Source organism: Vipera berus (genome assembly GCF_964194415.1).
Source record: "Vipera berus genome assembly, chromosome: 3".
NCBI classification, from domain to species: Eukaryota; Metazoa; Chordata; class Lepidosauria; order Squamata; family Viperidae; genus Vipera; species Vipera berus.
In genome coordinates, this window is record NC_138204.1 from 108,076,329 (window position 1) to 108,202,657 (window position 126,329).

At 41.1% G+C, this 126,329-nt stretch overlaps 1 protein-coding gene across 1 annotated transcript; it reads left to right on the forward strand.

Moving 5' to 3' along the window:
• The first annotated feature begins 2,432 nt into the window (after window positions 1–2,432).
• Window positions 2,433–115,699, forward strand: NMNAT2 (nicotinamide nucleotide adenylyltransferase 2). The gene is made up of 11 exons (XM_081323238.1): window positions 2,433–2,579; window positions 81,530–81,618; window positions 82,631–82,698; window positions 87,026–87,104; window positions 94,870–94,996; window positions 97,664–97,744; window positions 98,655–98,699; window positions 100,463–100,539; window positions 104,837–104,938; window positions 111,080–111,147; window positions 115,312–115,699. Exons 1-11 carry the CDS (start codon window positions 2,495–2,497, stop codon window positions 115,412–115,414), a joined length of 924 nt encoding a protein of 307 aa, XP_081179364.1. The 5' UTR covers window positions 2,433–2,494; the 3' UTR covers window positions 115,415–115,699.
• The last annotated feature ends 10,630 nt before the right edge of the window (window positions 115,700–126,329 follow it).

Here is a 126,329-nt window from a genome sequence, read left to right on the forward strand (position 1 = left end):
TAGCCCTGCCTTTCTCATGATGTGCTCTGCATATAAGTTAAATAGGCAGGGCGACAGTATACAGCCTTGCCGGACTCCTTTCCCAATTTTGAACCAATCAGTGGTTCCGTGTCCAGTTCTCACTGTTGCTTCTTGACCCGCATATAGGTTTCTCAAGAGACAAATAAGATGGTCTGGTACTCCCATCTCTTTAAGAACTTGCCACAGTTTGTTATGATCCACACAATCAAAGGCTTTAGCATAGTCAATGAAGCAGAAGTAGATGTTTTTCTGGAACTCCCTAGCTTTCTCCATGATCCAGCGTACGTTGGCAATTTGATCTCTAGTTCCTCTGCCTCTTCGAAATCCTGCCTGTACTTCTGGTAGTTCTCGATCCACATACTGCTGAAGTCTAGCTTGTAGGATTTTAAGCATGACTTTACTAGCATGAGAAATGAGTGCAATGGTGCGATAGTTTGAACATTCTTTGGCACTGCCTTTCTTTGGAATTGGAATGTAAACTGATCTTTTCCAATCCTGTGGCCACTGTTGAGTTTTCCAAATTTGCTGGCAAATTGAGTGTAGCACTTTTACTGCACTATCTTTTAAGATTTTGAATAGCTCAGCTGGCATACTGTCACCTCCACTAGCTTTGTTGTTGCTCAGCTTTTCTAAGGCCTACTTCACTTCACATTCTAGAATGTCTGGCTCGAGGTCAGTGACCAACTCATTGTGATTATTTGGGACATTAAGCTCATTCTTGTATAGTTCTTCTGTGTAATTTTGCCACCTCTTCTTAATCTCTTCTGCCTCTGTTAGGTCCCTGCCATTTTGGTCCTTTATCATGCCCATTTTTGCATTAAACGTTCCCTTCATCTCTCCAATTTTCTTGAAAAGATCTCTGGTCCTCCCTATTCTATTGTTTTCTTCTATTTCTTTGCACTGTTCATTTAAGAAGGCATTCTTATCTCTTCTAGCTATTCTCTGGAATTCTGCATTCAATTGGGCATATCTATGTTTTTCTCCCTTGCCTTTTGCTTCCCTCCTTTCCTCAGCTATTTGCAAAGCTTCCTCAGAAAGCCATTTTGCTTTCTTGCATTTCTTTTTCTTTGGGATGGTTTTGGTTGCTACCTCTTGTACAATGTCGCGAACCTCTGTCCATAGTTCTTCAGGCACTCTGTCTATCAGATCTAATTCCTTAAATCTATTTGTCACCTCTACTGTATATTCAACAGGGATATGATTTAATTCATACCTGACTGGCCTAGTGCTTTTCCCTACTTTCTTCAGTTTAAGCTTAAACTTTGCAAGGAGAAGCTCATGGTCTGAGCCACAGTCAGCTCCTGGTCTTGTTTTTACTGACTGTATAGAGATTCTCCATCTTTGGCTGCAGAGCATATAGTCAATCTGATTTCTGTGTTGACCATCTGGTGATGTCCATGTGTAGAGCCGTCTCTTGGGTTGTTGGAAAAGAGTGTTTGCTATGACCATCGTATTCTCTTGACAAAATTCTATCAGCCTGTGCCCTGCTTCATTTTGTACTCCAAGGCCAAACTTGCCTGTTATTCCAGTTATATGATTGCAGTAGTCAAGCTGAATTCATCAGATCAGCAGATAAGTACAATGAGAAACGGTATTGATGGTGGTATTTCAATGTATTTGATATAGTTTAACAGCAGAATCATATTTAGATCTCTTCCCTTGGTGGGGTTTGTTTTTCTTTGTCATCTGGCCTTGCTTGTGTGTGATGTCTCAGACCTCTATTTGCTCTTTTAAGATGAGATGCTGCAAGGTATAAAATGGAGTAATGTGACTGGGATTTGGTTCATCCTCACTGGAGTTGTACTTATGGATACTGTATGTAATACCATCATGAATGAAACAGGATTTAAGCTGTCCTTCCTTCCTTCCTTCCTTCCTTCCTTCCTTCCTTCCTTCCTTCCTTCCTTCCTTCCTTCCTTCCTTCCTTCCTTCCTTCCGTGTGGCACTACATGGATTTGACAGGAAAGTTGCAGGATTGAGGTTCTAAGACTGTAAATAAACATTAGCAATGGCTCCCCCCACCTTTCATTATACTTCCGTTCAACTAAGAGGATAAAAATGGGAAATATAATCTGCTTTAGTGAGTGTGAAGACACCACCAGCATGTATTGTAAGTCATTATTGTGTATTATCTCCACCAGAATATAGGAGCTAAGTACATATTCATCTTCTTTCCTGGCAAAACAAATAAAGTACCACTGATGATCCCAATATCTGGGGGGGGGGGCAAATTCTACCATCCGCTTTAGCTCTGCCTGAAGAGCTGAGGTGCCCCGGAGGTGCCCCAGAGTTAAGTAAACTCCGGCTGGCGCTGAAGGCGTTAAAATTGAGCGCGCGGGGGGGGGGGGAATGACGCTGCTTGCGTCTGGGAGCTCTACGCCTCCCCTGCCTCTGCAGACACACACAAAAAAAGGAGAGGAGAGGCCGCGCGAGCGGAATTCCGAGGGAAGCGCCAAACCAAGCAGACGCCACCATGACCGAAACCACCAAAACCCACGTTATCTTGCTGGCCTGCGGCAGCTTCAACCCCATCACCAAAGGCCACATTCAGATGTTTGGTGAGTTCCCCGCCCTGTGCTCAGCCCGTTCGACTGGTCTCGCCCGGTGTTTTCTTGACAAGTGCGCTTGAATGGGGTGGCTCGGGGACCCTGTGTGGGGGTGGGGCGCGCCTCGGGACGCTTCCTCGGGGGGGGGGGGTGTCCTGAACAGCAGCGAAGCTGCAAAGACTACGTGGAGCGAGGACAGAGAAGGTCCGAGAGGTGTTGCGCGGCGTTTTGCTGTTGCTTTCCCCGCGGGGAGGGGAGGGGCGGCGGCTCGTATCGATCTAAATAATAGGGGGGGGGCTGTTTGGAGAACACTTAGGAGCGGCGTCAGAGGAGGGGGGGAGGAAGAGACCGGAGGGTCTTTAGTCCCACCCGAGCACTTCCCTAGGATGGGCGCAAGGCAGGGGAGGAGCTGGGGGGGGGCTCTCCAGAAGGGTTCAAGGCGGGTGGGGTAGGATTGGATGAGGGACGGGGGATGGCAGATGGCTCTACGCAGAAAAACCGAGGAGTAGCTTGTCTAGTAGCCAAGGGAAAGGTGGGTGGTTGTCAGAGAAGGGGGAGGCCTTTATGGGGTGGTTTTTCAAGAAGTCCTTCTCCTTGGGAAAATGTCAGCCTTGCTACCTGGGCACCTGCTTCTGACGCAGAAATGGACAGTGGAGGGGAAGGAGGCTTCAACACCCCCCTCCCCACCAATATGGCATGGGGGGGGTAAAGCCCCCATTTACTGTGCATTTCACCAAGAAGCTCTGGTTTGCCCCTCTGGGTGGACTTTGCCAGGAGTTTTTAATCCAACACTGCACTCTGTAAAGCCTGGCTGTAGGATCCTTAGATTTGAAAAGCAGGATTTATTGCACTTCTGGTTTCCTTTCGTTAAGATATTTGTGCTGTGCCTCTACAATGTGTCTGTTATGCATGAAATGGCTGTAAACACAATTGTGTACTTCATCATAGGAAGTAATTTTATTGTACTAGCTATGGGAGGGAGCATTTTGGAGCTCTGAGATATGAAGGAAAGAGATGAGGAAATATTTTCTTGTACCGATAGTACATCTGAAGATTAGATATACTTTTAGGATACAATCTGAGAAGAAAATTTTAGTGTATTGTTTGTATCTTATCTTGTCTAATTTGGATGGAGTAGCAGCTGTTGCCAAATATAACCATCATTAAAATTGCATTTTGGAATACATACTTGGATTTTGTGTATAAACAATAGTCTCAGTCCCATAAGTTTATTGGCCATACATGCTAATGTATATGCAATTTGAGAGGTCCTTGATGCTCTCTGAGCTTGCTTGTTTTCTTGCAGACATTTCATTACCCAAACTAGGTAACATTATCAGTGCTAGCATTGACAATATTATCTAGTTTGGTTAGTGAAAATTTTTCAAGAAAACAAGCAAGCCCAGAGAGCACTAAGGACCCCTCATGTCAGCTCTGAGCTACAAATATTCTCCTGTATTAGTATATGCAATTTGAGAAGAAAGAATGGAAAAGTATTGGTTCAAGGCATTAATTTTCTTCACTCGGTTTCCCCCTCATTATATATATTTGCATGTGTGGTGGCAAGTGGAGCTAATCCATGCTAATGAAATGGAGTACAAAACCCATGTGATTTGTGACCATCATTCAAGGTCTGTTCTGTATAAAATAATGGATTATAATGGCTGTTAATATGCTTTGGCAGAATAGTTAAGATTGTTTGCTGTCCACAGCTCCCAGTGCTGAAATGGCTTCACTGGAAGAATAGTAAATCGTAGTCCTCACCTATCAGTATTAGGGAGTTTAGAGATGGATGTTTTGATGAGCTAGCCATAGGTATAATGATTTAAAATAAATATTCAGGTGCACTTAGTTCATAAGATAATTATATATTATACATCACTGAAATGTGGTGTCTCCTCTCAATAACATTTGCAAAGACAATTTAGTAAAGGAATTGTGCTGTTATAACCCAGCACATGGTGTTTAACACTCAGGAAAACTATTCATATCTCCCCTCCCCCATTTTCACTTTAGAGGTAAATGTTATTTTTAGAAAACAGCATTTTAGACTCTAATTTAAGTGGAACATTTAATAGAGCCAGAAGACATTGTCAACCAAATCATAGGTAAAAATACTTTTAAAGTAATGCATATACTGTGTAAGTTAAAAACTAAATTTGTATTAACCTTATAAGATTTTTCTACTTCATTGTGTATGAGGGATGCTCTTTTGTAATAAGTTTTGTAATGTATTTTCAACTTCAGGAGCAGATATAGGAACATTTTTATTTCATACACCAATATATGCTAATTGTGCTCTGCAATTAAAATAGATCTGCATGAGTCTAGTAATATATGTGTTGATTGGACAATAGAGCATAGTCAAAACTAAAAACTCATTCTCTTTCCCCTTTATTCTGCCAGGAGCCTGCTGAGCTTGTAGATACTTTTATTTCCATTTTTTCTCATTTAATGCAACCTCTCATAAAGGATTTCACATCTGCATGCTCTCTCTCTCTTTAAAGTGCATGTGGTATTATTGTGATGTCAATATTTGTGTACAAGAAAAGAAAGGAAGCCAATATTCTTTCTGAATAATCCTTTGATTTTCCACCTGTCAGCTAAGTGGGGGAAAAGTCTGGTCCATATTTACTGCACAATTGTTTCTATGGAGTCCTGAGCCCCAAATATTTGTAAATTCTTGCCTACTCATTTGCCAATATAACCTGCTATCCACAATTCAGCTTTGTCTTACTGGAATGAGCAATTAGTTGGTCATGGCAGAGAATGGTTGTCATATAATTCAATAATCGCTAGAATTGTCCTTGAGGACCAGATAATAATGGAAATGGAGAACCACCAGAACAAAGTGGCTAAGTAAATAGGCATCTATTATATCAATCAAATTTTAATATTATTACCCTTCAAAATCATCCCTGGTAAAATCTAGCCTGCCTTCCTTCCTTCCTTCCTTCCTTCCTTCCTTCCTTCCTTCCTCCCTCCCTCCCTCCCTCCCTCCCTCCCTCCCTCCCTCCCTCTCTCTTTCTTTCTCTTGCAATTTGAATCAAATGTATTTCTTCCTTGTGCTTAATTTTATTCTTTTCTAGACTGTGACACTTCCCTCTGTCCCTTAAACTCCTTGACTATTACCATTTCTTATCATTCCTTCAAACTTTGGAATGCCTATTTATCTATTAGATTTGAGATTCACAGTTAGGTGCATGTAAAAAGCATCATTTTTCAACAGGCAGTAAAATAAAATCTCACATGTTTAAAGGTGTAACTGAAGGTGGCTCCAGCATTGAATGTTGTCTTTTTAATTCCACATAATTTGATTGGTGACATTATTATTTTGTTCAAAGTAATTAGCATCCTTTCTGATACCAGTCATCATATACATCTTTTTTTAAAAAAAAAACTTTTATTGGTTTTTCAGTTAAAATCTACATATTTAGAAACCATCATGATGACTGGGTAATCAGAGATTCAGTAACAGAGATTTCAGTACATAATTCAGGTTACATTATCAAAACATTTATTTATTTATTTATTTAATAATATTTATATACCGCCCTTCTCCCGAAGGACTCAGGGCGGTGAACAGGGCAAGAATAAAAAATACAAAGTTACAAAAGTTAAAAAAGAATTAAATATATGCCCACTAAAAACAGTAAATACAAATATTAAAACAACAATAAAAAACCCCACCAACCCCCCATCAGGCCAGGCCGGCTTGTTCGAATAAGAATGTCTTTAGATCGCGACGAAAGGAGCGAAGATTGGGCGCCATCCGGAGCTCAACCGGTAACTGATTCCATAGCTCTGGGGCGCCCACAGAGAAGGATCTCCCCCTGGGGGCCACCAATCGACATTCTCTGATCGATGGCACCCTGAGGAGGCCCTCTCTGTGGGAACGTACAGGGCGAAGGGAAGTTGATGCCGGCAGCAGGTGTTCCCTAAGGTACATCCTTCTCAATTTCCCTTAACATTTCATACAACCAGTTTAAACTAATAAATTTCTAGAAATAGCATGGTCAGTTGAAAAATTTGTCAATTCAATTCAATTTCAATGAAATATATCTATGTCCTGTTATTAAAGTTTACCTAATTTTAGTTTTAATTATATTATTCAAATTTAGCCTTTAACATCCCAAATAATATTCACAACCCAAATTTCCCTTATTTCATTACAGCAAAAATTATAGCATCTAACATGTACACAGTGGCTGAATACCTATGTTCTACCTAATAAACATTGTCTGTTTCACATCCTAATACATCACACATTACTGACAGGACCACAGCCTATGTTTATCAATCTACAACTATTTATACACAACCAGATTCTGTTTTAAATTTTAGCTAATTCTTAATTCTTAATTAGAATAATCAAATGTCTTTTAACATCAAACGTGGAATCTATAAACCAAATTTCCATTATGTCAGTGCACAAATTATAATGTCTAAAATAAGCCTAAGAGATACATAAACATATTCTAGTTCTATCTCCTAAACATTTTCTGTTTAGTGATCCTGATAGATAGATCACTGACAACTATAAAGATAACCTTTAATGGTTCTCTAAGAACTCACTTTTTAAATCTAACTCTGGCTTTCTTTTTTTGCCAATCAGGTTTCCTGACCAAGGCCTTTGAATTGCCAGATAGGTCTCCCTTCGCTCCAATACATGTTATTTGAATCGAAGGAGGCCATCTAGCCATCAGTGATCTACAAAAACCAAACCATTTGTAATCATTATGTTGTTGCCCTGTTAGTTCTAGTCTGTATTTGCTCTAAAAACTTTATCTTCAGTTCGGTCTGGATTCCTCTTCCGTCTGGGTTCATCTGCTTTAAGTAAAGAGTCTTATCCAATTTTGTAATTAATGCTTGGCTATCCAGGCTTTCAGGAAACTGTCTTTGTTGATCTTCCACGTCCTCTATGTTGACATCACTATCTTGTACATAGTATACTTCTAAAGTTATAGGCTCTTTTGAAGGAGTCAAAAGTTGAGTATTAAGTTTTCCCATAGTTTATTGTTGGTCCTTAATGTTATTTGCCATAGTGATAGTTCCTTGTACTTTTAGAGTTGTCAGTTCTTTGGATAGTTTTATATTCCTCTGTCTCAATAGTAATATCTTCCAATTTTGTTATATTCTGAAGTATAAATTCTTTAGTTGCAGTCTGGGTTTCAATTTGTGACTTAAGGTTGGCATTTAAATTATTAAATCTGGAGATAGAAATCTCAGTGACTCAGTAGATTGTTTCAAGTATGAGGTTATAGTCAAGCGAGGTTTGTGGCTGATCCTTCTCCATTTTGTAATAATTATAAATAGTCCTTGGTGGAGGCTATTTTTCAAACAAAAATCAGTAAGAGTCCACCTCCACAAGTCTAAGCCAAATTCATCTCCACCTGTTTCAGGTTTTTATTTTAATGCCAAGGTCAGTCCAAAATGTAAGCAAGCTTGTTTGCCAATAGTATTCACTAGATATCCCCAGAGTACTTCAAATCCTTTTCAGAAGGTATCTTTTTATTTATTTATTTATTTGTCCCCCTTTTTAGACTAATAGGTAGAATAGTCCATTTCTGTAAATATAGGAACTTTGGGCCAAAAGTAGAAAGGCAGTAAGTCCAATAAATCAGTATAATTTAGTAGAAGACTTTTTCTTTTCTCTCCCAATGTAGACAAAGGCTGCTTTTAAGGAGGGTGGGGAAAAAATCCCTCTCTTCTCACAGGGGGAAGCAAATTCGAGAAGCTTTTGGCAGGGAAAGTAGACAATTAGGAAAACAAGAAGGCAATTCTCACCCAGTTTTCAAGTGCTTTCAAGTGCTTTGTTGAGCTTTTGGCTTCAGCAGGAAACAGCTAAATGATGGGCCATGGAAGTGTCCGATCCTTTCTTCTTCGGTTTGGAGAGTAGCTCCAAGCTCCAAGCCACCCTTCTACTGCCAACTGGAGAGAACTCTCCCCCACTCATCACCCCTCCAGGGTGACTTTCAACCCCTGTACAGGGGCCCCTCGATGAAGAAATACAGGCGACATGAGGAGCAATTCCCTCGTGCGTCTGGCTGCACCGAAAATCCGGAACCGGAAGCCATCATATACATCTTAAGATAGAAATTAATTATATTGGAGTGGACGTGTATTTCATTGTAAAATTTAGATTTTTTAGCTACCCAAACAGGCTGTTCCTATGAAACTTTCTCCCTTCCTTGTCTTTTTTGTTTCCATATCATCAACATTTGGATAGTATGTTGCCTAGACATATACATATGTGTATATCTGCAAATGTTCCTCTGTTCAGAACAACAGTTCTATACTTTATAAATATAAACTGAAGCATAATAGTGATGGGATATGCTCTGTGATGGATAATAATTCTGATTTATTATATTATATGGAATTCAACTAAATAAATCTTGCCCAACGCAAGGAACAAAAGCAGTATACAAATGTTAGATGTTGTTGCTATTGTTGCTACTACTATGTTTAGAATTATGGTAATATTAGATACGGCCATATTTTTAAAAAGTGTGAAAGTAATGTCCAAGAGATTGGTGCATAATGAAATATAGCTGTCAGCAATGAGTATGAGAGGAGAGCCAATTTGATCTAGTAGTGAAGACACTAGCCTAGAAACCAGGAAGCTAAGAGTTTTGGTTCTGCCTTAGGCATCAAAGCTACATGGATGACTTTGGGCCACTCACTGTCTCTCAGCCCATGACATCAGGCTTCAGTAACAAGCCAGTGAGTCAATTTTTGTCACAACCTCTGAAAAATAAGTAGACCCTGTACCTGGGAGAAGATGCTAGGAAAAAGAAAAAAGGAAAAGAAGAGATAAAATCATAGAAATGTAGATTTAGGAATGACCAGTGTCTGCTTAGTGAGGAGTACAAATTGAAGTATTTCTGACTGATGATGAAGATGTTTGCAATGTTCCTTGTTTTATGATCTTAAAAGATAGGGAATTTATTTTTAAGAAAAAATGGAAGTGGAACACTTGGTTTTAAAAGGTTTTCTGTGAGGACATATCGATGAGACTTTTTTCATTAATATCACATGGCACATTTTATGAATTGAAGTAACTATTAGAAGGATAAGAGAAGAAGCAATAACCTGCTTGAGATCTGTGAAAGTGTAATGGTACTGTTGCAGAAACAGTTTTCTTTTACTCAGAAGCTATTCTGAAATAAAATTGCTAGGTCTCACCATTCAATATACCAGGATTTCATTTTTCCTTTTCTCTCACTTGTTTTTTTTTGGTTAGGGTAAAAAAAATGGAGAAATGAGAACTGGTAGTATATATCACTCCCTTTATTGTGCAATCTTAAGACTTTGAGCAGCAGGACATTTGTTTTTGTTGCAGCATAGCTATCCCTTTGGGTTATGTTGTTTTAATAATTTTCAGTATATCACTTCATTGCTTCATTCTGCACTTTTGCACAATTGTATCCAAGAGAGGTGCCACTTTTGCTTTCTGTAATAACACTATAAAATAAGGGTGCCTATGAAAGCATTATCTGTGATCCTATAAATATTTTTGTAGTATTTATTTATGTTCCATATATTATGACAAATAATTGCAGTAAAAGGCAAGTATACAGTACTCTATTTTTCCTTTTTAGCAAGAGAATATCATTTGAAGTATGAAGCTTGAGACAGTTCATGGATATAAAAGTCTGATGTATAATATTAATTAAGTTGAGCAGAATATAAATTTAATAAATTACTATTAGTAGTAGCAGTATATGGAAGCTATAACAATAGTATTGACAATAGTATTGGCATATACATTTCTAAATCTGCCTGTAATTATTGTGACTGCTGTCTGAATTAACATTTACAACTGACATTGGTACTATTCATTCTGTACTTTTATTCCATCAATTATAATGATTTCTGTGGTTGAAGAAAAATGTCTTAAGTTGTTGCATTATGTACTAGAACATGATGCATGAAACATTTTCTTTGGAACAGTTTTACCCAGAGGCAAGAATAGCCCTTTTTCTTTTAAAGGCTAGTCAAGATCTAGTTATTTTGGAAGGCTAGAATGTGTGGTCCTGAATGAGATGCAGTACCATGAATGTTTATTTATTTATTTATTTATTTATTTGATTTATATACCGCCCTTCTCCTGAAGGACTCAGGGTGGTGTACAGGGCAATAAAAATAAGAATAAAGGTTACAAGATTTAAAGTTGAATGATTCTGCCCAATGTTGTAGGTTAGTTAAAATAATGTTAAATGTTGTATGTTAGGGTGAGTTAATTATAGTAGGATACATACATTTTGTTACTTTATACTGTTTTATTTGTAATTATGTGTATTTATTGAGTTGTAAGCTATTAGATTTGATTAAGGCTATATAAAAGTCTAATAAATAATGGGAAGATTATATATAATGAATTAGGTAATTAATCTCTGTACCCTACTCTTACAGTCTTATAGCCTACTCTATATTCTTATAGGCTATAGTATAGTACTGATCAGAGGGAACAAAGTCTCTAATAAAGGTCTGATCCAATGCAATGATTTCAGAGGCAAGGATCCCATATACAGAATCTGGGATCTTTTGTTGAAAAGTTTATACACAAAATATGACTTTGAGGCCTTTGCCAAAAGTAGTCCTGAGTCACAATTTCATTGAAAAAAGAGCTTTTGCTTGAAATGTGATATGATTCTAGACTGGTGCGGCTCATTTACATCTGTAAATCCTTGCTAGATATTGAAGTCATTAAGTAATGAGCAAGCAAATGTAGAATAGTTGAAATATGGAATTATTCCAATTATAATCCTAGTATGATGCAGTTTTTCCTTTGATAAGCATGCATACGTGAACTAGTTGAATTGGACTTGTTATTCTGAAATGCCAATTAAATTATTTTGCTATACTTCCCCCCCCCCTAATCCACACAGATAGAAATTTGTGGAGACTTCCTTTCTCTGCCTGCATTTAAAAATTCTAGTTAATTCCAAATGAAGAACAGCTTTTCTCAGAATTGAACTCCAATTATGTCCCAAGAGATAATAAGATAGTAATGTTAATGAATATTCCTAGAATTCTTTTTCCTGACAATCTTTTATGTTTATAGGCACAAAATTGTGTCTGTATTATTTTTTGAGGGGCAGGGAAGACTGCACGAATGGATACACCAGAAATGCATTTACACAACTTAAAATGATTTGAAAGCTATTTATTACTTATAAAAGCATGATCAAAAGCAATCAGGGGAAAGAACTGTCTGACCAACACATGGCAAGAATATACAGAAGAGCTGTATGGCAGTAACAAAGAGATTCAGCCCCACCCCACCCCACCGCAGGATGAAAGTGTGTGGGCAATGAGTCAACTGCCAAACAAGATCCCAGGTGTTGCTACTCCTACAGAATTGCTGAGGCCTATATACCCACAATCACCACAGCCTTGTGCCAGAAAATCTGGGAAATGAATAATGGCCACAGGATCAGAAACAATCAGTATTCATTGTCAAAAAAGGATAACTCCAAGGATTGCTCCAGTTATCACACAATTGGCCTCATCTCTCACTCTAGCAAAATTCCACTTAAGATCATACAACAACTTCTGGTGCTGACCATAGAAAGACCAGATGTTCAAACTGGCTTCAGAGGGATTATGGCAGTTGTGACCATATTGCAAATCTACGCTGGATCATGGAAAAATCTCAAAAACATCAAAAGAATATCTACCCCTGCTTTATTGACTACAAGAAAGCCTGAATTGTGCTGATCATGATCAGCTGATCAGTTGTGGAGAGACTTAGAAGACCTAGAGTTATTAGTACATCTGGTCAAGTTGCTGTAGTCGCCATATGGAGACACTGACTGGTTTGAGATAGAGAAGGAAATGTGACTGAATTTGTGCAAGAATTCATTTTCGTAGGATGCAGATTGATCAAAGCAGTGAATAAGGTCCAGAAATAAAGTGTTAAATTGCCGTGGGTTGCACAGCAATAATAAACATGAACCAAGTATGGAAAAGCAAAGATGTCAGCCTGGCAACTAAATGCAGATTAGTCTGCATTATTGTGTTTCCCATAGTTACCTATAGTCCAGCTACCTTGGACCATGAAAAAAAATTAGACAAGAGGAAAATCAACTTGTTCAAGCTGTGGTGCTGGAGTAGGTTCCTTGGAAAACAAAGGAGACAAACAAGCGAGTACTGGAGTGTATAAAATCAGATGTATCATTGGAAGGCAAAATCACAAAATTCTACCTTACTTTTTTGGCCAAGTAATGTGCTCAAACTCACTGGAAAAGGCAGTTATGCTTGGAATGGTCAGCAGTAAAAGGAAATCAGGAGGCCAAAAGCCACAGTGGTTAGACACCATCAAAGCTGATACCAGTCAGAGCATAAAAGAACTGAAAGTATCCATTAAAAAATGGAAAATGTAGGGAGACTCAGTCCATAGAATCACTGTGAATTGGACATGATTGAACAGATAGCATCATCATCATAATATATTATACGTATATCTAATACAATCTTACAAATCTTTAACAAATATGTGTGCCTTATGTAAAGAGATATAAGATAGATAGGTATAGATATAATTAACATTATTATGTTAGTGTTGCCAATATAATCAACAGTGCTTTATTAATAATATATTAGATACTCTGCTTCTGTCATGTTACATGTGTTCAGTGTGGGAGTTTCCATATAATGAAAGAGATAATTATATTTACCATTCTTAAGCAACCTACAAATTGCATAAATTACTTAATAATAATAATAATAAAGTTGGAAGAGACCTTGAAGGTCATCTAGCCAACCCCCTACTCAGGCAGGAAACCCTATACCATTTCGGACAAATGGCTGTCGAGTCTTTTCTTAAAAACTTCCAGTGTTGGAGCATTCACGCTTCTGGAGGCAGGTTGTTCCACTGGTTAATTGTTCTAACTGTCAGGTAGTTTCTCCTTAGTTCTAGGTTGCTTCTCTCCTTGATTAGTTTCCATCCATTGCTTCTTGTCCTGCCCTCAGGTGCTTTGGAAAATAGCTTGATTCCCTCTTCTTTGTGGCAGCCCCTGAGATATTAGAACACTGCTATCATGTCACCCCTCATCCTTCTCTTTATTAGACTAGACATACCCAATTCCAGCAACCGTTCCCTATATGTTTTAGCCTCCAGTCCCCCAATCATCTTTGTTGCTCTTCTCTGTACTCTTTCTAGAGTCTCAACATCTTTTTTACATCGTGGTGACCAAAACTGGGTGCAATATTCCAAGTATGGCCTTACCAAGGCATTGTAAAGTAGTATTAATACTTCACGTGATCTTGATTCTATCCCTCTATTAATGCAGCCTAGCACTGTTTTTTGGCAGCTGCAGCACACTGCTGGCTCATATTTAAGTGATTGTTCACTAGGATTCCGAGATCCCTCTCACAGTTACTACTATTGAGCAAGGTACCCCCTATACCACGGGTCGGCAACCCACGGCTCCGGAGCCGCATGCAGCTCTTTGAGCCGTCTCCTGCGGCTCCCAGCCGCCCAGTGCGCGCACACCTCTTCGAACGGGCAGTGGTGCGCGCGCACCTCTCCAAATGGAGAGTGGCACCGCCCGTTTGGAGAGGTGCGCGCGCACCTCTCCGAATGGGCGGAGGTGCGCACGCACCTACCCAAACCTTTGGAGAGGTGCGTGCGTAACTCCGCGCGAACGGGCAGCGGCGCCGCTCTTTGAGAAAGCTGCCGCGGCATGTTTGCAGGCTGCCAAAAGTGGCAGCTTCGCAGACGGGCCGCGGCAGCTTTCCCAACAAGCGGCGCCGCTGCCCATTCCGAGAGGTGCGCGCGCACCTCTCCGAATGACCGTAGGTGCGCACGCACCTACCCAAACCTTTGGAGAGGTGCGCGCGTACCTCCGCGCGAACGGGCAGTGGCGCCGCTCTCTGGGAAAGCTGCCGCGGCATGTTTACAGGCTGCCGAAGGCGGTAGCTCTGCAAACGGGCCGTCGCCGTCGCACAACCGGGAACCGGTTCCATCACATAAAAAAATGGCAACCGCGCACGTCCGCCCATGCGCAAGAAAAAAGCGTTTTGCGCATGCGCAAAATGTTTTTTGCGCATGCGCGTGCATGGACGCACGCACGCGGCTCCCACTTTTTTTTATGTGTGATGGAACCGGTTCCCAGTGGCTCTTTTCCTTTTTCAGGTTGCCGACCCCTGCCCTATACTATACCCATACATTTGGTTTTTCCTGCCTAAATGTAGAACCTTACTTTTTTCATCATTGAATTTCATTTTGTTAGATAGTGCCCAGTGTTCAAGTCGGTCCAGATCCTCCTGTATCTTAAGCCTATCTTCCTGAGTGTTGGCTATTCCTGCCAGCTTGGTGTCATCTGCAAATCTGATGAGTTCCCCATCTATCCCCTCGTCCAAATCGTTGATGAAGTTGTTGAAGAGCACTGGGCCCAGAACAGAGCCCTGGGGCACCCCACTACACACTTCCCTCCATGTAGATCCAATTCCATTGAGGACCACATGCTGAGTACGGCCAGTCAGCCAGCTACGAATCCATCTGGTGGTGATGCTGTCTAACCCACATTTTTCTATCTTACCAAGTAGTAGGTTGTGATCTACTTTATCAAATGCCTTAATGAAGTCCAAGTAAATTATATCCACAGCATTCCTCTGATCCACTAATTTTGTCACCTGGTCAAAGAATGCAATAAGATTTGTCTGGCATGATCTGTTTTTGACTTCCTGGTATATTTTCAAACTTTAGGACAACTAGTGAATAAATGTTCACTTTCCAATTTGCAATATTTACTAAGTTTTAAAAAGTTATTTTTACTAGTCTTCCCATTTCCATGTACCAGTGTGACAGTCCAAACATATGTCTACTCAGCAGTAACACTCATTAAGTTAAGTTCCTCAAGTAATTGTGCATAGGATTAAAATCCTGGTAATCTTTAATCTAAAGTAAAAGAAACAGCTTCTTGCTTGGTTTTACTATTAGTCACAAGCCGCAAATTTTTTCTTAGGTCTGACTACTTACAGTACAACCACATGATAGGATTATTTTGCAAATTGCTAGCATTGAGAAGACCATTAAATTCCATAGTAATTCACATTAGAAGTTTTTCAGTCAGAAGCATAGTCCAAAAAGAAAAAATAATCTCTAATTTCTGCAAGTGAACTGCATTAAGCAGATTAATGAGTAAGTGTTAATTTGTTCTTTCCTTTTGCTTTCCTGCTTGAATTAAATAAATGGAAGAAAACATGTGAATGCCACCAGCAGAACTGCCAGTGGAAGCTTAAAAATAGCACAAATAATTATTATGTTTTTCCCCATCAGTGTTTTTCTGAATTAAAACTGAAGTAGCATTGAGAATTGTACCTTGCAAATACTATAGCGTAAATTCTGATTGCATGATTCAATTAACTACTATAAACTAGATGGATGGCAATATAAATATACAGTAGGTTTTGTTCTTTTTACGATATATCTAAAAATAATACTGTACCAGGTATTGTTTACCACCTGTAAGGAGATTAGACATTGCAAGAGCTATTTATGCCTCTTTAAAACATTACATGTGGTTAAATATTTATTTAGCAAAGGTTTTTGTTATTCTGTGACATTCTGCATGTGAAAAACTAGTGTGTTTTTTTAGTGAGCTTGGCTGAATCTCTTCTAGTATTTATTTGTTTTGAGGAGTGTCTCTGTGTGTGTGCATGTGTGGAGGAAATTCCACTAGTGGGAGCCTTTATATGTGGTAACCCATTTCACACATCTGTAAACTTTGGTGAAACTATCAAGGAAAAGATACGGTGTGTGATTCTTCTGGTTGTGTGCATTGGCATTTACTTTGGAGGTTTGGCAGTATGAGCAACTAGGCTGTGTACACTGTGCCCCTCTTCACAATAATGTAATAAAACTTTTTTTTAATCCTGCTGATGAAGGTACAATGAAGGTACAAGAATACAATGGTACAATGTCCTTTTCAGTGCAGAATTATTCTTTAATTGATAATTATGTTGCATTCTAAGGAGACAAAAGTGCTCCTGAATAAAAACTTTCCACCTGACAATAAAGATTTCTCTAAGAGATTCTCTTCAGAACATCATTTCTTCTTATGGGAGGCATTCTGTTTTGAACATCAAGTTTCCGTATTTTATTGGTTTGTAATTTTTAATGATAAGGGACGCGGTGGCTCAGTGGGTTAGGACGCTGAGCTTGTCGATCAGAAGGTCAGCAGTTTGGCGGGTTGAATCCCAAGTGCCGCATAGCAGAGTGAGCGCCTGTTACTCGTCCCAGCTTCTGCCCACCTAGCAGTTCGAAAGCACATAAAAATGCAAGTAGAAAAATAGGGACCACTACGGTGGGAAGGTAACAGCGTTCCGTGCACCTCTGGCGTCTAGTCATGCCGGCCACATGACCACGGAGACGTCCTCGGACAAGCGCTGGCTCTTCGGCTTTGAAACGGAGATGAGCACCGGCCCCTACAGTCAGAAACGACTAGCACGCATGTGCGGGGGAACCTTTACCTTTATCTAATTTTTAATGGAGCATTATTTTCTATTATTCCTGTTAATGACTGTGGAGCATCTTTTACATCTTTTTGCCTTAAATATGACTTTATCAGCTTGGGTGGGATTTCTTTTTTACTTTATTGGTTGTTGATGAAAGGAGCAGGAGGAATAGATTCCTTGAAAATGCTTGGCCTTGTTGAGGATTCCATTTTGTTACTCGATTACTGTAGTAAAAATAATAATATAATAAAGAAATAAAGGGTTCAGGGATCTGACATCAAAGATGGAACATTTACATATCCCCACAGATATGATGATCTTCCATTATTTTGTAGTGCTTCATGCATTTTATCATGACTCCCTTGATGTAAATCCATTTTCTTCAGTTTTCAACTCATTTTATTCAGATGAACATTAAACTGAAAAAAACCAACCCTGAGATATCATTCCTGGGGTCCTTGAAGGAAGGATGAGATACAAATATACAAAGTGCTTTGCACATAATTAGAAAAGAAAAAGAAAAAAGAAAAGAAAAATTGTTTAAGGCATAAAAATAAATATCATCTGTAGGAATACCTTAAAAAGAAACAGTTGCTAATATTTTAAGTCACAGAGCTTGACTAAAATGAGAACTAGAATCTCTTTGGTGACAAACATCACCAAATAACTCCACTGTATTTCAGTCACACAGATGTCTTTTTATGTTAAACAGCCTGGATGCCCAAAGAGTGTGAAAATGAATAGTATGGCTGTGAGGTTTTTGCATGTGTCTATTTCTGCATACATTTATTCTGAAGGAAAATAAAACACAATTTCAAAAATGAAAACCATCTGGATTTGCATGAATGCTATTCTGGGTAATTATTTTGCCATTTATGTGTGAGAAGAAGTCTTCTCATACTAGCAATAAGATTCTTTTCCAACTGGGAGCAAAAATAAAATTCTTCTCCACTATAAAACAATCTTGGACTTTGCCAAGTCCCCTTTTTAATTGTCACTTAGTTGCCAATGGTAAAAATGAAACAAAGGTGGTTGTTGATTTAGGTAAAATCCCACTGGTGTGTTAAAAGTGCAGCAAGCTGTAACTTTAATCAGATGAAATCAATCTATACTTATCCAATCTGCTGTAATATAAGAAGCCTAAGCAATTTCTGACCATTTGAAGAAATACTTCTCCCTTTTTTCATCCCTATAGATGCCTTCATATTTGTTCAGACACAAACTCTTCATATGTTCAAAGCCATTCTTATTCTTTTACTTCTCTAAATATATATTTTATTTCTGCTAAATATATATGTTCCAGCTTTAAGTCCCTCTATCGTTATCTCCCATCTAAAAAGAAAACCACCCTCCTTGTAAATGTTCTGCTCTTCTGTGGTGGCCTCTCTTTTCTTCTACTCATTCCTTATCTCTCTCTCTCTTTCTCTCCAGTAATTTTATTAAAATTACAATTATGAAGATAAAAATTTAGACAAACGAGAGAAAAATAGAAGATGTAGAAAAGAAAAATATTAGGAAAATAAAAGGAAAAATAACTTTATAGTAAAGGAAAAGAAATCTATATATTTTTTCTCTATTCATCATAAATGTAAATTTTTTTAGCAAAGTCCTTAAATAGGTAAAGGTATAGTTTTCCCCTGTCCAGTCATGCCCAATTCTATAGGGCGATGTTCATTTTTGTTTCTTAGTTGAGGGAGCCAGAGTTGTCCGAAGACATTTCCATGATCATGTGGCCAGCATGACTATACACTGAGGTGCACAGAACACTATTTACCTTCCCACCAAAGTTGTACCTATTAATCTACTTACATTTGCATGCTTTTGAACTGCTAGGTGGGCAGGAGCTGGGGCAAGGACAGGAGCTCACCCATTGCATGGTGCTCAGGTCTTAAACCCAGGCTGTCAGCTTTCCAGCTAACAAGCTCAGCCCAGTGTCTTTAACCACTGAGTCTTTACACTCCCCACAAGTCCTTAAATAGAAGTCCTTAAATTTGTACTTAAAACAAAATCAGTGCTGTAAAACATGTCAATCCAAAGGTTCCTAATAGCTACAAATCAGTTAACAAGTAATTTCCAAAAGTGAATAGAAAAGGAATAATGTGAATTCAGTGTCCTTAAAGGCGCTGATCATGGTTTGAGCAAGATGGCCATTCTTGTCTCTCCCACAGCTTTAAATCTGCTGGAGCAACTGTCTGGAGGAGCAACTGTCAGGAGAATTTGTAGGCAATCTCAAGTCCCCTCCTTGCCCAGAAAGGAATTATGAAGAGCTGGTTTATTCACCGGCTCTTCATTCCACTGCAATCATAGGCTCTGCTTTTAGTGGAGACACCTTCACCATTTCTTCCTTGGAAGTCTTTCTTCTCCTCCCTTCTTTCAAATATGGCATTTATTGCAGTTCTTTAACGCTATCTTGTTCTCAGATAATTTCAACTATCCAAAGCTATATCTCTTACCACTTGTATTGCTATTCTACTTATTTGCAAGACTTGAACGATCTCTTCTCTCAACCTCTTGGGTAAAAACTTGCTGACCACCTGGCCTCCATTTCAGCATCTCTCTAGTCATCTTGTTTTTAATCGCAAGGCTCTGCCTCCCATCTTTCCTTTTTTTCCTACATTCATTCATTCCACACAACTCTTATTTTATATTCCATTCTTCACTCTTCCACCATTTTATTATAATTAAGGGTGCACTGTCTATGCAACTTATTATCTGTGCTGGCATCCTGGGTGTCAGTTAATGAGATAGCAAGTTGGATGCCTACCACAATGCAACATAATGTAATTCAGATGCAACTTTTGCAAGAAAAGAGTCCTTTTTAACCTATATTCTTTCACAATTTACATTATTACAATTGCCTATAAAGATGGCAATTGTAACATAGTAACAGGTTTGGCACAGGTTGAAACCAGGAATCCAATAAACAAGCAACAAATCTGAAAGAAATGGCAACAGACAAGGTAAGGTGGAATTCAGACTTAAAGCATGGCACAGCAGGCTAAGCACAACCGAGTGAGGTTTGAAATGCTGTTCCCTGTATTTTCTGCCAAGGAGTAAGACCAGTATATAAAATAAACCAAACTGACCCTTCATCCAATATACAGCTATGACAGTTTACTCCTCAGCATTGGCTTTTCTGCAAACTTGCTTCTTGAGAAGTCTCTGCAATCTACAGAATTCTATTCTCATTCTTACATCTAACACATGCCTCTGCTTAGGACTGGGTGGCTGGACCTCCTAAGCTGAGGGGCTGTCACTGGGTACAAGCAAGCCATCCTAGGGTCTTGCTGGAATGGTCTCAACCAGATGGAGTCTGCCATAATTGGAAATATCAACACCAAGGTCCTTGTACCTCGGTGAACCTCTTCCTGCCCATCCTTCTCATCAGACAACACGTCTAACAGAGCCGAGTCTCAAATGCCTCCTCCGAAACCATAGATGCAGCCCTTTCAGTTGTAACCCCCACATTGTATTTTGTAATATGGAAATAAAAGTATTAAACATCTAGAAAGATTTTAACCAAAAGTCTATTTTTGTGATACAGGTGGATGTCAGGACAAAAAGCCAGTCAAATCAATCTGTGGTTAGCTGATACTATGTTTTACTCAGAATGTATTGACCAGTTGTCTGTCTGTCTGTCTGTCTTTTGGTCAGTCGGTCTCTTTCTTTCATGGAAGTTCTTTCCCATCAGAGAATAATATAAGAGTTGTAGGGGCATTTGACCTATTTTTCCCCTCTTTCTGTTCATATTCCAAAATTCACCTTTTGCACAGCAGTATTTAATATTCCCTTAACTAAATAAATAATAAATCCACCAGCCATGTTAATCTAGTTTCTGCCTTGAATTCATACAAAATTCATGCAGAGCTGATGCTTTCACTGATGAGAATTTCTTCTTCAGTCCACTTCTCAGTAAATCACTAGAGAACTATGCATGCCCTATTACTTTGACTTTCAAGATTATCTAAAAAGCTCTGCTTTACACGGGTGTCCCATAGGCTGTAAGTCACATGCTGTCACTGTTTCATTCCACGTTTCTGTCTAATGTATATTATAGACACAGCCATATGCTTTTTTAAAAAGCTGTCATATAGCCAGATTTCTGGTAGGGAAAAAAATAATAGAATTAGTGGAGAGAAAGTAGATTTCTGTGACCAGTACTCTTCATTTGGGATTTGGAAACTATTGTCAAGGGACCAATCCTTTATATGTACTAGGCTATGGATGAAGATGATTAACATTCTGAAAAAAAATCACCACTGGAGTAATTTCTTAAGGAAAAGCCTGATTTTCATTGTGAAAAAAAGATTTTATTTTGGTAGCTTTCCTTTTTCTTTCTGGTTTGCAATAAGTGGCACTGAGTTGCAAACCAAATGAAATACAATTGAAGTGGTATTCACCCACATGCCAGTTCTGATCACCCCTTTATTATGTCAATTCAAAGCCACTGGTGAATGGCATTTTCCTGATCTGGGAATTGCTATGTGTTATATGTGGTTGCTGGTTTCTTTCAACACTCTGTCAGTCAGCAGAGAAATTGTGCACACCTTAGGTACAGTCTGACTTCAAGATTCTGTCTGTCTTTTCAAGGCTAGTTTGTCCTTGATATAGACTGAGACAGGAAAGATGCAGACCCTGTCATGATTTAGACCAAACCAGATCTTATAGAGTAGAATTACTGAAACTGGCTGATGTATCCATCTTCAAGGACAGGGAAGTAGTTGAATGCAAGCCCAGTTCACTATCCCTCATTTATGGTCTATACCCGTGGTGGCATCTCTGTGGGCACACGCATCATTGCCACAGAGGGAGGCAGGGCCAGGCTGTTCCCCTCCGCCTCTCCATGTGCGCCTGCGCTCTCGCTCGCTCTCTGCACTGGGAGTCGGAGAAGCTGCAAGAGCTGCGCGGATCCAAGCTGGATGGTGGAGGCAGCTGCCAGCAGGAGTCTAGGTAAGCCTCCAGAGGGATTTCATGCCCCCTCCCCATGGCTCATCTGGGTGGCAGAAACATTTTCCAAGCCTCTGGAGCTTGTATCCATGGCCACGGGGTGATTTTGCAGCAGGCCAACAGCCTGATCTGGGCTCCAGAGGCCTGGAAAAGGCCTCTGCCATGCAAATCTATGGCTAAAGAGTGATTTTGCCCCCCCCAAGGCCGAGCCAGATGGCAGCGGCATTTTCCAAGCCTCTGGAGCCTAGATCAGGCCGCTGGCATGCCAGAAAATCACCCCGTGGTCATGGAGGTGAGCTCCAGAGGCTTGGAAAATGCTTCTGTCACCTAGATCAGCCACGCCCCCCCCAAAATCGCTCTGCAGCCCTAGATCCACATGACAGAGGCCTTTTCCAGGCCTCTGGAGCCTGGTTTGGGCCATTGGCACACCACAAATTTGTCCCATGGCCATGGATGTGAGCTCCAGAGGCTTGGAAAATGTGGCGGTGGGGACTTCCGGATGGCTAGGCATCGCCGGAGGCAGCCATTCTTAGGCTGTCAGCCTCACGGCTCCGTAGAGCCGCCGAAAACAGTGCCGATCAGCTGTTTCGGCAGCTCGGAAGCCCCCTCCTCAGGAGAAGAGGAGGGGGCGAGCGCCCAGGTAGGGGTAGAGCTCTCCGGGGCCGCCAGAACTTAAAGTTTTGGCGGCTGAAGGATTGAGCCCCCCCGAAGCCTGGGCATGCTCCAGACTGCGAGGCGCTTCTGCTCCGGGCTTTTTGGAGCAGAACAGGGTGTCCGCAACCATCCCTGCTAGCAAGAAAGAACTTTGAAGAACGAGTACGCAGGCAGAGCGATACAGGAGATTTAGGTGAAAATGGTCTTTTGATCTTTAACTCAATGGACTTTGCTGAGCTTGAAAGTGGAAGTGCGTAGCAAACAATAGTGGGTGAAAATGGCGGCTATATCTTCTAAAGTTCCTGCTCTGGTGCAGCAGTCTTTGTTGCAAGCCTTATTGCCCCCTGCACCCGTATTTGCATCAGCCCTTACAGTTAAAGATTTGCAGAATGTGATGCAAGAGATTATGGAAAAGCAATTGCAACAATTTGCTAAGATAATGGATAAAAAGCTGGAGGAGAAGTTAACATAAAAACTAGCTGAGGTTATGGATGAAAAGATTACAGAGAAACTAACAGAAACAAGAGCAGACATTTTATCTGCATTTCAAGGCATGGCTATATGTATTGAGCATTTGAATGAAAGAGTGGAAGATCTCAGTCAAAATGATACTAGACTGGAAGTAAAAATGACAGAAACTGAAAATGTGGTAGAGAAAATTGATTGTAATTTGACCTCGGTACAGTATTATCAAATGGAGTTTGCTGTAAGGATTAGAGGCTTAAAAGAAAATCCTAAAGAAAATTTGAATAAAATAGTTTCTGAGGCTCTGGAATGGGTGCTGGGGCGACCAGCAGATGAAATAGTGGAAGATATAGATAAAATTTTCTGTGTTAATTCGTGGATTGCAAGACAAAGGAAATTACCCAGAGATGTGGTGGTTTATTTTACAAAGAGAGTGATTAGAAATGAAGTTATTCAAGCCTCCTATAACATTGAATTTGTAATTGCTGAGCAAGAAGTCTTGATTTTAAAAGAGATCCCTCCAAGAATTTTAAGAAAAAGGAAGGAATTTGCTTTTTTGACACAAGAATTGAGACGACGTGATATCAAGTTTAGATGGGAGATACCAGTGGGTATGGTGGTGACCTATGAAGGTATGAGTCTTACTACGGTGATTCAGGCACGTGATTTTTACAGTAATGTTTTAAAAGCAGCCCCCATACCACTTTTGGAATCTACAAAGAAGAAAGGTGAGAGAGAGTCTCAACGACACAGAGAGAATCTACAAGGTGCTGAAGGAACAATGCACACAGATGAGAAAGTTACAGGAGTGGATCAAATTTCAGTGTCACTGGAGGAGGCCAGAAATTGGAAGAGGCGTGCTGCTTCTAGACGAACGAGACAAGCCTGAAGATTTAGTTGCAGAACTGAAGGAGATAATAATGCAGTAAGGATTATAAAGGGTGGTTTTAGAAGAGTAAACGGGAATTGAAATTGTTAAAAGGGTTAAATATTTGGGGATATATTTTTCACCTTCAAATGTAGAGTTATATAAAATAATTATGTTTTGTAATATTTTATGTTTTAATTTTAAGATAATTACGAAAACTTAATTGGGAAGAATTGTAGTAGTGCTTACTGAAATTTTGAAGGTTATGATTTGCTATTTGGTTGGTATGTATATCTATTGTGTGATAAGAAGGTACATAATGTGTTTAAGGTATATACTTTGTGACATGCTCTGTTGCAAGTTTGGGAAAAACTAGATGAAAGCTAACTTGTAAGCTATTTTTATGGGCAATAATGAAACACGTAATAGAAAATATAAAAATGATGTGATTATATATAAAAAATTTTAAGTTTGGAAAGTAATGTAAGGTACTTGAAGCTGTATAATATATTAAGAGAAGGAAAGATTTCATAAACTTGGTTTTAGTATGGAAATTTAAAGCCCAGCTGGAAAGAAGAATAGAAAATTGGTTTTTTTTTAATGATTGATGTAAATTTGTTTTGTCTGTAATTGTTTTTATTGGGTATTTTTATTGACACTATTGTGGATATCAAGTGGATGTTGAATTTAACTATGGCAGTAAGACTTTTAGTAAAAAGGAAGAACTACTGATTATAGAAGAATGGACTGTAAAGTTTTCAATTTCGAGGATAAGACTTTAGTGTACCTGAAAGACTATTTGCAACAGAGAGATACTACGGAGTAAATATGGGACTAAAAAGTATTATACAGCATTTGAATAATTATTGATGTGATATTTATACTGTTTGAAGTTAATTTATATGAGTTAAAGTGCGATAGTTTTAATAGTTTATGATTGTTTGCATAAGGTAGATTATGATTGTATTCTTATACCCTGTACGTAGCTCTGGGAAGTCGGGGAGGGGGGAGGGGGAAGGGAGGGAGGGGCTGGGGAGGGTTGGGGAGTGGGAAGGGGGTGGGAGGGGAGGGGGTTGGGAGGGGTTTTGTTTTGTTTTGTTAAAGATAAAATGTATTGTAAAACTTTTCAATAAAAAAAGAAAATGTGGCGGTGGCAGCAGGGCGATCTCTGCGTGGGGGGAATGGTGGTGGTGGCAGGATGATCTGTGCAGTGGGGAAACAGCAGCAGTAGCATGGTGATCCATGCAGGGAGGAAACGGCAGCGATGGCAGGGAAATCTGTGCGGGGGAAAAATGGCGGTGGTGGCAGGGTGATCCGTGTGGGGGAATGGTAATGGCAGGGTGATCTATATGGGGGTGGGGAAGCGGCAACAGGGCGATTCGTGCCCAGAACCCCTGGACGGCCACCAGGTGGCAGTGAGGAGACAGCCTGACTTGCCCTCGTTGCTGCTGGCTATCCGGGCTCTGCGGTCCAGCACACCCTCCCCCCATAGCTCATAAGGCCAGGGTCACGGCTGGTGCGCAGATGTGGCCAAAGCTGTTTGGCCCTCCAGCTGCCTCCTCCCAGCCATGCGATGGACCCGGCAGCGCCTCCTGCCACTTTAAGGGGAGCGGCCGTGAGGGAGGTGCCCGCTGCAGGACTCCAGGCAAACAAAGGGCAGCCCACTGTTGAGAGACCAGAGCCTCGCCTGCCTGCCCACTCTTCCTCCCAACCGGGCGTTCCTCGGCACTTCCCCCATGGACATCAGGAATGGCCACCCCACCTACCACTCATTCCGGGGCAGCTGCCACCATCCCGTGCTCTCCAGCCCATTGTCAGCCAGCTGGGCACACAGAGCTCAGGCCTCAGGCAAATGGAGGTCAAAGGGGAGTGGGAGCCATGACTGCCCACCTGCGTTCTTCTGCCACAGATGCCGTGGCTCCGCTTGCCTGGCAGGGCAGGGGCACACTCATGCACGGGGATGCATGTGGGGCTGCTGCCTCACTTTCTGTGCTGTGCCGGGCTGGGCTTGACTGGGTGCGGAGCCTCCTTACCGCTTCTTCCCCTATGGACACTGGGAGTGCCCACACCACCTACCACTCATCCCAGGGCACCTGCCCCCATCTCGCACTCTCCAGCCTGTCGCTGGTCAGTCGGGCACACCGGGCTCAGGCCTCGGGCAGATGGAGGCTGGAGGGGAGTGAGAGCCATGAGTGCCTGGCTACTCTGCCTGAGGGCATGTGTGGGGAGACGTGCTGCCTGGATCGGTAAGCTGTGGTCTGCCTGCAGAAGGAGCAGAAGGATGGAGAAGGCAGGCTGGCCGGAGACAGGTGCATGGATGCCCACAGGGGGAATCTGACCAGCCCCAGCCTGAAGGGGGGGAGGCCGAGGGAGCCTGAAGGGAGGCACGAGGAGCCCCGATCCCAGCACAGCCCCTCCCCACTCACCTTTTCTCCCTTTCGGAAGAACTGCAGGGCTCAGGAGCCTCCCCTCTTGCCCCCACCCGCTGAGCAAGACGCTCTCCTGCTCACTGCTCCACCCACCAGAGCAACATCGAGCTAGCCACGCCTACCTTGGCCATGCCCACCCAGTCTGCCATGCCCACCGTAGCCACACCCACCCAGCAGGCCATGTCCACCCAGCAGGCCACGCCCTCCCAGCACCTGGTGATACGTAAGTGGGGTTTGGGTTGCAGTTTGGGCACTCGGTCTCTAAAAGGTTTGCCACCACTGCTTTATACACTGCCAAGTGGAGAAGGAGGACTGCTACCTTTAAGGCAAAGTTATCTATTTTAAAGTGAGTAACAGTAATTATACTTGGCAGTTAAGCTAAACGTCAACTTAACTAAGACAGCAGGTCTGCTTTCCTCTTCTTTACCTTGTTGAGGCCCTGGAGCGAAGCTGGTGTCAAAACAGAATTGGAAGATTGAGGGGAATGACAAATATGAAAGAGATTCAGAAAACAAAGTGAGATAAAAATGATGATAGAGAAGTGCAACCATGGCAGCTGGCAGTGACCAGAATGGGGTAGGCATGCCTACATATCTCACAAGCTCTCTGGACTCTCCCAAGACTTCTGAACATACCTACCATTGGTTACCATTTCCCTAAATGCTATTGGAATAAGGGAAAGGTACTATTTTTACATCTATCTATGCAACCAATTACAATAAAGGTGGAGGGTAAAATAAGACAGGGCCATAGAACCAAGGGTAAAACTGGTGCTGTAAACATAATGAAGTATATAAGGAGACAGAGTTAGAATGAAACATTCCTTCTTTCATTTGTGGAAAGCTTTGCAGAAAACTAAAGATTTCTCTCTTGCATGAAGTTTTGTTGCAAAACCTTGCTAACAGAAAATAATTCAAATGCAGCAAAGCAGGAAAAAAATGGGGAAAAAAGCTAAATTCTCTGTCTTAAAAAAATTCTTCTTTCACCCAAGCTTTCATAATGTATTGCAAAAATTTTAAAAATAGGAGAAACATAGAAATAATCTGACATAGGTTATAGAAGTATAATATGGATAGAAAAATGGGGTGGGACACAAGGTATCATATTTTTAAGCCCATTCACTCTCAGCAAGCTCATGATGAACTTAAGTCTTCATAGAAGTCATTACATTCATAGTATAAACCTGATTTCCAAAAAGTAGTTTAACTCTGCTTTAAAACTTTATTTGACCATGATGGTCATCTTTGAATAGCAATAGCACTTACATTTATATAACGCTTCACAATGCTTTACAGCCCTCTCTAAACGGTTTACAGAGCCAACATATTGCCCCCAACAGAGAAGTTGTATTGGTAAAAAGTTTTCATATGTAGGAATAACATCATATATACAGGAGATACCAAAGGATTTTGACAATTTATAATAAATAGCCTTTAAAAATGGCATAGAGATACCATTTGCTGTCAGTAACTCACATCTTATGCTTGCAAGAATTTTAGTAGCCAATCATAAGGAGACCTTGCTGTGCACTTGGCTTAAGTGGTGAACTCATGTAATAAACAATATCAAAGTTACTACTGTTTTCAAAGCTGTTGTGTCAAATTATACCATGTATCAGCAGTCCCACCATTAAGAAGAAAAAAGAAATTCACATTCATGTTTAAATACATGCTGAGACAATCTGTTCCCTAAACCTGCATATTAACCTCTGATTAATTTCATATGACAGAAAGTACTATAGATAGAAAGAGAAAAACACAGGAAAAAAGATATAAGAAGAGTAATGGATAGCCTCTTTATTCTGGGTCTGAATCCACTCACAGCTTGCTTAAATCCCATCCATTAATGACATATCTCTTTCCCAGTATTTCATGAAAGATAGATGAAATCCATCAAAAGAATTCTGAGGCAAAATTCTTCCTTAATGAACATTTATTCGAGAAACAAATTATCAGCACTACATAGTTGAACCCAAAAACTAAATTCCCTTTCCCCCGGATACAAAGTAACAAAGTACAATTCCCACCCCCAATAAACTGTCATAAAGTACATTCCCCAATTAGCATCAAAGGCGGGCTTTCTCCTCAGCTCCTCAGCCCACCAAAATGTTATCAGCTTGTCCTTGGGTTCCCACAGCAGCATTACTATTATGGCTAGCTGAGGTTACATCCCAACCCCCCAACCCCACTGCACCTGAATTCTAAAAGCAAGAAAAACATGTTAAAGGAGAAGAGAAAATGGCTGCATTTTCATCAGTTATCAGAGCAGGAACATCTAATGTTAGCAGCGTTGACATCCGGTCTCCCTTACAAAAAGGACAAATCCTGCAATTCAAACAAAATCAGGTTAGGGGTTGCCCCTTGGTTTATTAGTGTGTTTCTCATAGAATTTACTAATGAGCCTGTCAACTTTTACATCATTAGATTTTACCCATGTGGCTTCAGACAATGAATATTGTTTCCACTGCACTAAGTACTGTAACTTTCCCTTTAAAAGTCTTGAATCAAGAATATGCTTCACTTCATAATGAGTCTGTCTGGCTACTATGAGAGGCCCAGGTGCTTTCTTAGCGGGAGGTCATAAGGTAGAACCCCAAAAAGGTTTCAGTAGGCTACAATGGAACACAGGGTGGACTTTCCCTAGCTTTAATTCTATCATGACCGGGTTAATGATTCTCACTATGAGGAAGGGACCCAGGTACTTCGGTCTTAACTTCTTACTAGGCAACTTAAGTCGTAAATATTTTGTGGATAAATAAACTTTTTCCCCAACTTGGAATGATCTTTGGGGAGCCCTCTTTTATCTGTTTGCTTTTTATACACCTCCAAAGACTTTTTCAGAGCGATTTTCATGTTTCTCCATACCTCCTCCCACGCCCTCACCCACTGGTCAAGCATTTGGGAAGTTGAAGGTCCCTGAGAATATTCAGGTATTGGGCTGAATTCTTTTCCAGTGGCAAATTTAAAAGGCATAAAACCAGTGCTGCTGTGAACAGAGTTATTGTAACCCACCTCTGCGAAAGGGAGGAGGTCAGTCCGTTTGCTGATACTCCACATAGTATCTGAGGTACTGCTCTACCATTCAGCTCGCTGATTCAGCTGCCCCATTCATAGATGGGTGAAAAGCCGATGACAGTCCTTGTGATCAGCCAATTAACTTGAAAAAAACCCTCCAGAACTTGGCTGTAAACTGCACCCCCTGGTCTGAGATTATCCGCTTTGGCGTGCTGTGCAGTCTGTAAATGTGCTTAAGAAACATCTTGGTTAGTGTCTGGGCTGACAGGAGTCCTTTGCAGGCGATGAAATGAGCCTGCTTCGAAAAAAGATCCATCACAGTCCAAATCTCCGTATTTCCCCTACTTTCAGGTAATTCCACTATGAAATCCATAGCAATTTCTTCCCATGGCTGGGAAGGGTCCGCCACCAGTTGTAATAGTCCAGAGGTTTTTCCCAGAATTCTTCATGGTGGCACATAAAACACAGCTCTTGATGTAGTTCTCTACGTCCCGTTTCAAACCTAGCCACCAAAATTATTGATGAACCAGTTGCAGTGTTTTCAAATAGCCAAAGTGCCCAACTTGTTTCACATCGTGACTGTGCTCGACAGTGTTGAAGCAGAGGGTTTCAGGCAAATACAACTTCCCACCTTTGTAATCCAATCTGTCCCTGCACCTCAAGGAGGTTTGATTGTCTTTGGATCATCGTGTCAAACGCTGTTAACATCGAATGTTATTGCTTGACATGAGATGAAGAAGTAGCTATTTCATATGTTAAACTTGTGTATTGCTTTAAAACTTGTGTATTGTTTTAGTTTAAAATTGGGGGGAGGGAAGTGTAGGAATGCACTTTCAAGGCCATTTGTCTCTCTAAAGAAGATAAGATTTTGGCGGTTCTTCTAACGGAAGGGAAACTGATTCTTTAAATTAATTGGAGAATATGATTAATGACAAAATTAGAAAGGTGGAGAATTGTGTTTTAATATATTGTGCAAGGGGCGGAGATTTCAGATTCCAGCTTCCTTCGAGCAAGCATTTGCCAGTGTATTGTATTTTTCCCCAGTGTATACTTCAGGGTGAAGTTAAATCGGTTAAAGTATTGCGCCTGCCGTACTTGTTTCGGGGACAGCTTGTGGGGAGTTTTCAGTACCTCTAGGTTTTTGTGATCAGTCCATACCTCGAAAGGCACCTTGCTCCCTTCTAGATAGTGTCACCAGTTTAATAGAGCCCAACGAATTGCAAAGACCCTCCTTCTCCCACACTGCCCACCTTCTCTCGCAATCGGTGAACTTTTTTGAGGTGTAGGCACAGGGCTGTAGGACTCCATCATGGTTCTTTTGCAATAGTACAGCTCCAACGGCCACGTCACTGGCATCGGCTTGAATCACTAAGGGTTTCCCCGGACAAGGATGCTTTAGGACTGTTTCAACCATAAATAGTCTTTTCAAATTCTCAAAAGCAGTTTGCGTTGTGATTCCGTGCCAGCCTGTGATCCCGGCAGCTGAATCTGGGGGAATCTGAGGAGGAGGAGGAGGGGCCTGGGGAGCCATTGGAGTCAGAGGAAGGCTCTGATGAGCTCCAAGACTTACATTCCAGTGAGGAGCCTGGCCCTTCCACTCGTGCTCGGGATGAGACACAGCTGTGTGGGGAGGCTGGGTCGGACTTGGAGGATGCACAGCTGGAGGACATGAGAGATGCCTGCAAACAAATACAGGCCAGAGGGAGGCAATGGGGCGACTCCATGGGAGGGTGAGAAGGCATTGAGAAGCCATGCCTTGAGGATTGAATTACAAAAAGAGAATGTGTGGGCGGTGCTGATTGCTGAAGACAACCGTTGCAAAGTACTTCATGGGATCATGTTCTGTTGGTATTGCCAGTGAATAATTCTCTGTTTTGCATTGTGTTTCACGTGGACAATTTTGTCCGTTTGGATTGTGTTTTGTTACCTTTGTTTGTGGACCATTTGGCAGGTTTGTTACCAATATTAAAAGCGGTTTTGTTTTCTTCTGAGTCTCCAGCCTACTTGTCAAAAGGGGGTTGTTGTCTTCTGAGTCTCCAGCCTACTTGTCAAAAGGGTTGTGTCCTTGTGCATTTAACAAGGACGTACATAGGCTGGGACAGAACAGTTTGACAGTTCATAGTCCATGTTAGTGGCTGGCCCAGTCATGGCTTTTCCCCCTCTTTGCCTGTTTTCAATAAGTCGGTGAGGAATAAAGCAATTTCGGCAAAGGAGGGGATGAACTGTCAGTAAAGGTTGGCAAATCCCAGAAAGGTCTGAAGCTGTTTGCAAGTCTTTGGGGGTTGCCATTCGATTATGGCTTTCACTTTAGCAGGGTCCATTTCAATTTCCTCACTGTAAATTCTGTAGCCAAGATAATCTAGTCGGGTCTGATGGAACTCACACTTTGATAGTTTAACATACAGTTTGGCATTCAACAATTTCTTTAACACTTCTCGCACTAGTTTTACATGGTCAGCCATATTCGTGCTGTACACCAAAACCCCTTTGTATAAATGATCATGTAGTACCTGGTTAATCAGCTGCATGAAGACAGCTGGAGCCCCCTGTAGTCCAAACAGCATGACTTTAAATTGATAGCTCCCGATGGGACAGTTAAAAGTAGTTTTCCATTCATCTCCTTCTCTTATTCTTACTCGGTAATATGCCTCTCTCAGGTCCCCTTTGCCAGGTGGGTTAGTAGGTCCTTCAGGAGGGAGAAGGGTATTTGTTTTCTACGTTCACAGCATTTAACCCTTTATAGTCTACGTAGAGATGAAGTGACCCATCTTTTTTTTCTTTAAATAACACCGAAGCTCCACCTGAGATTTGGCCCATTCAATAAATCCTCTTGCTAGGTTCTTGTTCACATACTGCTGCAGTTCATCCATTTCGGGGGGGGCATGGTGTACATCCTTGGCCATGGGAATTTAGCTCCCGGTAACAGTTCAATCATTGCGACAATGGGGAGGCAGGATGTTGGATTCTTTCTCACTAAACACCTCCTCTAGATCCCGTTATTCGCTAGGGATGAGTGGCTCACCTAGTTGAGACAGGGTGGCTATCTTTGCTAACTCGGTAGATGGCCTAAACTCTCCAGTAATGGCCGAATTAAGGGGGGGCTTGGTCCCTATAGGTAATCTCACAGTTGTCATCCCCTTTTCCCACCAAATAAATGGTTTCCATTTGTCCAACCAGGCTAGCCCTAGAATCATAACCTCAGTCATCTTTGGAGCCACCATGAAGCGAATGAACTCCCAGTGTTCACCTATTTCTAAGTGTACTGGCTCTGTCAATTGTTTGACTAAAGTTCCTCCCATTAAAGAGCCACCGGCTTGCTCAAATCTCATGGGTTTGGAGAGCAACCTTGCTTGTATACCCAGTTTAAGGGCAAGTGGCAAGCTAATAACACACCGGGAGCACTCCGAATCCACTAGCACTTTCAAATCTATTCATGTACCCATCTTGGGGACTATGAGTTTAGCTGTGAGAGAAAAAGGTAGAATGGGTCATTCTCCCCCTCATCATTGCTGTCATAGGAGGGCAGAGCAGTGGCAGGTCCAGCTTGGGCCTCGGTGCTCTCCTGCATGGGCAACGTGACTTGGGCAACGGGTTCTTGCATGATCCAATTTTTCTTCTCTTTTGCCAGCTGCTGGGCTGGTTTCTTCCTCACTGGTGGTACTAATCTGCTCTGCTGTTGGGGGTATGGGACCAGGCAGCTCGCTGCTCGGTGTCCTTGTTTCCCACATCTGAAGCATTTGATTGGTGGACCGGCAGGTGGTCTGAGGGGCTCCACTGGCACAATAGCTGGAGGCTTACAGGTGGGTGGTCATCGGTTCTGTTCTGGATTCTCCCCAACTTCCTGAGGTGGTGGCTTCCTATAACGAACCAGCTCGACATCCAATCTTATTGCTGCCTGGTACCATTCCTGCAATAGGTTAGGGACAGCTCGATAGACACAGGCCTGGGAAAGGTGATCATCTAGCCCCTCCTTGAAGTGGTGCACTTGGGGCTGTTCAGGCCACCTTTCTATTCGACCTGCTACCTTACGAAATTCTAAAGCAGGTCTGCCATCTTGTTTTATCATATGAATTTGTTTCTCCACTTTGCGACCACCACATTGACCATAGCAGCTGGATTCAGGTAGAAATTGGCATTACGATTCATATGGGAATGCACTTGATTGAGGAAGAAGATCAGCTTCTCCGGGTCACTGTCAAACGTCGCTCTAAGGAGTGGCGCCATCATGGGTTGCTGCCTCCCAATGTGGCTGCACTCCCAATGGTAGCTGACCTCCTTGCTGTGGCTGTTGCAACCCCAGTGGCTGCTGATCTCCCAATGGTGGCTGTGGCATCTCCAGTTGCAGCAGCCCCCCCCCCCAGCAGTTGCTGCACATTCAGGGACTGTTGCCACCCCCACTGCTGCTGCACTCCCAACGGTTGCTGACCTCCTGGCGGTGGTGGCTGCAGCATCCCCAGTTGCTGCAGGGCCCCCAGTGGTTGCTGCAGATTCAGAGGCTGCTGCCAGCCCCATTGTTGCTGCGCTCCCACCTGTAGCTGGCCTCCCGTCAGTGGCTGTGGCATCTCCAGTTGATGCAGACATCCCAGCAGTTGTTGCACATTCAGGATTGATACCAGCCCCACTGCTGTAGCGCTCCCACCTGTGGCTGACCTCCCAGCAGTGATGGCTGTGGCATCCCTAGTTGTTGCAGGGGCCCCAACGGCTGCGGCACTCTCACCTGTTGCTGCCCGGCCAACAGATCGTGCAGCTGTTGCATTATATCATGTTGAATGCTCACATCTGAGTCTTCCCCCTGCATAGGTTTCAGGCTTGGGTGGTGCCGATATTGAAGCTGTGGGCTGTGCGACCAATGGTAGTGATGGTCAGGGCTTTCACAGTACCTGTGGCGATCTGGGCTTCTAGAGGAGCGATGATGTCTCAGGCTGCCGTGTTCAGAGTGGTGGCCAGGACTGTCCCTCCTTGCAGGGCTGGAGGTTAATGTTGGTGGCTTCAAAGACAGGGAAGCCACTTGTGCTCCATAGGCAGGACTGGGGCTTCTTTTAGGCATGGATTGGCATCTGCTGTGCCAATCATTGTGATCACTTGCATGGGAAGAGTGAGAGGGTTGCTCCCCACTCTTCATCTCTAGCCCCTCGAATCTCTCCACCAACTTCTCCACTGATTGGCTATGGGCTGCAGACAGGTACTTCCACTCTCCGGAGTCCTCAGTAGTTGTCAATTTCCTAATTCTCAAGCAGCCTGGGGAATGCGATTCTCGAGAGGTTCCCTCTTGCAAAACAACTTTGGTCGCTTTCAACGAACTTGCTTTTGACAGGATTGTCTCGAGGGGCTTAGAGTCTCCACTGGGCAGGGTCCACTCTGATGACCTGATCAGCTCCTGCATTTTGGGTCTCACCCCATGCTGTAAGGCCTAAGAAGATTCCTTTTCCACCAGTGTGCTGGCTTGCACTCTCTCCGCTTTGGTGACAGCCATGGCCGGGATGCTGGTTCCAGGCACTTCTTCCTTCTCCATGTTGAGATCTTCCCCAAGTCTTTGTCAGCCTATCCCTTGACTTAGGGAGGGTGACTGGAGCTCAGGACCCCAAGTTGGTTAAGGTAGAAAATGATAGTTTTGGGGTTAATGTCATGGTTACGATAGATGAAACCCATCAAAAGAACTTCGAGGCAAAATTCTTCTTTAAAGAACATTTATTCGAGAAACAAATTATCGGCACTACATAGTTGAACCCGAAAACTAAATTCCCTTTCCCCCAGATACAAAGTAACAAAGTACAATTCCCACCCCCAATAAACTGTCATAAAGCACATTCCCCAATTAGCATCAAGCGCGGGCTTTCTCCTCAGCTTCTCAGCCTGCCAAAATGTTATCAGCTTGTTCTTGGGTTCCCATAGCAGCATTATTATTATGGCTAGCTGAGGTTACATCCCAACCCCCCAACCCCACTGCACCTGAATTCTAAAAGCAAGAAAAACATGTTAAAGGAGAAGAGAAAATGGCTGCATTTTCATCAGTTGTCAGAGCAGGAACATCCAATGTTAGCAGCATTGACACCTCAGCTGATATAAAAAGCCTGCTCCTGGCTTAAAAGAAGAAAAGTGACACTTTGGCTGGATTTTTGCAGCATGCTAAAAAAAGATCTGGTGGTTTGCTAGTTTATGGCTCGGAGTACTGTGCTACTAGTGGCAGTTAAGTTAATTCAGTTAATTATAGTTTGGTTAACAACAGTTTGACGTCTTGTATTAATATATCTTCCAAATGGAAGATTGAAATCCTGCTCATTGGTCTTGTGGAGAAAAGTAATTATGTAGGATAAAGGTTTCCTCTGTCCAGTAATGTCCAACTCTACGGGGCAGTGTTCATCTCTGTTTCTTAGCTGAGGGAGCCAGCCTTGTCCAAAGACATTTTCCATGGTCATGTGGCCAACGCCACATGGTGGTGAGACATATGGAATGCTGTTACCTTCCCACCAAAGTGGTACCTATTTATCTAGTCACATTTCCATTCTTTTGAACCGCTAGGTTGGCAGGAGCCGGGGCAAATAACATGAGCTCACCCCATCACACAGTTCTCGGGTCTCGAACCTGGACTGTCAGCTTTCCAACTGACAAACTCAGGATCTTTAACTGCGAGCCATTGCTCCCCCTTATATAGAATAATCAGGTATAATTTAAGGATATAGTCATGGTCTCTTGTAAATTAGGAATGGAGATCTCTTTCTTACACAACACCTTAAAGAGAGATCAAGAGAAAGCCACCTATTGCCCTATTTTCTTTGTTGTACCCTCTTGTTGGTACACAGGTTTCTTTTAACCCAGTTAGTTTCTTGTGTGGGTTGGACTGGAAGAACAATGTATTAAAATAATAGAAAGTTTCAAAGTGCATTAAGTTGGAAGAGGTGGTACCCTTCTCCATATACTTTTGGATATATAAGAATTAGACTATTAGCATTTTATCTGTGACAACTCTGAGCTTATATTACACTGCATATCAACTTAATCTTCATTAAAGAATCCTTTGGGATCAGAAATTAAAGCCTGTGAAGAATTTTTCTTTCCTAAGACTACCAGTTTCTCCTTTTGTGATCATTGCTGCAGAACTATTGCTTTCTTGGCTATGTATTTTTTAAATTAGATACATTATAACCTAGTGGTCTTGTTACTTTGCCCAAATGAAAGAAACATCTGAAAGCTGAAGAATGTGTTGGAAAATGACCATGGTTTAAACATTAGGCTGAATTCATACTATTTATTTATCAAATTTGTATACCACCCATCCCATTGCCTAAGTGACTCTGGCCAGTTTGCAAGTAAGAAACAGGGAAATCCTTGCAAATATCTGTACAAAAATAAAGAAAAAAAACATGGAGAGAGTACCCTCAAGCCACCAGTCATCCCCAGGGTGGTGTTCCCCTCTTGGATCCTCATGCTTGTTGACAAAGCCAAGTCTCAATGTTTTCCAGGAAAGCCAGCAGACTGGGGCCAACCCAACCTCAGGGGGCAAAACATTCAATAAGACAGGCAGAAGAAGCACTGTATTCTTATAGATCTATTCCTCCTGGGAAATTTGTAATAGCACAATGGATATCATTTTTGCCTTGTAAATACAAAAATATTCTGCCAAGCAACTTTTTAAGTACCTTTTTTATTTCCTTGAATTTCTTACTTTAAAAAAAAATAAAGTAATCATCCAGTGGTGCATTTTCTGTTTTCCACCAACCTTAGGTAAAAGGCTTGGTGAAATTGTGATAATTCCCTTGTTTGCCAATATGATGTATTAAGAGTTATGAGAACAGTGATTTTAATGTTTAGTATTACCATTAGGCAAAATCAAATAAAGGGGTGAATTCTAAGCTATCTTAAAATATTTGGCTGATGTTCAAGTGATAGACGTCATGGTGCCTTCATATTAGCCAGCAAAGAAGGAAGAGTTCAAACTCAAAAGTGCTTTTCCAAAAGGCAACTGGTTTTTCTTAGGTTTTTTTTCCTTGAAAATGTTTCACTTCTCATCCAAGAAGTTCTTTCAATTCTTCAGAAGAGTTCAAATAAATATATAACTGCCAAAATGTGAGATATTCCTCACAGTAGAACTATGGAAATCAAGGCTGAGGTAGCTGAATTGGGAATACTGTTTTCTGTAAGACTTTTTTGTCAGGTTATGATCTAATAAAATGCTGTGTTTTGCTGCAACCAGCAAGGGTTTTGATAACTAGAATATATCTAGCAATACTTTATCCTATGAAATTTGTTTTAATCTTATGTTTCCCCAACGATCTCCAGGATATTTCCTGAAATTGCTGATCAAGCTATTGTTTTCTCTCTCTATTCGAGGTCAATAACCCCTCTATAGAACAAATGTGGAAAATTTGAAGTCTGCTGATCCTATGTAATCCATGACTCTCACTTTGCAAGCCCCAGAATACATTCAGGTTATGTTGCTACAAATCAGTGTCAAAATTGACCATTTTGAGCAGCTTTTTTTCTACTAGAAGCAAAATGAACAGGTATCTATTTGCCTATTAAAAACACCCAAACCACAGCCACAAACACAACAAGGTCTGCCCACTCCAAATACATCATGATGTAACTAGCCATAATTGTAGTTCTCCAAGGCTGAACAAATGTGAGGGGAAATGCATCCCCTGACCACAAAATGTTATCCATATTTCCTGTGGAACAAAGTTTTCTGAAGTTCATTTTTAAAAAAACTATCACTTTAAGAAAGGCCATAAAGTAGTTTCAGTGTGCATGCTGGACACATATTGATATAACTAAAGAGAGCAGAAACAATACTGTACACCTCTGTTCTTTGACCTTGACAGAAACCTACTGGAGTTTGAATAATCCTTAATTTGGGCATTTTAGTAGATGAGAAGGAAAAAATCTAACTGATTGTTCCTGAACCTTAAAGCCAATCTGTGATAAGGGTGGGTGAATTTGCTGGGCAACATGTACAGTGTAACATTTATTTCTTCAGAGCTCTAAAATGTTAAGAACAATCATGAAGTGCTTTTGTTTGACATGAGTGGAAGTGCAGCCATTTTGTTCTATTGTGCTGGGAATATAAGCTTTTGTTTGTCTAGGAAGCTACACAAATAAATTCACCACATCAATATCTGTGCCAAAGCTTATGACAGGCCAATATTATATATGGAATGATGTGAGGAAAAATAAACCATTGGCGCAGTTAATTTGGACATGAAAATTATTAGCTGTCATGATTTGCAGGACATCTTCATTGAATCAAAGCCTTCTGTAGCAAGATGCATTAGATTAGACAATTGAGACTAGATTTTTGGTGCTACATATAAGACTTGGAATTGTGGCATGAAAATGAAAAATAGTTTTGGGAGCATACTTATTTATTTGTTAAATATATATCTGGCCTTTCCTTCAGGAATTCAAGGTAGTTTTCATAGGAGATCATTCTTCACTTTGTCCTCAGAACAACCTTGTGAGAGAATTTAAGCTGAGATATAGCAACTGAATACCAGTGTCTGGTTTATACCATTTCACCACTTTTGACTTATTTATAACAATAATAAAGGTGAGATTAAAAAAAATCTAGATAAATAAAATAAATTTGAAGCAAAGGCTTACAAAGTTCATCTATAAGAGAAAATGCTGTAGTTAAAAATATACCTCAAAAATTCTAGTGCTTTCCCTTACATTAAAGATGAGCAATCTGTAACCTTCAGGGGTCTAGGACAACTTGCCGTGGCCAACTCGCCATGGCCTTTTCGCCATGGTCATTTTGCCATGGCAACATTATTGACAAAATTGAGAAAATTGGAAATAACATCCAAAAACAGTGGTGGATAACATTAATCAAGTTGCATTAACCTGCATGGAATTGTCCATGCCGAGTTGTCCCACTGCAAGGTGTCCACAGTGAGATAGCTGTGGCAAGATGGCCACAATTGGCCATCAAATCTTGCAGATGGTAAGCAACTCTCAGCAGCCCATTTATGGCCTCCAGAGAAGTCACCACAGAATAGCCAGTTTCCTTTGGAGCTGGATTTATTTATTTATTAGATTTATATCCTGCTGTTCATTTGGGAGCTCACAATATTATACATAGTGTTTCTTCCTACTTTCCTCAAAACAACTTTGTGCCTAATGAATAACGTGTACAAATCTTCATAAAACTGACCAGGTTAGATCGATTACACCCAGATAGAACATCAAATGACCAAGAACCACCAACACCATCACCACGAACCTTTTCACCGGGCCAAACCATCTGGGCCAGGAGTTACACCGGCAACCAAAAATGGATACAAGGGGTCATAATAAAACAAACAGGACCCATCTCATACCTAATTCATTCAGACACACAAGGACAACTGCGGCGACATGTCGATCAGCTACGGAACCGCAAACCACAAAACACACCCCCAACAACCCAACAACCCTTTATACCCCCCTTCATACCTGACGACCCGCCCCCAACTTCCGACGAGGCTAGACCACAACTACCGCAGGAGGAAGGGGAGCCTGAAAATGAGATACCCCCTCGTCGATCCAGCCGAACGAAGAAAGCACCTGCCTACCTAGAGGACTATGAATGGGGAGGCAGCAACAAACAAACACACGGGGGTGGAAACAATCCGGGGGAAGGGTAAGGGGTGTATTATATGTAAATAGTTCCATTTAATGTATTAACTCTAATTCTCTAAAACTATAACGTGAGGTAAAGTATTTGACAGCCGAACACGCGGGAGTTTTGACAGCTGTCAAAACTCCCGACTATACGCAGGCGCACCGGTTGACAGCTCTCAGCTGTCAAAGCAACACAAGCCGCCCAGCCACGAGGAACCGAGCTGTCAGACGTTTCGCGAAGCTGATTGGAGCGGAAAGCAAAGCGGGAAAAGACCGGCCGCTGATTGGTCCAGACGACCGGTTACAGACTATAAAAAGCCAAATGTCTCTGTTATCTGTTTCTCTGTTCTAATAAATCTGTTGAAGTTACCAGCTGTCTTGAGTGGTCTGTCCAGCCACTTCACTGGCGACGAGGATGGGATCCGCTTCCCAGAGCTGAAGTCACGGCCAGGAAGAGAGTTCCAGGCCGGCGGAGCTAGTCACTGGAAGTTTTAACTTCCATCGCGAAGCGGACCACCGGACCCAGACAGCATGGCCAATTTCGGACAAGTGAGGGAATTCGACACCCGCCACCCGGAGCGATGGGAGTCGCATCTGGGGCAGGTCGAGGGATTCCTCCTCGTCAGCAAAATTACGGACGACAGAGCCAAAGCCGCAGCACTCCTCTACATCAGCGGTCCACCCGTCTACGATGCCGCTGTAGGGCTCTTCAGCCCCGTGCCGATCACCGAGGTTCCATACACCGAGCTCATCGACCGGCTCAACAAACACTACATGCCGGCCCGCTCGGAACTGTACTGGCGGGTACAGTTCGCCCAGCGAAGACAGCGGCCGGATGAAGCTGCGAACGACTTCATCGCAGGAGTCCGGCACGCCGCGCAGAGCTGCAACTTTCCTGACCTAGAAGATCGGATCCGGGACCAAGTGGTCATCGGGTTGAGGGACGAACGCCTCAAGAAAAAAATCACGTCTAAACCTGATATGACTCTCGCCGAGGTCTCCCGGGAGATCTTGGCATATGAAGACAACCACAGGAAGACCCTCGCCCGAACTACGGCGGAACCTCAAGGAAGCGTCCATCAGGACGAAGCGTCCTTCAGTGACGAAGAATCCATAGACCTGACAGACACCGACACAATACAACGCCGGATGGAGAGAAGGCAAAATAGACGAAGTGACAACAACGACCGTCCTAAACCTAGAAACATCATCCCAGCTCAAAGAGAACAATGCAACAACTGTGCCAGCTGCGGGGGCAACCATGCCCGGGCCAACTGCCGGTTCCGGAGCGCAAAATGCCACAATTGTGGTAAGACTGGCCACATTAAACCCGTCTGCCGAAGCCGTTCCCGCGACAACCTGCACGAAGTGGAGGCTAACCCCCCAGGTACGGTCACCCTCCGAGCCAGTAAGGAAAAGTCCCCAGAAGGGTTAGTGGAGGCGGTAGACAGGGTGCACTACTTAAGCCCTAAGGTAAAAATTAAAACAAAGCTTCAGGGAGTCTACTGTGACATGGAGGTAGACTCAGGTTCAGCAGTAACCCTAATTTCGTTAAAAACGTACAGGGAAATCTGCCGGCGCAGTAAAAAAGCAATACTGTTAGAACCCCCACAGGTTCAGTTAGCGGACTACCAGAAGACGCCAATACAGCTCAAGGGGAAAGCCAAGGTTTGGGTGGAGTATAAAACATTCAAGGGGCCCCTAGAGGTAATAGTCACCCAAGGGGATCGCACTAATCTAATAGGGTTAAATTGGTTTAGCCCCTTAGGCATTGCCATTACTGGCATCAACACAGTGCAAACTTCAAACCTCGAGGCCGTCTGCAGAAAATATGCAGACGTCTTCGATGGCTCATTGGGCAAATATACAGGTCCTCCTATCGCCCTTAACTTAAACCCCGCCATACAACCTGTCAAAATTAGGGCCAGGAGGGTTCCCTTCGCCCTCAAACAAAAAATTGAGGACGAACTGGAACGCCTTGTCAAGCTGGGAGTTTTAGAACCTACTGACGGGGGCAGCTGGGAAACCCCCATCGTAACCCCTGTAAAACCTAATGGGCAAATTAGATTGTGCGCTGATTATAAAGCGACCCTAAACTTAGCGCTCAACGCTCACTCTTACCCCATTCCAGCGGTGAGAGACGTCCTCGCCTCCATCCGCTCCGGCGCCATTTTTGCAAAATTAGACCTCACGCAGGCGTACTTGCAATTGCCTGTGACCGATGACACCGCGGTCGCCCAGACAATTGTCACACACCGCGGAGCATTTAAAGTGACAAGACTGCAATTCGGCATTTCGGCAGCCCCGGGCATATTTCAAAGCATCATGGAAAAAACCTTAAAGGGAATCCCAGGGGTCTCCCCTTACTTTGACGATGTACTCATCGCCGGAGAAACAGAAGTCATTCTAGCTGACAGATTGTCAGCTGTGCTAGAGCGGTTCAGAACTGCCGGGTTTAAACTAAAGAGAGAAAAGTGTTCCATAGGAGTTCCCTCTACGGAATTCCTCGGGTACAAAATTGACGCCCAGGGCATCCATCCTACCAACGACAAACTTAAAGCTATTCAAGCAGCCCCCAGCCCCAAGAACAAACAAGAACTTCAGGCGTTTTTGGGGCTATTAAATTTCTATCACGCCTTCCTTCCCCACAAGGCTACAATCGCAGAACCCCTACATAGATTATTAGATAAGGGCAACCCTTGGACCTGGACAAGAGCACATGAAAATAGTTTCCAGTCACTTAAGAATATCATTTGTAAAAGCTCCACTGTCACCTTATTTAAGGAGGACGCCCCTGTCTGCATCGCTTGCGATGCGTCTCCGTACGGAATAGGAGCCGTCTTGAGCCACCTAGACCAGGACGGCACTCAAAGACCTATCGCATTTTATTCCCGGACCCTGACTAAAACGGAAAGAAATTACGCTCAAATTGATAGGGAGGCACTGGCCATCGTCGCCGGGGTAAAAAAATTTCATGACTACCTGTATGGTAGACCTTTCACTATCTTCACAGACCACAAGCCCCTATTAGGCATATTTACCTGGGACAAAACAACCCCTCAAATATTATCCCCTAGAATCCTGCGCTGGTCCACCTTTTTATCAGCATACTCCTACAAATTAGTATACAAGCCAGGCAGGGAACTAGGACATGCAGACTGTTTAAGCAGGCTTCCTATACAATACCAGGACCCAGACCCAGCCCCCGCTGGCAACATACTTGCTATCGCTGAATTACCAGAATGCCCCCTCACAGCAAAAAACATTGCTGACAACTCCGCTAAGGATAAAATTCTTAGCAGGGTCCTGCGATGGGTCACAACAGGATGGCCACATAAGTGCCCAGAGGAAATGTTCCGGCCCTTTTTTACCAAACAATTAGAACTAACATCACACTTAGGCTGCCTATTATGGGGAAACAAGGTGGTGATACCACACAAAAACATACAACAAACATTAAAAACCCTTCACGAAGGACACCCGGGAATGGTAAAAATGAAGCTACTTGCTAGAAGCTATGTGTGGTGGCCAGGGATCGATAAGGACATAGAAGAACACGTAGGGGGATGCTACACTTGCCAATTAACCAGAAGCGACCCGCCCCACGCCCCAGTCCACAAATGGGAAACTACAAAAAACCCATGGTCCCGCATCCATCTAGATTTCGCTGGACCAATACGAGGGCAGAATTTCTTAATAATTGTTGATAGTTATTCTAAATGGCTCGAGGTGATACCCCTTAATACAATTACAACGAACTCCACTATACAAGCACTTAGAAAAGTTTTCGCAACACATGGCCTTCCTGACGTCATAGTTTCTGATAATGGCCCACAATTCACTTCTCGTGAATTTCAGATGTTCGCTTCGAGGAACTGTATTAGACTGGTGACGTCAGCGCCCTTCCACCCATCGACTAATGGCATGGCAGAAATAATGGTAAGGTCCACCAAAGAGGCACTTAAAAAATTTATAAAAGGAAACTGGCACTGGCGACTCAGCCAATTCCTCCTGGCCCAACACACCACACCTGGCACCACCACAGGGAAAACACCAGCAGAGCTACGATGGGGCAGGAGGCTAATAACTAGGTTAGATCGATTACACCCAGATAGAACATCAAATGACCAAGAACCACCAACACCATCACCACGAACCTTTTCACCGGGCCAAACCATCTGGGCCAGGAGTTACACCGGCAACCAAAAATGGATACAAGGGGTCATAATAAAACAAACAGGACCCATCTCATACCTAATTCATTCAGACACACAAGGACAACTGCGGCGACACGTCGATCAGCTACGGAACCGCAAACCACAAAACACACCCCCACCAACCCACCAACCCTTTATACCCCCCTTCATACCTGACGACCCGCCCCCAACTTCCGACGAGGCTAGACCACAACTACCGCAGGAGGAAGGGGAGCCTGAAAATGAGATACCCCCTCGTCGATCCAGCCGAACGAAGAAAGCACCTGCCTACCTAGAGGACTATGAATGGGGAGGCAGCAACAAACAAACACACGGGGGTGGAAACAATCCGGGGGAAGGGTAAGGGGTGTATTATATGTAAATAGTTCCATTTAATGTATTAACTCTAATTCTCTAAAACTATAACGTGAGGTAAAGTATTTGACAGCCGAACACGCGGGAGTTTTGACAGCTGTCAAAACTCCCGACTATACGCAGGCGCACCGGTTGACAGCTCTCAGCTGTCAAAGCAACACAAACCGCCCAGCCACGAGGAACCGAGCTGTCAGACGTTTCGCGAAGCTGATTGGAGCGGAAAGCAAAGCGGGAAAAGACCGGCCGCTGATTGGTCCTGACGACCGGTTACAGACTATAAAAAGCCGAATGTCTCTGTTATCTGTTGCTCTGTTCTAATAAATCTGTTGAAGTTACCAGCTGTCTTGAGTGGTCTGTCCAGCCACTTCACTTTTCGCCATGGTCATTTTGCCATGGCAACATTATTGACAAAATTGAGAAAATTGGAAATAACATCCAAAAACAGTGGTGGATAACATTAATCAAGTTGCATTAACCTGCATGGAATTGTCCATGCCGAGTTGTCCCACTGCAAGGTGTCCACAGTGAGATAGCTGTGGCAAGATGGCCACAATTGGCCATCAAATCTTGCAGATGGTAAGCAACTCTCAGCAGCCCATTTATGGCCTCCAGAGAAGTCACCACAGAATAGCCAGTTTCCTTTGGAGCTGGATTTATTTATTTATTAGATTTATATCCTGCTGTTCATTTGGGAGCTCACAATATTATACATAGTGTTTCTTCCTACTTTCCTCAAAACAACTTTGTGCCTAATGAATAACGTGTACAAATCTTCATAAAACTGACCCTCCCTCAAACTGTTTTCCCCCTGCTTGAGTTGGATAACAGGTAAAGTTATTAATTTTGTTCCTGATAGATGATTATTCAAACCAAAAAAAATCAAATTGATAATATTGTCTCCGATGACATAATAATTTCTCCCGTCACACTCCCAGTAGCCTCTAGAAAGGATACAGAAAAAAGGTGTCTATCCCTACCTTAATGCTTTTATTTCTATGTAAAATTATGATTATTGTGTAGGAATATTCTGTTATTTTGCCTGCAGTGAAAGTGAAATAAAGTAATACATGATGTATTAAAAAACTAGCCCCAAGAAATATAATATTTGGCAAAGCTCTATGCAAATGGAGATTTGGCTTGATCTCCGCTAAATTCTATGAGGCAATGTAAGTGGGAGAGGTTGCACTCATGAATAAAGAGAACATCTGGTTTTTGCAATACCCATAGTTGGCACTCATCAAAGTTGTTGTTGTCATTGTCATTATCATTATCATTTTCAATATTCCATTTTTCTTATTGGAGTGCAAGGTGGCTTACAAAATATTCATTCCTCCAAAGTTATTCTCCCAACAATCCTATGGAGTAGATTGAGGTATCCAAGACTCAAACTGAACTGGGCTTGGGGGAGAGATTTCCATGGGCAGAGGGAGGTTTGAAGGTAGGACCAGGTCATATCATTAGAGAAGGGGGACCAGAAATGTAATGCAAATTCCTAGTTCTAGGCTAGTTTTTGCCCAGAAACATAGTAGTTGATAGTCATGGCTTCAGGCTGCTGGTAGTAAGCATCAACCTCCTTCCAAAAACTCTTTCAATCATATGGTGGTTGATAGACATTCTTGGCATGTATTACAAAACACGGCTGAGCAATGGCAAGGATCAGCAATTGAGACACCAAAGTGAAGAATGGGATAGCAGTGATCCTATGTGACATATTGATATAAATAGTTGCACTTTTCCATTAGTGCCCAGATTGAATGCCGGCCTGGTCTGATGGGTTTGGGGTATTTTAATATTAATTTTATTATTTTTAATTGGGCTACAATGTTTATTTTTTTTAAACTTTTGTACATTGTATTTTTATTGTATTTATTGCCCTGTACACCGCCCTGAGTCCTTCGGGAGAAGGGCGGTATAGAAATTAAATTATTATTATTATTATTATTATTATTATTATTATTATTATTATTATTATTATTATTATTATTATTATTATTATTATTATTATTATTATTATATGAGACTGGGCTATAGGGACAAATTGGTGCATCCATTGATGTGTTATTCACTCTGCTGCTCAGTAGTGTTTCCTGCTGAGTTCACAGATATCCTTGCAAGTCTGATGGTGGAACCCCTTCTACTGATATGCTTTAGACTTCATCTATTCTTGGGGATGGGAACCAGGGGGAAGGACTCCATGTCATGGAAATATGCACTCAGGATTTCATAGCCTCCTAGGCAACCATGAGCTTGTTACATGTTACCTTGGTTACAATTCATGTTGGTATTCACTTGTAAGATCTTGATCTTATCTCCGAATAGATAGAGTACCTTGTGGGGATAACAGTGCCATCTTGCATGCCCTTCCTACCTCTTTTGGGTGGGTATCAAGGCCATGAGTTGCTGGACTTGAATACCTCTTTGAGACGAGGCAAAAGGTTGCTGATATTGAAAAAATGACTGTTGAGCCCACTTTTGAAAAGGCCAGCTCTCAAACTGATGGTATAGAGACCGAGTGCCCAAACTGCAACCCAAAACCCGCTTATGTATTGTCAGGTGCTGGGTGGGTGTGGCCCATTGGGTGGACTGCAGGCAGTCCTTGACATACAATCATAGTTGGGATAGGATTTCCAATCATAACTCCTTACTGTTGAAAGCCAAGGCACCATTGTGACTGGACCCAATTTTACATTTTTTTATGGTGGAGGTGAAGTGAATCCACTGTGATTGAAGTGAATTCTTATGACAGTAAAAGGACCTAAATATTTAGGACTTAGTTTTTTACAAGATATATTTGTCCCCGAAATACTTGAACCTTAAAATACCTTGTACGGTTGGCTCTGGAGCGGCAGCAGCAGGCAAGTAGGCTCCCTGCTTTTAACTAAGATTAATTCAACCTATTTTATCTACTATCTGATTTTAAGGCTACTGTTCTATCTTATCCTAGCCTTCTAATCATCTAATTTTTAAACCTTCTATATTTTTGAAATTTTATGCAGTGTGGCCCAGCCATACTTCAGTTACAGTTTAGCTACAGTTTAACCGTATTTGTAACTACCCGAGCTGGGCCTCAGCTATGGGGATGCCTTGCTGCTGCTTTTTTTGCTGTTGTTGTTGTTGCTGTTACATAGGTTTTACTGCGTTAGCCAGGAAGCCTAGTACTGTTTAGCTTTGACGTGACCTTTTTATCTTATTTATTTATTTATTTACTTTATTCCTCCTATTTTTCTACTATTTTTATCTTTTTCCTTTTATTATTTTATCATTTCTATTTACTCCCTGCCCATTAAGGCTCAATGGGGTGAACTGGAGAACTACATTACTTGTATTGAAACTAAATTCCCAGTGCTGTTCACCTTTATAGGGGGTGATTTTAATGCCCGTTTGGGAGTCCAAGTTCCTCCATCGATTGAGGCACTTTACTCCCAAGAAATCTTCCAGGCGATAGGTCACCAGATTTCAGCTAGGCACTCTAAGGATGAACTAACAAACTTTGCTGGTATTCAGTTAGCCCTTTTAGCATCCCAACACAATAAGATAATCCTTAATGGGAGTACCTCAGGCGACCTAGCCGGTGAGTTTACTTTTAGTTCCTCATGTGGGAGTAGTGTTATTGATTTTGTGCTGGTTTCCCACTTTCTATGTGGACTGCCTTATGGAGAGCGACCATTATCCCCTGGTTACAATCATTGGGCTTTCCTCAAATATTCATCTGTCTAAAGGCCCCCAGATATTGGATCCTTATGTGGCCTCGTATACAAGGAGGATCAAATGGTCTCCTAATACTGAAAGAAAGTTCCACTCCTTTTTATCCTGTCCGGAGTGTCTCAGCCTATACAATCAGGCCCTAACAAGTAGCGGCTCAGAGATAATTTTGACCTTTGAATCACTAATTAATAGTGTCCAAAGGGAGCTAGGAGTTGACTGTAGGCCAAGTGGCCCATATCATTTAAGAAGTAATCCCTGCTTTGATGAAGAATGTCTGATGCTTAGGAACCAGATTAACTGGGTTTACTTGCTCTATCGTAATCGAGGGGATAAACGCCCACCAGAGGACTACTATCGCCTGAAGCGGGAGTATAAAGAACTAATTGTTAAGAAAAAGAGGGCTAAACAGAGAGAGAAGTGGGATCTACTTCTCTTCTCCATCCAGCAGAAGAACACCCGATTATTTTGGCAAATTGTTGCCAGCTCTTTGCCTGGCCACCAAGAACTCCCTCTCTGCTGTATCTCCAACAGAGATTGGGAAAATCATTTCTTGTCAGGCTTCAACACTTCCGACTTAGCTTGGACCACAACTGCCCCCTGCAATTCCTAACTGGCAACCTGTGACTCACGCTGAGATTACTGAGTTTATCTCTGAACTCAAGTCAGGCAAAGCCCCTGGCCCTGATGCCATACCCCCTGATTTGTTAAAATCTAATCCAAAGTGGTGGATTCCTCTCTTAGCAACACTTTTCACCCATATTAATACTTCCGGCAGGATTCCTACCTCCTGGAGCCTAGCAATTATTGTCCCAGTTTTTAAACGAGGAAATAGGAACAACCCGGCCGATTATCGCCCTATAAGCCTGCTTTCCATCATTGGAAAACTGTATGCTAAATACCTCCAACGTAGACTCCTCACCTGGGTCAAGGAGTCCAACATTATTGGTGCAGAACAGATCGGGATTAAAGCGGGCTGTGCCACATTGGACCACTGCTTTGTCCTAGCGCACCTGGTTGACATATACACTATCACACCAGGTGGCAAACCTTTTACTGCTTTCATTGATCTAAAGGCAGCGTTTGACTCAGTCCCTAGGGAACTGCTGTGGTCAACATTGCACAAAAGTTCCATTGATAGACGTCTCTTGTTTCTAATTAGATCTTTGTATAATCAGACCTCCAGCCAGGTCAGGTGCGGCTTGCAGGGAGAACTCTCAAATCCTATCCCGATTAAGAGCAGAGTAAGGCAGGGTTGTGTCCTAGCTCCTCTTTTGTTCAATTTATTCTTATCTGATTTGGCCTCTTACATTGAACTATTGAGTCCCATGCCCCAAAGCTGTCAATTACGAAGATTCCGCTTCTCCTATATGTTGATGATGCGGTCCTTCTATCACTATCAAGACTAGGACTGAAAAGATTACTTTCTGCATTTGGGTCCTACTGTGCCGAGAACCACTTGTCCATTAATTACGACAAATCTAAAGTATTGGTGTTCTCTAGAGCCCGGAAGTTATACAACTGGGCTATTAATGGTAATGCTGTTAGGCAGGTCTTCCACTTCAAGTATTTAGGTATTCAATTTCAGAAGACCGGCGCTTGGACCAGACATTGAACCCAGGTGCTGAATTTGGCTTCCTGTAGCCATCAGCAGATTGTAAGATTTTTCTTTACCCAAGGAGGCCAGTTCATCCCTTCTGCTCTGCGTATATATAAAGCCAAAACCTTGGCCCAAACTCTTTACGGAATTCCCATATGGATACGGGGCTTCAAGGATTGTATTGAAAGAACCCAGGCTGTTTTTCTTAGGAAACTTCTGAGTCTCCCTCCCTGTGTTGGCTTTGCTCCGATGTACCTGGAACTGGGCATTCGATCAGTCGAATGCATGGCGTGGATCAACACCTTTAAATGGTGGTTTCAGGTGCTCTTCTCAGCAGTCCCTGGTAGCTACCTCTCCCTGGTGTTTGCTGACCCTCATACTTCTCATTGGGAGAGGGAGCTGATGAAGAAACTCTACTTGTTAGGTTTTTTGGGTGATACCTTGGGAGATTATGACCTTAAGGATGCCCAATCTAGGGTAGTCCAACGGCTTGTAGACATAGATTTGCAATATTTAAGAGCCAGAGCTAACAAAACCTGCTCCCCTCTGATCTTCAGCCAATCTAATAATTATGGACTGAGGATGGCTTCTCTCTAGCCCATTTCAATGTCTTGCCCTCAGCACTACTCGATGGGTGATTTAAGAGGCTCCTGATTAGCGAGCGATTATGCCCCTGTGATAGGGCTGAGGTTGAAACTGTGGAACATGTCTTTTTATACTGCCCTATGTATAACGCAGGCAGAACTAAATTACTGTACTGTCTCTCCTTAAAATAGACCCTTCTGGTCCAAATGCTAGTAATTTGGTCTTATATTGTTTAGGGGATGGCTCCTCATATATTACTTCTCAGGTCTCTAAAAAAATTTTAAGAGCTGTAACTATTAGAGGAGAATGTTGTAATTCCCTTCAGCCAAGGCTTCTGGTGTCCAATTGTCTATGATTTTACTTTTTCCATGTTTTTCTTTTGTTGTATTTGTACTTTGGTCTGTGACCACAAACAAATAAATTGAACTGGGTGGGCGTGGCCCATTGGGTGGGCATGGCTGCGGTGGTAACGGCAGACTGGGTGGGACTAAAAAGTTCAATCAATCAATTCCAACTTTGCGAGATCTTCTTTTTCCCCGCGAAAAGTTGAAATTGATTGATTGATTGATTGATTGAACCTTTTTTTTTTTGCACAGGGCAGCAGAGGCCTAAAGCGAAAAGGTTTTATAAAACCCAGCTGAAGGCCTAGGATTGGGGCGATGGTGCGTGTGCCCACAGAGAGGGCTTTGCGTGCCACCTGTGGTACGCGTGCCATAGGTTCGCCACCATGGGTATAAAGCAACTACTACATTGGTGTCCATACCATGTCTCAGAAGCTCTTCTGTATTGGTCTCCCTCCTGGTCTTCTGTAAGGCAATTTGGAGCAGGCATTTGGAATTTGACTAGTGAGGAAGTCTTCACTGGGCAGCCATAATTAGTTTTGCTGTACATTTTGAGAAACTATTTATTTATTTATAAAATTTATTGGCCGTTGATCTTACCATACAGTAACTCTGGGCAGCTTATAGTTGCATCTAAGGTAAAAAAAAAACCTTTAAAACCAAAGACACATGGGGAGGGTGGGGGCAGAGTGCAGGGGAGGTGGGATCTGTTATTAATCAACCATCACCATTGCACTCTTTCCCCACTGGGACCCAAAGCTGACTGGCAGAGCCAGGTTTTTAGGCCCTTACAAAAAGATAGGAGGGTTGGGGCCAACTTCACAAGATGTTCCAGAGGGCAGGGGCAGTAGCAGAGAAGGCCCTCATCCTGGACCCTGCCACCCAGAATAATCGGGCTGATGGGACCCGCAGCATGCCTCTTCTGCTGGCACGAGTGATAGGGGCAAATCCCAGTGGGGTGACAAGGTCCCTCAAATAACCTGGATTTATGTATGTTTTATATATCGCCAGGGGTCAAATCAGTTGGGTTGCACTTTTAAAACAAAATTTTATGAAAACCATTCACTTTATATTTTAGGACAGATGCACTGATGTGACATTAATTGGCATCTGAAAAAGTCACAGAAGAGGCCAGTTTTCTTAGGAATAAAGAGGCCTTTATTCTTAAGAACAAAGATCTAAAAGGTTTCTTTTTTTTTACTGAGATGGTATGGTTGGATTCACTAATAAAATGACAGCTCAGCAGGAGCAAAACTGACCTTTTGCCCTTACAGTTAAAATGATTTTTAGTCTCTAAAACAAAGAACTCACTACGAAGTAAGAAAGAAGACAATTAACTCTGTTATGCCTGTCAAGGTCTTAACTTTCTAACAGGGTGTACAAATCACTGACCCACCGACAGACTTTTCCAAACAAAGCGTTTATTCATGGAACTTGGGGAAGGGAGTGTTCAGATGTTGTTTATATGTTGCTGCTACACTGCCAGAGGCATGTGGAGTGCCATGGATCATCTGCAAGTACCTACTAAGAATGAAAACAAAAGTCTGCTGAATTGGGAGGCTTCATGGTTTATTTTCAAAGTTAGCTTTGTATTGTAACAGTGTGTGTGTGTGTGTGTGTGTGTGTGTATCAGCAGCAACTTTATCATTTCACAAGTCTGGCAGCAATAAATAATTGGTTTAAAAAGCTCTTTCAGGTTAGAGATCAGAAAGTGCACATTAATAATAAAATATGAGAATAGGTTCAGATAGAAAACTTGTAGTAGCAGTAGGATTTTTTCTAGCAGTGAGATATGAAAGCAGGCCTGTCACCAGAGCCCCAGGAACAGAATATAAAATATTACATGAGCTTAAGGTTGGCCTGAAGCCATCATTTTTGAAATGTAGCAGGGACATGATCCTCTTTAAACTCAGCAATAGCTTGGCCAGTTTATAAATTCAGATGAATCACATAATACAAACATCCTGAAGTGACCACTTTAGAATTCTGTGGATGAAGAATTGCATGTTTAATACAATGCCACCATGGGAAATGTTTCTATTCCCTCTCCCACTTCCTTAAAATTTCCCTGTCTTAAAACTTTTTCATATCAGGAAGAAGATAGGATTTTTAACCTGTGAACATTTCCTAACCACTACAGGAGAATAGAATAGAATAGAATAGAATAGAATAGAATAGAATAGAATAGAATAGAATAGAATAGAATAGAATAGAATAGAATACAATGCAATACAATACAATACAATACAATACAATACAATACAATACAATACAATACAATACAATACAATACAATACTATTTGACAAATGGAAACCGTCTTCTCCACAGGAACATTTTTTTTATCCCATTTATATCCCGCCCTTCTCCGAAGACTCAGGGCAGCTTACAATCTAAAGCACAAATCAATGTGCTTAGCAATAGCCTTTATTCTATGTATATGCCTGCTTATTAGGGCTTCCCCCCCAAGTGGCATTATTACAAAGTCAGCTTATTGCCACCAACAATCTGGGTCCTCATTTTACCTACCTCAGAAGGATGGAAGGCTGAGTCAACCTTGAGTATGTGAATGGCTCATGCCCATACTATGTCTAATGTTTGCAGGGGAGGAGGGTGAAGAAAATAGCAAGGAAAAGGAAAAGGACTGAAGGAAATATCTACATCAGAAAAGGTGCTTTTCACACACACACACACACACACACACACAAAGACACACACACACACACACACACACACACAGAGAGAGAGAGAGAGAGAGAGAGAGAGAGAGAGAGAGAGAGAGAGAGAGAGAGAGAGAGAGAATCCACTTCCACTTTTAAGTACATAATTGCCTAAGCTTGTCTCTAAAATGCTAGTGTTCTAAATCCATGCGAAAATATGCTCCCCTATCATCAGTCTAGAAGATTGAAAAACCCTAGGAATTCTTCACTGCACTAACCCCATAAGGTTCCAGAAAAATTCAAGGAGCATCACCTAGCAATAGCACTTAGCAATAGCACTTAGACTTATGTACTGCTTCACAGTGCTTTACAGCCCTCTCTAAGCAGTTTACAGAGTCAGCATATTGCCCCCAACAATCTGGGCCCTCAGTTTACCAACCTCAGAAGGATGGAAGGATGAGTCAACCTATCACCTATAAAGCCCTGAACAGCACAGGGCCAAATAATCTGTGGGACCACCAATTATCTTTATTCGGTCTCTGGAATCTTGTCATAAGCATGCTTTAGATGTCGCCTGATAGGGCCCAGGAGGCATGCTTTCACTGTCATGGAGACTGCCTTGTGAATTGACATTCCCCTGAGCTTCAGATGGCCTCAATTTTTCTGCCCTTCTGTAAGACCCTTTTAACCTGCGTTGGACCAGAATGTGGAATGAGCCCATCTAGAATGAAACATCTTGAATAAGATATGTATTATTGGCCTTTCTGTCAGTTTGTTACTCTATTACTCTTTTCTATTTTGTACGTTTATTGAATTTATTTTTGTAGATACATACTATACAAATTGTAAATTGCCCAGATTGGAGCAGATATATGTTGCAAATTGGAGCAGATATATGTCAAACGAATGAAATAAATGAAATAAAAGCATCTCTCCAATGGAACATAGTATTGGAGTATGTATTCCAATTTAACTATTGGAATACGGTGCGGAGTAAGTGTGAGTTAGATAAACACAACAGCTTTTGCAATATAGAACTTTGTACTTTTTTCCAATATCCAAACAAGTTGTACATAGCCTCCCCCACCCCTTCAGCTAATGCTCCAATCTGCAATTTTAGATTCTTGATAGAATCTTAATATCAGTAGAACATCTTTTGCTCATATCCATCTCTACTGCAGTCATCTCCTATTCGCTAGCTTGCCATGGTGACTGCCATTACATCCCAGGCTTAATAGGATAATAAATGTCTGTTGCAGTATATTAGAGAGGTTGAGAGGAAAGAATAGGGTTGTCCAGTTCCACCCAACATAGATAAATTCTAACTTTTTGTTTTTTATTTTTATTTCTTTCTTTTTTTTTTTTATTGAAAAGTTTTAAAATACAATTTTCCCTTGAAAAACCCCCCTTCCCCCTCCCTCCTCCCCCCCTACCTCCCCTCCTCCCCCCTCCCTCCTCCCCCCCCTACCTCCCCCCCTCCCCCCCCCTACTTCCCAGAGCTGAATACAAGGTATATATATATAAAAAAAAGCAAACCTAAGCAGCCATATACTAACAACTATAAATTCTAAAATCCATCACTCTCTAGCTTATATAGGATAAAACAAACCTTAACAATATTAAATATATATATATAAAAAAAACTAGAATAAGAAAAGGACACTCTCTAGCTTATATAGAATGGAACAAACCTTAATAGTATTAAACATATATTAAAAACAAAAAAAGGGAAAAAGAAAAAAAAAACCCTTCTCAACCCTATACTTATCCTAAATAAACTCCATCCATTTTATCCATTCCATGATATAACATTCTTACAAATAATTTTCCAAATTAACCAAGGATCCCAAATCAAAAAACTTTAAAGTCAACTCTTCTGTAATCGACCGTTCCTCTTCCGGTACCACATCTATAATTATTCCAAACACAACATAAAAGAGAAAAAAAAAAATTGCAAACAAAACTTGAACTTTAATCCAAAAAAGCTCACCCTTTCCACAAAACCACCAAATATAGAAATATATTGCGTCTACACCCAAATCTTTTCCCCCCTCCCCTACTTGACTACTTGACTATATCGTAAAAGTTCCAAAGACTTCTGCGATTCCTGCTACTTTCTCTTCTTAGATCGTTTTGCAGCAGCACGCGTCACCCTCTGTTTTATAGATTCATCCAACGAGGTTGTATCTTGATCTCCTCCAACACCGTTGTCTTCTATCTGACCATCTTCGGCCTCTTGATGCACTCCTTCTCCAGATCCCTTTCCAGCTTCCAAAAGTGTTAATGGCGTTGCATTTAAAACATTATTGTAGAAATCACGCGCTTGCATCACAGTAACCAAACGGTACTTTTTACCTTCGTGCGTCACCATCAACCCCACTGGGATCTCCCATCTGAACCTTATATCTCGTTGCTTGAGCTCTTGCACAAGAAATGTAAAATCCTTCCTTCTCCTTAGAATCTTTGGAGGAATTTCTTTTAAGACCAAAACTTCTTGATTAGCAATCATAACTTTAGTATCATAAGCAGCTTGTATAACTTCATCTCTAGTTTCCCTTTTTGCAAAATATACCACCACATCTCTAGGCAACTTCCTCTGTCTGGCAATCCATGAATTCACACGAAACACTTTGTCCATGCCTCCTTTTATTTCAGATGCTGGCTGTTTCAACACTATTTCAAAAGCCTCAGAAACCAGCTGCTTTAGATCTTCCTTAGTATTCTCCTTTAAGCCTCTAATTCTAATGGCAAACTGCATCTGGAAATATTCAGCAAGACACAGTTCCTTTTCCATTTTATTTTCATTCTCCAATACTTTTGCTTCTAATATAGCATTCTTTTGAGTCAAGTCTTCTAGCTTTTCCTCCAATTCTTCCACACACCGAGCCACTTTACACACTGAAGTCAAGATGTCTACCCTCATCGCTTTGAGCTTCTGTTCCATCCTCTCCTCCATTCTCTCCTCCAATTTCTCCAATTTCTCCTCCATCTGTGCAAATCTAATATTAATTGATTCCAAAATTACCTGGGTATGTTTTTCAAGAGCATCTTGTAAGTCCTTTGATGTCAATACATCAGGAGGATGCAGCGCCTGCAATAATGATTGTTGCACGGGAGAAGTTCCAGCACTCCGAAGAGTTTTAGGGGGTGGTTTAGCCGCCATCTTTTACCAAATATGACGCACTTTCACTTCAGATTTGTAATCCAAAAAAGTCCATCAAGCTGGAGAGTAAAACATAGTAATCCTCTTTACCATTTCCTCTTGTATCGCTCTGCCTGCTCCTTTAAATCATAGTCATTCCTTCAGGCAGGGGTGGTCGCAGACGGCTGGCTCTGCTCCAAGAATCAGGAGCAGAGGCGACGGCCAGCTGGGAGCAGCCCAGGCTACGGGGGAGTTCAATCCTTCAGCCGCCCAAGCCATAAGCTCAGGCGGCCCTGGAGAACTCTACCCCTACCTGGGAGCTCGCCCCCTCCTCTTCTCCCGAGGAGGGGGCTTCGGATTCGCCCGAACAGCTGATCGGCGCTGTTTCGGGCGAAAAAAACAACAGCTGAGCCGCGGGCAGCCCGGGAAGGCTCCCTCCGTCGCCGCGGAGCCACCGGAAGTCCCCCTAACTTTTTGTTTTTGAAGACTAAAAGCACAAATTACATAAGTAGCAGCTTGGCAGATACACCATGCAATGTTTCATTTAAATTTTGTCCACCATACACTAGGAGACAAATAAGTGATTTTTCCTCTAAAAAGAAAATTAGAATGAAGACTTATGTGCACAAGATAACCAGAATTCATATGGAAATACATACTGATATCAAGCAATCCGGTAGCTTGGTGTGTCTCAAAGTTCTTGGGCTTGCATTTTCTTCCAGGCTCACTTGATTTTCCCAGCAAAGATCTTAAATTTCTAGAGGGGTTGGCAGACATGTGAACGGCAATCAGCAGAAGAGAGATTTCTGTTCATGCTCCAAACAGTAAATCAATGAGAGAATAAGGGGTGGGAGGTGGGGACTAGAGAGATAGATTATATAGGATCTAATATAATTTTGTATTTATATAAACAAATCTGAGATTGAGGAGCAAGAAAGGCGCATTATTAGAGTGTCATGATTCCAGAGGTGATCTGTTGCCTTTGTTCTGACAGTGTGAATTAATTCCTGTGGCAACTGCAGTCCTATTCACAGATACTAGTTTTTGTGTTAAGTGTCCATCTGAAACAAGCATCAGGCTCCCTCGTATATAAAATGGCATTTTTAATGGCACCGTTAGCAATGCTCTTATTTTTCATCATCAGTCTCCACAGAAGTGGTGAAATTAGTTTGACTTGAAGTGACCTATAGCACAGCAGATGGTGGCTCCTGCCTGGAAGAGTCATACTTCAAAAATAAATCTTCTTTTCTTCTCTGCTGTATCATAAGATGGAAGCTGTTCATCTCTCAGTTAAATACTGCTTTCCAAATTCTTTGCTTTTTCCCAAGACCACTAAGCATGACAAAAAGTCTCTCTTTCCTTTTTTTTTTTTTATTGAAAAAGTTTTAAAATACAATTTTCCTTTAACAAACCCACCTTCCCCCTCCCTACTCCCCCCCCTACCTCCCCCCAACCTCCCCTCCCTCCATCCCCCCCTCCCCCCCCCCGACTTCCCAGAGCTAAATACAAGGTATATATCTATAAAAAGGCAATCATAAGCATCCATATACTACCCACTATAAAATCTAAAATCCATTACTCTCTAGCTTATATAGGATAAGACACACCTTAACAATATTGACTATATATAAAAAACTAAAATAAAAAAGGAAAAAAAAAAAAACCGAAAGAAGACTTATTCGAATGCTACATAAAACTTCTTAACCCTATACTTGTTCTGGATAAACTCAATCCATTTTCTCCATTCCATAATATAGCGTTCTTGCGAATGATCTTTCAAATAGGCCGAAATCTTCGCCATCTCTGCCAGGTCGGAAACCTTTAAAGTCCACTCTTCTATGGTCGGCAATTCCTCTTTCTTCCAATATTGGCCTATCAAAAGTCTTGCTGCCGTAATTAAGTTCAACATCAACTTAGTGTCCACAACTGTAGCGTCTGCAATTATTCCCAACAAAAAAAGCTGCAGACAAAACTTTATCCTCTGTTTAAAAATCTTCTGCATATTCCACCAGACTTTTATCCAAAAAGCCTTAACCTTCTTACATTTATTTATTTATTTATTTATTTAATTGTATTTATATACCGCCCTATTCCCTGAGGACTCAGGGCGGTTTACAGGGAATTAAAAATCCAAAATACAAAAATTAAGAACCAAATTAAAAAAGAAATTAAATTAACCCTGTAGTCAGTTAAAAAAGAACCCCAAATTAAAAATTCCTCCTCAGTCTGGGCCCGAGAGCTCGAAGAGCCAGGTCTTCAGGCCCCGGCGGAATGATCGGAGGTTGGGGGCAGTCCTCAGCTCCACCGGCAGCTGGTTCCAGAGGGCAGGCGCTCCCACAGAGAAGGCCCTATCCCTGGGTGTCACCCGCCGGCAATCTCTCACCGGCGGAACCCTGAGCAGACCCTCCCTGTGGGAGCGCACTGGGCGAAGGGCGTTTGATGCCGGCAGCAGGTGTTCCCTCAAATAACCCGGACCCAGGCCATGTAGGGCTTTATAGGTGATAACCAGCACCTTGAATTTCACCCGGAGGGCAACCGGAAGCCAATGCAGCTCGCGGAGTAGAGGTGTTACATGGGAGTATCGGGAAACCCCCATTACAACTCGCGCGGCCGCATTCTGCACCAGTTGAAGCCTCCGACAAAATCACCCCCAAATATTTAACCCTCTTAACAATCTCAAATCCAGTTAATCCTTCTAAGAGAGCCTTCTGTGAAACTGTCATATTTTTAGCCAAAATTTTAGTTTTCTGTGTATTTACCTTAAATCCAGAAACCTTCCCATATTGTGTTATTATCTCCATCAGGTCCACAACAGAGTGCTCTGGCTGGGTCACTGTAACAACCAGATCATCTGCAAATGCTCTCAATCTATAATCCTGATCCCCAACTTGTATCCCCTTAATTTTCCCCGAACTCCGAATCTTAACCAATAATATCTCTAATGTTAACACAAATAACAAGGGCGATAACGGACACCCCTGCCTTGTGCCCTTCTCAATGTTACATGCTGCTGTCAGGCTATTGTTAACTATGATTCGGGCAGTTTGTTTTTGATATAATGCCCTAATCGGCTGTAAGAAATTTTCCCCAAAGTCCATTTTATCTAAAACTTTCAACAAAAATTGCCAATTCAATTGATCAAAGGCCTTTTCAGCATCTAAAAAAATTAGCGCTGCAGAGATCTGGTTGTGCCTTTCCAAAAACTCTAAAACATCAACTATATGTCTCACATTATTTTTCATTTGCCTACCACTAATAAACCCCGTTTGATCCCCATGAATCACCTGTTGCAGAACCCTCATCAGTCTATTAGCCAAAACCTTAGCAAATATCTTATAATCTGTGTTCAAAAGCGATATCGGTCTGTAATTTTTAACTTGAGTAGCATCCTGGTCTTCCTTCGGAATCAAAGAAATAAAAGCTGTTCTCCAAGACGGTGGCACCTTTCCCTCCCTCTGAATTGTCTGAAACAGTTCCTTTAACGGCTTTATCATCTCAAATTGCAATTTTTTATAATAGGCTGCAGTCAAGCCATCCGTACCTGGCGCTTTATCCAACTTCAATTCCTTAATTGCTGTAAGAATTTCTTCTTCTGTAATCAGTTGATTAATCCCCTCTTTTTGTACTTGCGTAAGAACTGGGATGCTAGCATTCTCCAAATATATATCAATATCTTTTACATTAATTTCCTCTTTAGTATATAATTTCGAATAAAAATCCACAAAAGCATCCTTAATAAGATTCTGTTGAAACACAACCCTTCCTTTATACTCAATCTTATCTATATTAGAGGCCCTTTGTTTTTTCCTCAGTCTATAAGCTAACCATCTGCCTGGCTTATTAGCGTTGCAAAAAGTATTATGCTTAGCAAACCGCAGATTGGTTGCCACTTGATCTGCCATTAATTTATCAAATTGTCCTCTTAGCAGTCTAATAGCCTCCTTAACCTTCACATCCTCTGGATTCAGAATCAAAGCCTTTTCTTTTTCCTTTATTTCATTCTCCAGTTCTTTCCTTCTAGTTTCCATTGCACGTCTATGTCTATTATTCATATATATCAACACCCCTCTCATATATGCCTTACTAGCATCCCAAACCATATCCATAGAGGTACCCTTATTCATATTAATCTCAAAAAAATCCTTCATCCGCTGTTTGCATTCTTCCACATTTCTCTGATTTCTAAACAAATTCTCATTTACACGCCATGAGCGCCTGTCTCTTTTCTCCTTATCAATCTCCAACCAAACTGGACTGTGGTCGGAAATAGTTCTTGCACAAATCTTCACCTTTTTAGTTCTCAAAAAAAAATCAGTCAACAAAATAAAATCAATCCTCGAAAAAGATTGGTGTCTATCAGAATAAAAAGTATAATCCTTCTCCTGCAAATGCCTCTCACGCCAAATATCTCTCAATTCCAGGTCGTCCTTCATTTCAAAAAAAGATTTAGGCAATCTAGCATGACTTGGAATGCGCTTAAAAGCTCCAGCCTTGTCCAACTGTGCATCCAAGACACCATTCCAGTCTCCCATAAGAATAAAAGATTTATAATCCAACTGGGTAAGCTTTGTGTGGAGCAAACTAAAAAAATCCGCTTGTTGTTGATTAGGTGCATATAATCCAACTAGAAGCGTCTTTTTGCCTTCTAACAACAGCTCAATCATAACATATCTTCCATGCTTATCTACTTCAATTAAGTCTGCTGTTAAGGCACTTTTAACATAAACAACCACTCCATTTTTCTTATTCTCTGCAGAGGCAACAAATTGCGTACCCAGTCTCGAGTTCAATAAATACTTTTGATCCAAAACTCTAATGTGCGTTTCTTGCAAACATATAACATCTATCTTAAATTGTTTTAAATATTGAAAAACTTTCTTCCTCTTCTGCGGTGAATTTAGTCCATTAACATTCCAGGTTAGAAATTTAGTTGCCATGCATATCCTCCCAAAGCTCTTGGAGCACAGCTTTGATAGGGCTAATTTCTTTAGGCCGTGCTCCTCCCACAGCTTGCGTACGTTGTGAAGAATCTGAAGACTTTTGCTGATCTTGTTCTTTTATTTTCTTTGCTCGTTTTAAAGCAGCACGCGTTACTCTTTGCTCTCTAGGATCATCCAAAGAAGTTGTATCTTGATCTACTCCAGGGCCACTTTCCTCTGTTTCATCCTCTTGATGTTCTCCTTCTCCCGATCCCTTTCCAGCTTCCAGAAGTGCTGATGGGGTTGCCTTTAAGACGTTATTGTAGAAATCACGCGCTTGCTTCACAGTAATCAGCCGATACCTTTTACCTTCATGCATCACCATCAGCCCATCCGGAATCTCCCATCTAAACCTTATATCTCTTTGCTTAAGCTCATGCACAAGAAATGTATAGTCCTTCCTTCCCCCTAAAATCCTTGGAGGAATTTCTTTTAAAACCAAGACTTCTTGTTCAGCGATCACCACTTTAGCATCATAGGCAGCTTGTATAACTTGATCTCTAATCTCTCTTTTTGCAAAATAAACCACCACATCTCTAGGCAATTTTCTCTGTCTGGCAATCCATGAATTCACCCGAAACACTTTATCCATAGCTGCTCTTATTTCAGATGCTGGCTGGTTTATCACCACTTCAAGAGCCTCAGAAATCAGCTGCTTTAAATCTTCTTTAATATTCTCTTTTAACCCTCTGATTCTAACAGCAAACTGCATCTGGTAATATTGGGCTAGGCTTAACTCCCTTTCCATTTTGTCTCTTGCATTTTCATTCTCCCGTGCTTTTACTTCTAATATAGCGTTCCTTTGAGCCAGATCATCCATTTTTTCATCTAATTCTTCCACACATCCCGCCACTTTATGCACTGAAGACAAAATGTCTACCTTCATCACGCTGTACTTCTGTTCCATCCTCTCTTCCATTCTCTCCTCCAATTTCTCCAATTTCTCCTCCATCTGTGCAAATTTATCACCGATTGATTGATTGATTGATTCCAAAAGTTTATCCAGAGCATCTCGTAAATCCTTCGGTGTCAGCACTTCAGAAGGGTGCAACGCCTGTAGTGATGATTGTTGCACCGGCGAGGATCCACCGCTCCGAAGAGTTTTAGGGGGAGGTTTCGCCGCCATCTTTTAGTCCTCAATTATGACGCACTTTCACTTAAAGTTTAAAAAGTCCAAAAAGCTAGAAAGTATAGTAAAATAATCCTCTTCACCTTTCCCTCTTGCACCGCTCTGCCTGCTCCTTTAAATCATAGTTCTTTCCTCAGGCAGGGATGGTTCGCAGACGCCTGGCTCTGCTCCAAGAAGTTCGGAGCAGAGACGCCGGCCAGCTGGGAGCAGCCCAGGCTTCGGGGGAGTTCAATCCTTCAGCCGCCCAAGCTCCAAGCTCAGGCGGCCCCGGAGAACTCTACCCCTAATTTAATTTTAATTTAATTTAATAACATTTATATACCGCCCTTCTCCCTGAGGACTCAGGGCGGTTCACAGGGCAGAATAAAATAGCAAATACAAACATTAAAAAAGATTAAACAATTGCCCTAGTTAAAAACAATATAAATACAACGCTAAAAACCCCCAGAAAAATTAAAAAGCGAAAGATAAAACAACCCCAACACACCCCCCTCAGGCTAGGCCGGCTTGTACAAACAGAAATGTCTTGAGATCGCGACGAAAGGAGCGAAGATCGGGCGCCGTCCGGAGCTCTACCGGTAGCTGATTCCACAGCTCCGGAGCGCCCACAGAGAAGGATCTCCCCCTGGGGGCCACCAGTCGACATTCTCTGATCGGTGGCACCCTGAGGAGGCCCTCTCTGTGGGAACGCACAGGGCGTAGGGAGCTTGATGCCGGCAGCAGATGTTCCCTGAGGTACTCCGGCCCCATGCCATGGAGTGCTTTGAATACCGTTACCAGTACCTTGAATCTCACCCGGAAGACAACTGGCAACCAATGCAGCTCACGGAGCAGAGGTGTAACGTGGGAGTATCGGGAGACTCCCAACACCACTCTCGCGGCTGCATTCTGTACCAGTTGGAGCTTCCGAGTGGTCCTCAAGGGCAGCCCCATGTAGAGAGCGTTGCAGTAGTCCAGACGAGAGGACACGAGCGCATGAGTGACCGTGCATAGATCATCCCGGCTAAGATAGGGCCGCAACTGACGCACCAGGCGAACCTGTGCGAAGGCCCCCCTAGTCACGGCTCCTATATGATCTTCCAAGGTGAGCCGTGAATCTAGGAGGACCCCCAAGTTGCGAGCCCTATCTACGGGGGGTAATAATTCACCCCCCATAGCTAGAGGTGGAATGTCCGAATAAACCCGGGATGAAGATATGCAAAGCCACTCAGTCTTGTCGGGGTTGAGTTGAAGTCTGTTCCTCCCCATCCAGACCCGAACCGCCTCCAGGCAACGGGACATCACGTTGAGGGCATCACTGGGGTGGTTTGGGGTCGAAAAGAAAAGTTGGGTATCATCAGCGTACTGATGATACCCAACTCCAAAGCCACGAATGATCTCACCCAGCGGCTTCATGTAGATGTTGAACAGGAGAGGCGAGAGGACCGACCCCTGAGGAACTCCACAAATGAGAGACCTCGCGGTCGACCTCTGCCCCCCTGCCAACACCGACTGCGAACGTCCCAAGAGATAGGAGGAGAACCACTGTAAAACTGTGCCTCCCACTCCCAATCCCCTGAGACGCCGCAGCAAGATACCATGGTCGATGGTATCGAAAGCCGCCGAGAGGTCTAATAGGACTAGGACAGAGGAATGCCCCCTGTCCCGAGCCCTCCAGAGATCATTCACCAGCGCGACCAATGCCGTCTCCGTGCTGTGCCCGGGCCTGAAACCCGATTGGTACGGGTCTAGATAATCCGCTTCATCCAGGACCAGAGGGAGCTGATGCGCCACCACACTCTCAACAACCTTCGCAAGAAAGCGAAGGTTGGAGACAGGACGAAAGTTGTTCAATACAGCCGGGTCCAGAGCAGGCTTCTTGAGGAGAGGCCTCACCACCGCCTCCTTCAAGACGGCGGGGAAGATACCCTCACTCAAAGAAGCCGATATAACTGCCTGGAACCAGCTGCGTGTCCTCTCCCGGGCTGCATAAACCAGCCAGGAAGGGCACGGGTCCAGTAAACATGTGGTGGTGCTCAGCCTCCCCATGATCCTGTCCACTTCCTCCGGAGTCACAGAATCAAACTCCTCCCAGATGATATCGACAAGACCACCCGTGTCCTGATCGTCAGACTCTGCCCAGTCAGAGTCCAAACCGGTCCGAATCCGAGCGATTTTGTCCGACAGATGTTGGTTAAACTCCTCGGCACGTCCCTGCAAGGGATCCTCCCTCACCTCCTGATTTAGGAGGGAGCGAGTCACCCTAAACAGGGCAGCCGGGCGATTATCTGCGGACGCAATAAGGGTGGCGAAGTGGTTGGACCTCGCCTCCCTAATTGCAGCGAGATAAGACCTAATATAGGCTCTTAGTCGCAATCGGTCGGGTTCGGATCGGCTGGACCTCCAACCGCTCTCTAGGCCCCGTCTCCGACGCTTCATCTCCCGGAGCTCCGCAGAAAACCATGGAGCCCGACGGGATCTGCACCGGGTCAGGGGCCGCAAGGGTACAACTCGGTCAAGGGCCTCAGTGGCCGTCCTTTCCCAGGCTTCCACTAAGGCCTCGGCCGAGCTGTGAGCGAGGGAGGCAGGTGGGGACCCCAGCGCCGCCTGGAACCTCTGGGGATCCATTAAGCGTCTGGGGCGGTACCATTTAAGTGGTTCCAAACACCCACGGCGGGGGGTGGCAAAACGGAAGACCAGCCGCAGGAGATGATGATCGGTCCATGACAGGGGCATAATAATTGGAGAGCCCCCACCAAGATCATCTAACCACCGTCCAGACAAGAAAACAAGGTCAAGGGTGTGGCCTCCTTCATGAGTCGGTCCCGTAATTACTTGCGTCAGGTCCATGGCCGTCATGGAAGCCATGAACTCCCGAGCCAACTCAGATGATCCTCCCAGCGATGGTAGGTTGAAGTCCCCCAAAACTATAAGTTTCGGGAACTCAACCACCAGCCCAGAGAGGACATCAAGCAGCTCAGGCAGGGCTGCTGCTGCGTGACTAGGCGAAAGGTACACCAGCAGCAAGCCCAACTGCGCACCAGGGCCGCATCTCAAAAAGAGAGACTCACACCCGACTGTCTGGGGAACGGTGGCCTCCCGCGGACACAAGGTCTCCCTCACAACAACAGCCACTCCCCCACCCCTCCTCTTCTCCCGAGGAGGGGGCTTCAATTTCGCCCGAACAGCTGATCGGCGCTGTTTCGGGCGAAAAAACAAACAGCTGAGCCGCGGGCAGCCCGGGAAGGCTGTCTCTGGCGCCGCGCAGCCACCGGAAGTTCTCTTTCCTTTTTACGCTTCCAACACTGGTTTGTTTTTTTAAAATATATTTTTGGCAGTTTAATCAGTGTCGTATATCATCAATACATCATTTTATAAAAGTTCTGTCTTAATTTATGACACAGTGTAAATTTAACACTAGTTTCTTACATTTTCTTCCATACAATATATTCATATTTATATTATAACCATTTCACTATGGAACCTTTAACCTATTCATCCTGTTACAAATCTTTATTTGATTTATATAAAATGTATACAAATTTAAATTTTATATATACGTATTAGCTGTTATATGATCAATATTTGTATATACAGTACTTCAAATTCAGTTTTCTTCTCGATTTCAATTGTCCTTTTGTTCATCTTAAACATCACTTTCATCTGATTATAAGAAATCCACTGAAAATGACGTCCTTTGGTCACATACGTTAACCATCATTTTTTATCTGCTGTTTTTCTATAAAAAGCTTCTTGTGAAGCTTTTCATACCATAAGAAACAATGCCACCCAAACCTCAGATTGTGATCTTCCAATATTTTCTTATTTCTTAACAATATCCATTCCTTCATCCATACTAAACAACAAGCATCAAAATACAATTTAAATATCTCTAATCCTCCTCTTTCTTTTGCTTTCTGTAAAATCTTATGTTTTGTTTGCAGCTTTCCCCCTCCTGCTATATCAAATTTGATAAATCTATTTGCCATCATTTAATGAAAAATGATGTAACCCCCCCCCCCTTTTTTTAACAATGTCTTTACCAGCATTGGCTATAAAAAATGTCAATATGTTACTCTGTACAATATAATAATGTGCTGGATCCTGATCTCTCTCTCTCTCTTTGTATGTGTGTGTGTGTGTGTAGAGGGTCCTGTGCTGTTGTGTAATTAATACTGCAACTGATCACAAAGTAGGGGTTTATGATGAAAGTTTCCAGTTCTTTTTCTCAGCAGCTTCCTTGATAATTGTTTTGCTGACTTCTCCTCCACACCAGTTTTGGTCCTCTTCTGTTCAATGTTTGAAGAACTAGCTGCTGATAGATAGAATCCCAATCCCCTTTACATAGTTTCTGTCAACATTTCAGTGCAATGTGACAAATAAAAAAAGAATCAATGGAACCTCCCTCCCCAAATAAAAAACACTGAATACTCCACACCAATGTCAAAAGTATGTCTAATTTGTGCTTGTAGCTAGGGCATTTTCAGAGAGCCATGGGACAATTATTCTGAGCTCAATTACACAGAAGGCACATAATTCAAGTATGTTTTAGTATTTGCAATAGTTTGGATTTCATTTATTGGAATCACTGATTTCAAGTAGACTAAGAACACTGGGAAACCAAAGAAATTACATTTGATATAAGAAGGAATGAACATTCTGTCCCTGGCTGTCTCAGAATCTTTAAACAAACTTGCTCTGGAGTTGGTTTTGTTTTCAAAGCCCTCAGAATTTTCACACTAAAATCCACAGTAACCCACCCTCATTGACCAGAAACAAAGAAATAAAGATTTTGAATGGATGAAGAGAAATTTGGGGGAAGTGCATGCATGCATAATCACTTGTCTGGAATAGTATAGGATCTCCTGCTTGAGCAGGGGGCTGGACTAGAAGACAATATTAAGACTAACACCAACAACTGAACATTTGAAAAAATCCTGGATAATGAGGAGATAAGCCTAAATTGTCATTTGAAGGAGTCTAGACTCAAGTTCAATGCTATTTTGTTTCACAGTATGAGCTCAGCCACAGAAAAAGCCGGATTTGCTATTAATCTTAAATGTATCTATGGGGAGACCTTCAAAGGTGCTCTGTGGAAGAATCTGCTCTATTCTGATTCTGATTAGCACCAAAGAAATGAAATGTGGTTGGGATGAACAGAGTAAGCAAAAATAATTCATAGAATGGAAAACAGGAGCTTTTAAGAGTTCACTGAAGAATTGCAATTCTAAGTTGGCTTCTAAAGAGAGATCTCAGTTGGTTTCTTAGGTATTGAAGGAGACATTTATAATGGAACTACGACTTTGACTTATTAAAAGTGTGATTATCAAACTTATTGTGGTAAAACTAGTTTAACACCAGGAACTGAATTAATGAAATATTAGAAGATGGGAAGAATGATTACTTTCTTCAGTTGCCTGATGTGTCTTTAATTGGTTTACAGTATATAATCCAAAATATCTATATATGGTATTTCCAGGAGAAAAATGAATAAAAAAAACACCTTCTCTGCCTTCAATTAATTCTGCCTTATCCTCCCCTCCATACACATATTTTCTTTTTTAAAGGAAAGCACTGGATGGGAATGACCAGCAAATTTTATTATGCTGTAAATTATAAATAAATAAATGGCTTAGGCTTAAGCCATAGCAACTCTTAAATGCCTCTAAATATGCAGATTTATTTTTTTTGCTTTTTCCCTTGGCAGTGATTTCAAAACGAAAATGGTTGTCTTGAGCCATTTTTTCCCTTTAACCTCACCAAAGGAAAAGCTAAGGGTTAAAAAAAGTCAATCCCACCCACTCTGAAGACATTACAATATAATCACTCATATCCTTTGTAGTGCCCCCACCAGCTTCCAAGCTGGAAAAAAGATTGAGAAACTGCTATACTGTATAAGATATGAAGAAGTCATGAGACAATCATAGACATCCCTGCTATCTGAACTGAAGTCTTATTTTTTTGAGGATATATACATATATTATCTGTGTGCATTCAGACCTACATCCAGCCAGATGCTAAGGGTATGACATAAGAAGTTAGAAAGCTGCATTAAAAGCTATAGTTGACAATCCTTCTTAAAATACAGTTGTTAGAGACAAATGTGCAAAGTTCCTCAAGGTCAGCCAGGTTGAAATTAAGACAAGCTGACAATTTGAACTCTCCAAGTGCAGAAGTTTTACAAAATTGTAGCCTCAACCCCTTTTCTTATATAAAAAGCACCATTTTGTTCAATTGTCTTCCCAACTCTTTGTCATAGCCTCTCATAGTGATGTAAATTTGCTTAATTTGGCATGGTTGCTCTAACTGTAAACACTCAGAAAGTACTCAAAAAATCTTACATTTGGAATATTATTAGTATTCTTATTAAGCATTCATATTCAATTACTATTGTATTATTATTACTACTACATCGAGAGGATAGGCCCATTAATTATGAGGGAGGCTATTCAAAGAAACTGACCAGGACAAGCTTACTCAATCTTTGGAATATTTGCCATAACATGTTTGGTTGCTGGTGTAGATGGCTTCCAAATGATTAAATTAATTCAGACAGATGTCTCAAAGGCTAATAGATTAGACTTCATGACTAACTATTGCCTCCAGCCATGGAAACTATGTGGCTCTACTCAAAGGAACAACAATAGGTATGGAGGATTGCCTTAATTTGTTATATATGGGCTTCCTAGTTGCATTTTGTGGAACAGAATGCAGATTAGATGGGCCCACTATGGACTATTTGGGACCTGAGGATAAAATGCTGAAATTTCAGATAGCTAGAAAAAAGTAGAATAGAAAAAAATATTGAAGCTAAGGGAGAAGTAGAAATCTCAGAAAACAATACTTTTGAAAAAAATGCTGTCTTTCAAAATAGCAAAAATTCATTTAGGAGGGAAGAATTATACAAGAAACATGTTAAAAGAGTCTCAAAGGTGCTTTTTAAAAGGCAACTGGACTATTTTTTTCCTTGAGATAGAAAAAGAAGACATTTCACTTCTCATCCAAGAAGCTTTATTGGTTCTGGCAGGAAGTGGGGATGATGAAAGGATTATTTCTGACAATGGGGGGGTGGGGGGGTTGAAGGATTATATTTCCTTGCAGTCATTTGGTCATTAGCACTCTCCCTTGAGACTACTTAGGGGTTTATCTGTACCCTCAGGGTCACTTGTATCAGAGTGCAACTGAAGTTGGAATTATCATCCCCAAAGACCTGGCCAATGGGAGGACAAAAATAGCCTATAGTTTGGAGTGAATATAGTACATTGTGAATTCTTTCCAAAATGCCTCCATCCAACCAGGTTTAGAATAAAACTGCCATCTCCATAGGATTGAAGTGGCTTAATTGCTAAGATGAGAGCCAATTTGGTGCAATGGTTAAGGCATTAGGCTAGACTCTTTTATGAGGTAGGCAACCTTGACTCTTTTATGACTCGTGGACTTCAACTCCCAGAACCCATGAGCTAGCCAAGTCATAAAAGAGTCAAGGTTGCCTACCCATGGGCTAGAAATTGGAAGAATATGACTTATAGTCCTACTTTAGGCATAAAGCCAGCTGGTTACTTTCAGCCCTAGGAAGGACAAATCACTTCCAAAATCATGCCAAGAAAACTGCAAGACGTTGCCCAGGCAGTCACCAGAAAGCTACATTAATTCAAAGGCGAAAGAAAAAAAAGCAAGTTATACTATTTCACCTTGGATAGAACTAGAATTCTTTGAAAATGGCCAACATACGATCTTTGGAAAAGGTAAATCAACAATACTGATGGCTTATAGCAAAATTCTTCAGTGATGCAATGAGCAATATTATTTCATAGGGCTTAATAGTAGTAATTTATTAGTTAAAATGCTGGGAGTTGAAAGTATATTTATTTCATTAATGTTTATCTTACAATAAAATATAACACATTGGAGACTTCTGTGTGTTTCCATCGTTCTCTAGTGAGCTTTCTTTGAGGAGCCTGCTGTATTATATTTTGGCTGTACCGATATTCAGTAAGTACGCTGTGTTTGTTCTTGGTATGACATGATATGGTGTGCTGTGGTATGTTGTGATGTGGTGTGGTAGGAAGGTACAATATATATTTTTATGTATAAGAAAAAATGATAATAACCATAATCAACCTCAGTTTGGGATATGGTACCATAGTATCTCCTAAAGCATCTGAGAAACAGACCCAGTACACTTGGCTTGGTGGAATTCAACTTGTTTATAAAAAGCCTCTTCCATGTAATCACATTTACATAATAACACAACAGGTAAAAACTAGACTATACCTTTGTAATTTCTGTTTTGTTCCCTAAATATATTGCAGATGAAATTCCATTCTTGAATTGCAAAGCAACGCTCATTCTTCCCAAAGAAGTTATTTTTTTCATTTATGCCCTTCATTCACTGGTGGGATTCAGCCAGTTTGCACCACTTTGGCAGAACGGGTAGTTAATTTTTTGTTTCCCAGATCCAGAATGGACTTCCGGAAGCAGCATCCACACACAGAACCAGTTGTTCACATATTTGAATCCCACCTCTGCCTTCATTATGTAAAACTGAGAAAAAAAACTTGAAAATGTACAAGCACGAGGTCCAGACAATCTTTCTCCAACCATTAGTGTTTCAAACCCAAGAGCATACAAAACTGTGCCAATCAAACGATTTAGCTTCTGACTAAAATGATTTTATTTGGAATTTTCTATGTGCACCTGTTGTTTTCCCTAATAAGCCCCTTTTCCATTTAGAAATTTAGGTTCTTCAGTTTTGCAAAGGAATTTATCACTAAAATCTTCCCCATGAGCACACCACTGCAATTATAAAGCTATTTCTTGTCTATCAGTATTAGTAGAAGGGTTATTAAATTCTGTATTACTGGGGTTTCAGCAGGAAGATCTAAATCGATTTCTCTTTTCTTAGAACAGAGGGAAAGGAGAAGTCTTAGAAATTCCCAGCTGGATAGACCTTGGGGTGCTCAGAAGATTCAGTCTGAGTGATGACAGCCTATCATAATTATTGGAAAAAGAGGCTTACTAGAGAGGTTTTAAAAGATTCCCCATCCCTGTTTGAAAGGGTCACACAGAGAGAAGCTGCTTTTACCTATACTATAGAGCCCGAAGGTATGTCTTAGCCTCAAATCATACAAATTATGCAAAATTTGTATGGAGTGGATGGAAAGTTGATCAGAAAGTTTGCGACAATAATATTCTTCAGCAGTTGAACAATGAGAGTGAAGAAGATTTTCTAACATTCCTGGGGAAATTGGAGAGTGAGATTATCTGATTCTTTTGATTGGAAATTGAGAAAATTTATTGAGACAAGCTGCGACATATGGATCTTGGGTAGGAGGGGGCAGGGAGAAAAAGGAATGTGTAAAGGAAAGTCAAGCATTTCCAGAAATGTATTAGACAAAATAAATCTCATTTCTTGAGGCATTCTAGTGAAAAGTAAATGTGAATGAAATTGCCCTGTTTTGTTTTTTCCTTGGATAGTCTGTCAAAAAGACATATATGAACAAAGTTATATGGACTTAAAAATTATCTTTTATTGGAACATTATATTTGAATGTAAGACCTTGACACAGTTTCCAGCTGATTAACATTCTTCAGATTAGCTTATATATTTTATAAAGCTGAGAAAAATGCCTGAAGAACATGTGTCTGAACTTCAAGAGGAGATCACGAATCAAAGTAATGGAAGATTTACTAGATGTAATGGTAAATCAAAACTGCACATTTTTATATGCAGAATCAGGTTGTTCCTTATTAGAGGAGTGTGAAAACATATAGTAAAAATTTTTCTTAGCACAAACACATTATTGGCAAAAGTTCCAGAGGATTTCACCACATAGTGGCAGCACAGCTGTAGGGGCAACTTTTCATTAGACAAAGGTAATATGCCCTTTACAGAAATTCAGGACAAGTAGAAAAAGAAAAATATGCCAGGATTTGCTTCAGCTCGTGCTTGGATTATTCATGGTAGTTGCTGCCTTCTGTTGGCCTCTTTTTCAATTGCCCTGAAAGATACATTCAATAGACTGGACTTACATATTACTGTGTATATATCCAAAATATCTTAAGGGTTTTTTTCCTTCTATTCAATCATATGCAATTCTCAGAGACTGCCTGGACAGTCTTTAGAACTGGTTTGCCATTGCCTCCTTCCTAGGACTAAGAGAGTGTGACTAGTTCAAAGACCAGCTGGTTATGTGCCTAAGATGGGACTAGAAATCCTACTCTTCCAGTTTCTAACCTGATGCCTTAACCACCACACCAAACTGGCTCTCATCTAAGCTTTAGTTTTCTTATTAGTGTGCCCAGTGAGCTATCTTGTTTTATCTAATATTAGGCGATTTGTTTTTTTTTGTGGTCCATGGTATTCTCAAACAATCTCTCTCACCCTGATTCAAAAACATCAAATTTTCTTTGTTCAACTTCGATTGTTCAATAGTCAGAGCCATGTTACTTTTATAGAGAATAAGTTGTAACGTGTTGTTGTTTGCATCAAGCCCTAGTCAAGTCTTCCTTGGTCAGTTGCTATTTCTGTTCCAATCTGTTTTCAGATTATATGGATCTTTGGCCAGAGTAGGTAGTGGAATATGGTTCTTGGCACTGTTCTATTTGTTTACCCATTCAAAGCTTTTGAATCCAACATGATTGGTGAGCCTGATCAGTTTAAATAGCTCAGAGGTAAATATTCAATGCCATGTTCAACATCTATGTATCTTTGGCTGGAATTGTAGTAGAATGTGATTCACATAGATGTTTTGCCATTTTTACATAAAATAAGTCACAATGAGTTTTTTTCTTTGAATGGGTAGCATCTACAGTACAGTGTAGTTCACTTGGAAGTTTTGGTCATTTCTGTGTCAATCCCTTGTAGTCCTACATATTTGGTAAAATTGGGCAACTCCTGGGAAAATGAACATTACAAGTAGTTCTGCTGTATTCCATGTGGCTTTCAGACATTGAGGAGTTAATTAAAAATAATATTGAAAGGACTGTGTTAGAGATAAATGAGAACAGAGTCTAAGAACTGTATCACACTTTGAAAAATGTGGTCTGAGCCTTCTAAATGCAGCTATTCATTTAAAGCAGCAGGAACCACATTGTCAAGGTGAAAGAGACTTTGAAGTAAATAAATACAAATGAGAAGCCCATAGGAACTGATAACTAACCATACACTCAGATCATTTTGTGATATATTTGGGACTTCCATTTCTTAACTTATATATGAGACACAGACCTTTGAATATCTGTTTGAAATAAGAAAAGTTACCAGTCAGGTTTTTAGACCAGAATAGCTTAGAAAAATGGCATAACTTGAGAAATATATGGGGGAAAGATAGACTTAGCCTATTTCCTCATTTCACAAGATCCTACATAGGCCTCTGGAAAGGTTATATCATTGTATTTGCTTTGTTTGGTAATTGATTGTTTTTAAAATAATCACCATTAAACCTTCAATTTAATAAACAAATTGGGGAAAGAGGTGTCTATTAGAATCCCATGTTTACTAATTAGTGAATGGAAGTTTATGCATTCATAATACAGAATAAATTTTGTCTTATACCTAAACTGAGCTTTGTTATATCAAGAGTTTACTGTATTTTAATGAAAACAATTTCCATCCACTTAATTAAAGAATTATATGTTTCATTCATAGTGATCCTTTAATTGGTGATGTGGCTTGCAACACACATAAAACTCCTATTGTTGAGACCATGCTGGTTGGCTAGCCTTAATCTGACATCACTCTTATTTGGACAAGTTTTAATTACTCTTGTCCTTTCAATAGCGTGGTTTGAAAGTTACTGTTTTCTATTGCTGCTTTCTGTTCATCATATGTTTTAAAATCTAGGAAGTAGTATTGTAGCCATAAGCCTACATTCACTAGCAGGCTACGCATACTGTGTTAGTAGAATTAAAGTAGTTTTTGTGGACCGATGAGTAGTTTTCCTTCCCTTTTAACAATATAATAGTATGCTTAGCCTTAGGCAGTATTGTAATTGAGCTAATAGAAAAGTCAATGCAACAATGGTTACAGCATGGTAATGCCAGCTGTAGCAACTCCACTGAATAAGAAATCATTCAGTAGCCATTTAATTTATGCATAGCACACATTTAAAATATTATTTGTTGAAAGAACCACTGTCTTGACAGACCCTGGAATCCTTTGCACTGGATAGTTGTGCATAGTTGAATAACACCCTGATAGAAAGAAAAAATGGGAAAGACTACAGCATTGTCTTAGCTAATAAGCCAGATCTAGGCGGCTTCTTGTTTCTTCAACTGATTTATCAATTGCAATAGTAGAAGAGATGGGAAGCAGAGCAGCTCTACTAGTTGAACTAAAATAATTGATTCCATTCCAGCTCCCACTGTAAGCATGAATATGTAATAGTGACCCCCAATTTCTTTTCTACTTCTTCCAACTCCAAAAGAGCATAGGTTCTCCATGAATCTGTTTTAAGGCCAGCGTATTTTAAGATATTTATTCTCTGAAATTAGGGTCAAAGGTACAATGGTCACATATGTAGATGTACATTAAATTATTCATAGTAATAAAAAGATTAAAAAGAAAGAAACTTGAGCTAAATTGAGGCTCATAAAATGGCAAAGATGGTTCTTTGGGATACATGTTGTGGCACAAAATATTGACCTTCACGTATATAACGGTCAGGTTTTTTCTGACGCTAAGTAGGAAATTTTGATTATACATTAGGGAACATTAATTAAGGAATCTATAATGAAATTGCTACTCCCATAATATATTTTACAAATTTTGGAATATTCTTTGAATGATATATAGAATTCAAAAAAGATACTAAAGAAATAGGGATGAGGTACTTAAAGTCCACATATAGAGCGGGCTTCACTCTACAAAAGGTGGTACCAAACAAACTTCTTGGAACACACCAAACAAATCTGATTCGGTTCAATTTACATTTAAATTTTATAATAGTGAAAATATAACAAAATGCAATTAGTCATTATTGTCATACATTTAATCATTTTTGTATAAAAATTTATTTAAAACATTCTAGACCAGACATGTCAAACACAAGGCCTAGGGGCCGGATCCGGCCCGCGAAGTGGTTTCATGCGGCCCGTGAAGCCATCCTGGAAACAGTGAGGGAACAGCCCCCTCTGCCTTGGCCATGGCCCAGAGACCCTCCTCCTGCCAGAGACCCCCAGATCTGTCCCACTCCTGCCCAGGCCCCCATAGGCACCCTTGATGCGAACGATGTAGAGCTGGCCACACCCACCCAGTAGGACATACGCACTCTAGCCACGCCCACCCAGTAGGCCACACCCACCCTGGCCATACCCACCCGGCCCCTTGGGGGCAACCGTAATGCTGATGCGGCCCTCAATGAAATTGAGTTTGACACCCCTGTTCTAGACAATTTCTCTGATGACATGCACCAATGTTGCATCATTTTATAAGCTTTCTTTAAGATTATAACATAGTGTAAATTCCAACCCTTTCAACTGCATAGTTTTGCAGTGTTCCATTTATTATAACCATTTTAGCCCATCTTATTATATTCTTACATTTGTTCTTGTTTCAAATTTCAATTAAATTTTATATATTTTAGCAATTATATGTTATCACTTATATAGAATTTTATTTTAAAGTTAGTCTTACAGTGTTCCAAATCATAAATTCCTTTGTCTACAGCAATTATATATTAGTCTGTTTCTAATAATTGTAAATAAGAGAACCATTGACATCTATATCCCTCTCCCTCTCCTAATTCTTCTCGATTTTATTTTATGCTTCCCTTGCAAAAATGTTTAGCCTCTTAGAATAAGTTAGCCATTTATGTTTCCCTATTATTTCCTGTCTATAGAATTTTTCCAATGAGAACCACAAAGGTGTTTTTAGACCCCAAAACACTTTTGGGTCTGTAAAAAGGTAATGGTAAAGGTTCCCCCGCACATGCGTGCTAGTCATTTCCAACTCTAGGGGCCAGTGCTCATCTCCGTTTCAAAGCCAAAGAGCCAGCGTTTGTCTGAGGATGTCTCCGTGGTCATGTGGCCGGCATGACTAGACGCCAAAGGCTCACGGAACGCTGTTACCTTCCCACCGTAGTGGTCCCTATTTTTCTACTTGTATTTTTACGTGCTTTCGAACTGCTAGGTTGGCAGAAGCTGGGACGGGTTACAGGCGCTCACTCTGTTACGCGGCACTCGGGATTCGACCTGCCAAACTGCCGACCTTCTGATCGACAAGCTCAGCATCCTAACCCACTGAGCCACTGCATCCCTTCCTTTGGGTCTGTATCTATTCTCAATACGGCACATCTAATAAGTTTTAAAATCCAAATTACTTGTAATTTGGTTGGACCATAAATATCCATGCCACCCAAATCTCAGGTCATATCCCTCTTACTCCAAAGCTTTCTATATCTCAGCAACACCCACTCTTTTATCCAAACCAAACAGCAAGCTGTAAAATACAGATTTAAATCTGGTAAGCCCAATCCTCCTTTTTCCATCTTGTAACATCTTATAATGACCTTGTCATTTTTTCCCACTGACACACAAAGTTAGATATATCTTTCTGCCACTATTTAATGGTACATCCATTTTCAAAATATGTTTTTTCTGAAACAGGATATCATTATAGGCTAGGGCTTTTCAACCAGTGGTACATGTACCACCAGTGGTACATTGGCACCTGGCAGGTGGTACGCGACAGTGCACAGCCTAGCCAAGTGTATCAGGGGGAGGGAATGAGTCAAAGCTCAGGACTTGCCATGAGAGAGTCCTCAGGAGCTGCAGGGCTGCTGGGGTGAGACAAAGGCCCCAGGATCAGCATTTTTGGCTCACCTGGAAGAGAAAGGAGGAGGAGGGCAGAGACAGGAGAGGCTATAAAAGGAGGCAGTTTTGGCGGGAGAGGGAGAGGAAAATAAAAGATGCAACCTTGGGAGGAGGAGTCAGCTGGAGCTGCACCGAAGAGAAAAGAAGGAAGAGTGGGGGGAGAGAGCACAGGAGATCAAACAGGTCAGCCAGGAGCCGATCTACAACTTTGTGGCAGCCATCCATGCCAGGCATGCACACAGGTGGCAGTGAAAAACAGTGAAAGGGAAGCGCTCAGAACACGATCAGCCTGCAGGGCAAAACAGTCACCCAGGATGCCAGGCCCCATGCACTCGCTGCCTCCTGTGTGCGCACCCAGGCAGGTTCCGCTTCTTGCCAGCTTTGCCTTGCCCAGCCCAGTCTCTCTACATGGTAAGGAGAGTGTGCTGCTGCCTGCCAAAACTGGGCAAGCTGGGGGCTGGGCAGCATAGCACAAGTAACATGGACTCTCATGCTGCTTGCGGCGTCCCCTCCTCCGGAGCCCACAGAGCCGGGTGACTGAAGTGGGCGAGGGCCATTTGCTGTTCTCCTTCAGGGGATGGTGCCTTTCTTCATTCCTCGCAGAGGGTGGCCTCTCGCCCACTGTATTTCTTGCATGTTTTTCTCCCTTCCTCATCTTAAATATCTTCCTGCCACTCTGCTCTTAACGCTGTGCGACTCTTGTCCAGGAATTTGCAGTGGCTTTTCTTTCTTTTTTTTATTGAAAAGTTTTAAGATACATTTTTAAAAACATAAACTCCCTCCCTCCCCTCCCCCTTACCCTCCCTTACCCTCCCCCCCCAACTTCCCAGAGCTGAATACAGGGTATAAACTTTACACACTTAAGCTAAAATATGCTAACAAACTAAAAAAACACATTAAATTCTATCACACTTTAACTCCCCTTAAACATAACTAAATTACTAACAAATAATGAATAACTAATAATACATCATATAAAACTAATACTTATTCAAATGCTAGATGAAACTTTTTAGTCCCATATTTATTCTGAATATATTCGATCCATCTTCTCCATTCCACAATGTATCTCTGTTGCGATTGTTCTTTCAAATATGCTGAAATCTTTGCCATTTCCGCCAGGTTTGAAACTTTCAAAGTCCACTCTTCTATAGTAGGCAGTTCCTCCTTCTTCCAATATTGCGCTACTAAAAGTCTTGCTGCCATAATTAAATTCAACATCAATTTAGTATCTATGACAGTACAATCTGTAATAATACCCAACAGAAATAACCGTGGAGAAAACCTTATCTTTTTCTTAAATATCTTTTGCATATTCCACCAAACTTTAATCCAAAAAGCTTTAACTTTTTTAGAAGTCCACCATATATGATAATACGTTGCATCCTCACAACCACACCTCCAACATTTGGGCTGGCAGTTCAGATACATACTTGCTAATTTTTTAGGATCTAAATGCAATCTATAAAACATTTTATAAAAATTCTCTCTTAAATTTTGAGCCTGTGTAAATTTTACATTTTCTGACCTAAATCTTTTCCCAAGTATCCATTGTTATAACCTCCTGAAAGTTCTGGGCCCACTTTATCATACAATCTTTAACAAGTTCCATTTCTGAGTCAATTTCTATCAGTGCATTATATATCCTTCTTATATGTGCTTGACCTTGATCTCTAATTTGTTTTACCAAATTTCCATCAGTTATCAAAATACCAACTTTCTGATCTTCTTTCCATCTTGCTTGTAACTGCCCATACTGGAACCAAGTTTGTACTATCTTTCCTTCTTTTAAAATATTATATGGCTTTAATTGCCATACATTCCTTTCTATCCTTAGAATTTCTTTGTATGTAATCACATCATGTTTAAATCCCACATTTATATTTTCTATTGCATGTTTAGGTATTGCCCAAATTGGTATTTTATAATTTAACTTATGTCGATATTTTTTCCAAACTCACAACAGAGCATACCTTAATATATGTGTCTTAAAAACATTATCCACCTTCTTATCATACAATAAATATGCATGCCAACCAAATAACAAATCATAACCCTCAATAATCTCCGTTGTGTTAAATTAAACCAATCACTAATTGATGATAAAGCAGCAGCCTCATAATATAATTTAAAATTGGGCATTTTAAGACCACCTCTTTCACGTATGTCTTGCATTATCTTAAATTTAACTCTTGGTCTTTTCCCTGCCCAAACAAATTTATTAATACCTTTCTGCCATTCCTCCAAATATGATTCTTTTTTAAGTATAGGTATCATTTGAAACAAAAATAAAAATTTTGGCTGCAATTTTTGTAGCTGCCTACTTCAATATTATCGCTTTCAGTTTCCTGTTGCATTTGTTGAAGTTTTTGTGTAGTCTTATCTGATACCCTTATTTGAATCTCCTCCAATTTTCTTTATTTTTTTTTAAGAATTTCTTTCAGTTTCTTGACCAAACATAACTGAAACCTCTGCTGCTATCTGTCTGCAGATAGTCTAATGATTCTCTCCTTTCCTCCATTTTTGCTGCCCTTCTGGTCATTGTCATAATTATAATTTATAATTTAAAAGCACAAGTGTCTCAAAAAAAAGACAAGCTTCTCCATCCCTATTTTTTCTGTTTTGTTTTCCTGTGCCCTTAATATTTTGATCTCGTTGCACTCCATAGTTACAGGCAGCATCACAGTCAGCATCTCCATAGTTACACTCATATTAGAGTCTGGCTTATATTATTTTTATCTTTTGTTTAGTAGAGCAGAGGTCCCCAAACTTTTTAGGTTGGCAGCTTGGATGGAAAGGAAGGAAGGGGGAGGCATGGGGATGCATATGCGTATGATGCAAATGGGGGTGGCGCAAGTGCATGTGCGACACTGGGGGCAGGCCTAGCTCCCACGTGACACTCAGGGCAGGCCTAGCTTCCACGTGACACTCAGGGTGGGGCTAACACCTCCACAATGCTCGGGGCATGGCTAGTGCCCACACAATGCTCAGGGTGGGGCTACAATCCCTGCGACACCCAGGACAGCACTAGCGTGAGTGGGGTACATCAATTGTCTGCCCTCTTTAATAGTAAACAAAAATATTTCCATAAAAGTCTAATTTGCTTGTTTCTTTTAATTCAAAGTTATTCAAAAGCACTTTCATAAAAAGTAATCTTTCAAAATAACTATTTCCTTTATCCATTTTAAACTTTCCTGGATTGATTCCTTTTTAAGCTTTTTGTCAAAAGGTTTTAAAGTCTTTGTAATCCAGAAAGAATACTAACTCACCAAGTGGAATTTTTTTCCTGTTGCTCTTTAGCTGTAAATTAGCTACATCTGATAATGGTTAAGAAATTAGGCTTGTGCAAGCATTATGCCCATATAGGCTGCATTAAGCTTATGATCTTGACTGAAATTCCTCCCAGCATCCAATTCACAAGCAGATCACAAAAACTTAATGATAAACTTGATGTGCCTGAAGTTGTGTAGACAGCATTATGGTGGAGATTGGTGGCCAGACAGCAAATTCTGGCCACCATAGACTCTCTAGAAAAAAGAAAAAAATTGTGATTGCCTGCTTGCAGCCCAGAAAGCTGTTCCTCATGAGCAGGCTGCAGGAATGCATGTATTCAATCATTTCTCTATTACCTTAAATATTCTAATTTGGCAACAACTTTTGGAAACTCTGTCAGGTTTGTACCCAAGGCCTTATACTGTGTGCTAGCTAGTGTAAACTTTCAGAGGAAAGAAATTCCATTTAACTAAATTATCATATGGATGTTCTACTCTAAGGAACCAATATGGATGTTCTATCTATGCTGAAGAAGGTAGTTAATAACCAATAACTTGAATTGCTAATTTTACATGCACATTGGGGTCAATGGCTCTCTTATGGTGACTGAAAACTATTTAGGAAGGACTGACTGTCCTAAACAGCAACACATTTCTATTCATTTTGCAGTCTTTTTCATGTGATCAGAGTTTAAGTATTACAGTAATTTGTGCCTCTCTTCTTTCCTGTCTTTTTTTCACTAGAAAGAGCTCGAGATTATCTACACAAGACAGGAAGATTCATTGTCATTGGTGGAATAGTCTCACCGGTACATGACTCATATGGAAAACAGGTGGGTGTATTCTTTTTTTCTTTTCTTCCTTGTTCACAATCAAAACTGTGGGGAATGAATACTAGGCACCTAAGATGAACAAGAGTGACATTTGTTGCTGAAACTCTTAATTAAAATGTTTACCTTTTTCAGGTAGGACATGCACTAGTTGGAGAAGGCAACTAGTGTAAGCAATCTATAGAATAAAAGTGGCAAGTTTGGTTTAATGGGTTAAATGATTTTCTTTCTTCATTAATTTGTCATGATACATTTCTTCTGATTTTTAAGAAAAGTGTCTCATTTCAATTTTTGTTTTGTAATTTGGTATTGTTGTAAAGAACAGGCTAATCAGATGGTAACATCCTTTATTTTTTTCTGCCCTTAAAAGACAAGCTTTGCCACCTGAAATTCCCTTCCTACATATTTATTAAAAATGCAGATGCCCAAATTTTTCTCTGATGTTTGACCACCCTATAGTTAGTTGATTTTAGATTAGGTAGCTTATAAGTAACACTGAAAATCTAAAAGCAGATAGGAAGGAAAAATATTTAAATGTAAGGCTAGAGTACAAATGGGAAACTTTTAAGTATCTAGGGACTGTTTTTCAAAAATTATTTGGAGCAGCAAAATCTGCTAAAATGATTGCATGGCAAGATTGGGACTTTGGGGGATTCATTTGAAGAGTAAGGCAGTTTTTTATCCTGCATTGTACCTGTATTTTGTTCTAGTTTTTCCTACCAATAATTGGCAAAAATATGCATCCATTCTTGGTAGTCTGCTGCTGAAAGTTAGCAATGTGATTTGTGACAGTTCCAGTCTGAAGTACCTCCAACAGTGTCTGACGATTGTTTGGCACTGCTCATCTCTGAATTAGAGAACTGAGGAGCATTAAGTTTACCCAGCAAATATCACAATAAATGAGTTCGAATTGGACTCTGAAGCCTAATAAGCAGTTATTCTTAAATTTAACCTTTAAAAAGGTCTAATAATACAGAATCTCCCTTCATTAATTCTGACATCTGTTTCTTTATAGGGTTTGGTTTCCAGCCGGCATCGCCTGGCAATGTGTCAGCTGGCTGTTCAGAGTTCTGATTGGATAAGGTATAATAGCACATCTCATCACTCATATTCTCTGCAGTGGCTTGAGCTCTTTTATTTGTGTGGCACTCAGAATAAACTGCTTCATGGCAGGGACATCAGCAGTGTCTTAAAAAAATGTCCAGATGATGGCTACAACTGTCCAATCAAAGCTCCACCCCCTCATTTTACAGGTGTTGCTTATATTACAAATATAAAAAGGGGCAGCATTTTGATTATGCAGCTGTCTTGACCTTCTGATCCTCCAGCAGATGTCCCTGGCTCGGGGTCCGGGATCCATGGTTTTCTGATTCAGAACATAGTTCTCTCTTATGAAATGCTAAGATGCAGCAGGTTTGCAAACTAAAATGCCAGATGCAACAAGAAGACACTGCTTTTCAGTCTTTAAAACCTGATGGAGATGCGGAAGTTTCCTTTTCTTTATAATTGTTCTTAATTGAGTGGATACATACATTTGAAATGAAATGAAGTATACCTTCAGCAGCTTGGGCAGCCTCCACAGGTATGGTCTTCAACGTCATGAATGTTTATCAATGGTCATGCAAATTCTGGGAATTGAAGTCAACATCTCTGAAGGTTTTCCAAGTTTTCAAAATGTTTGTACCAACCACTCTTGCAAGAACAGGGTTTGTTTTTTTCAAGTGCACATTGATTTTACTGGGAATAACCCCTCACAGAAACTTCTCAAAGCAAGAAGTTACTGATGGGTATATCAGTAACTTGTTGCTTTGGGTCAGATTTGAGACAGCCAAACTAGAATATATGTGAAAGCATTCATTTAGGTCTATAGTAGGATCTGTGGTTTGTCAGCCCTAAGTATGATCAGATGGCAGCAACTATTTTTTATAAAAAATTTATTGCTTTTAAAATAACAGAAAAAAGAAAAAGAACAAAACAGAGATACTGTGTTTCCCTGAAAATAAAACCCGGTCTTATACCATTTTTTGCCTCCAAAAGAGCAATAGGTCTTACTTTCAGGGATGTCTTATTTTTTTCCAGAGCACTCCATTTCCAAACGCCCCATAGGCGCTCAACACTGGATGGAGAAATGCTGGAGACTGGAAGTTTTGTCTGCTTGAAAATGTGGCGCTTGGAGACGGAGCAAATTGCTCAGTTTCTAAGCACCCCATTTGCAAGCAGACAAAACTTCCAGTCTCCCTCTGGGCGAAAAGTGCACAGTGCATCCATATCACCTGCCTCCCCCCCCCCCCGCCTCCACACTCCCACTTACCTGTGCTGTGCCAAGAGGCCAGTGGGCTGCTGATGCTGCTGGACACTGTCAGCCCCCACGTGCTCTCCACTGCTTGTGCTGGCCACCCCCACCCCCTTGTGCTTATTTTTGGGGTAGAATTTGTATTAGACCCAAAAAATCAGGCTAGGGCTTATTTTTTGGGTGCATCTTATTTTTGGGGAAACAAGGTATGTACATCAAAAAATACATAAGTACTTAAAAAAATAAGTGAAAAAATACAGTGGAAAATTAGAAAGTAAGATATGTTATAATATAGATGAATAGCATGCTTTTTTACCTTCTATATTTGGCATAAATGATTCTCATATTTTATTATATTTATCAATACAACGTCTACATCTATAGGCATTCCTCTCATAGGAAGCAAGTGTAAAATTTAACCTGAAATTTGTGCTGTCTAAATTTGATCTATTTTTCAAAGGTTTTGGAGCTGTATGAAGTCTGTAGGCTGATCAAATTTTTGAAAATGTTTTGTGCTGTTAGCAAACAGGCCTTTCATTTAATATGCCCCTGGGAACTTATGGCCTATTTCAGTAGCAAGATTTGCAGGTATTTCAGGCTTGGTCTAATTGTATTCTTTTGGAGTCATGAGGCTGATGTTTTATTAAGTAAATCAACCTTAGATTAACTCCTTAACCCCTCCCCACCATAGTTATCTTGAATAGCCTTTTTTTGCATGAATGAGCAGTTAGCAACATTGTTAGCAAAAGTGTTTTAATTAGCAACTTCACATCTCTGAGAACCTAAGATGGAGAACATAAGAAAAAAATTGGCTGCTAAGAACATATTTGAGAAACAGCTCAATTTAGCAGTTCATCAAGTATTCAATTAAGAGCTGGTACTGCCAGCTCAGCCTATCAAATTTTGATGCTTAAAAAAAAAAGAATCAGGCTGATGCTGGTGAACCTGGGAGTTTGGGCATATTTTCACAGTATACTCGCTGACTTGTCCAAATGTGAGAAATTGGCTGCTGTACTTCCTGCACAGGATTCAATTGGTGAATGAGGCGTCAGTATTTCAAAACTGTACAATATGGAGATGGATAGGAACCCAACAAACCACCTATCTAATAGGCTTGATTCAATAAGATCCTGATAAAATGTAGAGCCAAATGGGGGTCAGGTTTTAATCAGTAATGTAGGATTTCAGTTCCCACAGCTCCTTTAAGCTAAGAAATGCTGTAAAACAAACAAATACAGAATATCAGGATAGTGTGTTCCTTTCTAGCATAACTGTTCCTTGTTTGGTCGAATTTTGTATAAAGCAGACAAATTCCACCCACCATACTTCTTATCGCCTTTGATTTCTTCTTACAACCTTTTAAATATGTATTTTCTAGGAATATTATTCCTCTGGAAACGTACTAGTATTCGGCATCCCATCATGCCAGAGTGAGCTATATAGTTTGTCAGTATCCAAATCCATCTGTATTAACCCATTCTTACTAGAGTTGTCACTCATATTGAGATAATATGCTAATATTATGACCACTTAACATACTGTTTGTACATAGTGTGGTATATGAGGTAGTCGTATTCATTCCATATTTCAGTCTATCATAAATCAGGTAGTCCTCAACTTATGATCATAGTTGAGCCCATCTATGTTTAGGGGATTGTTCCCTTCGTACTATGTATTCCTTAGTGTTCTTCCTTTGTTTCATGCATGAATGCCATCACACCATCTTCTCGGAATCATTTCCTGTAACATTAAAGCAGCCCCCTTTCCCCCCTTTTTCTTTCTTATACAAATAGTCCTTGACATATGACCACAATTGAGCCCAAACTTTCTGTTGCTAAGTGAGACATTTGATAAGTGACTTTTGCCTCATTTTACGACCTTATTTGCCACAGCTGTTAAGGGAATCACTGCAATTGTTAAGTTAGTAACACAGTTGTTAAGTGAAACTGGCTTCCCCATTGACTTTGCTTGCTGGAAGGTCACAAAAGGTGATCACATGACCTGGGACTCTGCAACCATCTAATATGAGTCAGTTGCCAAGCATCTGAATTTTGATGACATGACCATGCTGCAGTGGTCATAAGTGTGAAAAGCAGTCATGAGTCCTACGGGAATAGGGCGGTATACAAATCCAATAAAATAAATAAATAAATAAATAAGTCACATTCTTTCAGTGCCACTGTAACTTCGAGTGATCACTAAATGAATGTTGTGAGCCAAGGACTACCTGTAATCAAAAGGGTCCACCCTCAGCCAACAAAGCTCACTGGATGTTGTGGGGAAGTTAAGGCTTCTTCCTCCTAGGCATACCATCTTGAGCTCCTGAAGTAAGGTGGGATATAAATCTAACAAGTAAGGGAGATGTTAACATGTACCCTGTGCAGCCATAATCTTTTTTTTACAACCAACTCCCATACATATTTCAGTGCAAGCACTCCTGTACTGGACCTTTCCTTCATTTTTGCTTGGGTTAACGTGACACATCTGTTTTCCACATTCCTCCCTCTTCCCATCTCAAATCTTGATACGAAGGCCTGAGTCAGAAACTAGATTTGTTCAAGATAAAGTCGACCCCAATATTTGCTATTAGAGAGAATAATCTAAATGCCCAGGAGAAAAGGCAGCTTGATGATAACACTGCATGACCGTAAGTATATTGGAAAAACTCTGGTACAGTTAGTTTGCTCCAAAGACTGCAAGCATGACAGGATTGTTGCTGTAATAAACAACAATTTATTACTACATTTTCTGTCATGTTTGATAAAGAAGAAATGACAGCATTTTCCAGTTGATCTGAGCAAGGTTTTGCCAAAGAACAAGTAGACTATCCTGCAATCAGATGACAAGTCCATTATGAAAAATACTCATCATCTTAACTTTAAATTGGCAGAACTGGTGTAAATTCTATGACATATTTCAAGATGTTCCTAGCTCCGGTATCTCTTCCTTTTATATTATTTTTGGAAATATTGAAGTCAGCAAACAGTGTAATGATACCATCCTTTCAGATGAAATGGTTTAAATAAAAGTTTGCAATTAAATAGTATATATTGATACTTTAGTTGTAATTGTTATTTGTGATTGCCAAATCAATTTTTTCTTGCTTCTTCATCATAGGGTGGACCCCTGGGAATGTTATCAGGATACCTGGCAGACCACCTGCAGTGTACTAGAACATCACCGGGATCTGATGAAAGTGAGTTAATAGCTGAAATTGACGGCAGAGTTCGAGACTGCAGGGCTAGGGATATTAAATATGTATTATTTATTGAAAATATGATGGAAAGTGACTTCACTTCAGAAACTATATTTTTTTAAGGTACAACTTGAGAAGGGATTAAGAGTAAACAAACATTTTGTATCCTGACAATAAGATATTTTTAACTTCTTAAATTCAGAAAGCATTCCACTAAGCATTCAAGTTCATTACAGCTTCGAGATGGAAAATATGCATGACAATGATGATATGGTCAAAATACTCACTTGCCTAATACACACACAGTGTATGTTGTTTTCTCTTCAGTACACAGAATTTATTGCATTAGACCAGGGGTGTCAAACTCAATTTCATTGAGGGCCACATCAGCATTGCGGTTGCCCTCAGGGGGCCGGGTAGGTATGGCCAGGATGGGCGTGGCCTACTGGGTGGGCATGGCTAGAGTGCGTATGGCCTACTGGGTGGGCGTGGCCAGCTCTACATCGTTCGCATCAAGGGTGTCTATGGGGGCCTGGGCAGGAGTGGGACAGATCTGAAGGTCTCTGGGCCAGGGCCAAGGCAGTGGGGGCCGTTCCCTCACTGTTTCCAGGATGGCTTCGCGGGCCGCATGAAACCACTTCGCGGGCCGGATCCGGCCCCCGGGCCTTGTGTTTGACATGTCTGCATTAGACCATCGGTTCATAAAGACCAATACAGATAGTCCTTGACTTACAACAGTTTGTTTAGTGACTGTTTGAAGTTACAAGTGCACTGAACAAAGTGACTTATAACCATTTTTCACATTTAAGACTGTTGCAGCATCCCCATAGTCACGTGATTTACATTCAAATGCTTGACAACCTGCTCACATTTATGACGGTTGCAGTGCCCAGATGTCATGTGATCCCCCTTTGCGACCTTCTGACAAGCAAAGTCAATGAGGAAACTAGATTCACTTAGCAACCCTGTTACTAATTTAACAACTGCAGTGACTCACTTAACAAATATGGCAAGAAAAGTCATAAAATGGGGCAAAACTCAATAAATTTCTCACTTAGCAGCATAATTTTTGGGCTCAATTGTGGTTGAGGACTACCTGTATTCTTTTCACAAATGGGCAACAAGATATCTGTGGAAACAATGTCATTCTTTTTGAGTTCTTCAGCAACTGCCATGAAAGTTATTTGTCTCTGATTACTGGAGACAGTTTATTCATAATTAATAGTAACCTTATCTTCCATGAACCTGTCTATTAGGGATTGCTTCCAAACTGGCTCCTACGGTTCAGATACTTGACCAAATCAGTTTTTTTTATTAAAGAGTTTTAAAGTTTTACAATACATTTTTAAACATAAACATAACATACATTATCCAATACATTTAAAACATAACCCCAATTCCCCTCCCTCCCCCTCCCCCCGACTTCCCAGAGCTGAATACAGGGTATTGCCTTTAACAAACTTAAACTAAAATATGCTAAATAACTATAATTAAACTTCAAATCCTATCGCACTTTAACTCCCTTAAACATAACTAAATAATAACACGTCTTATAATTCTAATAATAATTATACTAATACTCATTCATATGCTAAATGAAACTTTTTAGTCCCATATTTATTCTGTATATAATCAATCCATCTTCTCCACTCCAGTATATATCTCTATTGCGATTGTTCTTTCAAATATGCTGAGATTTTTGCCATTTCTGCCAAGTTTGAAACTTTCAAAGTCCATTCTTCTATAGGAGGCAGTTCCTCCTTCTTCCAATATTGCGATACCAAAAGTCTTGCTGCCGTTATTAAATGCAACATCAATTTAGTCTCTATCACAGTACAATCTGTAATAATACCCAACAAAAATAACTGTGGAGAAAACCTTATCTTTTTCTTAAATATCTTCTGCATATTCCACCAAATTTTAATCCAAAAAGCTTTAACCTTTTTACAAGTCCACCATATATGATAATACGTTGCATCATCACAACCACACCTCCAACATTTAGGCTGAAAATTTGGATACATACATGCTAATTTTTTAGGATCTAAATGCCATCTATAAAACATTTTATAAAAGTTCTCTCTTAAATTTTGTGCCTGTGTAAATTTTACATTTCTGACCCAGATTTTTCCCCAAGTATCCATCGTAATTGGCTCTTGAATATTCTGGGCCCATTTTATCATACAATCTTTAACAAGTTCCGTTTCAGAATCTATTTCTATCAATGCATTATATATCCTTTTTATATGCGCTTGACTTTGATCTCTAATTTGTTTTACCAAATTTACATCTGATATCGAGATGCCAATTTTCTGATCTTCTTTCCATCTAGCTTGTATCTGGCCATACTGAAACCAAGTTTGTACTATTTTTTCCTCTTTTAAAATATTAAATGGCTTTAATTGCCATACATTCCTTTCCAGTCTAAGGATTTCTTTATATGTAGTCACATCATGTTTAAATCCCACATTTATATTTTCTATCGCATGTTTGGGTATTGCCCAAATTGGTATTTTATAACTTAACTTATATCGATATTTTTTCCAAACTCGCAACAGGGCATACCTTAATATATGTATCTTAAAAACATTATCTACCTTTTTATCATACAATAAATAAGCATGCCAGCCATATAACAAATCACACCCCTCAATATTCAATAATCTCCCTTCTGTTAAATTAAACCAATTACTAATTGATGATAAAGCCGCAGTCTCATAATATAATTTAAGATTGGGCACTTTAAGACCACCTCTTTCACGTACATCTTGCATTATCTTAAATTTAACTCTCGGTCTTTTCCCTGTCCAAATAAATTTATTAACACCTCTCTGCCATTCCTCCAAATCTGAGTCTTTTTTAAGTATAGGAATCATTTAAAACAAAAATAAAAATTTTGGCAAAACATTCATTTTTACTGCTGCAATTCTTCCCAATAAAGACAAATGTAATTTTCTCCAGCTATCTAATTCTTTTTGTATTTTTAACCATAACAATTCATAATTATTTTTATACAATTTCACATTTGAAGCTGAAAGATATACCCCAAAATATTTAATCTTTTTAACTATTTCAAATCCAGTTAATTCTCCTAAAATCTCCTTTTGTTCTGTAGTCATATTTTTAGACAATATTGACCAAATCAGTTTTGAATCATATCCCTGGACTGAAGATCTGCATAGTCTGTTGCACATCCCCTTTTAAAGTTGTCCAAGTTAATGTCCATCACATCATGCGGCTAGCAAGCTGAATTGGTTAATTCAGCACTGTATGAGAAAATACTTCCTAATTCTCCCCACATGCTGTTTCATTTGATAAACTCAAGTTCTAGTCTTAAAAGAGTGAGCAAACTGTTTCCATTTCCATTTTCTACACAGTGTGCATAAATCCATATACATTTTCTCTTCTAACTTCTAAGAAATTTCAAATATTGACTGGTTCTCCATGTGCTTTGATTGCTTTCCCTTCTGCCCTGGTCCTCAAAAAAAAAGCAATCAAACAAACAATACCAATGGGGAAAAAAGATATTACATATTTGTCTGTGGCACTCAGAATGGTTTCATTGTCTACTTTTAGTAGTGCCTACCATTGTTGGGTACTGACTGCTAAAGACCAGACAATGAAACCATTCTTTGTGCCACCTTTTGTGGAGTCTGCAGAGGGATAAAAAATCAAGACATCAGCCAAATCAAAGTCACAGTTTTTTTAAAAAAAATGTTTAAAAATTTAAAAATGCACAACAGACAGTTAAAAAACAAACAAAAAACCCTAAGGTTTTGATTAAGCAATCACTACTGCCATCTTGTCTTCTCTCTCTCTCTCTCTCTCTCTCTCTCTCTCTCTCTCTCTCTCTCTCTCTCTCTCTCTCTCTCTCTCTCTCTCTCTCTCTCTCTCTCTCTCTCACACACACACACACACACACACACACTAACACAGAGAGAGATGTCCTTGCCAACCACTTCAAAGCTTTGTCTTTGAGCATGCAGAAATGTTCAAAAGAATATGAGATTTAGGAGAAGAAATTTGCTTTTTTCTCTCTAATTTGTAGTGGGCTTGATGAATATTGCTCCTGAAGCTAACTGATGCTAGTGAAGCTTAATAGCTATCACAAGGGAGTGATTTCTAGCAGGGGCAGATTAAAAAGGATTTAATTCTTTTGGTAAATGTTAAAAGGCAGAGAATAAATCACTCCATTTTTAAAAGAACCTAACTTCCCATGTACCATGAACTCAGTGAAAATGGAGCTTCTCACAGTGGCTCTTAACTACTAAAATAAAGCAAAAATTAAACAAAGACATATATGCTGCCACACTTATTTTAGCTCTCAGATTCTGCTTATGTGAAAGAGAATCCTGGGAATATTGTAGGGAAAGAGAAGCAATATATTAGAAATAGGGGAGGGGAGAGAAGTGATTCTCCCCCCTCCCCCCTTTCCTTGATTCAGAAACTGGCTTTGCAAAGAGGGAAAATGAGCTTAAGGAGGAAGGAAGCCCAGTCCTCTCCCCCAAAATATTTATGACATCTAATTTGTTTGCATATTTCTCAGTATGATTAAAGGGCCCTACACAGTTCCAGTGGCTGCTGTGTATCCTGTCCAGGAAAATTCCACAGAACACCTTTGTTCCTTTCATTGTTCTGAAAAACAACAATTGGAAAGCTTGACCAATTCTGACCGGTCAAGGATCATGGCAACATATTGGAAGGGGCATCAAATGGTTAGTGTTGTTTTGGAAACCCCAGGGTTCTCGCCTTTTATTTGTCAGAAATAATTTATAGAGTCATTTCGAGTCTTCTAAAATTCTTGGCTTTTGTTTGACTCATCCGCACTTTTAAAAACAGAAGGATTTATCAACAATCTTTGAGTGATATTGATGTTCCTACAAAATAGCCAGGGGTAAGGAACTTGTTAACTGCAAGTCACAGTGCACATTTTTGGACTCTAATCTGAACTTAGCAAATCATTTAAAAAGACTATGGTAATATGTTTAAAATGATATTTGATTTCTTTATGAATATGACAGCAGTACCTGGGAGGAGGGCAAAAAGAAACAATAAAAGAAGAATTTGAGAATTATGATGGGCAGTACATTTGGGAACGTTTTTGGAGAAAGATTTGATCACTAACTCTACATTATTATTGCAATGTATTATAGATGTTGACACATGTATATCCATATATTCAAAGAGTGGAAATTCTTTGGTAGGTCAAACTTTTCAATTCAATTGAGGGTGCATATTCAATTTTCAACAATGCTTGATAATGTTCCACCTCTTTATTTCTGCCTTTTGCAAAAGAATATAGCACCCCCTGGTGGCAGAAAAAATATTATTCCTGTTATTGCATACTATAATACATTTCATTTACTCTATTATTTGACTTTTTAAAGAACAAGTTAAATGCAATCTTTGAAAACTTGCTTTTTTCATTTTGCAATTACTTGTGTATTTGTTCAATTTAAAGGTATATATGCCATCTTTAGGGACGCGGTGGCTCAGTGGGTTAGGACGCTGAGATTGTCGATCAGAAGGTCGGCAGTTTGGCGGGTCGAATCCTGAGTACCACGTAACAGAGTGAGCGCCTGTTACTTGTCCCAGCTTCTGCCAACCTAGCAGTTCGAAAGCACATAAAAATGCAAGTAGAAAAATAGGGACCACTACGGTGGGAAGGTAACAGTGTTCCGTGCGCCTTTGGCGTCTAGTCATGCTGGCCACATGACCACGGAGACGTCCTCGGACAAGCGCTGGCTCTTTGGCTTTGAAACGGAGATGAGCACCGGCCCCTAGAGTCAGAAATGACTAGCACGCGTGTGTGGGGGAACCTTTACCTTTACCTATGCCATCTTTTAATCAAAATTATAAGAGGTACACATAAGATTCCTGATATACTAATTTCAGTGCATCTTCATCATTGTCCTTCAGATATTCTTCCAAAGCCATTTTTTCTTCTTCAACCATCTGATGTACTTGCAGCATTCCACGTCCACCTATTTGCCTTGGTAGATAGAGCCTGTCAGTGTCACTGCGTGGATGAAGGGCATGATTCATTGTCATTATTTTTCTGGTCTTCCTATCCATTGCTTTTAGTTCTGCTTGAGTCCAGACCACTATTCCAGCTGTGTATCTAATGACTGGAATTGCCCAGGTGTTGATTGCCTTCACGGTATTATTGTTATTGTTATTATTTCTACGTATTACATTATTACACTATAGTAATAATGCATCTAGTTCAGTAAGAAGTATACTTTGAATTTAAAATGCTAAGGTGAATAAAAATGCCTTGATTTGAGGGAACTCAACCAGGCTTTGTTTTGGATACATTTTAAAAACCCTTTTTTTGCAATTGCACAATGTAAGGAATTTGAAAAACTCAGCCTTTCAAAACATACAAGGGCAGGATGGCCTGTTTAAGCTACCAGGTGTTTAAGACTTTAAACATAAATGCATCTTTGGCCCATCAATGTGTTTTAAATTCAGCTAGCAAGATGAACACCTTAGGGCAGCATTTGTGCAATGTAATCATGAGGATGTCCTGTTCTTAAAGCCTTAAGAAATCTATGAGTCAGACCATCCTGCTTCTTCTATTCAGATTGTTACTCGAACATTACACCCAGCATTATGACTGCATAATCTAGAGCTCATCAAAGAGCAATTTAGGCAAATGGAAGGAGTTTTATTTGTTAATGTATCTCAATTCCAATAGTAGAGAGGGTATATAGAGCAAAGTATAGGCAAAATTAAGAAGGAATAAAGGCAATCAGAAAACAGCCTGGTTAATTAAAAAATGATTATAGTAGTCAGAGGTTAATCCAGACACAATTCCTTTCAAACAATTATGTTAACTCAGCTGTAATTTGGAGGTATCAAACCCTCTACTCACTTCCTGCCTAGCATCCTGATTCCTTGCAAAAAGGCTTAGTTAAGTCAACACTCCTGTCCCAAGCCAGGTTCAGTGCTTCAAATCAGTATTTAGAACATGTTGATTTTGCTTGAAATCTTTCTCTGCTTCCCTAGGTCATGGCTGAACTAGGCACCTTTCTTAGCCTGTACTCATGAACACAGACATTGTTACCATTCTCACAGCTTGGAATGCAAAACCTACACTTTCAGTACAGCTGCATATTTGTGTCAAAACAACCACCAGAGATCTAAAGCCCTAGGTCTCTCTTAAGAGCATTAGGGGAACCTTGTCAAAGCAGTCCAAAAGATTACTTTTAGGGGTGCCTTTCTGCTTCATTCCCAGGTAGAAGCCTTTGAACCCTAGAAAATCTATAGATACAAGACCACTTTCAGCAAAGGGTTTCCCAGCTACAGATGTTGACAGATCTATTGCCTGATGATAGTATATAGCCATTGAGATTAACAGGCATTTATCCGCTTAACTTTCTTGATAATTGAGAGGTGTACATGGAAATCTTCAGTCATGATTAGGACTGTGACAGTACTTTTCCTAAATAACTTGCCATGGTCTGATCTGAGCACAGGAATACTATATTCACCCTGTCCTGCAGACAAAGGGTGGAGGGGAAAAATGGTGAAAGATGTGGCCCAGGGTTTTGGCAGATTTGCCAATAGGGAAATAAAATTGGGTAAGGGCAGCTTTGTAAAAACAAAACAAAAGGGTTTTTCCCCCTTTTTTAGTAGATACCTTTGAACCAAGCATAGAAAAATGCAAACTAACTTTGACTAGCCACTTGCCTGGGGGTTGGACTAGAAGACCTCCAAGATCCCTTCCAATTCTGTCATTCTGTTCTGTTATTTCTTCCAGCGAGTTACTGGTTGTATCCTGTCCAATGTGAACACACCTTCTCTGACGCCAGTGATTGGACAGCCTCAGAATGAGACCCCACAACCTATTTACCAGAACAGCAACCTTTCCAACAAGCCAACTGCAGGTAAGAGTGAGCAGAAAGCCCAAATGTAGAAGCTCTTGAAAATACAATAATAAATGTGGTAACCCAGGTGAGAGAAGAGAGCCTGTGATGGTGTTTTCGGCCTCAAGTGCCGAAATAATTGGCCAGATTAGATTTTTGGCACTTTGACATCTGGAGTGAAAATCCATGTCCTCTTCCATCCAAAATAAGCAAAATGTTTCAATCAAACTTTCTCATTCATCTTTATAATCTGTACTCAGGATAGCTGCCAGTCCCTAATTACAAACCTTCCACTAAATTGCATGTTGAGACATTTCAGCCATTCCTCATCCTTTCATCTGCTTCTTTCTCACCTTCTGACTGGCACACCTGGTTTGCTCTTGGCTTCAGCAGGTGGTAGAGAGTGCATAAGAAAATAGGAGGAAAACTGACTGGAACAGCTGCAATGGTGCACACTTGGAGTGGGTTTAATGGCGCAGGGTGAATTTTTATCTTGCAAACCACTAACCCTAATTATCCAGTGAGAACTGGATATTAAAATATTTTGTTTCAAATATAAACAACTGCTGGTGGCAGAGAGAAAAAGGGGGAAATAGATCCTTTTCATTTTTTGATCAGTAGGTGTTACTGCCTTCAGAAATGCCCTGCTGGTTGTTTAGTCTAGCACAGGGATGGCGAGTCTTATGGACTCAGGGTGTCAAAACTTTGGAAAATGCCAAACTTAATGCTGCTGGTGCCTGCCCCACGAACAAAAGAGAAACAGCTCTTTACATATTCAGTTGTTTTTTAAAAAACAAAAAATACAGCCTAGTTGTGTGGTAATCAGTATTATACAAAGAAACATCAAACAATTACAAAAATAAAATATAGTTAAAACTCATGTTCAGAAAGTCTGGAGATTTTGTGAAAGCACAGCCCTTTCACATGATTTTGGGAGGGTCTGGAAGTTGCATGAGAGCACACATCACCGTCTGCAGCCTCTCAAAATTGTGCAAGAATGGGGCGTGCTTTCTAGAATAGTTGTTGGGTCTTGTTGAACATTTTTGCGTTACCCAAAACGTTGTGGCCTGTCACCTTTGATATACATCATAGGTTCACCATCTCTGCATCGACCAGCCAGATACTTGCCCTCAGATCTGGCATTCTGAGATACACTACATTATCTATTTATAGCTTGTAAATATATATATTTATTTCTGTTTTACATTTCATGTGCGTGCTCAAGATGATACACTAATATTTTTTTTAAAAATCAAAATAAATTAAACTCAATCATTTAATAATAGCTGTAATTGCTCATTAGCTGGAAATGGCTGTTGAAGTTCATGGATTTGGATTCATACTTTCTTTACTACATATTAGTTTCATTGTGGGTTTTAATTAACAGTTTAAAGTATCTTTGTCTCCCAGTTTCATTTTCAATGTGCATGTTATTGTGTATTACCAAGATAACTCAGCAACTGGTGCTCTAAGTCAGGGCTTTTCAACCAGTGGTACGGGTACCACCTCTGGTACATTGGCACCTGGCAGGTGGTACACGGCCATCCTAGAAAAGTGGTAGTGGGTGAGGGGGAATAAGATGAACCGGTGGCAGCACCGCACAAGCCTGAATGAGAGATGGCTGGAGCTGCAGGGCTGTCAGGGCTCAGTGGAAGAGCCAGGATCAGTGCCGCTTTCCAGCTGATTGGTGCTTCTTCGGGGCTGTCAGGGCTCAGTGGAAGTGCCAGGATCAGCGCCAGGCTCCAGCTGGAGCTCGGCGCTGATCCTGGTGCTTCTGCTGAGCCCAGAAGAAGTGCCGATCAGCTGGAATGTTGCAGCATCTCCAGGGTCTTGTGATTTACATTCAGATGCTTGGCAACTGATTCATATTTATGATGATCACAGTGTCCCAGGGTCATGTGAAGTGACCAAAACCTGCTGCAACCACCCAGGGGAATAAAAACCAAACACCCCCCACCCCACCCCCGCTGCCAATCCTCAACAGAAATCCTCACAACAATAAAAACCTCGGACAGGAGGAAGAGCGCCACTGGGCAGGCGAGCGGGTATCTTGCTCGGCTGTGGCTTGGGGGGGGGCACTTTTTTCAGTGCTATTGTAACTTCGAACAGTCAGTAAGCAAACTGTTGTAAGCCAAGGACTACCTGTACTTTATCACTTTTTTCCTTTTTTTGGGTCATCAAGTTTTTGACACCTTGCTAAGCGACTGGTGGTACTCAGATGTTGCCATATCCTAAAAGTGGTACAGTGGGTGAAAAGGTTGAAAAGCCCTGCTCTAAGTTAAATAAATATATAATTTTGGCTGAATTTAGTATCATTTTAATGGGTCAAACTGGACTACAAGCATCAATGCTTGGCTCCTGTTAATTATGTAAACTGCAGAGGGGAAAATTGCATTTTAGTGATTCCTATCTGAATGAGAGGACACATGTTTTTGTCTGCTGTGTAATTCTCAGAAACAAACACTGGTTTCTGCTGAGTTTGTGTTGGCAACAGCAGTAACATTTTGTCAAAGCAAGTATAAAAAAAATTCTGGTGATCAATTCACAACCCACACATATGTTATTTTAAATTGTGTGGTAAAGCCATTGAATGTAAGGGTAATATTGTTCAGTTGTAAATTGTAGTACTTCCACCTGTATTGAATGCTGATTTTTCTATTTTATCCTTTGCTTTTCTTCTTTCCTTAGCAAAATTTTTGGGGAAGGTGGGAGAAAGCCTTAGCAGGATTTGTTGTGTTCGTCCCCCAATGGAGCGTTTCACCTTTGTGGGTATGTTGAAGAAATGTGGTTGTCTGTATGACTGAAATTAGATTCTTTCCTAGATGTAGATGACCAGGCTAGCCTGAGGGAGGAGTCAAATGTGTCATGAATCATGAGTCACTGCATGCCTACAAGAGATTTAAGTCCAGCCCACCCTGAATGCCTTCTTATTCCCATTCATTTCCCTTGCCGTTAGTAGCTCAATTTTTTGTAGAGAGCTTAAGCTTGCAATAAATCTTTATACTCATTTGAACTGCTTGAATCTCCTGATTTCAATGGCACTTGACATTAGCTTTTTCTTTGGAGATTATTGTAGAATTAAACAGAACAATCAAATGATTTCTACCAACCATAGCTGATGATGAGCCTCTGGCAATATCAGCTTCATTTGATTTATCCCCAGGTATTTCTAGGACTGTGCTGAACACTGACATGCTATATTTGAATTACCTTGGATGTATTTTAGAAAAGTTGGATCAATCCAAACCAGGACTGAAAATTAATTTTTTAATTAATATCACCCTTGCTTTTCAATTTGTCAGGCTAAAAAATCTTATTATGCCGATACTGAATTAAACATTTTATATATTCTGTAGTTCAGAAGAATTTCTTAGGGACATACTAGATGTGGAGGATGACTAAGTAGTTGAAATAATGCATTCAGCATTTGGGTTGGCCAGCCTCTTCCACATTTGATTTCCCGCTTCATTTCAGCCACTGTTATTATCACTACTTAGAACCCTCATTTTACTCTAATTATTTTTAATTACACTCTTTATAAAAGGTGCTCTAAGTACAGGATAATTGATTGTGTAGTAAGAGTTGCTTAGTAAATACAGTGTTTTTAACTAATAGATTACCTCATTGTAGGTCTTCTTGTGAAATAACAATTTCAGCGTTTCCTTTTCTTGCTTTCTAGATGAAAATGCTAATTTGGGGACTGTGATGAGATATGAAGAGATTGGTAAGTGAGCATCATCCATGGGCCCTTGTAAAAGAGGGCATATTTGCATATAAAAGAGGCAGAAGAGTTGTGATCGCTTTATTGCGTAATTGATGTTGATTTTAGTTTGAAAAACAATCCATATGTGCAAAGGACCAGTGTGTAAAGGTAATGGGTTGTAGGAGTTTATGGGGACTGTGTTGCATGTATAAGATGGGGAAAACTGTAATATATCATCTAAAAAAGACACTACTGAATTCTGTAAAAACTCTTGTAAAGCTGCACATTACTTGGAACTGATTTCAACCAGTGCTTTAGGAAATGAAGAGACTATAAATTTAGCAGTTGTCTGTAACTTCTAAACAATGGTTGCACCTCTTCCAAGACTGTGAAATTTTAAGAAAAGATTTAGCTATTTCATAGAGTTGTAAATGGTGCTACCTTCAGTTCTCTCCTTCCAAACCACCTTTTTGGGATTGAATCCAAATGGCTTGTCTTGCTGTATACTATGCAACATCTCAGATAAGAAAATGCACATGATGTCAAAGAACAGCATTGCTTTTCAGACTGACAAGCACCTAATAATGAATTGGGGGTGTAAAAAATCATTCTAAATCTGCTTCATGTGCATTGACACTCATTTTCACTTATAATTGTAGTCTATAAATTAATCTTACAATTAAAAACCCACATTCATTATCACTGTAATCTTCCCTAATAGATGGAATTATGATTCCCCTTATGTACACTTATCAAAAATAACTACACCAATCTCTATATTTTTTGTACTCAGCTTTTTCAACTATGTCCACTTTGGAATAAATATCCTTTTTTGTGCCAATCCATAGAATGGAGCATGACAGAAGCTAGCAGTCCATAGCAGATTCCACATTTTTAAGATTCTTTATCCTTGATGTTGAATATAATTTTATGGGAACCTACCTGCAAATTCTACTGTGCCCTGCCATTATGGAGTGGGGTGTCAGGTGGTGAAACATGGCATCATGGAAATAACTCTTTGAACACTTTCCTGCATTCCATAAGCTGAGTCCCCTTCAGACATAAGGCAGAGGGATGTAGTCAACTGCATCAAAAGTTTTATGAATATAAAGAACAGTTGCAGGAATTGGTTATGTCTAGTTTAATGAAAAGAAGCACTAGGGATGACATGATAGCAGTATTCCAATATCTAAAGGGTTGCCACAAAGAAGAGGGAGTCAACCTCCAAAGCACCTGAAGGCAGGTCAAGAAGTAACAGATGGAAACTAATCAAGGAGAGAAGCAACCTAGAACTAAGGAGAAATTTCCTGACAGAACAATTAATCTGTGGAACAATTAATCTAGTGGGCACTCCAACACTGGAAGTTTTTAAGAAGACAGTGGACAGACATTTATCTGAAATGATATAAGTTTCCTGCTTGAGCAGGAGGTTGGATCAGTAGACTTCCAAGGTCCCTTCGAACTCTGTTGTTCTGTTTCTGCTTTTGTCTTTATACAGGCATAGAAAAGTCACTGCAACATGCATTATATTGGTGCACAAAATTGCCAAAAGTGAAGATAACACTGACATTGCTTAAGGAATATTAGTGGTTGGTGAAGTAGATAAACTGACTGACAGGTGTTAACAATTCTAGAGTGCTTTCACAACACAGGAACCACAACTCTGCCTTAAAGCTCCCCTTTTCTGCTCCCCTTCCTCTTTCAAGCCTTTGCATCAAGGCAAAGAGATTAGTGGAGAGGGGTTATCCAGGGAACATCTCAGATTATGTATCTCTTTTCTTCAGAGCTCCGAATCTTGCTACTGTGTGGAAGCGATTTGCTGGAGTCCTTCTGTATCCCAGGCCTCTGGAATGAAGCTGATGTGAGTATATAACAGAAGATGGTCAAAGCTGTGATCTTCCTTCCCTCCCTCCCTCCCTTCTTCTCCATTTACACACAGTAGCTACTGATTTAGCAAAATATACTTCCTGAGGAGTTTTGTTTACTTTGTGATGGCTTGGGAAATCATAGATTGACAGGCTACTTCTACCTTCTCTATTCATGACCCCTTCTTTTCCAGTTCTGACAATAGTAAAAGAACAATAGTGATTTTTGTAGTGCAGTTGGAGAGGTATTTTTTGTAATGAAAATAAATATAATTTCATGTTTCAGTAGGAGGAGGTTATTAACTGATTACTCTTACAATCATATCAAGAAAATAAAAATACTTGCCTCAGCCTTTGCCAAATTTGTTTTAAAATGATTTACTCACAACTGTAAAGTAGTAAGGATTTGATTAAATGTTCTTATGTATGCATATGCTGGTTCACCCTTTAAACCCAGATTGTTGGGGGCAATTAAGCTGACTTTGTAATAATGCCACTTGGGGGGTGTGTGTGTGTGAAAGCCCTAATAAGCAGGCATATACATAGAGTGAAGGCTACTGCTAAGCTTGTAAGCTGCCCTGAGTCTTCGGAGAAGGGTGGGATATAAATGGAATTAAAATAAAAATTTAAAAAAACTGGATTCTCTCAAAATCTGAGGACTGCAATTCCCAGATTCATCCCTTAGGGCAAGGGTTCCCAACCCCCAGTCTGTGGACTGGTACCGGGCCGCGGCATGCCAGCAACCAGTCTCCACAAAGAAGCAAAGCCCCATCCATGGGATGCAGGCAGCACATAAAACCACGTACCTTCCGGTACACGGAAAAACTTCTTTCCACGGAACTGGTCCCTGGTGCTCAAAAGGTTGGGCATCTCTGCATTAGGATAACTATTGTTGAGAATTCCAGGAGTAATACATAGGTTGGGAAGCCTCTCAGAGATAAACCTATAGTAAGTCCTTGACTTACAACTATTCATTCAGTGACAGTTCAAAGTTGAAATGACACTGAAAAAGTGACTTATGACCATTTTTCACACTTACAGCAGCATCCCCACATGATTAAAATTTGGCATCTGACTCATATTTATGACAGGGTTCCGAGCTCATGTGATCACCTTTTGTGACCTTCTGACAAGTAAAGTCAGTGGGGAAGCCAGATTCACTTAACAATCATGTTCTTAACTTAACAACTGTAGTGATTTACTTAACAACCGTGACAGGAAAAGTCATAAAATGGGTCAAAACTCAACTGTCTTGCAACAGAAAATTTGGGCTCAATTGCGGTCATAAATCAAGGACTACCTTTATATGAATATAAAGCAAAAGGATTCTTTTCCCTTGCCTCTTTTAAGGAGAAAACAAATTTCCTGTAAGAAATTATATGCATAAAAATTTAGCTATTGAGTCTTTGGACACAGATTATAGAACCACAAGATCTCTGGCAGTCAGGTATGAATCAAATCTTTCCTTTTTCTCCCCACCCTTCTGGTTCCCAAAGCTTGTTGTTGTTGTTGTTGTTGTATTGGTTGCAAAGTCATGTCCGACCCATAATGACCCCATGGACAACGTTCCTCCAGGCCTTCCTGTCTTCTACCATCTTCTGGAGTCCATTTAAGCTCACACCTACTGCTTCAGTGACTCCATCCAGCCACCTCATTCTCTGTCATCCCCTTCTTCTATTGCCCTCAATCTTTCCCAGCATTAAGCTCTTCTCCAGTGAATCCTTCCTTCTCATTAGGTGGCCAAAGTATCGGAGTTTCAACTTCAGGATCTGGCCTTCTAAAGAGCAGTCAGGGTTGATCTCCTCTAGGACTGACCAGTTTGAATGTCTTTCAGTCCAAGGGACTCGCAGGAGTCTTCTCCAGCACCACAGTTCAAAGGCTTCAATTCTTTGGCGCTCAGCCTTTTTTATGGTCCAACTTTCACTGCCATACATTGCAACTGGGAAGACCATAGCCTTGACTATATGCACTTTTGTTGACAGGGTGATGTCTCTGCTTTTTAGTATGCTGTCTAGATTTGCCATTGCTTTCCTCCCCAGGAGCAAGCGTCTTTTAATTTCTTGGGTGCAGTCCCCATCTGCAGTGATCTTGGAGCCCAGGAAAATAAAATCTGTCACTACCTCCATTTCTTTCCCATCTATTTGCCAGGAATTGAGAGGGCCGGATGCCGTGATCTTGGTTTGAGTTTCAAGCTCACTTTTGCACACTCCTTCTTCACCCGCATCAAGAGGCTCTTTCGTTTCTCTTCACTTTCTGCTATTAGAGTGGTATCATCTGCATATCTTAGGTTGTTGATATTTCTCCCGGCAATCTTAATTCCACCTTTTCATTCATCTAGCCCTGCCTTTCTCACGATGTGCTCTGCATATAAGTTAAATTGGCAGGGCGACAGTACAGCCTTGCCAGACTCCTTTCCCAATTTTGAATTAATCAGTTGTTCCATGTCAAGTTCTCATGTTGCTTCTTAACCCGTATATAGGTTTCTCAAGAGACAAGTAAGATGGTCTGGTATGCCCATCTCTTTAAGAACTTGCCACAGTTTGTTATGATCCACACAATCAAAGGCTTTAGCATAGTCAATGAAGCAGAAGTAGATGTTTTTCTGGAACTCTCTAGCTTTCTCCATGATCCAGCGTATGTTGGCAATTTGATCTCTGGTTCCTCTGCCTCTTTGGAATCCTGCCTGTACTTCTGGCAGTTCTCGATCCACATACTGCTGGAGTCTAGCTTGTAGGATTTTAAGCATAACTTTACTAGCATGTGAAATGAGAGCAATGGTGTGATAGTTTGAACATTTTTTGGCATTGCCTTTCTTTGGAATTGGAATGTAAACTGACCTTTTCCAATCCTGTGGCCACTGTTGAGTTTTCCAAATTTGCTGGCAAATTGAGTGTACCACTTTTACTGCATCATCTTTTAAGATTTTGAATATCTCATCTGGAATACTGTCACCTCCACTAGCTTTGTTGTTGCCTAAGGCCCATTTCACTTCACATTCTAGGATGTCAGTGACCACCCTATCATGATTATCTGGGACGTTAAGCTCGTTCTTGTATAGTTCTTCTGTGTAGTTTTGCCACCTTGTTAATCTCTTCTGCCTCTGTTAGGTCCCTGCCATTTTGGTCCTTTATCATGCCCATTTTTGCATGAAATGTTCCCTTCATCTCTCCAATTTTCTTTAAGAGATCTCTGGTCCTCCCTGTTCTATTGTTTTCTTCTATTTCTTTGCACTGTTCATTTAAGAAGGCATTCTTATCTCTTCTAGCTATTCTCTGGAATTCTGCATTTAATTGGGTGTATCTTTCTTTTTCTCCCTTGCCTTTTTGCTTCCCTCCTTTCCTCAGATATTTGCAAAGCTTCCTCAGACAGCCACTTTGCTTTCTTGCGTTTCTTTTTCTTTGGGATGGTTTTAGTTACTACCTCTTGTACAATGCTGTGAACCTCCGTCCATAGTTCTTCAGGCACTCTGTCTATCAGATCTGATTCCTTAAATCTATTTGTCACCTCTACTGCATATTCATCAGGGATATGATTTAGTAAATTTCATACCTGAGTGGCCTAGTGCTTTCCCGTGCTTTCTTCAATTTAAGCCTAAATTTTGCAATGAGAAGCTCATGATCTGTGCCACAGTCAGTTCCTGGTCTTGTTTTTACTGACTGTATAGAGCTTCTCCATCTTTGGCTACAGAGCACATAGTCAATCTAATTTCTGTGTTGACCATCTGGTGATGTCCATGTGTACAGCCATCTCTTGGGTTGTTGGAATGTTTGCTATGATCATCCTATTCTCTTGACAAAATTCTATCTGCCTGTGTCCTGCTTCATTTTGTACTCCAAGGCCAAACCTGCCTGTTATTCCGGTTATCCTTTGGCTTCCTATTTTAACATTCCAATCCCCCATGATGATAAGGACATCATTTTTTGGTGTTAGGTTGGACAATCATTTGTCTGAAATGGTATAGGATTTCCTGCCTAAACGGGGTAGGACTAGAAGACTTCCAAGATCCCTTCCAGCTCTGTTATTCTTTTATTGATTTCCTTGCAAGTATCTATAGTTCACAATATTCAGCCAGAACTGTGTGCTATGCTTTTGAAAACTATGTGGAAGCCTTTGAGAGACTGAAAAAACAGATTAGCAAGAAAATGGATTCAAATATAACGAAATGCATACAATACATCTTCACTGGTAGCCAATAACCACAAAATTGATTCAGATTTAGGAAAAACTTTCTGTAAATATGTGCTTTCTGTAAATATGTGCTTTCATAAAAGATATTCATTCTAATTTAAACAGATGGAGGTGATTGTGGGGGACTTTGGTATTGTTGTTGTCCCACGAGATGGTGCTGATACCGAAAAAATCATGAACCACTCCTCTATACTTCGCAAGTATAAAGTAAGTTTTGTTGTTTTGTTGTTCTAAAACTGCAGTGATAAATGGACTCTAGGCTGGGACTCAATCCTGGTTTCTTGAACCTCTCTGGTTGCATGTGTGTCAGCTCTCCCAGGTAAACCAGATAGGAAGCATGACTGGATGAGCTAATTCTACTTTGTTGTATTTATATTTATATTTATATTTATTTGATTTATATACCGCCCTTCTCCCGAAGGACTCAGGGCGGTGTACAGGGCAATAAAATACCAAAAATACAATACAAAATTAAAAACAGATTAAACAATTGTGCCCAAATATAATAAATTAGTTAAAATCAGTAATTAAAACCCAAAACCCATCACCCATCAGACCAGGCCAGCTTGTTCAAACAAGTGAATTTTTAGATCACGTCGGAAGGAGCGAAGGTCGGGAGCCATCCGGAGCTCAACCGGTAGACGATTCCAAAGATCTGGCGCACCCACAGAGAATGCCCTCCCCCTGGGGGCCATCAGTCGACATTCTCTGACCGGTGGCACCCTGAGGAGGCCCTCTCTGTGGGAGCGCACTGGGCGAAGGGAAGTTGACGCCGGCCTCAGGTGCTCCCTTAGGTACTCCGGACCCATGCCATGTAGGGCTTTATAGGTCATCACCAGCACCTTGAATCTCACCCGGAAGACAACTGGAAGCCAACGCAGCTCACAAAGCAGAGGTGTAACATGGGAGTATCGGGAGACCCCCAACACAACTCGTATGGCTGCATTTTGCACCAGTTGAAGCCTCTGAGTGGTCGTCAAGGGCAGCCCCATGTAGACAGCATTGCAGTAGCCTAACCGAGAGGTCATGAGCGCATGAGTGACTGTACGCAAGGCATCCCGGTCCAGATAGGGCCGCAACTGGCGCACCAGGTGAACCTGGGTGAAGGCCCCCCTAGTCACAGTTACTATATGATCTTCTAAGGAAAGCTGTGGATCTAGGAGGACACCCAAGTTTCAAGCCCTATCTACGGGGGGTAATAACTCACCCCCCCATAGTAAGAGATGGAACAATCTGAATTTCACGAGATGCCGGCACGCAGAGCCACTCAGTCTTGTCAGGGTTGAGTCGAAGCCTGTTCCTCCCCATCCAGACCTGGACCGCCTCCAGGCAATGGGGCATCACGTTGATGGCATCACTGGGGTGGTTTGGGGTTGAAATAAAAAGCTGGGTATCATCAGCGTACTGATGATAACCAACTCCAAAGCCACGAATGATCTCACCCAGAGGCTTCATATAGATGTTGAACAGGAGAGGCGAGAGGACCGACCCCTGAGGGACTCCACAAATGAGAGGCCTCGAGGTCAACCTCTGCCCCCCCTGCCAACACCGACTGCGAACGTCCCAGGAGGTAGGAGGAGAACCACTGAAGAACAGTGCCTCCCACTCCCAACCCCCTGAGACGCTGCAGCAAGATACCATAGTCGATGGTATCAAAAGCCGCTGAGAGGTCTAATAGGACTAGGACAGAGGAACAACCCTTGTCCCGAGCCCGCCAGAGATCATTCACCAGAGCGACCAATGCTGTCTCCGTGCTGTGCCCGGATTGGTACGGGTCCAGATAGTCAGATTCCTCCAGGAACAAAGGGAGCTGATGCGCCACCACGCTCTCAACAACCTTCACGAGAAAGCAAAGGTTGGAGACCGGACGGAAGTTATTTAATACAGCTGGATCCAAGGCAGGCTTCTTAAGGAGGGGTCTCACCACCGCCTCCTTCAAGGCGGCGGGAAAACTACACTCACTCAAGGAAGCAGTTATCACTGCCTGGAGCCAGCCTCGTGTTCCATCTCGAGCCGCATAAACCAGCCAGAAGGGGCACGGGTCCAATAAACACGTGGTGGAGCTCAGCTTCCCCATGATCCTGTCCACATCTTCAGGAGTCACAGGATCGAACTCCTCCCAGATAACATCAACAAGACTGCCCATGTCCTGATCGTCAGACTCTGCCCAGTCGGAGTCCAGACCGGTCCGAATCCGAGCGATTTTGTCTGACAGATGTTGGCTAAATTCCTCGGCATGACCCTGCAAGGGCTCTTCCCTCACCTCCTGATTAAGGAGGGAGCGGGTCACCCTAAACAGGGCGGCCGGGCGGTTATCTGCGGATGCGATGAGGGTAGCAAAGTAGTTAGACCTCGCCATCCTCATCGCCGCGAGATAAGACCTTGTAAAGGACCTTAGTCGCGATCAGTCGGATTCAGACCGGCTGGATCTCCAACAGCTCTCTAGGCCCCGTCTCCGACGCTTCATCTCCCGGAGCTCCACAGAGAACCATGGAGCCCACTGGGATCTGCACCAGTTCAGGGGCCGCAAGGGTACAACTCGGTCAAGTGCCACCATGGCAGCCTTTTCCCAGGCTTCCACTAAGGCATCGGCCGAGCTGTGAGCAAAGGAGGCAGGTGGGGACCCGAGCACTGCCTGGAACCTCTCAGGGTCCATTAAGCGCCTGGGACGGAACCATCTTGTTGGTTCAACAACCCCATGATGGGGAGTGGCAAAACGGAAGACCAGCCGCAGGAGATGATGATCGGTCCATGACAGGGGCATAACAATTGTAAAGCTACATTAAGATAATCTTGCAAGTCTGAAGGTACAAACCTCCACCATTCTTAACTGCCTGAACAATTATGGCAGGTCCTTCTCAAATTTCTTCCTCTGAGCATTAATCCATTGGGGGTTCCTGTCTCTCTTGTCTAATTGTTTCGTAGGCAGCTTCTCTCCCCTTAGTACCCCAAGATCATCCACACATTCCATTACAATACAGTTGTCCATTTCAGGTTTGTCTACATAGTGGGGAGGAACTCTACTGGAATTCTGTCTTCTAGGTTTCTGAGGAAGTTGCAGCCAGGACAGTAGAAGAGCTTTGCCTGGAAATCGTGTCAAGTGCCAGGGAAAGCAAGAGATGCAGGCAGTTCAAATGAGTATAAAGATTTATGGCAAGCTTAAGCTCTCTATAAGAATCTGGCCAACTAACCATTAAGCAAAATATGGGGAAGGTAAAGAGAGGCATTCAAAGTGGCCTGGACTTAGATCTCTTGCGGACATGAAGGGACTCGTGACTTATGATGTGTTTGACTCCTCCCTCAGATTCATCTCCTACTAAGGGCTAACATTCAAGGATATGAATAGCCTTCTTGTCCAGTAATGGTATGTGGAAATGATCTTGGGAGACAGAAAGAACGGCCACAGACCATCCTTTCCCATAAAAGAGATTTTAGTCTACAGAAGAAGGAAGCTGCAGGGGAAACATTTCTAGTTTTCTGGAGAGTAAAAGGAGAGGAAGGAAGAAATAGTCTTGCAAGATTCCAAAACCTCACAACAAAATTAGCACTCATAACTGTGCTTCCTTTCTGGATTACCTTGAAGGGCTAACATGTCCTAAGCAGGCTCAGGATAAAGTCTTTAAGTGTTTTAGTCTCTTAAACTTGGATTTTCACCTGCATAAATATGTTTTTAACCCCTTCTTTAAAATGCAAGGATTCTGGCAAAAGTGAGCAAATGCCACATTATTTTGAGCATAGGCCTTTGTTTCAGAAAAATTTGATGGCTTCGCTATATATGAAAGGCAAGCAAAAGAATAGGAATAACCTACTGTAGAGTCTGACTGAGACGTGGATTCCCCTAATTTTTGGGTTGTGTATCCAAATCTTAATCTGAGCTATTTAGAGAATTTTTTTTGAATATAATTAGTTTTGTTTTGCAATAGCTTTTCCTTTTTTCTCTTTTTTTAAAAATAAATCTTTATTTACATTTCATGTTAAAAACACACCATACACCAACAAAGACAAAAAAACATTTACAATATACAGAAAATGAAGAAATCAAAAAATTGAAAACTATTTCAAAAATTTCAAATTATATCTGCTTCTAAACTGACAATTATATTCCACTCATTAAATCTCTTATAACTATCCAACTCCAAAGCTTATTCATTAACAAAAACTATATCACTTCATTTTTGACCAACCTCCAAGCCACCCTCATTTCTTTAATCTTTTATCCATCCAAATATACTATTTATTCCATGATAGAAATGCTGGTGTCTCTTCTTTACCCTTCAACTTCTTGGTCAATGTGTCTGCTTCTGCACAATCAAGTATTCTCCTAATTATAGCTTCATCTGGTGGGGTATGATTTGCCTTCCAAAATTGAGCATACCCCATCCTCGCCGCCATTAAGATATGTAAAACTAAATACCATATCCCCCTCTTAATATTTCCAGGTCTGAAGCCAAGCAGATATGTCCCTGGTTTAAGATCAACTAAACACCCTGTAATTTTCTCTATCCATTTTTGAATCCTCATCCAATATCTAACCATTTCTGGACATGTCTACCGTAAGTGATAATATGTGCCAATCCCTTTACCACACTTCCAACAATCGGCCGACAGTCCAGGGAACATTTTGGAAAGTCTAGCCGGAGGGAGATGCCATCTATAAAGCATTTTGTATATGTTCTTCTTATATGATGTGGAAACCACCAGCCTCATATTAATCCACCAAATCTCTTCCCATTTCTCAAGTGGAAGTGCATAACCAAAATTCTTCCCCCAGGCAATCATCACGTCTTTTACCACCTCCTCCCCTACTACCCTAGTTAGCAACAATTTATAGCAGATATCATCCCTTTCTCCGGACCCAGCAGAATCTTATCTAATTCCTGCAGATTCAGATAAATACCCCTTCCTTCCTTATCCTTCTTATACCTTGACTGAATCTGCAGGTAGGCCCACCACTCCAGTTGAAACCCTTGCTGAGCCAGTTCTTGTCACGTTTTGAGTTCTCCCCCGCTATCTAAAAGTTCTTTGTAAGTTGGTCTTCTTCCGTTCTTGAGTAGAGTCGAATGGGTCAAGGCTTCCAAGGTTGATAACCAACATGGAATTTGCACATAGTACTTGGCCCTTATCTTATCCCAATTCCGAATCAGTATATCCCTTATGTAATGATGAGTAAACTGTTTGCTTGGAGGAGTACCTTCCCACCAAAGAGCAGCATGCCATCCCTGCAACAAATCGAATCCTTCCAAACTCAACAATCGATTATTCCTTTAAACTTATCCATTCCTTGCCCCAAACTAAAAGGGCAGCCTGATAGTAAAGTTCCCACTTCGGCAGGCCAAGGCCCCCTCTTTCCTTAATTTCTTGCATCATTTTTTTTCCAATCCTGGGCCGTTTCCCCTGCCATACGAATCTAGAAACTACCCCCTCTAACTCTTTTAAAAATTTCATCGAAAGTTTAACCGGTGCTGTCTGGAAAAGAAAATTCCATTTTGGCAAAATATAAGATTTCACCGTGGCTACCCTTCCTAATAATGACAACTGTATCCTACCCCATTTTCCCAAGTCCATTTTTGTTTGTATCAGTAATTTAGAATAATTATCCTCCCTAATACTTGAACATCTTCCCGTCAACCAAATTCCTAAATATTTCACCTTCTTCACGATTTTAAACCCTGTAATGTCCTCTAACATCTGTTTACTTCTATTCGAAAGATTTTTCGTTAATATATTTGTCTTATCTTTATTTACTTGTAGACCGGCCACATTTCCAAATTCCTCAATCCTTTTTAGTAATTCCGTGCTGGATTCCAGAGGGTTTTCCAAAACAAAGACCATATCATCTGCAAACGCCTGCAGTTTATAAATTTGGTCTCTTATCTGAAGCCCGGTAATCTCATCTTTCCTTATTATTCTCAATAGGGGTTCTAAGGTTAAAATAAATAAAAGTGGGGAGAGACTTTTCCTTTTTTTCCTATTCTGCCAGATAGCTGAATACCACACTTTCAGAGATTTACAATTCATTGATTTTTTTTTTTAAAAAAAAAACTTCATTAAAAACAATAAGAGTACAATAAATACTAGGTTAGTTTAAAATAATTTGCAGTGAAAGATAACATCTAAATAAAAATATTCAACTCTTCCGCTCAAAATAACAATTCAATACAACTTCACTGTCCTTTTTTTAAAGATAGAGCTCAGAAACAATGGGGGAGGGGATGGCATTCTAAGGTAAGGATGCCATAACTGAAAAGCCCCTTCTATTGAGTTTACAAATCTTAAATGCTAATATCCTGCTTCAATGAGCATGTGGAAAGATACATGCTTATATCCCTGGCAATGTTTCCTCCACAGAACAATATCCTGATTGTGAAGGATGATGTGAATCACCCCATGGCTATTGTCAGTTCCACTAAAAGCAGGTAAGTGAGGGGAAGGTGACTTACTGGGGAGGGAACAAAATAGCAGCAAGATAATTGTTAAGAAATTTCCAAACTGGTTTGGTTGGAGAGGCAGCCATCTAGTCAAGGACACAGTATTTGATAATGTAGGTAGTTCTCAACTTACAGCCATTTGTTTAGTGACAAATAATAATAATAATAATAATAATAATAATAATAATAATAATAATAATAATAATAATAATAATAATAATAATAATAATAATAATAATAATAATAATAATTTGGAAGGGACCTTGGAGGTCATCTAGTCCAACCCCCTGCTAAGGCAGGAAACCCTATACCATTTCAGACAAATGGCTGGGCAGTCTCTTCTTAAAAACTTCCAGTGTTGGAGCATTCACCACTTCTGGAGGCAGGTTGTTCCACTGATTAATTGTTCTAACTGTCAGGAAATTTCTCCTTAGTTCTAGGTTGCTTCTCTCCTTGACTAGTTTCCATCCATTGCTTCTTGTCCTGCTCTCAGGTGCTCTGGAGAACAGCCTGGCTCCCTCTTCTTTGTGGCAGCCCCTGAGATATTGGAACACTGCTATCATGTCACCCCTCACCCTTCTCTTCATTAAACTACACATACCCAATTCCAGCAACCGTTCCCTATATGTTTTAGCCTCCAGTCCCCCAATCATTTTTGTTGCTCTTCTCTGTACTCTTTCTAGAGTCTCGGAATCTTTTTTACATCGTGGTGACCAAAACTGGATGCAGTATTCCAGGTGTGGCCTTACCAAGGCATTGTAAAGTGGTATTAGTACTTCACGTGATCTTGATTCTATCCCTCTGTTAATGCAGCCTAGCACTGTGTTGGCTTTTTGGCAGCTGCAGCACACTGCTGGCTCATATTTAAGTGATTGTCCACTAGGACTTCGAGATCCCTCTCACAGTTACTACTATCGAGCAAGGTACCACCTATACTATACCTGTGCATTTGATTTTTCCTGCCTAAATGCAGAACCTTACTTTTTTCACAATTGAATTTCATTTTGTTAGATAGTGCCCAGTGTTCGAGTCTGTCCAGATCCTCCTGTATCTTAAGCCTATCTTCTGGAGTATTGGCTATTCCTGCCAGCTTGGTGTCATCTGCAAATTTGATGAGTTCCCCATCTATCCCCTCATCCAAATCGTTGATGAAGATGTTGAAGAGCACTGGGCCCAGAACAGAGCCCTGGGGCACCCCACTACACACTTCCTTCCATGTAGATGCAGTTCCATTGAGGACCACACGCTGAGTACAGCCTGTCAGCCAGCTACGAATCCATCTGGTGGTGATGCTATCTAACCCACATTTTTCTATCTTATCAAGTAGTAGGTTGTGATCTACTTTATCAAATGCCTTACTGAAATTCAAGTAAATTATATCTACAGCATTCCTCTGGTCCACTAGTTTTGTCACTCGGTCAAAGAATGCAATAAGGTTTGTCTGGCACGATCTGTTTTTGACAAACCCATGTTGGCTTTTAGTGATAACTTTGTTCACATCAAGGTGTTCGCTGATTTGTTGTTTGATTATCTTTTCCAGAATCTTCCCAGGTATTGAGGTCAGGCTGATAGGTCTGTAGTTTCCTGGATCTATTTTTTCCCTTTTTTGAAGATGGGAACTACATCAGCTCTCTTCCAGTCCTCTGGTAGTTCCCCAGTGCTCCAGGATCTTTGAAAAATATAGTTCAGTGGTTCTGAGATCACGTCTGCCAGTTCCTTGAGAACTTTGGGGTGTAATCCATCTGGTCCTGGTGATTTGAACTCGTCTAGGCTGGACAGGTGCTCACGTACCATTTTCTTTCCTATCTTAACTTGCATTTCTATTCTGTTTTTTATGGCACTGGTTTTGGTAGGTTGGACTGTTTTTTCCCTTTGTGTAAAGACAGATGCAAAAAACAAGTTAAATAGTTCTGCTTTCTCCCTGTTGCTTGTCACTTTGTTGCCACTTTCCCCCACTAATGGACCAATCATTTCCTTAACTTTTTTCTTGTTTCTTATATGTTGAAAGAAGCTTTTTTTTGTTATTTTTGACTTTGGTTGCAAGCCTTAGTTCATTTTGAGCCTTAGCTTCCCTCACTTCACCTTTGCAAGCACGGGCTGTTTGCTGATATTCTGCCTTAGTTATGTGCCCCTCTTTCCACTTCTTATACTTGTCCTTTTTATCTTTCAGTTTATCAGAGAGTTCTTTATGCAGCCATGCTGGTTTCTTTTGAAAGCTGTTATTTTTTTTCTTTGTTGGTATTGTGCTAGACTGGGCCTTTATTATCTCACTTTTCAAAATTTCCCAAGCTTCTTGAGTTGTTTTCCCCTTTAGGATTCTCATCCATGGAATTCTTCCCAAGGTCTCTCTAAGTTTATTGAAATTAGCTCTTTTAAAGTCCAAGATTCTAGTTTGGCTGTATTCTATTGCTTGTGCTTCCATAATGTTGAATTCCAATATTGCATGATCACTTCCCCCCACATTTAACAACTGTCACAACATCCCTATGACCATGTGATCAAAATTCGAACGCTTGGCAGCTGGCATGTATTTATGACAATTGCACTGTCCAGAGGTCATGTAATCGCCATTTGCAACCCAACTGGCTTCCGACAAGCAGAGTCCATGGGGGAAGCCAGATTTGCTTATTGACTGCATGATTCCTTTAACAAGTGCAGTGATTCGGTTAACCACTGTGACAGAGAAGTTCATAAAGTTGGCTGCGACTCACTTAACACCTTCCTTGCTTAGCCATGGAAATTTGGCCCCAATTGTAGTCATAAGTCGAGGATTACCTTTATTTTTTTATTTATTTTAATTCCATTTATATCCCGCCCTTCTCCGAAGACTCAGGGTGGCTTACAAGCTTAGCAGTAGCCTTCATTCTATGTATATGCCTGCTTATTAGGGCTTTCACACACACCCCAAGCGGCATTATTACAAAGTCAGCTTATTGCCCCCAACAATCTGGGTCCTCATTTTACCTACCTCAGAAGGATGGAAGGCTGAGTCAACCTTGAGCCTGGTGCGATGCGAACCTGCACTAATTGCAGGCAGCTGGTGTTACTTAAGGAGGCATTAGCCCACTGCTCCACCAAGGCTCAGATAGACCTTTTTTTATTCCTCTATTATGTCAGATTCTGAAGTGGCCAACTGTTTCCTGTGTATACAGAATAAAATACAGGCACATGAACAGGCAAGAAAATTTAGGAGGTAACCCATAAATCCTGCCTGCTTATTGGAGCTACAGAGTTGTTTCCTCCAGTCCTTCACCTTTTTTGACTGTTGTGGAAACCCTAAATGTGGCAGGAAGTTTGTTATACAAAATAATGCCAGAGTTCTGATTATTGTTTTAAGGGCACTGTAGAGTTGAAAAGAAATAAATTGTGGAACCTGCAGCTGAGTTCATCCAGAATTTTAAAACTTTGTCATTTGGACTGGCAAAGGAGAGAACTTTTAATTAGTTTTAACTTGCTTATATTTCACTAAGACATCTACCCACATTTGTTGCATAAAGAGCAGGCAATTTAAATTCTCCCTGGGCTACTGTCTTCGGTTGGCATGAGGTTTGGGTTGGAAAAAAATTATATCCTGTATTCCATTTGCTACATTAATGGCTCTTTGCATAGATTATTTCTTAATTAGGTTAAGCAAAAATGTCTCTCCCTCCCCCCCTCAATGAGATATGTCACAAGGGTTAGGAAATACACTAGGATAGGGGTGGATCACTTGTAGCTCTAGATATACATGCAGCCTGATTCTCCTTTTTGGCAGGCCTTGGAGCATCTTCTGGCCATAATTACTAGAAGCTATGACACAATTTGTGGTGGGAAACTGATGAAAAGTGTACAGGAACTGACAGACTTGTCACAGATGATGCTCACTCTGCCCACATGTGTCATCTAGCCACCTCTCTTTGCAGTCCTCAATTCCCTTCTCCCAACAATGTTAAGTGAGGCTCTTTGCCATCAGTGAGCAATTCTCATTACTAGGACCATTTTTTGCCTCTGCTCTCCAATGGGTCTCTTGGAAAAGGGCCAGATAGCAAATTATGCAGGGGTTATGCAGGAAAAACCAAAGAAAGGTAGCCTGGACAATATGCCTGTCTGGTTTTAAAGTAACTTGATTCATGCTTTTCTCTTCCTTCTTCTTTCTCTGCCCATCCCTCACAGATTGGCCCTTCAGCATGGTGACGGGCACGTGGTGGATTACCTGAGTCAACCAGTCATTGATTACATCCTCAAGAGCCAGCTGTACCTGAATGCCTCCGGTTAAAGCTCTTGCTGGCATTGTGGCAAAGCTGCCATGTGGCGCCACCTTCCTATGATTGTTCATCACTGTTCTCTTTCTCACTCTTGTTTCTTTTTCAATGCCTCTTGCGTGCATCTGCCTGTTCCACTCAGTTCATTTTTTCCCCCAGCCCTGGGAATTGCTGCCTACAGCTAACAGCCAAGTACATATGCCATCAACCCTTCTTGCCTTGCAGTTAGGAGGGGAAAGAGTAAAGGATATCAGGCACTATTACTTAAAAGGGGGAAGATTTGGATTGCCCTTCATAGCATGCAACAAGGGAAACAACATTATCTACCTTTCCAGCATGGTTTGGGAAGCAGGATGATGGCTCTTCTGTTTCCCTTCCTCTCTTCCCCTGTTGGCTAAATAAATCTCAGTGGGGCTTTTTATTTTTACTGCTTCTCATTTGCTTTCTCTACCCCCCAACCTAAATTGGCTTTTTTATATAATTGCCATCTTTATGGTGACAATGAGATGGCAAGCTTATAAAAAACTAAACGCCCACCAGATATTTTAGGACATTAATAGAAGAATTTAGCAGTGAACACAAGAGAAAGCAGAAAAATAGAACTGCCCATCCATAATGCTTTTCTGCAATGAGAACCTTTTTTTTAAAGGTTATTGGAGAAAAGGTGTAAAAAGCTCAGAAAGCAAGTTTGCTTCCTATTTAGCATCCCTCCCTCCCTCCCCCCCCCCATTGTAAATAGATATCTGTTTCAGAAGGAGAGGATGACATGGTTTTATTTTGGTTGTGATTGTACTCTCACATCTTTTTTTAAAGGAGCATTTCTTAAAAGTGGGGTAAGAACCACAGAATACAGGTCTCTTGAATGATAGTGATGTGGCCCTCAATTATCTGTCCCTGGATTTTCATGTTCTTCAGAAACCCATCTGGAGTTTAACTACTTTTCATGGTGTACTGTGGCTGATTTTATAATTGTAGGCTGTTTCAGTTCATTATTGTCAAGGAAGTACATGTATATTTCTTGTAGGCAACAACTGTACATAGTCCTACAGCCTGGCAGCTTGTTTTCCATGGATTTTCTTTCCCTTGATGGAAAGAAGCTGCTGCTCAAGTTTATGCTGTAAAATAGACACTTTATCCTCCATGCGGAAAACAAACCCTCTCCGAAACACAACAATTACAAAAAAGCTGCATAATAGCTGGAGTAGATTAAATGGTCCACCAATATGACTGTTTAGTATCATGTGGATGTTATGAATACTGAGAGGGGCTAGGATCATTGGAGAATATCAGTGGTGGCAAATGGAAGCTTCACAATTAGGAAAACAGCTTGAGTTTTCCACACTATTGGCAGTGTAGCACAGACCAGGAGGATCAGTTCAGCTATTGGGGGAGGGGTGGAAACCTTAGTGATCCTTTTTATGAAAAAAAATACTAACCTGTTTATTTTGTGCTGTGTGCTTATCATTAAAATGAGTTTGCCTGTTTTAGACTGCAAAGTTAGAAGTATTTAATTAGGAAGGACAGAACTGGTAAAAAAAAAGTCAGCCAGAAAGATGGGGATTTTTTAAAAAAAACAAAGTTGAAGTGTTATCGTGTTTTAATACTCTTCTATTTATGTCATTTATCTCTTTTTTTAAAAAAAACCTATAGCCAGGGATGCACTTTAGTACTAATTAAAATATTGATGGGAAAAATGGGTTTCTAAATTAATGTCCATTGTGACAATTAATGTCAGTGCCTGCATCTAAACTGTACAATCAGAATTTACATCTGTGGATATTATGCTATTCTTTTATTCTCACAAATGTTGTCTTTTATAAAGTAAGAAGGCGACAGAAGTAGCTCTGGGAGAAAAATACCAGATGGTTGGTAAATGTCATGGGGATTTCCCTGTGAAATGTGAGCAAACAAGGCATGACAATATCCTGCTGAATTCCTTGGGTGCACAATCTCAGATGTGAAATGTTGCATAAGAACCAGCCATTCAAATAAGCACTTAGAAACCAGACAGAATAGCTGAGTACAGAGATGTCTTGATGAGGCTCATCCTCGTCATTTACTGTAGCATCCAAAGCACTGAGTACCCTGGGCACTCACTGCTACCATAGGCAGATATACAAGAAATGGTGTCTTTGATAAGAATTTTTCTACTCAGAGAAGGCTTAGATAGCCTACATTACTAGATAAATCGCCCTCCCGCTGTCCTGTGATACATGTCAACTACAACTTCTAAAGCACTTTCTCATTCACTTGCCTCCATTGCAGCCACTTCCTGCTGCTATCCAATCTTGGTCTTAATGCCAAGCTGCCCACCAACCACATAGTCATCGCTGTGTGTGAGCATGTGTGATTCTCTTTCTGTGTGTGGTTGTATGTGTGTGTGAGAGAGAGAGACTGTAAGCCTAGCCTTCCCAAAAAGGCGTAAAGGACAATTTTGGTTGGACACAAACGAGTAGGACATGACAAGGAAATAACAGGATGATCTCTCCGTTTCTCTGAACAAAAAAGCTGGATTATTGGGGCCGCTTTCCAATTTTCATCCAGTTTAGGACAGCATGCCTTAGAAACATAGCATTGTGATACAGATTATGTATACAAAGTCTTACTGCAGTTCTCTTTGCCTTCATATTCTCAGTTATGCTTATGATTGTGGGGGAGAGGAGAGCAGCTGTAGCATCCATTTGGAGCAATGTTTTCCAACCTTAGCTACCGGTACTTTAGAGGTGTGGACTTCAACTCCCAGAATTCCCCAGCCAGCAGCCAGGCTTCCAGGAGCTGAAGTCTATACTTCTTAAAGTTATCAAGGTTGAGAAACACTGATTTGGAGCACGCAAGTGGAATTGCTTTGGTAAAAGTTGGAGTTTGACTGTCAGACTGATTTGCCTTGACACAAAATATGGATTTTAGCTGCACAGGGAAGGAAGAAAATTCTTTGTCGTTACTGAACCTGCCCTTTTAAACTAAACTTTGCTTTAAAACTAAACTTTGCTTAAAAAAATGTTAAAAGGAAAAAAGATTTGAAAATGTCAGTTTTACACTGATGTAACATGCTGGAGTTTGATCATTATTGCTAAAATGGTCATGATCACAAAGACAATGTTGAAATTGGAAAAATGTTTAAAAGGATGTAAGAAATAAAATTATGCTAATTACATTTTGTTGGATTTTCGTGTTGCTTTTATATTAGGAAATTTGGGGCATATATTCTGTTATGTACTGAGCTTTTGGGGGCTTAATCACGTGTGCTGCTGGAGAACTAACGGTTCTCCAGCAAACCAGACAGGACGTCTCCAGTCCTGGTAGCAGTTAACATGGCGGGAATAATGGGTTCAATCTGATTGGTTGTTCAGAGCATGTGGACTATATATATTGTGCAACGTTACCCAAAAGCCCCAGTACAGTTCAGTCTGACTTACAATAAAGCTATGCTTCTTCTGTACTCATCTGCCTGGCATCTTTCCTGCTCTTCAGAACCCACAACACAACAGTGGCAACGAAGGTGGGATCCTGCTTCACCTTAAAGAGCTGAATTCGTGAGGGGTTGGCTTTACATGCTGGTGGAAAGAGGCATCTTTCCCCCCCCCTCTTCCTCGGCTGGCTAGCAAAACTATGCTAGTGGCCATTCGCTCAGAAGTACCCGTCTGAGCTCAAGAAGCAGAATCAGAAACGCAGGAATCTAGTCAAGATGCCAAAGGTCGGCAAATTAAGGGAGTTCGACATTCACCACTCAGAAGAATGGCCGTTGTATCTCTCTCAAGTCGAGAATTACTTAAGGGCAAACCAGATCGCTGAAGATGGGCTCAAAGCTGTAATGCTGCTATGTGTCTGTGGGCCAGCAATGTTCGACCTCGCAGAAAACCTGTTTGCCCCCATGCCAATCGAAGCAGTATCCTATGCCGACCTCAAACAAAAACTTAACGGACATTTTAAGGCAAAAATGTCAGAAATGGTGTGGAGATTCAAGTTTGACCAGAGGGTGCAACGTCTAGGAGAAACGGCATCAGAATACATTGCGGGCCTACGCCAGGCCGCGTTTCTTTGCAGATTCTCAAAGCTTGAAGAACGCCTGAGAGATTGGCTCGTTTGCGGCCTCAGACACAAAGCCCTCCAACAGAGACTATTCGCCAGACCCAATTTGACATTCTTGGAGGCACAAGACAAAATAATGGCCAACAAAGCAGCTGGAGGAGCCGTGCAAGTAGTGCAAACTGCCAAACCATTCACCAAAGAAACCATTCACCAAGAGGTCGCTAAGTTCAGCAGCAAACCAGCAGTGGAAGAAGAGCAGAGATAGACAAGCTACAGAAACAGCCGGGCGTACAAGAACGCAGAAATCAACAAAAAGAAAACACTTACAAGGCAGTTCTCTTCCCTAGATGTATGGGGTGTGGAGGCAACCATTCCCGCACAAACTGCAGATTCCCTATGGCCACGTGCAGGGCCTGCGGTAGGACCGGACACATTGCAGTCGTATGCCGGGCTCACCAGAGAGACGGACAACCCAAGCATCAGTCGGGGGAACCGACAAGGAGAGGTAGCAGGGCCCAGGGTCCAACCAGTGTGGGTTTTTTCAAAAGCTGGAGAACTATTTGCTGCACAGGGGCTCATCGTCCCCTTAAATCTAAACTTAAGCTCTCAATTGAACTGCAGGGCATTCCATACAAAATGGAATTGGACTCCGGTTCAGCAGTCTCAATCATTTCACATGAGACATTCAAATATGTCTGCTAACGCAACAACCACTGGGTTAAATTGAAGCCCTTGAGCATTATCTTAACCGACTTCCAGAACACCCAAGTTAAAATTAAGGGGGAGGCCACCCTATCAGTAAAATTTAAAGGGTTTTCGGGGCACCTGGAAGTTGTAGTAGTAGAGGATCAAAGAACAAGTCTTATAGGACTTGATTGGTTTGAGGCTTTAGGAATTCAGATAACAGGCATCAACTGAATGCAGAGTACTGACCTCAGAGCTGTCTGTGAAGAATACACAGATGTGTTTGATTCTAAATTAGGAACGTATACAGGCCCACCTATTTCATTTAAATTAGACCCCAATGTAATACCGATCAGAGCCAAACCACACAGAGTTCCTTTTGCATTAAAGCATAAAATCGATTCAGAAATTGATAAATTAGTAGAACAAGGGGTGTTACAGCCTGTTGAAAGGGGAGAGTGGGAGACCCCTATCATCACCCCACTTAAACCAAATGGGGAGGTTTGCATTTGCACAGACTACAAATGTACCCTAAACAAAGCTTTAAACCAGCATGCCTACCCGGTTCCGATAGTGAGCCACATTCTAGCCTCTTTGCAAGGGGGCGCCATTTTTGCTAAGCTCGATTTAGTGCAAGTGTATCAACAACTGCCAGTAGACGAGGCCACAGCAGTGGCCCAAACAATAGTGACACATAGAGGAGATTTCAAAGTCAAACGGTTGCAGTTTGGTGTAAGCATAGCACCAGGGATATTCCAAGGGATCATGGAACGCACCCTCAAGGGCATTCAAGGTGTTTGCCCGTATTTTGATGATGTTCTCATTGCTGGAGAATCTGCAGAAGTATTAGCAAATAGGCTCAGGGCTGTCTTACAAAGGCTTCGCAATGCGGGCCTTAAACTAAAAAAGAATAAATGTAGTATTGGGGTCTCATCAATGGAACTTTTGGGGTTCCGTATCAATGCCAGTGGAATCCACCCCGCAGAATGAAAGGTAAGGGCCATCAAAATGGCTCCTAGTCCCAAAAACAAAGCAGAATTACAAGCATTTTGGGGGTTACTGAACTTTTATCACCCATTTCTACCTCATAAGGCAGCTATAGCAGAGCCCCTCCACAGGCTACTCGATAAGAAAACTGTATGGCAATGGACTGGTATACACGAAAAGAGTTTTCAAGACCTTAAGGCCCTCTTATCAGAAAAATCCACAGTCACTCATTACATAGAGCCTAAACCTGTATGTCTTGCATGTGATCCATCTCCTTATGGGGTGGGGGCAGTTTTAAGTCATATAGAAAAGAATGGGGAATAAGTTCCCATAGCATTCTATTTCAGAACTTTATCTGCAGCTGAACATAATTATGCACAAATTGATAAGGAAGCCTTAGCCATAGTGGCTGGAGTCAAAAAATTTCATGATTATTTATATGGAAGAAATTTCACTGTGTATACTGATCACAAACCCTTTTGGGATTATTTACAACAGATAAACAAACCCCCCACATTTTATCCCCAAGGATACTCAGGTGGTCTATATTTTTGTCTGCTTATAAATTCAAGTTAATTCACAAACCTGGGAAGGAAATGGGCCATGCAGATGGCCTCAGTAGACTACCACTGCCACTTATAGATCCTGACCCAGCTCCTGCTGCATGAATATTATCAATACAAGATTTGCCTGAATTCCCCCTCCATGCTGGGGACATTGCTGCTGAAACGGCCACAGATAGGATTCTGAGCAGAGTATTGTCTTGGGTATTCACAGGATGGTTAGAGAAAAGTCCAGGCCCTGAATTCCAAAGTTACTTTGTTAGAAGGCATGAATTATCTGCACATAAAGGATGTTTGCTTTGGGGAAACAGAGTCATTATTCCCTCAGTATTAAGAGATAGAGTATTGCAGTCCTTACATGAAGGACACCCAGGCATAGTGCGCATGAAAGCATTAGCTAGAAGCTACCTTTGGTGGCCAGGTTTAGATAAGGCTGTTGAGGAGCAAGTACATGGGTGCTATATCTGCCAAGCACCTGTCCATAGATGGGAGGAGACTCATACTCCCTGGTCCAGAATTCATATTGACTATGCTGGGCCTTTTCAAGGACAGCTCTTCTTGGTAGTAGTGGATAGCCACTCAAAATGGCTGGAGGTAATTCCGGTTCCCAATATGACTACTGCTAGGACCATCCAGGTGTTGAAAAAACTCTTAGCTACATGTGGGCTACCTGATGTTGTGGTTTCTGATAATGGGGATCAATTTACTGCTGCTGAGTTTCAGGCATTCCTCAGAGTGAATCTAATCAGACATGCCACATCTGCTCCCTTCCATCCATCGTCGAACGGGCAAGCTGAACGGATGGTGAGGACAACCAAGGACGCCCTCAAGCGCATTATCACAGGTGACTGGCATCATAGACTAGCAGACTTTTTACTCTGCCAACACTCTACACCCTGCACAGCTACAGGTAAAAGCCCGGCGGAGCTTCATTGGGGTAGACGCCTCATTACTAAACTGGACAGACTTCATCCAGACAGAGTGGCATCAGATGCTGCTCAACCCAAACCACCGAGGGGGCTACAGACTGGTGATTTGGTCTGGGCCAGAAATTATGGGCCTGGACACTTGTGGGTACTGGGACAGGTGGTTGACAAAACTGGACCCCTATCTTACACAGTAGGGGTGGAGGGAGGGCGACTGGTCAGACAACATGTTGACCAGTTAAGGTAGAGATTTCCAGAATGGTCACTAAGTGAGAACTTTGGCACAAGTCCCTCCTGTAGTTCTCCAACTGGCATACAAGCTAGCTCTCACCCGTACCACCAGTATTTTCAACACAACAGAATTCGAGTCCGAGGAGGACCAAGGCAACACCAAGGTGCAACATGGAACCCCTGATCAGTCAGGGGTGGGCCAACCTGGAGAGGCCAGCCAGAGCAGTTCTCCATCCTCAGACTCTACAGCACAGGATAACATGAATTGGCATGGCATGCTGGATAAGTTGGTAGACCACAAAGTGGGGGAACCCCAAGACGTTCCTCACGTCCACACAAGCCTCCTGCATACCTCACAGACTATGTTGTTAAATAAAGGACAACGTATTGTGTGTAAAATGATTACCAGTTCTGAGGCATGCCTGCTCATTTAAATATTATTTTGATTCTTTTGTTAATCAACACACAAGTACAAGCTGTACAAGCTGGCCTAGCCTGATGGGGATTGCTGGGGTTGTTTTATCTTTGGTCTTTTAATTTTTCTTGGGGTTTTTAGCACTGTATTTCCATTGTTTTTAACTAGGGCAATTGTTTAATCTTTTTTTAATGTTTGTATTTGCTATTTTATTCTGCCCTGTGAACCGCCCTGAGTCCTCAGGGAGAAGGGCGGTATATAAATGTTATTAAATTAAATTAAATTAAAATTAAATTGATGCACTGCATACTGAAAGGGGATTAACAGAGGGAGGGTCTTTTTCAGTGAGACGTTCTTTAATTTCTTTGTAGTTATCGTAAGGTACTGTTAGGTACTGCAACACTACTGGCAGAACAGCAAAACTGTCATTAGTCTCATTGCATGCAGTTCGTGCATGACACGTCCGAGAAGGTCGCGTTCTGAAGATATTACCTTGAATGGGGTCAAACATTCTCTTATATATTGGAGATGGGAGTGAAGTGAGTTCTTTAAACTTGTAAGGGTTATATTATTTGTTCTTAAAAGGGGAAGGGGTGTTATGTACTGAGCTTTTGGGGGCTTAATCACGTGTGCTGCTGGAGAACTAATGGTTCTCCAGCAAACCAGACAGGACGTCTCCAGTCCTGGCAGCAGTTAACATGACAGGAATAATGGGTTCAATCTGATTGGTTGTTCAGAGCATGTGGACTATATATATTGTGCAACGTTACCCAAAAGCCCCAGTACATACAATATAGCTACCATATCTTCCGTCGTATAAGATGACTTTTTAACCCATGAAAATCTTCTCAAAAGTCAGGGGTCATCTTATACACCGGGTGCTGAAACTTAGGGACAGAGCTGGCTAGAAAACCTGGAGCGGATTTTCCATTTAGTCTGCACAGGGAAAGCGGGACCAATTGGAGAAGAAGCTGCAGTCTGTGATTTTTTACAGGCTGGGGTCTGGGCGTCTTTCCTTCTAAAGTTGAAGAGCAGCTGTAATTTATCCCAACTTGAAAGGCAGGTGGGGAATGCAGCAGTCAGAGCAGCTGCTTAGCTCTAAGGACACATTTGACTCAGGAACTGGGCGGGCTGGCTGGAAAACCTGGAGCGGATCTCCCATTTGGTCTTTTTTTTTAATCCCATTTATATCCCGCCCTTCTCCGAAGACTCAGGGCGGCTTACAATTTAAAGCACAAATCAATGTGCTTAGCAATAGCCTTCATTCTATGTATATGCCTGCTTATTAGGGCTTTCACACACACCCCCACAAGCAGCATTATTACAAAGTCAGGTTATTGCCCCCAACAATCTGGGTCCTCATTTTACCTACCTCGGAAGGATGGAAGGCTGAGTCAACCTTGAGCCTGGTGGGATGCGAACCTGCACTAATTGCAGGCAGCTGGTGTTACTTAAGGCTCTGCGCAGGGAAAGCTTTAGAGTGAATTAGGAAAAGTGAAAAAGTGAATTAGGAAAATAGGGAACGGTTGCTGGTATGTGTAGTTGAACGAAGAGAAGGGTGAGGGGTGACATGATAGCAGTAACCCAATATCTCAGGGGCTGCCACAAAGAAGAGGGAGTCAAGCTATTCTCTGAAGCACCTAAAGGCAGGACAAGAAGCAGCAGATGGAAATTAATCAAGGAGAGAAGCAACCTAGAACTAAGGAGAAACTTCCTAACAGTTAGAACAATTAACCAGTGAAACAACCTGCCTCCAGAAGTGGTGAATGCTCCAACACTGGAAGTTTTTAAGAAGAGACTGGACAGCCATTTGTCTGAAATGGTATAGGGTTTCCTGCCTTAGCAGGGGGTTGGACTAGATGACCTCCAAGGTCCCTTCCAATTATTATTATTATTATTATTATTATTATTATTATTATTATTATTATTATTATTAAGTTTAATCCACTTGCACTGTTTTATGTTTACATGTTTGATGACAAACAGCCTTATGTTTATAAGTGACAGTTTTCCTACTAAGTATCTGCATGTCATAAGCATTTGAACTAAAATTACCATATTAAAATCAAATCTGATGTTTTTTAATTTTTATTTGGTGTGCATTGGAAGAGGGGTAGTCTTATACGGCGAGTATAGCCCAAACCCTATAATTTAACAGGAAATGTAGGGGGTCGTCTTATATGCCCAGTCGTCTTATACGCGGGAAAATACGGTATGCTTCTTCTGTACTCATCTGCCTGGCGTCTTTCCTGCTCTTCAGAACCCACAACACAAGATATTCTGTTTGCAGTATAACAAAAGGTTTCTTCTCTCTTTAGAAAAGATTTAAACAAACTAGATTTATATTCAGCTGCGCAAATATGCTAGGCTGAACACATTGTCAGCATTTTGTGTAGAAATAGAATACTGTTAGAAAGCAATACATCATAAACATAGATTTTTTCCAAAATCTCTCAAATTGAACCTTTGTATAATGGCATAATTTATATTTTATTGAGCAAATAGATATCATGCTTTTAATCCAGGAGCATGGTCTTTCAATTTCAATTTTTCCTGTAACAACAGATTTGTTGTAGTACTGTACTCCTAGAGTGAGTGACTATGACCGATACCAAAAAATTAATGGTGGGAGATGGATTTGATTGATGTAGCTGAATAATACAGCACATACTTTGCAGTATGGACCCAGATACAATTGTTTGCAAAGGACTGTCCAGAGACTGGTTAAAATAACTGTGTGAGGTTACCAGTAAAAAGATTAAAGTCTGTAAAGTTTCTTACTGTTGGGTTTTATTGAATCATTTGTTCTAATTAAGGTTGTCTGAGAGAGCAGATGGATCACTGTAATATTTTTGAAGGAACTTCCTGCTGGGATACACCCTAACTGCTGGGCTTTATTAATATGGACAAGCACAAATTTAAGTTTATCCCATTCATATTAATCCTAATTCAGCAAACAATTGATTAAGATTTTTCATTTCCAAAGTGTTAACCTATCCTACTTTGTATTTAAGAAACTGATTCTGAACCTCAGCAGGAAAGAATAAAACCATAGTGTGTAATAAATCTTGGGACAAAGGTTGAATCCTCTAAA

Excerpts from the sequence above, each read along its gene's own strand:
- NMNAT2 (XM_081323238.1), top strand. The coding sequence starts at position 2,495 with ATGACCGAAACCACCAAAACCCACGTTATCTTGCTGGCCTGCGGCAGC. Across the intron at positions 2,580-81,529 it reads AGGCCACATTCAGATGTTTG|AAAGAGCTCGAGATTATCTA; the intron begins GTGAGTTCCCCG and ends TTTTTTCACTAG. Across the intron at positions 100,540-104,836 it reads GCCTCTGGAATGAAGCTGAT|ATGGAGGTGATTGTGGGGGA; the intron begins GTGAGTATATAA and ends TAATTTAAACAG.